The following is a 144179-nucleotide window of genomic DNA, read 5'->3' as shown; positions in this document are numbered from 1 at the left end:
ACCACTGCAACCGATTTTCTATTAGCTCTGATGAGATTACATGATTTCCTACAGGCTGCTCATTTGAAGAGATACTTTGCAATTTACCCTTCAAAAACTGAAATGATTCGAAACAAAATGGTACAGAATCATCTTGCATCATTTGATCATATGTTCCAGCTTCCAAATCTTCATCTGCAACTTGACAATCAATGGGATTCGAGGGCTGCAACGCTGGATATGAAAAGTCTTGAACAAGGTTTTCATTGTCATCAAGATAGTCCAAATCAAGACTTGTCGAAAATTGATTTCTGATTGCATGAATGTTGTCTCTGATGAACTGAAACGAAGCAAAACAAAAAGGAAAATATCCTTCACTTACTTCAAAGTTTGCTGCACTTTCCTTGTCACTATCATAGCTGATATGCATCAGCTAAACATTGTATTCGAGCTGCTGAAAATGAACTTCCTCCTCCCACAAGCTAGCTACTGATTTGTCTGCAAGATTAGCTTCTGTTTGGAGAACATAATCATCATCATACTGATCAAACTGAGGCAAATCGTCAGTATAAAACACATCATCAAGCATACATGTCATATCAACAGATCTCTCTTCTCCAAGATGATCTATAAAACAATCATTATCAGATCTATGACAACTGGGATAAGAAATAAGATGTTTTGGATTAGCAACTTGTTCTTCTTCAATCAGCGGGCCATGGGTTTGAACATTATACTCATTCCTTGTAGTGATCCTTTGCATCATCTCTTCCACTGCACTTACCAAAATGTCAAGCTTTACTTCTAGAGATGTCGATTCCTCCGGATCTATGTTTTTCATTTCTTCTTCCTTCAACTTTGCCCTTCGGATCAGTAAATGAGCTTCTACATCTACTGCACTGTTCTGCATCTCTTCAAGTGTTGCAATGTTACTTTCTCTCAGCTAAAACTCCATTTCCGGATCAAAGGCACCCGGATAGTGCAAGAGAGCAGATCTAGGAGGAGGTCTTATATCAACCAGCATTGAATAATAAACTTGATTAAATCTAGTTGAAAATTGCTGTACTGTCTCCTCTAGCAATCTTTTCGGCTGTTTATACTCTTCTATAATTAAGAAAGGGTTTTGTCTTACCACCCACCTATCGAGGAAAACTTTGACGAACTGCTGGAAATCTGAGATGCTCGCATTAGGAATGGTTTTGAACCAACTATTGACTTTCCCTTGCAAAGAAAGAGCAAAAAGCCTAATACTAACATCTTCTTCATCAACTTCAAAAAGATCAAGAAAAGTCTCAACATTCTGCACATGTTTCTCAGCGTTGACATTCTTACATTCACCGTCAAATCTCGACAAATATAGGTAATAATTTGCAGGGAAAGCATGGAGAACAGAAGGTTAAAAAAGAGGTTTATACCTTTCCAGGACTATAAAAGGTGTAGGAGTATATACAAGAGCTATGGGATCAGTTTTGTTTTCTTTAGGCTCATCACTTTGAAGAGAGCCATCAGAAGATGTGGGAAAAGTAAGGAGGCCAGGATCAAAGGGAAACTCAGTATTTACACTTTTTGAATAGATCGAGTGAAGATTTTGATCACCTTTATCATACAAAAAATTCTGAAAAACTTTCAGGATAGCTTCAAGAATAACAAAGAAGTAATTTACAAGAAAGCAGAGTAGATCCTGAATACCATTCCACTTTGGATACCCGAACTTTGTGTAAGATCCTTCCATTTTCTCAGAGAAGAGTTAGTCCTCCAGTGGAGTCTCTACATTGAGTTGGAGTCACCAGGTGAATGATTTCAACCTTCTTATGTCTGATCGTTGTCCACCATCAACCATCAGATCTAACTTGATACATGTACTAGGGTGATCATTTAGATCAGATGTTCAGTTTATAAACTAGACCGGAGATTGACTGAAGTAGCTTTTATCTACTTGCGCTAATGCAAAGCAAAAGCATTTCGAAGGCTACCTGGCTAATCTTCAGGCTCCGTCTGTAGTCTACAAAGCCAAACAATGAAAATAAAATTTCTTCCCCAATATGGTCGCCACTATGTTAGAGCCTAGATTTACCTCAGGCTGAAAAGGTAAGATTCTAGGTCCACATCAAACCACGCTCAGCCTCGTAGCTAGCCCTATGAGGACAGGAGAGGGCTCTCTCCGGGTCAATATCAGCAAAAGATAATCGATGGGGATTGAGATGACTAAAATACAAACTAATTTTAGGCTAGGTATGAAGTGCAAAGATTTGATTTGATTTTTTGGGAGTTTTGTTGGAATCAAGGGAAAGGAAAATCTGGGTCCGGGGATGAGACCAAATTTTCGCAGTTTCCGGTTGGGGCAAGGTAGGTAGTATTTTTGAGGCTTAAGATTAAATGAATAGGTAGAAAAGACATTAAATGAATGGGTAGAAAATACCGCTGAGAAGCTAAAGAGGGCAAGAGGGTACCAAGAATCCTCTTCAAACTAAAGAAAACATTGAAAATTAAACAAACTAACAAGCAGAGCACAAGCTAATGAATTCTACCTTTTGTCACTCATTTGTTTAATTTCAGAAGCGAAGAGAAGGGAAATGGCATACATGAAGCATCAATGAACTTACGATTACATGAAGAAACACACCATCAAAACATAGAGCCACAAGGATCCCAACAAGTCCCTGGTCTCAATTCCTTAGCCAAAATGTTGATATGAGTGTACAATGAAGCTCAATGCTCTCTCAAGAGTCCAACCATGTTAATGACTGAAAAACAACATAATATACACAAACATAGCTCATCCTTGCCTCTAGGAGTCGAGCTCATGAGTTTAAGAGCTGATCCAACTGATTCTAAACTGAGAACTAGAAACTAGGCAAGATAACAACATGCCTCCAAAAACAAGAGAACTGATTAATTCAGTTTGAAACAACCTCTAAACTGATGAATCTACCTCTACAAGTGAAAATCAAACATATTTACATCATAATCCATCAATTTTCATCAAATTACATCATAAATTTGCCATTAGGAAAGTGAAAAATTCAAACTAGGCGAAACTGGGCGAAAAACAGAGCAAAACTTGGTCAAACTAACAATTTTTCCTCTATGTGTAGCGCCTAATTCTCTATGCATAACGCCTGTTTGTTACCAATTTTGGAGGCCTTCCCGATGCCCAAATGAGCTCCAGGTGTGCTTGATGGAAAGGTTTGCCTGTCTAATTTCCAACCCAGGTGGAATTGTTCAATTTGGCCTCAATTGTCCCCTCCAAAAGTCCATTTTCCCAACACTGCTTCCTGTGTGTCAAAATAGGGGCAATGAGGTCATTTTTGAGTGTTTTTTGACCTTTTGAGGGCCCAAAACCTGCCCAAATTTCTTGGCCATAGGTAGAAAAGTGTAATTTTTCATGCCAAATCCAAAAATGTAATTTTTTTGTGATTTAGAGCTCCCTAGCAAAAGTGAGCGCCACGTGGCGCGGCGCATAGGGAGGAAAACTCTGCTTTTTGTGCCAAAATTTTTCAAAAATACAAAAATTGCTCCAAATTTCTTGAAATTTGGGCTGAGTCATCTCTATCAAGTGCTGTGATGGGCCAAGGAATACTCAGCCAAGATTTGAAGTCCTTCATCCTCTTTTTTCCTCTTTGATGCTCTCTTTAGCTTTGCTTTCAAATTCCTGATTCTTGCTTCACACACCAAGTTTCGGGACAAGTAATGATATGAGAAGTTTCTAAGTATATTCTTCTCATTTATTGCCTTCTCCAGATTCCTCTCCAAGTGGATATTGACTCTCTTGAGCCAAATCTCTCAATCAGACTCTATCTCCTGCTGAATGGGTGTCATCTCATTTAGGCTTCTTTGGGCACCCTACCGGTCTTCACGGATGTTTTGCCACCTCTATGAGGCCTCCTGGGTGCATGTACCCCTATTGGTGAGTCACTGTGGGTCTCCTCCTCATACTCATATGAAGAATCAGATGCCATCATTGCTAGTGAATGAATTGTTTTGGAGCTGTAGATGCTGATGTGTTTGACCTTTGCTTTGTCACCAAGGGAAAACAATGAAATGAGGGACTGTAAGGGGAGGGAAAAATAGTGGAGAATTAAGGGACTGTTTGGGATAGATTTTAGTTTAGGAAAATCTGGGACGTTTTGGGATTTTTGTATAATATTAGGGTTTGGGTATTTACAATTGGGATTTTGGGAAAGGAAACTTGGGATAGAGGATTAGTGAATTTAGGGGGTAGGGGAACTTAGGGATGAAATCAAGGGACAAATGGGAGAAGGGAGTGATGGAGGAATGATAAACTTGGTAGCAAATAGTTAATCAAACCCTAGGCAGAAATTTTCTTGGAATTTCAAATGGTAGGGTTTGATTTTTGTTGAACAATTACCATTCATTAACCACCATGATATAGCACCAAACTTGGATAAAAAACAATGATGGAGGGTCTACCTACTTGTCACAAAGCAAAGCCGTGTGATTTTTGGCGATTTGGGCGAATCCTAGAAGTTTTTGGGCTCTCTGGATGTATGAGCCGTGCATCCGTCCCAATGTGCCGCACCTCACCAATGCACCGCGCCTATGCAAAAATATACTGAGTTCTGAGGCCCAGTGCGCCGCACCTCACCAATGCGCGTGCCTCCTGCCCAGTGCATTATGCTTTTTCTAGAAGACCTTTGAAGGCATTCCCGGTGTCAAAATTGGGTGTAGGATAGCTCATTGGAAAGGTATTTGAGTCTAATTTCCAACCCAACTGGAAACTTTCAATTTGGAGTTCATTTTCTCTATCAAAAATCAAATCTTCCAAGACTAGTCAAAATGTGACAAATGAGGCTACCTCAAGGTAGAGTGCTGTTGTAGTCAACTTTTGAAGGTGTTTCTCAACTCCAAATTGAGCTCATGATAGCTTGTTGGAAATATATTTGTGTCTAGTTATCATTTTACTCATCAAGAAAGTCATTTGGCCAACCAAGCTAGGAGAAAACTTGATTTTCCCAAGGTCACTTCAGAGGTGCATCAATTCTCCCAAGGAAACTGTATTTTTGTCATTTCTCTAAAACCATGACACCTGTGTAAAATGTGAAGGAGGTTTTTTTTTTCTTTGGCCTATTTTGGACAAAAACCTCTCTCAAGTTTTCCAAATTCATCTTTTATTGCTCAGAAACATCATTGGAGTAAAACCTATCCCGATGTGTGGAATAAGGGATTTGTCGAAATGAAGTGAAATGAAGGGGATAAGGAGCTTATAAATTCTTGAGAAAATTTTTGGAAGTAGGGAGGGATGTTAGGAAGTAGGGTAAAGTGTAATTTCAAATATTGAGTGAGGGGAAGGGGTCCAAAAGGGCAAAACACATGCCTAGTCTAGAAAATTGTCAAGTTGTTGCAAGAAACTAGGGTTTGTGCAAAAATGAGGAATTTGGGGGATCTCAGTGATGGAAAGTATTTAATAAGGTACATTAAGGATAGGGGAAGGTGTATGAACATCCGGATACAATTTTTGCTAATGATTTGACCATCCAAGAGAAATTACCTTCAAAACCCTAGGAGAGGGAAATGAACCTTACCTAGGTGCAACTGAAGCATGAACAAGCTGTAAAATGACCCATTAGAACTTGACATGATGATGACAACCCTCTGGATGATGGTACACTTAGCTGAATGGTGACATGGACCGAAATTTGGACAACTTTGAAAGGAGTGAAAGCAAACCCTAGACCTAATACCTAGTGACCAAATTTTGCTTGAAGACTCACTGAAATGACAAAATTTGACCTTGACACCTTAAAATCACTTTGCAAGAGCATGTTTGATCACCGCAGACCACTTAAACTCATCATATGTCTCCAGGGTGTGGAAACCTGGTTCTAGCACCCTCCCATACTACTTCGGGTGAGACCTCAGTCTGCACTCCGTGGACTGTTGCCTAAAGGGCCATTAGTACCAGGATTTGTTTGGCTAAATCACCTTTGAACTTCGTTCAGGCCCCAACAAGGCAACAAATGGTTCCGTTGCTGGGACTAGGATCTGCATAAGAGATGTCTGATGTCATATTACTGGAATCCGACAAAGAAAGGAATTGAAGAGTTGCTGGACAGGAAGATCCGCATGTTCGCGGCGTAGGAAAACAAGGATCTAAAAGTATCAAAGGAAGAGTGGTTAGGGTGCTACTTATATACGGAAATCCATGAAATTTTCTTTGCATTCTTCCCCTCTGAGTTGTACAAGTGGATCGCGAAGTTAGCAGATAGTCAGGGAAGGTGTAGGCTCGCCAAACCTATTGTGTGGACTCCAGAGCTGGTGCGCAGGCTAGAAGCATCGAAAGATAAAATCGCGTGCCCTATGGACCATTGGCTCTATCGAATTATAGGATGGTTTATCATTGAGTTTGCGGTAGATACTTCAGTCAGCTACAGCGAGGCGGAACGATGCTCCTTCAAAGGACTGTGAGGTAAGTACGTTAAATCTTTGAACACTTGGATTAAGATGCTAGTGTGTGAAAAGCGGGTTATTGTTATAGACATATTTGGGCACTATAACCCCAATCTTATATGTCGATAAAATAAGGGCTCTTTAACCCATAAAAGTGTTGTTTCATACCCTAAAAGATCATAGTCAACTGATTACATCATTCCCCAGAAGTTCCACCTGAAAAACTACTCAGAATTGGCCAAAACTGGACCATACTGACTGCTCCACTGTCAGGGTGCAACGCATACTGACTCCTACACTAGCCAGGTGCGATGCATACTGAAGAGGTCTTCTGTGGGGTGTGATGAGCAAGAATGGACAAATGGCTGAGATAGTTTGCTAAGTGGATGATCATGGAATCTTCTAGAAACTTCTCCTATGACACTTGCCTTTCTGAATTCACCCAAGGATGAGTAAGAGATCCAAGAAATCTCCAAGTGGAACCAAGAACTACAAGTGGAATGACACTAATCAAAAACCCAGAGATGACTCACACCCTTGTAGACATCTATAAATGGATCCCTCATCTGAGAGATCTAGAGGCTGGAATTTTGTAATTTGTAAGGAAGTGTTGATAGTTTGTCTTTGACAAAGAGCATTGTATTGTTGGGTGATCTTAATTTTCATGAGGTGAAGAGGGCATTGATGCTGGGAGGATGATGCTGGATCAGACAGCTGGGTTGTAATTCTCCCTTCTATTTTAATAAAGTTCTTTGAGTTTTCCTCCATACAATTGTGTACTTGTGAATCTTGTTATTTGTGAATGCCATTGTATGTTCAATGTATTTCTGATTCTGCATTGTTTATGATATAATATATCGAGATGCTTTGATGGTGCTTTGTTACTTTGTTTCTACAGGTATTCTCTAAGCGGGACAAGTAGGAGAGGAGTTGTAAGCTCTATCAAGGGGGAGAGAAATCAAGCAAGGAGTCAAGTAGAAGATCCAGGTTGGTCACTTTGCTTCTCTCTTATCTATCATACATAGAGGAAATCGCAATTTCTTTGATTGTTTGTTTCCAAGATAGCTGCCAATCTTAGTGGGAATATCAGATCGAAAATACAATAGTTTTCCCATAAACAAAATGGTGACTCCGCTGGGGATCGAATAGTTTGTTTGTTTTTTGTTGATTGTTTGTTTTATAAACTATAGACGAAGCCTGAAGTTAGCCAGATAGCCTTCAAACTGCTCTTGCTTTGCAATTACAAAGTAGATGAATATTGCTTTAGTTAATCTCCGGTTTAGTTTATGATTTGAACATCTGACTTACAAGCATTCTAGATGCCCTTTTGGTAACTCAGTAACCTTCCAATATCATACCCCTATACTTTGTTCTTTATTGTTCATAATAGCTCAACTTAACTCACTGAAATTAGTTGCAAATTTGAGCCAAAACCCACCTCAGTTGCGCTCCCTGGCCCATCACATTGTCTGTAACTAGAGGCCAGTATGCATCGCACCTCCCGAATGTAGTAGGTGAGATGTATCCCTGTTTCTCTGAAGCACAGGAGTGATGACTAAGTGATCCTATTTCTCTCTTTGAAATTTGGAATTTTTGTCCCTATTTTCAGCTCTGTTTAGTTGTTTTGCTACTTATGAACAATATCTCATTGCTGAATCCTCCTTGCATTGCATAGACCAGCCTCCATTGATTAGGACTATTAAATGTTTTTATGTATTTGTCCATCATTTATAGTCCTTTGTCGAAAATTTGCTTAAATCGATCTGTCGTTTTGATGCAAAAAGTGTCGTAGCCGTCATTTTGTGTCAAAAAGAGAAGTGTCATAAAGTCTTCCCTCTCTAGATAGTCAATTGAAATTTTTGAAGTGTATTTGATTTGAATCGTTAATATTTTAAGTTTTGAAAGCATATTTGTATTCGAAATCGAAAAGTGTCATTTAGTCTTCCTTTCATTTTGAAAAGAAATTGCCAAAATGTCACTTTGAAGAAAATATTTCAGATCTATACTCAGTTTTCCTTTTTGTCATTCCTCACATTAAAGGGAACGAAAAACAAATACATACATTTGCATTTGCATTTAGACTGTGTACAAAAATTGATTTAGGAAAAGTGCATTTAGTGTGTGCTCTTTGCTCTCTATTTGAAAGAATCGTAATCTTCTTTCCTTAGTAGCTAGGATTTTCATTGCTAAAAAATAAACAACAATTATTTATCATTTTAGATTGCATATTTAGGAATTTTACATCTACATCACATAGTGAACCATGAAAGACAAACTTCTAAACAAGATCAACTCTAAAATAAATTTTAATGAACTTAACAACGCTTTGGAACCTAACGCAACACATCTAGAAGTCTAGGCTAGAGACATGTTCCGACGTCGTAAAATCTAGTAACTATTGTTTTCATCGAAGGTTGGGTGATTCCTCCTCTTTGATATGACAAGTGCTAGTACAGACTTGTGCTCCCCGTACCGTCGAGTATATATTGGGAGACCACAATAGGCTTACATCATTTATCCATAGGAAGCCATGTATGCCGCCCTATCGATCGCAATGCACTGAACACAACATTCAGGAAGATTGATTGCCGTACATAAGTCCTTGGTAATTTCTCTTTAATTTACTACCAAGGCGTATATTGTAGTTTTGCAATTGGTTTGGTAATCCTTCTGTCTAGATTTCCAGAGTAGTCACTTTCGTTCCTTTTTGACTCCTTAAAAGAAAAGGTCCATATGAGCACTTGTCACTTCAGGCTCATTAAAAATCGAAGGGGACTACAGTCATCTTTAGCTTTTTCTCGACTCTTAAAAATTGAAAAAGCAAAGTTGTGTCAAAGCGTCTTTAAAATTTATTCAATTCGGAATAACATCCTTGTTCCTTCATTGATCTTAGGTTGAGGTAATGGAGTCCACCAATCAAGGAATCCCTCTTGAAGGGAATCCTAGTCCATTTTCTTCTTGGGGAAATATTGGTGCTCCATATATGGCAACATTGTCCCTTCCAGGAATCACAATTGGTCTACCGGTATGGCTTTTCTCAACCTCTGTCGTTCAAAACACCATGATTCCTCAACAATCTAATCAACAACCAGTTGATACTGAAAGTGACCCTTCACCTTCTACTTCATTTGTTTCTCCCTCCCCTTCTTCCTCTTTGCTTGGTGAAAATAGTGATACTAGTAACCGAGTGGCTAAGAAAAAGAAGAAAGGGAAGGATAAGAAGAAGAAGAAGTTAGTTAAGCAAGGGGGAAACCATGAATCATTTGGTGAAAATCCACACATTAAGTCTCCTAAATATCCTTGTCTAATTTGCAAAGGAAACCATTTTCATCAAGATTGCCCTTACATTTTGCGGATCTTGAGAGAATGATCTCCCCATTCACACCGTCTAATGTCATCAACCTCTGGTGATCATGTTGAAAGCACACCATCAACTAGTGAAAATTAAGTTCCTAGAAAAAAGGGAAAGGTCAAAATTCCATGTCAATTATGCGAAGAAGACCATCACCTTCACCAATGTCCTTTCTTGGGTGAGGCCAAAAGAGTCTTGCATAACCATCCTACTTCAACGCAGCGATTTCCACCTGGATACATGAAACTCTCACCAAATCCTTCGCTAGTTGAAAATCCGACTGACACAAATCAATCGTCAATCAAAACACCTATCATTGAGAGCGAACTTTCTGAGTCCATACTGGACCAAAGTTAGCAGGTCGAGATGGTAGTCAACCTAGTCTTGCCTTTAGAAGGTCCACCTTCAGATGATACAATTTCCAAAGAGAATGAGAACGATACTGTTCAAATTCTTTTTGTTAATACAAATTCTAATGAACATGGGGCAATCCACCCATTCCTTTACAACAGGAGGAAAATTCCCCAGTTCAAGGGGTTCATTCAACCGTTTATTCGGTACCCCCTCTAAGTAGTCTAGTCATTTCCTTCGATTGGAATCAACTAGCATGACCCCGCCTTCCATCTAATGTACCATTCCAGATCATAGTACAAGTTTACAAAATGATCGTGTTTGGCACTATCATATATGAAGGGGCTTCAGTGAGTATCCTTTCCTCAACTGCTTGGAAACCACTTTGTTCACCATCGCTTATGCCTGTTACACAGAATTTGTCAGGCTTTAATAAAGGAACCAGTCGATTGTTAAGGATCCTTCCAAAGTTGCCGATAACTTTGAAAAGGAAAATTAGTGTCTTTTCGATCTACTAGTCCCACTAAGATTGGCAGCTATATTAGAAACAAACAATCAAAGCAATTTGTGATTTCCTCTATGTATGATAGATAAGAGAGAAGCAAAGGGACCAACCTTGATCACTGCTTGACTCCTTGCTTGATTTCTCTCCCCCTTGATAGAGCTTGCAACTCCTCTCCTACTTGTCCTGCTTAGAGAATACCTGTAGAAACAAAGTAACAAAACACCATCAAAGCATCTCGATCTATTATATCATAAACAATGCAGAATCAGAAATACATTGAACATACAATGGCATTCACAAATAACAAGATTCACAAGTACACAATTGTATGGAGGAAAACTCAATGAACTTTATTAGAAGGGAGAATTACAACCCAGCTGTCTGATCCAGCATCATCCTCCCAGCATCAAAGCCCTCTTCACCTCATGAAAAGCAAGATCACCCAACAATACAATGCTCTTTCTCAAAGACAAACTATCAACACTTCCTTACAAATTACAAAATTCCAGCCTCTAGATCTCTCAGATGAGGGATCCATTTATAGATGTCTGCAAGGGTGTGAGTTATCTCTGGGTTTTTGATTAGTGTCATTCCACTTGTAGTTCTTGCTTCCACTTGGAGATTTCTTGGATCTCTTACTCATCCCTGGGCGAATTCAGAGAGGCAAGTGTCACAGGAGAAGTTTCTAGAAGATTCCATGATCATCCACTTAGCAAACTTTCTCAGCTATTTGTCCATTCTTGCTCATCGTACCCCACATAAGGCCTCTTTAGTATGCATCTCACATGGCTAGTGTAGGAGTCAATATGCATGGCACCCTGATAGTGGAGCAGTCAGTATGGTCCAGTTTTGGCCAGTTCTGAGTAGCTTTTCAGGTGGAACTTCTGGGGAATGATGTAATCAGTTGACTATGATCTTTTAGGGTATGAAACAACACTTTTAGGGGTTAAAGAGCCGTTGTTTTATTGACATATAAGATTGGGGTTACAGTGCCCAAATATGTCTATAACAGTTGCCCCCTAAAGCATGAAGTTGTAAGTCTTTTGATGTTGAGTGAAATGCTTTATCATGAGGATCTGAGGTATTCAAACTGGAAGGTGACCTATATAAGATACAATAAAATACATTATCATCATATTTTTTTCATGATCTAGCTGAGGCGGACATTCCCATGCTCAAATTTATAAATTCATTTTCATGTACATAGAATAGATAATCGTCTGCAGTTGTAGACTGGTGATTCTTTATATGTAGAGTCATCATCCCTTAGCTTGGATGATCATCTATGCAGCTTCTGTGTACATTTGATGTCTTTATATTCTTGAATATATCGCAGCCCGGATGGATGAAACTAGATCTAGGGTCTTCAATCTCATTCAATATTTGCCCGATGTATAATTCGATCCATGTGGAAAGATGTTTTGAAGTCGAACATGGAAAGACATCGCCTGATTACCATCCAATAATGTAAGCTATTAACATGCGCGAGAGGAATCACCAATAATGATGATGACCCTTAAGGTACTATAGTACAATTCACGTGGTGTGAATATATGTTCTGATGTCAAACACCATGCAAAATCTTTCGGTCGAATGCCATTGATGTATACCTATCGCCGGAAGTGAGAAACTTGCCATTGAGGCATGGAAGATGCAAAGTACTGAAAGGGTTGTTTCTAAGTCAACTTCTTGGATAATGAGCTGATGTCAACAATAAGTGACCCGTTGTAGGAGGGCCTTAATGTATCCCACATCAATGACACGAAACGAAGAAAATTAATTTTTTGGAGGTGAAAACGATCTGATGATACAAGGTTCAGGAATGGCGGTCATGAAAAATGAAGGGTGAAGATATTGCAGTGGATGAGGCGTTGACTGGATGGTGAATTCTCTGAATGACTTCTCTTGAACATATCGGCGACATTGAGATGGATTGGTAGCGTTAACCCCAAAATATGGATGATACAGTGGACCAATGGTGATATGACCGGTGAATGGAATAACCCAACCCGACTCAATCATGGTGACAGAGTGAAAGTGTCATGTTCAAGAGCGACCTGCTGCCAATAAAATTCTTCAAGTTTTCTTCCCTTTTAACCCAGTCATTGTTGACCAGTACCTCTTTATTTTTGTCAAGCTTGAGGAGGATAACATATGCTTGTTCTATAATTTGTCCTTCAGGCAAACTTGTCGCTATGTTTTAGCGAGCCTAGTGACAGTGAAACTCATTCTTGTCTGGGTGAACAAGTTTTTCACTATTGTTTTAACGAGTTTAATGACAAGGATAACTCAGTCCTTTTCATGTTTAGAGAGTTTGAAAAGGGACGAAAAGGAAACTCCAGCAGTTCTTTTTCATAGCATAATCCCTTGAGTCTGAAAAAGTATAAAATAATATGCAAGGGATGAATTTTTTATCACTTTAGCGAGCCTAAAAAGACAAGCTCTCGATCTTTTTGTGGGATAATCCCTCAGGTCCAAAAAGATTAAAATGTATAGGAGGGATGGCACTTCCCCTTACTTTAACGAACTGGAAAGGCTAATAGCTCGACAATATTTTCATATTTAACAAGTCTAAAAAGAGTTTAAAGGAGACTCATCTTTTAGGAACGAGTGGCATTTTAGTGTAGCAACTGGTTCTGGGTAAGCTTGGAATTTTTCAAAACATGGTGATGTGAAGAGGGTGGCTAACAGGACCACTCATCGCAGTTGTTCCTCAAAAAGGTAAATAATCAAGTGGAAGCGTATGATTGGCCAAAAGAATGGAGGTGATGGTAGGAACACAACCAAGGCTCAAAAGGCTAATAGCAGGGCAATCACAGAGGTCGTTTATGAAGGCAGGTTTATTTTTTAATGAGCTTGAACCTTGCGTTAACATATGCTCAGTGGCGGGTTCATTTTTTAATGAGCTTGGACCTTGCGGAAACATTGCTCATACCAGTAGTTGAAGATGTCTCTCATTGGTAGGTTCATTTTTTAGTGAGCTTGAACTCTATGATAACATATGCTCATTTTTCTTTTTGTGTAAGCTAGAAACGACCACACTAAAAGCTAGAAAAACTAAAAAGCTAAGGAACTAATAAGGTTAGGTAGGATGGATTTGTCTTCCGTCTAGACAACACCCTTCCTTTTGTTTGTCTGTTGTGCATACATTTCCGGACCAACCGCCTAACCTAAGAAGTTAAAATTAAAAAGTTAAAAAGTCTAAAAAGCTAAGAAAATGAAATTGGTCATTTTTTTTCTTGCATAAAAAGGTTTGCATGCCCCCAAGCATCGAGGAAAAGAGAGTTTCCAGTAACCATATGTAAGTCACTGTGGTTAAGCAGGATTTTTTCATCCACAGAGCAGACAAAACACTTCCTTGGCTTCGTCCGCAGCACAGACAAAGGTGAATGGTGTGTTGGACCAATCACTTAACTTATAGGGAAATTCATATGGTAGGATGGTTTCGTTTATAGATTAGACAAAACACTTCTTTGGTTTCGTCTGCAGTGTAGACAAAAGTGATTGGTGTTTTAGACCAATCACGTAACCTACAGGGAAACCTATCTTTTCATCTGGGTTCCTCTTTTGAGTGATGTGTTTCCTGCATGAAGGCAAAATTGTCCAGCTTATAAACCAGCTTTCATTTCCTAGTTCAAACACAGCTCCAAGTCAAACAGCATCCCTGAATGGTCTCTTTGCATCAAGAGTATCTCTTCAACCTTCATTCCATCCACCTGATCGCGGCGAGTATTCTAGTGAATGTAACAAAGCTTAGGGGGCATGCACCCTAGCCTCCCTCGACAGACGAACCCAGCTGAAAAGATAGGTTTCCATGTAGGTTATGTGATTGGTCTGAAACACCATTCACTTTTGTCTGCACTGCGGACGAAACCAAGGAAGTGTTTTGTCTACTCTGTAAACGAAACCATCCTACCATATGAATTTCCCTGTAAGTTAAGTGATTGGTCCAACACACCATTCACCTTTATCTGCGCTATGGACGAAGCCAAGGAAGTGTTTTGTCTGCTCTGTGGATGAAACAATCATGCTTAACTGCAGTGACTTCCATATGGTTACCTGGAAACTCTCTTTTCCTCGATGCCCGGGGGCATGAAAACCTTTTTATGCAAGCCGAAAAATGACCAATTTCATTTTCTTAGCTTTTTAGATTTTTTAACTTTTTAGTTTTAACTTCTTAGGTTAGGCGGTTGGTCCGGAAATGTCTGCACAGCAGACAGACCAAAGGAAGGGTTTTGTCTAGATGGAAGACAAATCCATCCTACCTAACCTCAGTAGTTCCTTAGCTTTTTAGTTTTTCTAGCTTTTAGTGTGGTCGTTTCTAGCTTACACAAAAAGAAAAATGATCATATGTTATCGTAGAGTTCAAGCTCACTAAAAAATGAACCTACCTATGAGAGACATCTTCAACTACTGGTATGAGCAATGTTTCCGCAAGGTCCAAGCTCATTAAAAAATGAAACCGCCACTGAGAATATGTTAACGCAAGGTTCAAGCTCATTAAAAAATAAACCCGCCTTCATAAACGACCTCTGTGATTGCCCTGCTATTAGCCTTTTGAGCCTTGGTTGTGTTCCTACCATCACCTCCATTCTTTTGGCAAATCATATGCTTCCACTTGATTATTTACCTTCTTGAGGAACAGCTACTATGAGTGGTCCTGTTAGCCACCCTCTTCACATCACCATGTTTTGAGAAATTCCAAGCTTACCCGGAACCAGTTGCTACACTAAAACGCCACTCGTTCCTCAAAAATGGGTCTCTTTTAAACTCTTTTTAGACTTGTTAGATATGAAAAGATTGTCGAGCTATTGGCCTTTCTATTTTGTTAAAGTAAGGGGAAGCGCCATCCCTCCTGTACATTTTAATATTTTTGGACCTGAGGGATTATCCCGCAAAAAGATCGAGCGCTTGTCTTTTTCAGCTCGCTAAAGTGATCAAAAAGTCATCCCTTGCGTATTATTTTATACTTTTTCGGACTCAAGGGATTATGCTACGAAAAAGAACTGCTGGAGTTTCCTTTTCATCCCTTTTCAAACTCTCTAAACATGAAAAGGACTGAGTTATCCTTGTCATTAAACTCGTTAAAACAATAGCGACAAACTTGTCCACCCAGACAAGAATGAGTTTCACTATCGCTAGGCTCGCTAAAACATAGCGATAGGTTTGCCCGAAGGGAAAATTATAGAACAAGCATATGTTATCCTCCTCAAGCTTGACAAAAATAAAGAGGTACTGGTCAACAATGACTGGGGAAAAAGGGAAGAAAACTTGAATAATTTTATTGGTAGCAAGTCGCTCTTGAACATGACACTTTCACTCCAATCCATCTTTTGGGGTTAACGCTACCAATCCATCTTAGTTTCGCCGATATGTTCAAGAGAATTCATTTAGAGAATTCACCATCCAGTCAACGTCTCATCCACTGCAATATCTTCACCCTTCATTTTTCACGACCACCATTCCTGAACCTTATATCATCAGATCGTTTTCACCTCCAAAAAAATCATTTTCTTCGTTTCGTGTCGTTGATGTGGGATACATTAAGGCCCTCCTACAACAGGTCACTTCTTGTCAACATCAGCTCATTATCCAAGAATTTGACTTAGAAACAACCCTTTCAGTGCTTTGAAGCTTGCATGCCCCAATGGCAAGTTTCTCACTTCTAGCGACAGGTATACATCAATGGCCTTCGACCGAAAGATTTTGCGTGGTGTTCGACATCGGAACATATATTCACACCACGTGAATTGTACTGTAGTACCTTGAGGGTCATCATCATTATCGGTGATTCCTCTCGCGCTTGTTAACAGCTTACATTATTGGCTGGTAATCAGGCGATGTCTTTCCATGTTCAACTTCAGAACATCTTTTCACATGGATCGACTTGTACATCGGGCGAATATTGAATGAGTTTGAAGACCCTGGATCTAGTTTCATCCATCTGGGCTGCAATATATTCAGGAATATAAAGACATCAGATGTACATAGAAGCTGCACAGATGATCATCCAAGCTAAGGGATGATGACTCTACATATAAAGAATCACCAGTCTGTAACTGCAGACAATTATCTGTTCTATGTACATGAAAATGAATTTATAAAGCTGAGCATGGGAATGCCCACCTCAGCTAGATCATGAAAATAATATGATGATGATGTATTGTATTGTATCTTATACAGGTCACCTTCCAGTTCAAATGCTTTGGATCCTCATGATAAAGCATTTCACCCAACATCAAAAGATTTACGACTTCATGCTTTAGGGGGCAACTGTTATAGACATATTTGGGCACTGCAACCCCAATCTTATATCTCGATAAACCAAGGGCTATTTAACCCCTAAAAGTGTTGTTTCATACCCTAAAAGATCATAATCAACTGATTACATCATTCCCCAGACGTTCCACCTGAAAAACTATTCAGAACTGGCCAAAACTGGACCATACTGACTGCTCCACTGTCAGGGTGCGATGCATACTGACTCCTACACTAGCCAAGTGTGATGCATACTAAAGAGGCCTTCTGTGGGGTGTGATGAGCGAGAATGGACAAATGGCTGAGACAGTTTGCTAAGTGGATGATCATGGAATCTTCTAGAAACTTCTTCTATGACACTTGCCTCTCTGAATTCACTCAGGGATGAGTAAGAGATCCAAGAAATCTCCAAATGGAACCAAGAACTACAAGTGGAATGACACTAATCAAAAACCCAGAGATGACTCACACCCTTGCAGACATCTATAAATGGATCCCTCATCTGAGAGATCTAGAGGCTGGAATTTTGTAATTTGTAAGGAAGTGTTGATAGTTTGTCTTTGAGAAAGAGCATTGTATTGTTGGGTGATCTTGCTTTTCATGAGGTGAAGAGGGCTTTGATGCTGGGAGGATGATGCTGGATCAGACAACTAGGTTGTAGTTCTCCCTTCTATTTTAATAAAGTTCTTTGAGTTTTCCTCCATACAATTGTGTACTTGTGAATCTTGTTATTTGTGAATGCCATTGTATGTTTAATGTATTTCTGATTCTGCATTGTTTATGATATAATAGATCAAGATGCTTTGATGGTGTTTTGTTACTTTTTTTCTACAGGTATTCTTTAAGCGGGACAAGTGGGAGAGGAGTTGCACGCTCTATCAAGGGGGAGAGAAATCAAGCGTGGGAGTCAAGCGGAAGATCCAGGTTGGTCCCTTCGCTTCTCTCTTATCTATCATACATAGAGGAAATCGCAAATTGCTTTGATTGTTTGTTTCTAAGATAACTGTGAATCTTAGTGGGACTAGCAAATCGAAAATACACTAGTTTTCCCGGAAAAAATTATGTGAATAAATTTATGTTTGGGGCTACACAAAGTGGGAGGATCTACAGAAACGAAGGTAGCGCAGAGATAGAAACTAGCCCCTTGATTTCACCTTCGCGAGAAAGCGAGGAAGAGCTCGCGAAGGTTTCACCAAGAAGTGCGATCAATTTGATAAGGCAATGAATTCCGCGCATACCACTTCCACCTACACCACCACGAGTCTTACCATCTTCACCCACACCACCTCCGCCACCACCACAATTCAATATGTAAATGCAATAAAATTGTCGGTGTTCAAAGGAGTAGGGAATGAAGATCTGGACCAATTTTTGTTTGTGGTAAAGGCTGTATGGGAAGCGTCGAGAGTCACAGATGACAACATAAAGAAAGAAACATTGGTCAGTGCTCTGTAGGATCGCACAATGACATGGTGCATTAAGCATTCCAATGACAATCCAAACACAGGGATCGCGGATATCCCAACTGCGCTAAACATGGAATTTAGCAGGCCAAAATTAGAGACATAGTCGATGATCGGATTTATGGAAATCACGATGCTTCCAGGCGAGACCCCCTGTGAGCTGAATCAGAGACTGAAGGGTATGATTCGTGAAGCCAACATGACCTTGATGGATGGGAAACACCGCGCATGGTTTATAGTATCGCTAATGGCACATCTAAGGATTGCGCTATCATAGCAGAAGTTATCCACTTAGGGTGAGGCCTTAGAGATCACAGTGAGACTGCACGAGACCCTAATACAAGATCCTAACCTGGGAGTCCAATAGATCCACGCGCAGTTGAAAAACTTGTGTCTTTGATGCATAGTTTGAAGCAAGACAGGACAGCTCGCCCCAAAGCATGCGAGGAAGTATGGTGCATAAAGTGCAAAGGCCAGGGACATGACAAGGACCATTATCCAATTTTTGCAAACTACCTGGCGGGAGGAGGGCCAATTCCATTGATACCATAGGCACAAGTACGACCAAGTGTGGTGCCTTCATTATGGTGTGCGATTTGTCAGATAAGAGGGAAGCATGCTATAGATAACTAACATCTATTACAAAAGTATACGCAGATGTCCCATCAGTTGTTCTGTAATTTCTGCAGGTCAATAGGCCACAATGAGCGTACCTGTAGAAGTTATGAACTGATGATGGATCAAACTCCTACCCATAGAGTTCAGACCGAAACACGAGCCCTCGATCAAAATGCAGGGATGGCACACACTGGATTTCAGGGGCGTGGACGAGGTCGAGGTGGAATGGGGCCAAGAAGGGGTCGCAGACAGCTAATTTGTTACAATTGTAGAGGGCCAGGGAATTATGCTCGTAATTGTACAAATCCGATGAGAGCATCATGTTTATATTGTATGTAATTTGATCATGAGACAGAGGACTGTCCCATGCTAAAGCAAGGTTGCGCAATAAAGGAACACTCCAACCTCCCCCGACGCAGAACCTACAAATGATGAGGTCTAAGCCGCGTGAGGAAGACCCAACTGTAAATGTCGTGCTCTGAAGTAGTATCACGACAGGAGATGACAAAGGCAAGCAACCCAAAGAGAGTGCTTGGGTTTGCAAGGCTCCAACGAAGGAACTAGAATTTGATTTGGAGCGCGCTAAGGAGACATTCATGGAAGCTAAGAAGAGCTTCACGGAGGCCTCCACTTCAGGTAGTAAAGACAAACTGGAACCAGAAATGGACCCATCAATGCTCACTACCTTTCTGGAGACATGCATGAAGCTGCTGTGCGACAGCAAGGCTGTGAAGGGACTGCAAGAACTCATCACTAGATGTGCTGGGTTAGGAGAACCGTGCGTAGTCCAGAAGCTCGGGAAGCACACAACGTGAACAGGAAGAGAGATGAGATTTACTGCACAAATCGTGGAATATGAAATGGATCAAGTGATTTTGGATCTAGGATTGGACGCGAATGTCCTGCCAAATCAGACATGGGAGCACATGGGCAGGCCCGCATTGCAATGGTCTCCTATTCAATTATGAATGGTGAACCAGCAAAAGATCCTACCAATGGGAAGATTGTAGGGAATAACAGTAGATATCGAAGGTGCGAGCGCGCTTGCAGATTTCGAAGTAATAGAGATTGTTGATGACAACAATCCCTATCCCACGCTACTAGGAATAGATTGGGCCACTGACATGAATGGAGTGATAAATATAAAGAAGCGCAAGATGATTTTTGAGAAAAAGTCACTACGCATAGTGGTACCTTTAGACCCTGTGGAAGGATCGCGCTACACAGAGCTAGTGTGTGACTATGACAGCGATGACGATCTAGAATGTATCTACAAGATAACCGTGTGAGAGCAGGACTGGGTGAATCCAACAACGGATGGTAGGACTTTGTGGGAGCATGAAAGCTCCTGCACCTCAGATTCAGACGAGGAAATAGAATGATGGCAGGACCGGTTACATGAGGTAACCACGCCAAACTGCAACATGATGATAAAGTCACTGCATTACATGGAAACAAAGGTAAGAGATCTGCCTATGTATGAAGGGTTGAGCGAGGTAGATGATTTCCTAAACAGATTTGAAAAAGAAGTGTAAGAATAGTAGCGGTTCGATGCTCTGAGATGGGTACTGCGCGCTACGCCCGCAAGGTGGTGGGGTACGCACCAGCAAAATTTTGAGGACTAGCAAGAATGTAGAAGGCTGATGTTCATGTGGTTTGGAAAGCCTCAGATGCAGATGAAAGCCAAGTATGATGGACAAAATAGCCCGCGTGCCCACCTCTGCAGATGGGTATAGGCATATGGTACACAACCTCCATGAACGCACACTGTCCTTGCAATAGGAAACTAGACTAACAAGCAGGAGTGGGCAAGATGATGGCACGAAAGACGAAGTGTGATAAGACCAAATGTGCTGAATATTATCCACGTGGAAGCATTTGACAAAGTATGTGAAGTATTGAACATGGTCCACCATGTGAGATGCACTAACAGGGACCTGCGCGTACCAGTGGTTTTATGGGCTTATAGGACCATGTGCAAAACCCTGGCACGCGGGCACTTCCAACGCTGAAGTATGAAGTAGATGCTATAATTCCTGTGGAGCATGCAAAGCCTAGTCCGTGTTGGGTTGTGTTATATTCTTTCCATGACTAACCTACATAGTGAACCAGGGGGTTAAAGGCGGGGGCGGAGCCCCCCCTTCATTGTGTCGATTGCACAGCGGGGGGGGCGACAACCCCCCCTGTCAGGGGGGTTTGAGGGGGGTGGGTAGCCCCCCCTCTACGGGGTACGGAGCAGCACCCCGGGAAAAAAAAATTTGAACCCTATATTAGGTTGGGCGAACCTACCTATGGTTTTTGGTCCATGGTATTAGATGCTTTGGCATGTATAAATATGTATTGTAACATTGAAAGGAACATAACGAAAAATCAAGCTGGTAGTCTTGGTTTTGGGATCCAGGGGAAAATCTTTGTGTGTATTTGTTTTATGTGTTATGCTCTCACGTTGTTTATTTTATGTGTTTTAGAATTCATATGCAGGTAATTCCTGTATGGGGTTAAAACATACATTTGGTATTGGAGTTGTTTTGGCTTCAAGGGGGCGCCTTTGTTACTGAGGGGTTTCGCTTGGGCCTATGGTAGACCCTGTTTAGTGGGAGATCTATGGGATCGATTCTGGTGGTGAAAGAAGATGGTGAGCAGTGGAAAAATAGAGATCGAGAAATTTAATGGTCAGAGTTTTGAGTTGTGGAAACTCAAGATGGAGGATTTGTTGGTGGATAAATATTAGTGGATCGTGGTAGATCCAGGTAATAAACCAATGGCAGTGTCCGATGAAGAATGGAAGAAGTTGGATCAGAAGGCGAAGAGAACAATACGATTGTGTGTCTCAGATTCAATATTGTTGAATGTATTAGGGGAAGCTACGGTGAAGGCTTTGTGGGACAAGTTAGGGACTTTGTACCAGTCTAAGTCTCTGGTGAATAAATTGTTCCTATGGAAAAAGTTGTATAACCTGGGGATGAAAGATGGAGACTCAATGACAGAGCATCTGAACACATTTAATATTGTGGTAAGTTAATTAGCATCTGTTGATATTAAAATTTCAGATGAAGATAAGTGCATCAGTTTATTGTGTTCTCTACCAGATTCGTGGGATAGTCTGGTTATTACAATAGGTAGTAATGCAACTGCCTTGCATTTTGATGAAATAGTCTCATCCTTGCCGATGGAGGAGATGAGACAGAAAAATATGGAGAGCCAGAATGGTGATGCCTTGTCTGTATGAGGACAGTCCCAGAACAAAAACAAAAATAAGTCATCGAGTGGGAGATCTAAATCTAGAGTGAGATCTAAATCTCCAGGGAAACCTGTAAAGGTGGTGTGCTGGAAATACGGAAAGGAAGGGCACTGCAAAAGGGACTCTAAATCTAAAGCTCCTGACAAAGGAAAGGGATCTGATAATGCTTTTTCTGCAGAGAGGAAAACCACCTTAGATGAAAGTGGGGATGTGTACTTGGCTTCTTCAAGTACACATGTAGATCATGAGACATGGTTGATTGACTCAAGTGCATCCTTTCACTTCACTCCCCATAGAGAGTGGTTCTGTGAGTATGATAAATACGATGGTGGTGATGTCTTCTTAGGGGATGATAGGAAGGCTAGAATCGTTGGTCGTGGAAAAGTAAAGTTGAAGTTGCAAGGTGGAAGGGTTAGAACACTTCGGGTGTTCTGCATATTCTTGCATTAGCCAGAAATCTGATTTCTATAAGCAAGTTGGATGATGCAGGTGTAAAAACAATGCTTGAGAAGGATACTTGCAAGATGGTTCAAAGAGCACTAGTATTGATGCAGGGAGTTCGGACTGGAACTCTGTACAAGTTTCAAGGTAGCACTATTGTTGATGGGTGCAACAGTTCTGTGGTTCCTGAAAGTGGAGCAAAAAATCTAGTGGTCTCTAGATATAATACCATGCTGTGGAATCAAAGGCTTGGACATATTGGAGAGAAGGGCCTTCGAATACTTCATGGTAAAGGTATGGTAGAAGGTATGAGCAATAGCTCTCTGGATTTTGATTTCTGCGAAAATTGTGTATATGGGAAGTAGAATCGGGTGAGTTTCCACTCTGGTGGTAAGAGGGAGAAACATATATTAGAGCTTGTGCATAGTGATGTCTTTGGACCTATGAAGGTTCCATCACTGGGTAAGTCTGTGTACTATGTGCCATTTATTGATGACTTCTCAAGGAATACATGGATATATTTCCTTAAGAATAAATCTGAAGTCTTTGAAAGGTTTAAAGAATTAAAGGCTTTGGTGGAAAACCAGACAGAGAAGAAGATAAAGGTGCTGAGGAAAAATAACGGTGGAGAGTTTTGCAATAAGGAATTTGAATAATTCTGTAAGAAGTGTGGTATAGCACAACAAAAGACTACTCCATATACACCTCAGCAAAATGGAGTTGCAAAAAGAATGAACAAGACGTTGATGGAGAGGGCAAGAAGCATGCTCAGTGGTGCCGAGTTAGGACATGAATTCTGGGCAGAGGCAGTGGAGACAGCATCTTACCTGGTCAACAGATTACCTTCATCAGCGTTGGAGGATAAGACTCCACAAGAGATATGGACTAGTAAGAAACCCTCTCTATCACATCTGAGGGTATTTGGATGTGATGCATATGTACATGTTCCAAAGGAGAAATGAACCAAGTTGGATAGCAAATCTGAAAAGTGCATCTTTATTGGGTATAAGGATGGTTTAAAGGGTTATAAGCTTTGGAACCCAGTAACAAGGAAGTTTGTGTACAGCTGAGATGTGGTGTTTAGAGAGGTGAAAGATTTTATTAAACATGAAGTCCAACCAAAGGAACCTGAGAAGATAGAGTTCGAGCTAAAGGAGGAAGAATCAGACTCTACAGTAGAGGAGGAATCAGAAGATGAAGAACCACAAACTCCGAGTGTAAGAAGATCAGTTCGAGAAAGAAGGCAACCAAAAAGGTATAGTCCATCTGCTTTCTGTTCAATTTTGCTTTATCTATTACTGATGATGATCCCAGAACTGTGAAGGAGGCAGTAGATTCAGAGGATGGAAAACTCTGGAAAGAGGCCATGGTTGATGAAAAGGCATCTTTGCACAAAAATGAGGCTTGGGATCTGGTGGAGTTGCCGGCTGGAAGGAAACCCATTGGCAGCAAATGGGTGTTCAAGGAGAAGACAAATGTAGAAGGAAAGGTGGAGAAATACAAAGCTCAGTTGGTAGCAAAAGGTTATTCCCAGGTGCCGAGAATTGATTTTGGTGATATTTTTTTTCCTGTTGCCAAGGTAACTTCTATTAGGTTACTTTTATCTACTGCTGCTACTTTTGATTTTGAAGTAGAACAGATGGATGTGAAGACAACATTTCTTCATGGGGATCTGGAAGAGGAGATCTACATGAAGCAACTTGAAGGCTTTGCGGTGAAGAGTAAGAAAGAACTGGTATGCAAGTTAAAGAAGTCCTTGTATGGGTTAAAACATACACCAAGGATGTGGTATCAGAAATTTGATACATTTATATGGGGACTTGGCTTCACCAGAAGCAAAGCAGATCACTGTGTGTATTTTAAATTAATTGGTGACCATGTTATTTATCTGGTCTTGTATGTGGATGATATGTTGCTGCTTGGAAATGACTAAGAAATTATCCAGGATTTGAAGACCCAATTATCCTCCAAATTCGACATGAAATATCTTGGTGCTACAAACTATATTTTGGGCATGGAAATTAAAAGAGATCGAGAAAAGAGGAAGCTCTGGTTAAACCAGAGGAAGTATGTCGAGACAATACTGCAGAGGTTTAATATGCAGGATAGTAAACCGGTGAAGGTTCCTATTCTTGTAGGTGTAAATTTATCTGCTGAACAGTGTCCGAAGACACAAGAAGAGGAAGAGGTATATGTCTCATGTTCCATATGCAAGTGCAGTCGGTAGCCTAATGTATGCAATGGTCTATACTAGACCAAACATTGCACATGCAGTGGGAGTATTGAGCAGGTTTATGTCAAAACCAGGGAAGGAGCATTGGACAGCAGTAAAGTGGGTTTTCAGGTATTTGCGTGGCACTAGATATTATGGTTTGTGCTACCAAGGAAGACCAGGATTGGACAGAGTTTTGGATATGCGTGGCTTTGTTGATGCAGACTGGGCTGGAGATTTGGATCAGAGAAGATTTACAAGTGGGTATGTGTTCAACCTATTTGTAGGTGCAATCAGTTGGATGAGTAAGAAACAATCTATAGTGGCACTATCAACTATAGAGGCAGAATACATGACAACCACTCATGCAAGCAAGGAAGCAGTTTGGTTGTAGAGATTGTGTTCAAGTATGGGGTTAGTACAGGGAGCTATAAGGATAGACTGTGACATCCAAAGTGCAATTTTCTTGGCAAAGAACCTTGCTATCATTCAAAGACAAAGAAAATTGATGTTCAGTATCACTTTGTGAGGGATATGACAGAAGACAAAAAGGTCTTGCTGGTAAAGGTGGACACTTTGAAGAATATTGCAGATGCATTGATAGAATCTGGGAGCTCTGAGAAGTTCTCCTGGTGTAGAGAAACAATGGGCATTTTAGGGCTAGAAAAATGACTAAGCTCTCCTATGGCCCCCTGTGGAAAGAAAACAACAAGTGGGAGAATGTTGGGTTGTGTTATATTCTTTCCACAACTAACCTACGTTAGGTTGGGCGAACCTACCTATGGTTTTAAGTCCATGGTTTTGGGCATGATGGTTTTTCTGTCCATGGTATTGGATGCTTTGGCATGTATAAATATGTATTGTAACATTGAAAGGAACATAATGAAAAATCAAGCCGGTAGTCCCGGTTTTGGGATCCAGGGGAAAATCTCTGTGTATATGTGTTTTATGTGTTATGCTCTCGCATAGTTTATTTTATGTGTTTTAGAATTCATATGCTAGAAATTTATGTTCAAGGTTAAAACCTACAGTCCACGCATAGCAACACCCGTAGATACGATGGTTTGTGAAGCCCAGAAAGAAGGAATCACACAGCTGCAAGAAACAGAACACATGGGACTTGAGGAAGAAATCCAACAGGGAAACCTTAGACTCCGCGAACTTGAAAAAGAAAGGGTACGGTTAAGGAGAAAAAGCGCTTTGATGGATGTGGAGGTCAAGAAGCTAGAGGACGAGATAAAGGAAGAGTTTCTCGCCAAAAAAACTAGGATGGTAAGGCAAGGTGCATACGATCATACTGACAAATTTGAGAACTATCGTCATGAATTGGTTAGTCTGATGCCTTGGCTTGGACCGCATATTTCTAAGCGTAGTGACCAGGGTAGCACATTGCAAATGGGGAAGTGCGCGATGCCAACCACAACCATAGAAGGTGGGGATTCTCCAAGAACCGTGATGGAGGACAGGATGGAGCTCTACACGGGTGGTGCGACCACCTGACTAGCCAAGGGAAGGATAGTCTTAGCGCTCCAGGTAGTTGGAAGGGAGCATGGGACTATAAACTATTATGCCCGGGGGCTGTGTGATATGGGAGATACGCGCAGAAGCAAAGAGTCACAGGGTCCACAATCGCGAATGGGGGGCTGCGCTGCCACGCAGATTGGCCAGAAACTGACCATTGAAGTCACTATTCATGATGGGATGCCTGACTTGAGGCCAAATGGAGTAGGCGGCAGGCATTTAAGACGTGATTTATGGGCAAGATTTGGGAAAATCTGCCGCCAAGGGAGCATTAATGAACCGAAATTGGGGGAAACGGTTGAATTCGAATTCAAAAAGTGCTATAAAATACAAAGGTCTACCCAGCAAACAACACTTGGTCATTTTCAAATTGAGTGATTGAGCAAAGCACTGAGTATTGAGTGCTGAGCGTTGATTGAGCCCCTGAATTCACGAGTGACAGATTGCAACACAACTATAATGACAACAACTAAGGATGGTCTGGGGATAGAAGAGGTAACCATCGGCGAGGCCACGCAGACCATACCTGGGGATGATATTCCACAAGGTGCTGGGATTGTGGCAGAGATCCCGAAATCACCACGTATGCCAAGACCCAAGAAGGATAAACAAGCAATGGCTCCCGTACGCGTGTCCCCGCGAAACCCGCTGTACAGTAAATTGTCAATGGAAGAGAAGGGGAAAGCTGTCACGATAGAAACAGATGAGGAAGAAGAAGATTTGCAGGCCCTTATCATCGTAGAGGAAGAAGATGAAGGCATGGAGGTGGATACTCAGCCTAGGCACTCTGCGACAAAACTACCCACCTATGTCCCTCTACAGAAAGGGAAGGCCAAAGTCCCCAAGGACCTGGACGAGACCAAGAGTTCGCTCCAGACCTCGCTCCTCCCAGATGGCATTATGTTTGAAGGCACGCACCTAGGCCACGTGCCGACCATGAAATTTGAAGATTGGGACCTCACTGACTGCGAGAAGTTCCCCCACCTAGAGACTGGAAACCTCATGAAGCAGCACATTATGGGGGTGGTAACAACATTAGAGCCGCAGAAATGGTTGCGCGGTGTGGAAAAGGCTGGGTTGTTGAACCTACTTTGGGTGCCACATTTCCACCACCCCCCAATAACCATTTTCATCATCAGGAAGCTGCTCTGCCTGGTGCATGATGGGTATTTATGGCTGGAGGAGCCCATCCCCATCACGGTAGACCTAATTCATCACGTTTCCTGGCTTCTGTACAAAGGAAAGGACCCTGCAACCATATTGGAAGGAAAGGGCAGTGATTTGGCCCTCGCGGAGGCCATGAAGACGAAGTACAAGCTGGAAAAGAAGAAGAGGGGTTACACCATCTCTAGCATCAAGGACAAAGCGGTATGCGTGGCAACCCAAATTCTGGTAGGAAAAGTTATGCGGAAGTGTCGCACAAACGAGGTACCTACACCGGTGGTCGCACTAGACGAGAAGTGCATAGAGGGGGTCCAGTTTAACTGGTTTGAATTCCTCTGCACATAATTCTTAGAGAATTTTCGCGAAGCCTAGGAGTAGGGTAAAACCTTCCACTATGCATGGCTATTGCTGTCCATAGTGCTTGTAGTAGGGGAATTGCTGGAGGACAGTCAATTCCCCACAATTGACAGAGATTTACCAGAGGCGCGAAGTACACTTCGCTCTGGGCCACGAAGGATGCAACAAGGATACGCGACACTAAGATCTTCTGGGTGCTCATGGAGATGACCATCTGAATGTGGATCAACCATAAGCCATGGTTGTCACCCATGGTTTACAACAGTCTGCAGAGTTTCGCAGAATTCAAGGAAAACATGCACAACATCTTTATCAGGGCGCATAAGGATCCAACGAAGTAGTGGACGAAGCTACCTTTTGTAGCCACGGACGACACCATTTTTAATTTCTTGGAGGCATGGCCTCCAGAATGCCTTGCCCCCGACATTGCAGAACTTGAGAGGTCGACAGAGCAGAAGAAGAAATACAATGCCAAGTTGCGCATCGCACAGTTGGCTGAGAAAAGGCGAAAGGAAACAACAGCAACTGAGGTGCGGGCATCACGGGAAGTGGCACAGAAAGCCGTCGAGCAGAAAAATGTCGCAGAAGTGGTAGCAGCAGCACAAGAAGAAACCGCGAAGGCGAGTGAGGGCCAAGCAATGCCCTCACAGAGATAAGAGGCAGAGTAAGCAGAAAAATTAGAAGGAAGCATGGACCTAGGGATCACGTCCACACAGTTGAAGTGCCAACACCCGACAGAGAGAGTAGGATCGAGGAAGAAGGTCAAGGCCTCGAAGTTGTCCATTGACCCAATCACCCTAACCAAGGGTGATCTGCATTACATCGGCGAGACGATGCGCGATGTTGCCAATGAGGCTCTTAAGGATTTCATGTAGGAGCACCAGACTGTTTTGGGGACCCTCAGAGTGCAGTTGTAGGACTTAAAGGTGCGCCCCCCTCAAGTTGGTACCCTTTGAACCAACCTCGCAGTTGGATCCACGGCAGCAGAGCAGGTGTTGTGCACATGGATGACGAACACAGTCGTTTTGCCGGAAGGAGATCTAATGGCATCAAATGAGGATGACAGGCTGTTGGTTAGCACGATGAAAGGTCTCAGGGTTAATCTTGCTGCCCTTCTATGCAAGGCATTATATCTATTACAGGATGGGATAACGGTAGAGCTGCGTGCCAGGGAGAGACACGCGCTCCAAGTCCTCAGTGAGCAGAAGATAAACATGGAACTACTTAGCTTGTAACGCAACGAATTGGTGTCGCAAAATCAACAGTTGGTGCAGGTGATAGGCGATGCTTGCTGCAGTGTCCTGGAGCTGGCCATCCCAGCAGATCTACTAGCAGAAGTGCAGATCCACAGGTTAGCAGTAGGATTCCACAAGGCTAGGGAAGAAACAAGAAAGGTTCAACAGGAGCTAAATTGATCACTGAGCTGTGATTACAGGCGCAGCCATCCACTCCCACGGAAGTTAGAGAATAGCGCGCTAGCACTATCACAATGGGATTGGAGGAAATCGAAGGTGCAACGAGAGACTACACCAACATGTTGGAAGAATCACTAGAGGTCCTCACAACTCTGCAGGAGGACCCCAACATCCAGCACTTAGAGACAAAGGTGCGAGAACTCCAACAAAAATATGATAGTGTCTAAGGAATTTCACAGACAGTGGTACTCACCCAGTGGCTTACGAGGATGCAACAAGCTAAAGCATTGAAGGAGTAGGTGGATGTGGCACGACACAAGGAGGCAGTTCTCAAAGCACGCTTCTAGCCTTGGATCAACGAGGCCTTCACCATCATAGTAGACATTGAAGGAAAGCTCGTGAACATACAAGGGATGCAAACATTGATGCAAAGAAGCACCCCAGACACAGAGGTCTCGGAAGAGCACATGCAATAGATCGAGAAAGCAGCAGCTCAGTGCATTGCTGATCTCCGCACAGTTCGAGAACAGTTGGAGGGACTCCATGCAAAGATCATCGTGCTAACCGAGTGACTCGAGGGTGAGTCACGATGTTTGTGTTGGGGGCTTGTTGGGCATACAATCCCTCTAAGGCATGTTTTTGGGCTCAAAGCCCAAGTTTTGAACAAATTGTGTTGTAAAGCTCCGTGAACTGTGGGCGCAAAGAGTATGATAGAGTCACAGGGATTTCTGCCCTAGTTTTGTAATGTAATTTCAGCCTACCCATGGTCCGCAGGCTATGGGATTGTATAAACAGAGCAAGGCTCTAAGTGTAAAAGACAGCAAAGTAGTAGAAAGAAGCAAGAGTCTAAGTGATTAAGTGTAAAGTGTGTCTTTGGGTCATAGGGTAGGAGAAGGCTCTGTAGCTGAGTGTGCAGAGGCCTAGTAGTCCGCAGATGAGTGCGCAGACCCCTCCAGCTGAGTGCACAAGACGGAGTCAAGTCTGTAACCGAGGAATGGATTAATAAAGAGAATTTTTATCATAATTTTGTGTATATGTTCTTGTGTTAATGCATGTTTGATATAATTTGCAAATATAATATTTATTTACGGCGTGCACCTGTATGAATGGTTTATATTGTTAAGTATAACTTAAAGCATGCAAGTAGGCTAAGATAATCAAATAACATTGGAATATCAATAAAGTCTTAGGTAATAACGCAGAAGCACAATGTTCAGCCCTTGAGTAGGGCTGCGCGAAGGCAGTATCTCAGCCTGTGAGGTACAAGAAAGCGCACGAAGCGACTTGTGCACAGGATCGAACCGCGGACCACTTGAACTCATCAGACGTCTCTATGGTGCAGAAACTTGGTTCTAGCACCCTCCCATACTATTTCGGGTGAGACCTCAGTTCGCACTCCATGAACTGTTGTTGAAAGCACCAGTAGTACCGAGATTTGTTTGTCTAAAATCACCTCTGAACCTGGGTCAGGCCCCAACAAGCCAACAATGAGAGTATGACCTCACTGTTTTCAGCTGCACCCACTTGGAATTCGTTCCAGGATGCCATTAAGGAGCAGTACTACCTTGTTATAAGCTATGAGGATATATACATAAAGTGGACCACACTGCGGCAGGGAAGGGACCAGGATGTTCCGGAGTTCACAAATATTTTTCATACCCTTCCAACAAAGTTGGGTATCAAGGATTCTGAGTTGCATTTGGTACTCAAATATTGTGACTGCCTACATAGATACATCTAGGATGAGATGGAGTTCCTGAACATCTCCTCATTCAGCACGACGTACGGATATGCTGTCAAGATTAAATAGAAGTTTAGACAAAATAAGTGAGAGTTTGGATCTGCGAATCCAAAGAACAAAGGACAAAGCCAAGGCGGGGTGACTCAAGACAACCTATCAAAGCTGCAAGAAAAGAACAACACCACGAAGTCAAAGAAGGACACAGGAAAGTGGTGTGAGTTGCATAAGAGCCCCATTCAATTTTAAAAGATGTGGAGATGTAAAATTTACAAATACAATTGTAGTTCGATTTAATTTTGTTGTAGGTTATCTACAAAAGCTTAGTCATAATGCACGTCGTCAAATTTGTTTTTTGCTTACATTGAAATCATTGGACAATGTTAAACTAATTACCTTGAAATTAGTGTACACCACATATTTAGTTGCATCAAATCAGATATCAACATTTTTCACTAAAATCAATGCATCTAAATGCAAGCAATCAAATAGGATGAGAAATCAACATCTACACTAAAATAAATGCATCTAATGCAAGTAATCAAATAGGATTCTAAATCAACATCTACACTGAAATCAATGCATCTAATGCTATAAGAAATCAAATAGAATTAGAAATCAGCATCTACACTAAAATTAATGCATCTAGTGCTAGCAATCAAATATGATTAGGAATCAACATCTACATTGAAATCAATGCATCTAATGCAATTTCAATCAAACAAGATTAGAAATTAACATCTTTAATGAAATTAATGCATCTAATGAAAGTAATGAAATATAATTAGAAATCAACATCTACACAAAAAACAATGCATCTACTGCAAGAAATCAAATAGGATTAGAAATCAGCATATGTACACCAAAATCAATGCATCTAGTGCAAGCAATTTTCTTCCCTTTCTCTCCCCCATCCTTCTATATCGATTTCTCCCTCCATCTCTCCTTCTTTGTCTCTCTACCTCATTCCCCCAGACACACACACTATCTCTCTCTCTCTCCTCATATCTATATATCTCTCCCTCCCTCCCTCTATATCTCTCTTATTCCCTCTCTCTCCCTTCCATCTATATCTCTATCTCGCTTTATCTCTCCTTCTTCATCTCTCTATTTCACCCTGTAAACATACACATTGTTTCTCCATATCTATCCATCTCTCTCTCTCTCTCTCTCTCTGTATATATATATATATATAGATATATATATATATATATATATATATATATATATATATATATATATATATATATATATATATATATATATATATATATATATAGATAGATATCATTTCATGCTGCAACTCTATTGACTATCTCCCTACCTCTCTCATTCTCTCTCCCCCTTCTGTCCATCTCTCCTTCTTTGTCATTCTGTCCCACCCCCAAACATACACAATCTCTCTCCATGTCTCCCTTGTCACTCCCCCCCTCTCTCTCTACACCTTTCTCTCTCTATATGTCTTCAACTTCTTCCTTCCCTATCTTTTCCTCCAGCTTCATCTCTCAAGCTCCCACTCCTTCTCGGAGAATCTCTCCTTCTCTCCCTCTCTCCATATTTGTGTCCCCCCTCTCTCTCTTACCCTTCTCTCCCACTCTCTCTCCTCTATATTTCAAAAATTTCAAAATACTTTGAAAATTAAAATATTATGTTTAAATAAAAAAATTTATTTTATTTTGATGTTGTACAACACAATATATATATATATATATATATCTATATATATATATATATATAGATATATATATATATATCTATATATATATATATATATATATATATATATATATATATATATATATATATATATATATATATATATATATATATATATATATATATATATATATATATATATATATATAGATATATATATATATTTATTTATTTATTTATTTATTGAAAATGCAAGATTTGAAATGCGTGTTGTACATTCACCTAGAGTAAAAATGATAATTTTTCATGGAAATTATCTAAAATTTTCCAAAATATTAATGTTGCAACTATCTCCATCAAAGTTACATAGAGCTCTTCATGTCTTCGAATTGAAATGGTTTAGGTTTTATTTCTTTAAAAGTAGCTTTATGTTATGATTACTTCATGATTTTAAAAATATTATATATTTTATTATGTTAGATTTATAAAAAAAGTTAAGTTAAATACAATTAACATATAGAGTCAGTTTGTATGACTCTTTTTGTGTTAATGGCTATTTTTTTTATGCCTATGGAGTCTATCAACCACATTTATTAATGTGGTTCTGCTATATATATATATATTAAAGTTAATAATATTATATTAATCCAAAATTAATAAATTTAATATTGACATTAAAATATATTAATATTAATTTTTTTTATATAAATATATTTTCATCATTTAATTTAATAATAATAATAATAATAATTTTTTAATATTAAATTTAATAAGGTTTCTACATGACATGATAACCAAAATTCTAATAAGATTTGGAATTTTAAAATGAGGTAAAATCTTAGCTTTAGATCATTTAGTTTTTTTTTATAGAGGATCGATAAGCATAATAGCTCGATCGAGCTATGTAGCTCAATCAAGCCATAACGCTCAATCAAGCCCCTATTAACCATGTATATGGCTCGATCGAGGGTTTATGAAACCCTTGATCAAGTTATTTGAATTTGAAATTTAGGCGCTCGATCGAGCGCTTTAAACACTCGGTCGAGCCTCTTAATTCCTAAAATCCAAATTTTCCATACCCCTTCTACAAAATTTCTAGCAACACCATTTTGTACCCTAGCGGACTTAAGGATAAAGTTGTCCTTAGGTGGCAAAGTTGATCACATTGGATTCATGAAGGAATCCTCTATCCAATGGAATATGAGTTCGCTATTTTTGAATTCATATGAAAAAATTCATCTAATTTATTTTAAACACTATGCTTGAAATTTTTTTGAATTGTTTTAAAGAAGTCGAATAAAAAATCAATATCATAAAATACCACGAAATTTTAAAAAAAATAACATTATCTTGATTTACGAGTCCTCTTCAAAGGGGTACTTTTTATTTTCAATTTATTTAAATAGTTTAAAAAACCTTATGTGAACACATGTGTCTACAAAATGAAATTGAAATATTACTTCACCAACTTCGAAAAATAATAAAAAATATATTTTGGCATAATTTTTTTTTAAATATGAAAAAATTATCTCTCTCCATGTAGATCATGTTTGTAATTTGTAACATATATATATATATTAAAAATTACACATTTTAGACTAAATTATGCTACATGAACATACACATACCTCTTAAGATGTGTGAAAATTTGCAAGGACAAGCATTTCATTTAATGCAAAATTGACATATTACAAGACACTAAATATTTTTGCAAAAAATATGATTAGGACAACAACATAATTATCCATAATTTGTCTTTTACTCCGAATCAAAATTCACAGTGCTTATTTGAATTTTGAGGGCTTCAATTCGATAAAAGAGGAAAAACTTAAAATTTCATCGCCACATGTGGCCCCAAAGTGTAACCCATCTTCATGCTTTATCCCCCTAACTACATGGGAATAAATGCAAGTTAGGGTGCAATTGTTTTTATCCATTAGGCTAAGAACATACATGTTGAGTATTGCTTTTAAGTTATGTGCTTATTGAATCAGAGATTTTCTAATTGCAGAAGCTATTGGTATATTAGATACTGCTCAAGGGTAGAGGACATATAGAGAGTGGAACATTAGAGATTACATGAAGAACTACAAATATATATTTTACATATGTAGTCATGAAATAAAGAGTGGAACATTATTTTTTTTTGAGAAATTATATGAAGAATTACAAAATATATAGTTTACATTCACAACCTTTAAATAGAGAGTGTGACATTAGATATTTTTTGGTGAGATTATTTGAATAACTACAAACATATAGTTTACATTCATAGTCTTGAAATAGAGAGTGAAACATTAGATTTTTTTTTGTGAAGTCATATGAAGAATTACAAAATATATAGTTTACATTCATAGTCTTGATATTATTTATATTAAATATACCTAATATTCAAATTTATTCGATGATGAAATGTGTAATTGAATCGACAGGTATCCAAATACACCTGGAAGATGGAGGGATGAGTAGGTGAAAGCCTGGAAGCCCATTCTCAATGTAGTACATGAGAAAGGAGGCGTTTTCTTTTGTCAAAATTGGCATGTGAGAAGGGTTTCCCAATTGGGTAAGGACATGTGCATTGATATATGTAAATTCCTTCCATGCATATTGTGTATATTGGTTTAGGATTTGGATTGTGTATTTGTAAATTCTTTCCAAGTTGGTAATGTGTATTTGATTGAAATTATTTTTATATTAAAAAAAATATTTTATTTGTTAGTATGAAACCATTTTATCTTTTTTCCAAAGGGAAAACATTTTATCTATTAATTAGATTAAACTAATATTATTATATGTTTTATTTTGTTGATTGAAAAACATTTGCATTCAGTTTCTTTGAATAGAGATGGCTAACCGGGTTTATGGAATGCAAATTATCAACCCAAAGAGTAGTCTCCCATTTCACCATCATGATGAAAAATATGGGCAAAGATTCTATTGAGAAACAACATGGATTTTGTAGATTATCCTGCTCCTCGAGCTCTTAAAATTGAGGACATTCCTATTGACGGTGTCAAAAGCTGCCAACAGTAAGGGGGTCTCCCTAGAATGAAGTTAAAATTAGACCTCAAACCATTTGGGATAGGAGCCCCATCTGGAATACGGGCCCAACCACCATTATAGTGATCGTAAGGATATGCCTTGGCTGCAATAAATGACACAAGAAATCATACACATAACTTTGAGGTCAATAAGTGAGTAAGCTTTGTGAGACACTTATTTCAATGTATAAAAGGAACCTCCATGGAAGGGAAAGAGAGAGTGATCTTCTAGAACAAAAGTAATAGTACTATCCTAAAAGAGACACACAAGAGCGATGAAACACTCATTAATTATCCTGCAAAATAGTTCATAAGATAAGAATGATTATGAATGAAAATAAGAATTCACATTCAATAAGATATATACTAAATTCAAAGAAATAATTCGTTTTCTTTAGCATGTATGAACAAAAACATATACCAAAAACATTAAAAGAATAATCTTACAACATTCACAATACATGCATGAAAGTGATTTGGAAATTAGCACTTCTGATGATTAAGTGAAAGTTCAAAGAACACAATTACAATAATGAAACACTTGCCTCAATAGTGGAACATGAAGATACCACTTGCTTCTCCGAAGAATGATCTTATCTCCTATGCTAAACTAGAGAAGCCATGGCTAGCTCTCCAAAAGTCCAAGCCCTTTGTTTGAGTTATGGGGGTTTATTTATAACAAGTGGGATGACCTTTCACCTTCCCTTGTGACTCTTAAGCTCCCTCATAACCCTTGAGCTTCCATTTTCCTTTTGAGCTCCCCTTTAGCCCTTGAGCTACCTAATGACCCTTCATATTCCCTATGTGACTCTTGGATTTCCACTTACATATTTTACATTTTCTTATTATTTTCAAAATACAAAATTACAATATGACAAAATGTGGTTATGGCCATAAGATAAAATAATACATCATGCTAAACTTATGGAAACTTTAACTCGACAATGGTAACATGTAACTCTGTTGTAATTTGTTGGTGCCAAGATTTATACTTTGCTTCTACATGCTCAACCTTCAGTGGTGTATCAGGATTATATATGATTTTACCCTTCAACGCATTTGGATATATGGTCTTGGAATATGTTTGAATGTTGCTCAAAAACATGATAAAATTCATGTGTATCTTTGTTGGCTTGGTCACATACTGCAGAATAGATTCTTTGGTCACCTCGAGCTCATCTTGAGTGGTCATCTATTTGATGTTGTTCAAGAAATATTCTATCTCTTGCTTGATAATGCTCCTACCTTTTACTTTTATAAATGTGCCAACATAAGGTATCATGTGCATCATTACCAAGGAATCCAACCCAGTAAACAATGGTCAATATGATTTTATGGTGTTGCTAACAAAAGTATGGAGTTGCTCATAAATCTATATAAACATCTTGATTTCTTCCTTATCCATTTCCGCATCCTCTTTGCTTTTCTTGCCCAACCGCAGTGGTGTATCTAGATATTTGGTGCCCCAATATTGGATCACATCAATGGTTGTGTAAGTTATTTTCAGAACCTTGACCATATTTTGTGATCCTTTCTATACCTCATGTAAGAGCACCACTGCTTCATGAAGAATTATCATATCATCATATAATTTCTTCATAGTGTCTTCGAACATCTTGATTTCTTCAAGTTTTGTTTCTTTGAATTCCTTTCTACTAGCCCTAGTGGAAGACAATATTTGATTCTCAAACATGAGATGATCAATATGTTACCTTATAGAAGCCAATTCCTTTGCTAATTTTTCATTTTATCTCATCAACAAATCATTGTTCTCATTAGTGGCTTCTGTAAAGGTTGCGTTCATTGCTGCAATTTCTCTTGGATTCTTCCTAGTATTCGACACAATCATGATTTCTATTTTGATGGAAAAATGGTGATAAAGGTCATTTGGAAAATACCTTCTTCTTTCTTGTACTATTTTTCTCTTCAATTGATCGAAGGTAAATTTTGGAATGTTCGTGACCCTATCATCCGATGGAAGAATTATTCCCATCCCACTAAATAGGAGATGGCCACTAGTAAGAGGAGGTAGGGGATAATAACTTGTTTGTTCTGCAATTGGAATAATATATGATTATTGATCATCCTCCTCTTATTCATCATCCCCCTAATAGGCTTTCAAATCCTCATATTTTCTTCTTCCTCTGATAACTTTTATTGTTCTTATTCTTCCATTTGCTTCTAAAAATATTTTTCCTATTGTTTCCTTGTAGTCCCCAGTTCCTTTCACTTTCTCAACTCTTCCTTTATTATTTTCATGTATTATCTTCTCTTCCTCAATTTTTCTTCTTTTTGTTTGCTTTCTTCCTCTTAAATTTTTTCCTCTTCCTATTTCTTTTCCTCTTCTTGCCACTTCCGCCATGCTTCTTCTAATTCCTTTATTCTTCTCTCCTCTTAAATTGCCCCTTTGTTTTTTTGATCCGCTTTAAATTTTTTTCTCCTTTCTTCTTCAAGATCATGAATGATCTTCGTAATTGTCTTCAAAACACTATATTGAGTGGGAACTTCCTACTGGTTCCCTTCTTAAACAATGTTTTTTACATGATTTGTGTTAGAAGGGCCTTCCTTATCACCTAACCTAGTTGCTTTGGGAGCATTGTACCAATTATTCATCTTCTCCTCATATTCTAGAGAAATAGAAACATATGGCCAGGAAAAATTCAACTTAACACAATGTTGTTTGCATACTCCCTTAGGGTCATATCTATGGAAATTCATTTCACCGAACTTGAGTCTCCTAAGTTCTTCAACTTGTTCTTCCACTACCTTCAGGCTCTTAAGCTCATAAGACCCCACTTACAAGGGAAGGAGAGGTCATGGTGATTTATTCTTCTTTTGCAATAAATGTGAAAGTACTAAGAAAATATGATATCAAATCTCCTACATGACCACCTTATCAATCACATAATTCGCTAAAATATGTGGTGGCTTTTGGGATCTGAAGACTTTGATATAGGTGCCCTGAGAAGAAGCAAACCAATCTGCAATTTAAATAAGAAGGTTGAATATCAGTCATGTAGGGAGACTCTTCTTCAAATATCATTTGATAGCTCACAACAGAGAAATTCTCAACTAATTTTTCATAAAATCCTTGTTGTGGTGGCTACAACCACCCTTCAAAAGTTTTCCTATGCTTCATTTTGGAGTCTCCCTTCTAAATCACAACAACTCATCTTGCACTAATTCTGGTACTTGTGCTTTGATTGAGCCTCATCCTTTACATCTTCGCTTGTGTTTTCTACATGGTTTACTGTCTAACCCATAAGTTGATCTCTTGACTTGGTTTTCACCTTGTTCTGAGCTTGCCTTAGAGAACTACGTAATCCTTAAGGGTAATTAGCCTTGCTCGCGGGAATTGTGCAGTCCAAGTTGACAGTGAGCCTTGACCTCAAGAATTGTGTAGCATCAGATGAAAACCAACCTTGACCTTGGAAATTGCGTAGAGAATGAGAGGCAACCGAGAGCTACTCAAAATAGAAATTGCGCAAAACCCATTGTGCTCAAAAACTACGTAGTGCATGAACCAAAGAGTTGCCCAATCCTTCCCAGAACTATGCAATCTTTCTGGGAAATGCATGGTAGGCTTCCCACTAGAAAAGAAAGAAAAATAAATGGAAATAAGCATCCCTAGGAAGTAGAGATATATTATTAGTTTCCTGAAAGTGGAATATTGCTATCCTTAGAAGTTTCCACTAAGTGTCATTTTTGTCTTTGATCTTAGGCATGTGCGTCATAAATTCCAATTTGCTCAATTTTATGTAATGGACAACTCTAGAGATCATTTTTACATTTTCTCATCAAGCTATAGCATTCCCAAGGAGATCAAGGAGCCTTCAAAGCATTGTCGTTGCTTTTCCAGGTGAGTTTCACTTTTATCATCTTTTACCGCTTTTTCTATCGCTTTTTGTTGTTTAGCTTGTGAGAGTGTTGTTTCACTTTTTTATTTGAATGATTGTTGAATTTTCAACTTTTTTTATCTTGTAGAAGTGTTTTTTTAGGTTTTAGATTACCTTTCCCAAGTGTCGCGTGTATTTTCCCATTTTTGCACTAGCGATCGTCATTGCAGCGACTCTCTTCACATGCTTCATTTTCCTTCAATTTGATTGATTCCTACACTTGTTTCACATGAATTAATCATCTTAGTCAGATTTGAACTCAACATCACACCATCTTTTAGATATTATTGTTTGCACACTCCCCATGGGCAGATCTAGGTTTCCCTTGCATGGATCTCACACTTCACTGCATGCACTATGCAATCTGGGAGCACAAGGCCTCTTCCTTGGATTCTGGAATTGCATAGATCCTGTTGTCAGTTAGATCCAACTATGCACTACACATGTTTCAGGAGCTAGTCTCCTAGCTTGGCCACTGAGTCTGTGCAATGTGTAGTCTCTCCTAGGCCCTGTTCTAGACTGAACTGCACATTGCGCAGTTCCAGTCATCAAGCTTCCACACTGACTACTGGGACTACATAGTGTGAAGTTCCCACAGTCATTCAGTCACCCCTATTAGTTAAAATTGTGCAATCCCTCTCATTCGATGCCCTGATTGCTTCTTTATCATGCCATGAAGTTAGATTTGCAAGAGCTAATGTTTTCTTTCCATGAGTGTCCTTGCTATCTGACAGGTACCACACTCGTGAAGCACTTCTCTTCAGCAATCATTGTACCATGGTGCCAAAGAGATATGCTTCAAGAGAGACCATTGAAAGCAGTATTCGGGAAGCAGTTGAGGAAGCATCAGTTAAATTACTAATATATGTGGGAACTCAACTGCACATAGAAAAGGAGTCAACACTAACATTGCAGCAAGTTCAGCAGTTTCAACAGAAGGAAGAAATCGAGTAAAATATCAGGGAAAGAGGAAGTTGTTGACATAATAGAGGGAGAAAAAAGCTCCAGATTGAAAGTAGATTCAATATTCATGTGGGTAGATTTGGCAGTAAAAGAAAAATGAAGTAGAGGACACAAACAACAGAGCGGAGTAAGAGAGAAAAGGAGATATTGCATGTAGGAGAACTGAGATCATAGCAAGCAGAACAAGAACCGAAGGAAGAAAGAGAGATGAGGAGGAAATAATAGGAAGAGAATAAGGAGCGGGAAGAAGAACAAAGTCTAGGCACGATGACGGAGGAAACAATGGCCATACAGGTTGATGAGTGATCTAAAATTGATTACTAGTTAATGCTTCGATGAATGCAATCAAATAGAAAAGAATGCAACACAACATACAAGGACGTAATCAAGCTTCATATACTCATGTAACCAATCATATACTCCTGATGATGCATTCCATAAAATCAACATCAAGTTCCTCATGACAACCTTACTACAACCATGATCAATCATTATGAAATGCAATAATCACATGGAATGCAAGTTTAAGAGACACACATGCAACTGACATGCATGCATGACCAACACATTCACCCAAGGAGAGCACAACCATGCTCTGATACCACTCTATAACACCCCCCTCCCAGGTATACCCAAAGTAACTATCCCAACCAGAGTAAACATGAGAAGAGAGGTTACTATGATCAGATTTTACCTCCTATGTGACCTTAAGGAAGTGGAATACACAAAACAAGACCTTACAGACCCTCAAGTGCTCCCCAGGAGCTAATCCACCACCCTAAGTGCCCATCCCCTAAGTTAACCTAGAATTTCAATGAATTAGACTTAGAGTCGCTTCCATGACAAGGCGTGCATGTGATTGTAAAGATATAGTTGCTTCCACAGTGCTTGCAAGGGAGAGACAGCAGTCTCTCTCGACTAGTTTTGTGTTAAAGACTGTGATATTTAAGCCACTTTTTCATGGCTAGTCTCCAAACCAATGCCTAGAACTTGATGAGACTTTCTAAGGCAATAAATTACACCAAGGAAAATCCTCTAACACAAAACTTGATCAAGGGCTTGACTTAACCAATCCTAACCATGACAAACATTTTGTCAAACACTTAGTAAATATGCAACCTACAAGTCTCAAATACAAGACAAAGAATAAATTAATGAAACCACTTATGAAACATAATTAGAAGGATCACCTACTTCTCCATTGAGATACAACATCATTAATTAGGTCTTGCATCCATCCATTTAATAGTTACAAGTAAATACATGAAATAATCATGACATAAACCAGTCATCTAACCATGCTAATAACTAGCAATAAACCATGTAAATATCAAAGATATGATAACCATTAAATCCACATATTAATCAATGTAAAAATAAGAGAAATTAGATTTTTATTAATCATAGGCAAATCCGACCAGGTTCAAGACTTCCACATACCACTAGACCATATACATGGCCGAACAAAATCTCTCTTTCATCCAGTCACCCCTGTGCCATATTCCAAGAATGAATGTAGGATCTCATAGAACAATCAAATGAAGAAAAACCAATGGAATCTAGAGGTTAAACCAGCTCCACCCTCATCAAACTGTGATCATACCAAAATCGATGCTCCGATCACAACTGAACCGAACTTGGAATGCCATCTAGAATCCATCACTATCCTTGAGGAATTTTTCGTCTCCTTGTCTCTCAGGATTTACCGCAATCCAAACTCAGATCACTAGGCCCTAAACTAAGACTGCTCCCTCAAGATTTACCATGTATCCCACCAAAATCGGTCAAGGATTTCCTAGGCCTTTGAGAATGAACCTTGATACCACCTCCACCCTAGATTCCAAAATGCATCTGACAAACCAAAGCTCAAAAACTGAAATATCATCCCAACATACCATGGCATCTAGAAAAAAGGCAAGGCTAGGCTGAAAACCACTGTCATAACCCGACAAAACCATGCCACTGACAGTAAGAGAACCATACACCAACATTCAAAGCCATGCATGTCCAAAGTAGCTAGGAAATCACACATGAAAATGGTTACCTGCAAGTATTCCTTGTGAAGCTGCTTGACCTTGCTTTTCCTTCCTTTATCTTTGCTTGCCTTCCTTTCCCTTTTCTTGTGTTTCCTTCCTTGATCCAAAGCTAGAGTGCTCCAAGAAAACTCTAAGTGACCAAGAGTGAGAGAGAGAGAGAGAATAATGAGAGAGCTCCTAACTTTCACTTACCAAGAGCTTACATTGTCTAGCCTAACACTGAGCAACCTACCAACTGATCCTCAAAAGCCTTTTCATCAATGAGGCCTCTAATTTCTTCAATTTCCTTCTCACATGCAACCTATGACATTTCACCTTACTTTTCTCATAATTCCCTTTATTTTCATTAATAAATGTGCCAAGAATGCATTTTTTTTCCTTTTAATGCCTTTGCCAATTTCCTTAGCCAAAACACACATCCATTGATTCCCACTAGGATATCTTTGCCCAACATTCAACTTGGAATATGTGTCCCTTACCCATGGTCTTATTTTTTCCTTTAATTACTTTATTACATGAACTTTTCACGAGGGTTGTAACATATTTCACTGGAGTTACATTATCAAGTTCCTCTAATCCATTGCATGTAAGACTTATTTTCACAGTGATTAATAAAAATAAATGTTGTCATTGTTTTTATTTCATAAATCAGTCTTATATGAAATTTGTGAATCATTAGATATTTCAATGAACTAATTGGGATTTATTTTCAAGTTCCTATTGTTCATAATACAATCTAAATGTATGAAAAGACACCTGAAGCAGTGGAAATACAAATTGTTTGAATAAATTTGTCTCGAGATTTAATTGCAAATAAAAAATTTATTAAAAATTGGAGGATTTTATAAGAAGGAATCTTACATATAGTTTCCCATTATCTGATATGATGTAACAATCTAAGCTGAGAAATCTGATTTTTATAACAAGATAATCTTTGTTGCTCTTGTTATTATATGATCCGAGAAGGAAGGGAACTTGAGAAATAACTTATTGGTATTCCCCTCGAAGTAATATTCATCTTTATATAAAGCTAAAGCTCCGATTGATAATATCCTAATTCATCTAATCAAGAACCTAACCTGGGAATCACTAAATGAATTAACTCCATTTGGATTTCCTGAGATGAATATAAAATATCGTGCTCTCTCTTACAAAGCAATTGACCTTTGAAGCCTCTGGATATTGATGTTGATCTTAGTCTCTTATGATTATTCAATGATCTAAGAAGGAGCCTAGACTATCCTCCCCCCCCGATAATGAATGCCATAATGACATAGATAATGGTGAGTATTAGATTCCTATTGTTGTTGTTTATTCAGAATTTGATGCGATATAACAATAACAAACGATATGGTTTCTAAAAACAAGGAAACAACATATGGGTTTTTGTTATCATTAGGGGAAGAAGTGTAATACTAAGAGGAATATTTCCTCTATACATGTATGGGATATTGTGATCGAAATGGATCAGAGACTGAGTTGTTCATAACAAATCCCAATGGTAATTGATGTAATAAAGAACCCCTATATTCATAAATGAAATTCCTCAATGGGAAGGGAACATGAGAAATGACAAATCCCCCGGGCCTCTATGTAAGACATCACTCATTGCTTTCCTTATCCCGACATTGATTTTCTCACTCATAATGATGGGTCCCCATGCGGCTAAAAACACCATGGGTTGTTCTAGTGCTAAAGTGAAAGAGAAGAATCTAATGCTCTTGTTCCTCTGCCAGTTCCATTTACCATTCCCAAGAGAGAAAGAGTGAAATCCAAGAGCCTTAGTACTGGATCTACTACTACGACCTATTTCTATACACGATATCACATATCTATGAATTTTCACATACGATGCCATTATGGAGACATTATGAAGACGTTTTCCTTACTATTATAATTTGTAATCTTATTGGTTCTTCGAAGCAGGAAAGTTAGGGTATAGACAAGACATTACAAAACCTTGACACTACCAAGTCAAATGGGTTTGTACCTCTCCCTATCGGTCAAGTGGGATAAACCCCCTAAGTATTTATTAGGTGGGGGGCTATTTATTTGACATTTTGACCTCCGCAGTTTGATCTTCCCCTCAGTGACCTTTGTAATGATACCTTGTGTTCAAGAAATACTCAACTACATGTATAGGGCGATGGAATTGATTGTTCCATTTGTTATCAATGATGTCCTAGATAAGCCCATACTTAGCTATTCTATCTTTATGGTTGTCCTTATTTGCTCTTTTACTTAATCCATAGCCTCATAGATGTATCCCATGGCCAACGTTTCCCATCCACCAACTACAACACCTTAACAAGAGGCTCGCCAATTTCCACAAATTTATGATTGTATGATTATTTCCATCAGTCCATCCATCTAACATATGGTACAACTTGGCCAAATGAAACTCTAAATCCTTCAAGTATTCCTCTATGGATGAAATCTCTTTTGCAAAAGAAATCCTCTCAAGTCATGCAAACTAGGGCCTTTGAAGCCTTTCTTGCAGCAATAACAAAATCCCACATAGGCTGGTAATAAGGAGAGCAAGATGCATTGAAGGGGATATAGATGCATCATACAACCATATTGCTATGTATTCACAAAAAACATATTTATATTTCTTCTTCTAATGGGTATCTAAGGTGGGATGATTTTGACTTGGTTGAAAGTTGCTTATCAACACTAGTAGGTGCAGGAACATAATGGAAGGGGTCCAAGACATTGGTATAGGGGATAGAGGGAGAGTCTTCAACCTCAAATTCAAAACCAACATTTGCTCCCATTGCAACAAGTTTCCTCTTCCTCTCTATTTCATTATTTACCTCCTTTTTCCTGGCCTTATCTTCTTCAATTTTTTAAAGTTGACTTTTCATCTCCAATCCAATCTGTCCAATCTCCTCTAATGGTGCCTTGCATGGGGAAATATGGCCTCTTATACCAACCAAGTGTTGTTTCAGCCTATGAATCCCTATGTTTCTTGCAAAAGTTGCAGTACATCTCATTATCAAAAACATCAACATGGATCCATGCAGGGTATTTCATTCTTCGGGCAGTGGTAAATGGAAAGAAATATCCAAATATGAAACATTGAAAATCTACTTTAAACTTCAAAGTTCAAGTTTCAAACTAATAGAACTATGAACAATAGAAGGCTAAAAATACAAAAATGCAAAGATAGATTTGAAATCTGCATTTTAAGGAGAGAAAAACACAGGGATGAACATCAAATCCACATTTTAAGGAGAGAAAAAAATAGGGTAAAACTTGTCATTTGACTATTTACATACTTGGGAATAAGAAGAATCGACAATGGGCTCCTCCAAGCTTGAAAATGGGTTGTACCATCCTCCCTTAGATGTCATATATCCACCACAAATAGCCCAATATCATTTCCAAACAAGGTTTAGCCTCCAATCTCACTCTAACTCATTGTGAGGAGACAAACTGGATGTTGTTCCATTTTTGCCAAAACAAGGGACCACCTGGATTTTGCCAAAAAAAGAGGCCACAAGTGGCACACATGAGAAACACTGTTTTTTCCTGATAGTTCTATAGAACAACATTACTATCCCCACCTCTACCTTGCATGAGGGATTTTGAGGCTAGGACCTAAACTCCTACATACTTGACATCCCAGCTGAATTCAGTCATTTTCCATCCTGTTCTACCTAGAGAAGCGATATTGTCAATCACATAGTTCATGTAAGACAAATCTCTAGTAGCCTCATGAAGCCATGCCACTACCCAAAGAAGTTCATCTGCATATCTTCTCTTGGAGGCATAATACTTTTGTGCAACAACAATGTTGTTGTCATATTTTCCTTTGTACTTGTCAGAAAATGTGAAAATTTTCTTGGCATGGTTGAGAAGCTCATTGGAGTAGGCAAGATCAGAGTTCCTAAAAACAATTGAAGCATCAACCATTGTTGCTTCTATTTCTCTTGTGATATCTGATCCAACATTGTTTGCATCAATTATATATGCCTAGCGAGGTGTGGTCATGTCTTCTGGACTTTTCCAATAATATGTGTGGTCATGTCTTCATGTCTTCATGTCTTCCTAGTACATGTTGAATCCAAAGATAGATATCACTCCATTCTTGTTTTCTTCCATCACAAATTTTTCCTCATTTAATCATTGGGCCTCCTTTGATAAAACATATGTTATCCCACTTTGCTCTCTAAAACCATGTGAAATAAATTGTCTCAAATGAATTTGCAAGTACTGTTAATGGATCACCAAATTCTTTAGAGAGTTTTTTAGCAGTTGATTTGTGTCATTCATCCATTTTATATTTAAGATAGAGTCACTAAAGGCTTATATTGGTTTTGACATTTTTTAAAGCACATTTGAGAAGTAACTTTAGAGCCACAATTCTTAGGCCTTCATCTTAACAATGTGATTATAAAAAATATTCAAAATACATCTAGCACTAACTTTGTCTCATGGTTCTTATTTGGCTCCATTAAAGGATCTTCAAACTTGTTTTTTGTGTATATAAAAGAATTTCCACTATTCTCTCAATTTTTTTTAAATCATTGGCTTGTTATAGGAAAATTTTTGTGTTACCATTGTTAGGTGTAGCAATATTTTTATGCCATTCATCCATTTTATATCCAAGAGATAGCCACCAAAGACTTACATTGGATTGAAATTTTTTGTAAAGTACATTTGAGAAGGAACCTTAGAGCGATAATTCCTAGGGATACCTTCGTCTTGACAATGTGATTCTAAAAAAAATACAAAATGCATCTAGCACTAGCTTTGTCTCATTATTCGTATTTGGTCTCGTTAAAGGATCTTCAATCTTGTTTTTTTGTGTATATAAGTCATTTTCCACTGTACTCTATTTTTTTAAATGATTGGATTCTTATACGCAATTTCGCCCTTTACCATTGCTAGGTGTAGCCATATTTTTATATTGTTAGCAAGAAACTTATTTGTTTAAAAAATCATACACTAAATGGCTATTTTGTATACTAGTTTGTTATGGGTTGTAATTGGTTTGATAGTAGGTCAATCCAATGTTAATATGGTAGGCTAATTTTATGTCTTACTCATAGTATGGGTGTTTGAGATAAATGTGGAAGATTAAAAGGATCACCAATATATATATGCTTGCGTAAATTTTATGTGGTGGTAGAAAAATGTTCATTAATTTTATCTAACAAAATAAAAGTTAATTTATTTTAGATATGTCTCCATGATTCATTCATGTTATAATTTTTGAAGATCCAATGTATTTTGGGTGCAACATACATCCATACCTCTAAAAATGTAGCCAATAAGAATGAAAAACGTAAGAAGGAATAAACCCATGAAAATCTAAAAATAAAATTCCAAAACAAAAGAGAAACATTCCATAAAGAAAGTGACACAAAAGAGACCGACTTCATTACTCATTTTAAATCCTCCAAGGTTGTGAGTTGTTCTTTCTTTCGGTGTTGACGAGGGTTTTAGTGGCTCCAACTTGAATCATGTTTCATTGAAGGACTCTACCATTTTGGCTTCCAATATCCAGCTGAAGCTTAGCTACCCTTGAATTCTCATTATTCCCAGCTCGTTGACGGAAGCATTTTCGAGTTTGGTGGTTTTTTTCCAGTCCACCATTTTCCCCTTGACAAAGTGTTAGTGGCCATAAATTGTAGCCATGCATGCTCCAGTTCTAGTTCTGAGTAAGTATCTTCGGCTTTTTTCTCATACCATCTTTTTTTCTCATACAAGGCAGAAGATTTTGGTGAACAACTTGTTGGGATTGAATTGATTTCCTTTGTTGTTGTGATGGTGAAGCTAATGGAGGGATGGAAGAAGATGTTTCTTGTTGCAAGATATGCGCATGTTGCCGTGGTTTTACAATAGGTGGAGATGACACTAATGATTGGTGGTTTTCCATGGATAAAGAAACTTGAGACTGTTGCTTTACTGATGATTGTTGCAAAAATCCCTTTTGATGCTGAAAAAAGGTTGAAGTCTGAGACAGGATACCTATTGCCTGCACAAGACCTTTTCCTTGTTGTATTATCATTCCTGATTGTATCACTTATTTCCGTGACTGCAGATAACTTGGACTAGTAAAAATCCTTTCTTGGGTGCTATCTCCACCATTTTCTCCCCTTTTTCAACATGTTAACTTCTAGGTATAGGACCTTGAGGCCCATTTCCTTGACCAGTCTCTACAAACTAGTTCTACATTATCATGCTCCCCCTTTCCAAACCTTTTGATACTTGACTCTGTTGCTGCTACTAACATTGTGGTTGGTGCTTGTGTTGTTGTGGTTGTGCTTGATGTTTTGGTTGTTGTTGCTACTATTGTTGATGCACTTGGTTTGGTTGCAAGCTCAATTAGCCAACACCTTGAGAACATTGTCCAGGTGTTTGAGGTAGACTTTGGTGTCGCTTTTGTGCATTTTGTGACATAAATGGAGTAAGGGATGAAATAGGTTTGGGTGGTTGATGCTGCAAATTTGGGGGTGACTGGGATTTGGAATGCTAGGGACCACTAGTATGTTGGTGTTGAAGGACATGTGGCATTGAATGTTGTTGTGGATGAGAGTTATTAGGGAGAGGTGGCATTGTATGTGGTGTTTGAGAAAGTGGGTGTGGTTGGGAATATGGTAGTGGGGATCCATTTGAAGGAAATTGTTGTTGCTAGAGATATCACTGACCCTACTGTTGTTGTAGTTGTTTGCAAACCATATAGGCTTATGGATTATGATTGGGATTTTGCAATTGAGAATGGTGCAAATTAATGTTCAGTTGTGGAATCTGGTGTTGTTGTGTTGACTAGAAAAATTATGAGATGGAGAAGAAACCATCTGATTAGAGAAACAAATATTCATATTACTGAAAGAAGGTGCAACTTGACCATTTCCCTATGTAGCCTAGAGCTAAAACTCTTGCATTAGAAACCACTGATCGTTAGTAGATTGGCAAGGCTATAAAATGGAATAGAAAGAAAAATGGTTTTAAATAAGATAGGTAATAAACAAAAAAAAGGGAAAACTTTCATGTTGAAAACCTAGATGCTGCACTCTCTCAATATTACAAGGTTTGCAGTTTTTTCTTAGAAAAATATTGTAGAACTTACGACAAACAATTTCTGACACCACTTGATCAAGCATTCTAAAGAAAGGTAATACAATCTATGATTAGAACAACTTCCCATTATCTAGGCCCACTATAAACAAGCAACAATAATGTTGAACTCCTCTAAAATGTTTTCCAAAGAATATAAATTCCTTCAATAACGAAAGATGAAAGAAGATAATTTGGATTTCAATGCACTGGCATAAGGAAGAGTTTACTAAAATAAAATATACATTTCTAGAATTACATAATAGTATTATTTACGTTCCAAAATTTTATTTACCATCAAAGGAAGTCCAGAATGTGTGGACAAGGAGGAACAAACATTGATGTTTCTTTCCTGCCCCAGGCTTAGTCACTAAATTCACCAAAGTTATTTTTTTTAATGTTACTTATATACACATAAAATATGATATATAGATAATATGAAAATGGGCACGAGACTACCTGAAGGCCAAGAAAATAATCTTTAGATCAGGCTCTGACTCAACTGAAGAGTATGACATTTCATTGTAGAAGAATGCTTGGAAAATTTCATAATATGGAAAGCATCATGACCCAACAAACAAATTTGATTGCATTTGGTAAATTTATTCGATTCAATATGATGGATCAAGTTCAAATTTATCATTTATAAAATTCAATAAATTTAAACTCTAATTTAATACTAAGTTCTTCAATCCTAATTTTAAAAAGGGAATAACGTTAATGACAGTGATAAGGTCCTATGGAAAATTTTGTAACAATATGACTAATAATTGAACTTGTTTCTCCCAAAAAAGATGCAACATTGGAATGATTTATAGAACATAGAGGCAGGGATTTCAGATAAATCTATCATTATGTCTTTGATTTCTCTACGTTCTGAAGCATGTGGTGCATTCCGCCCTACCCCTAAAGGTGAAAAGAAAATTGAGTTTCATGGTCATTTTACTTTTATTTTTTTATCATGAATTATTTGGCGGTGGAACAAACATCTGAGATTCAAGGTAATTGTTGTTTGAAGGGTAAATTTGGACTGCCAATGTTTCAAAGCTTTAAAGGACCAAAAATTACATAAAGTTCTATTTTATCACCATGGAAAGCTTCAATCTCCTCAATGAGCTGAAAATTATTCTCCCATTATTGAATATTCTAAATGTTGCAGCACAACACTGGAAACTGTAAATTCTACCCCTAATTGAGAGAAATTTGTTTCATTTTAGATGCTTGTCTTTTCAATTTAATGTTCCCAACAATGGATTTTACTATAAGAATTTGTTCTTGCTTTTTTTTTAATTGTATTGTGGTTGCAGTTGAGTAAAATTATTAAGGGCGAGTTAGAATACGATGTTGAGGGTTATACTATTATTGATTTCCCTTATAATTACGAGTATAGAGGTGGTCATATACATGCAAGTTTGAGGGAATTATTCATTTTTCACTTATCTGTTTACCAGTCAGTTATTTCAATTTTCCCCTTTAGTTATTACTATTTTTTTTCAGGGAGAAATAAATATCAGCAACCCAGAGGACATGGATTTGTTTTGGAAAACAACATCCAAAATAGAAAATCTATGGCCATTATTCTCCACTGTGAATATTCATCCATCAAAGCACCTAAGATGTGAGTGGCATTCATATTACCGATTTTACTGTCTTTTATTACTCTTATAATTGATTCAGAAATCTTGTTCCACCATTATTTGATATTATGTTATTTTAGGCTCTTCATATTTACTATTTAGCAAACAAAGCTAAGGCATTAGTTTTTCTATGAGTAAAGAGTTTGTTTCAACTATGGTAAAGAAGTTTCATTTAGTTGAAAATGTCAGGAGAGATTTCCTTGTAGGTGTTTAATAGAAAATAACTTAATGTTCGAAGTCGAATTTAAAAGAAAGATAAAAAGAAAACCTTGTTTATTTTAAATTTATTTTATATAATAGATAGAGGAGGGGAAAAAAACCAAAAAAAAACCTAGTTTTTTATCTCTTTGTATTTAATAGATATGAAGTATATATTTTCCAAATAAATATGATATGAATATGGATTTATGTTATTAAAATAATCAAAATGATGGATTTATATTAGTTTAGATTCCTTTTAATCAATATCCAATATTTACAAAAATTCCAAAAAATCAATTTTTTTTTTGTTACTTAAAAAGATCAGGCTTAAAATCAATATCTAGAGTCTAATTTTACTCTAATTTTATTAGTATTGGAATTATAATGTTATTAGCATTACAGACATAATGTGACAGGCACTAAGATCTCCTCAAATGGCTCCTTTCAAACAAATAAGCATAATGCCTTCTTCTTGATTGTTAAATTATCATATATTATGTTTTCTCTACTTGTTTCTTTCAGCGGAATGCTATCAAACAAATATATTAAACAAAGTCAAGCCAACTTTGATAGATTTCCTGCTCATTTTTTTTTTTCTAAAGTAGTTGATTTCCTATTTTAAAAAATGTCACTAATTATTCTGATCTAGACAATCTAAAATGTGTGTGGGTATATATATATATATATATATATATATATATAGGTAATTTGTTTTCTCCAAATTATTTTTTATTCAATTCTTAGAAGGGTTTATTGGCATTTTCAAATTCAAAATATTTATGTTTTGATCCCATCTATCATCTTTAATCATCATAAACAATATGACTACATTATGATGTTATCAAGCAGTTCTGTTTTTTTATTTGTAAGAGGTAGGTCACCTATTCATATTCTCATAAAATGTTTACATGCTTTCTAAGAACTCAGTCAAGAAACCCTCATGTTACTTCCCAATAATGTTTTGTCAAGTCTGGAAGCTTGAGCAGTATCATGTTTAAAATTGAAAATGTTTATGTGCCAATTAGACAAGACAAAACATTAATGGAGATAACTTTGCCCATGTCCACTATATTAATACCAGTGAGAGAAAAAAAGAAACCATAGCTTCAGAGATAGAGGTGGGCCATAGTGACCTTGCGCTAATTATCATCGTCTTCAAGGGAAATGGGTTGTTGAGAACACTTTCCAGCCTTGTGTTTTCAACATCCCTTGTGTCTTAGTTCTTGAAGGTCCTCTGGTGTCTTGGTTCTTTCTTTATATATCATTGAAGTTTTATATTAATTTTTGGGGGATTCAGAAGAATTACATTCTAGAGATATGTATATTCATGGAGCACATATGAGAACTATGCACTGGATTTTGTGTTGGCTCCATCATGTCCAATCTCTTTGTTGAATTGCCTACTCTACATGATTTTGATTTTTAATCATCATAACAGTTATAATGCCTGTTTTTGTCAATATTTACTATAACTATATACAATTTTTAAGTTCTTCAGTGATTTCTTTCATCTCCAAACTTGTATTAGAGGAGCCATAGAACATGGAGACTTTGGTTTTATACTTTGGTTAGTATCAAGTTTAAACAATTGGATTTGATGCTATTTTTTAGGTGGTTGAGTGTATTAACCATGTGAAAGTTGCTTCCTTGTTATAAAATAATTGTGTTCTACATCTATTGGATAGTTGTTTGTGCCAACTAAGCTAATGAAACCTACAAGACTAAAGTTTTATAATTTAATTAAAGTTTTAGAATTTAGAATTTATAAAGTTTCAAGGTCTAATTCTTTAAAGGGTGCTAGCTCAATGGAAGAGCACTTGCTTTACAAGCAGGTGATTGGTGGTTTGATTCCATCATGCCCTAATATTCATACAGAATGGATGCAAATTGAGATGAAATGTTGGATGCAAAGAGACACAAAATTTGGCACAAAAACAAATGCAAAAGTGGATGTAAAAAATGGCTCAAAATTGAATGTAACATTAGACACAAAATGGGATGCAAAGGTGGACACAACACATGGCTTAACATAGGATGCAAATTTGGATGCTCAAAAGGATGTGAAATTGGATGCAAGAAGTGGTGTTATAAACGATGCAAAATTGGACGCAACAAATGATGCAAAATATGGTGCAAAATGGGATGTGAAAAAGGGAGACAAATCAAATGTAAAAGTGGACGTAAAAAATGGTCCAAAAAAAGATGCAAAAATGGGCACAAAAATGGATGCAAAATTTGGTGCTAAATCAAATTCAACATATGGTGCAAAGATAGGCACCAAAGCTGGTGCAAAACTAGATGCAATAATAGGTACAAAATTAGAAGAAAAAACTAGTGTAAGACTAGATGCAACACCTGACGTAAGACTAGATGCAAAAACTGACACAAAATGGATGCAAAAAAAGGCGCTAAATTGGATAAAAAGACAGTGTAAACTTGATGTAAATGATGGCGCAAAAATGGAAGAAAAGAAGGACACAAAATAGGAAGCAAAAAATCATGAAAAAAGATGCAAAAAAAAAACAAAACTAGATGCAAATCTTGGTGCAAAATTTGACACAAAAAGTGATGTATAATATAGTATAAAAAAGGATGAAAAATCTAGCATGAAAAAGGATGCAAATTTAGGTGAAAAAAATTACGCTTTAAAAAATGTACAATAGAGCCAAATTTAGCACCAAGTTTCTCATCCCAATCGTAAAAAAAATCCACTAAAATCTGGCACTAAATTCAACACAAAAAATGGTGCAAAGCTACAAGAAAAACTTGTCGTCAAACTAGATGCAAATCCTAGTGAAAAATTGGAAGGAAAATTTGTCGTAAAACATGGTGCAAAAATAGATGAAAAAAGTAGTGCAAAATTAGATGCTAAACATGACACAAAACTGGGTGCAAAATTTGATGCAAAAAAGGATGCAAATTTTGGTGGAAAAAATGATGCAAAATTCGACACAAAAAAAGACACTTTAAAATTGTTACAATACAGCCATATTTTGCATCAGGCTTCTCATCCCAATTGGAAAAAAATGCACTAAAATTTGGTGCTAAATATGGTGCAAATTTCCTATTTTGTTATAGTGCATTGCATCACTCTCCTGTGCTGACAGCTAGAGCCAAGGGAAATCTTTAAGGATTTGGCAACCGGGCCTTTATAACAAATGGGACTCCTACACCAAACGGTGTGAGGTCTAATTAGGAATTCATAATGGGAAGATCCCCTTGGTTTACATATTTCCAGCACCATCAACAAAATGGTGTTAAAAGGAGGGCCATATGACAAGCTAAGCCCATTACATCTTGTTTGAATCTCTTATCTAAAATGGCTCATACACAAATCATACTCTTGCAGTGTTTCTCTAATTTTTCCCTTCATCAATTTCCAACCCCCGATGAGCCTCTCGATCACTTGTCCCAGTTAAATTTTGATGGTGAGGATGGAACATCCGTAATCGATCACATTTCCAATTTTCTTAAATTTTGCGAGTCTTACGAAATCGATGTTGAAGAGTTGGCTTGTGTTCTTTTCTTCCTCACCCTTGAAGGTCATGTTAATCGGTGGTTCCATACCTTTCCACCCGCTTCCATTCATTCCCTTCATCACTTCCTCGGGGAGCTTCATAAAGCCTTCAATGGGTATAATTACCGAAATGTTTGTAAAAGAATAAATCTCTTAAGAATGGAGCCTAATGAATCAGTTGAGAATTTTCTGATTGATTCCTTCACCTTTGCTATGAAATTTTGGAAGAATATTTGAATTGGGAATTCTTGAAACAAGAGTTTGAGCACTTGGTTCTTATTGCTTCACACGGTGAACCTGAACCCCCTGATTTTTCTGCTTCCCCAACTCTTGTGAATCATGAGACACCTCTAATTTCAAAGGAGGAATTTACTATCCCTTTTGTTCTTTGTCCTCCTCCTTTTCCAGTTCTGATAGGGGTGCCTCTCTGCGATGGTAACAAAGTTGAAAATTTTTAAAATAAAATTCTGAATCCATCTTCTCATTCTTCTCCTACCTTTCAGAACTCAGATTCAATGGAGGAAATTCTAGAATGGCTTATGAGGCCTATGGAAAATACTAACTCCTCCACTCTGCAAGATGATGTTACTTTTCATAACTATAATCTTGAATCTGATTTGGATTTCTGCTATTTTATATCATCTACAAGCCATGACTCTTCGTACCATGATCCACTTGAGAAATTTGTTCCACTAGCTAGTCTTTCACACTCTCTTGATTTTCATGTTGCTGGTTCAAACTGCGATCAGGTACAAGGCATTCACTCTACACAAGTAGAGGAGCAGGAAGGTGAATGTGCTTTGAATATTTCTTACGTCTTTCAAGATCCTCCATGTCAAGATGATGCGCTTCCATTCTTGGATGATTGTCAATCTGCCAATCTCAGTAGTTAATCAAATGCAATCAATTCTTTCAATCAACCACCATCCTTAGGCAGTAATCATTCCAATGATGATGACTATATTTCCATATGTCGTGGTGAATTCCCAAGCAAATCATATGATCTTACAGTTTCTCATGAAGATTTTAATTTAGATATAGTATTTCATTCGTTCAAAGAAGATGTTCGTATCAAAACTTCCTCTTCACCTCACTATCATGTGAGTCCTGCCATTTTCAATGCATCTACTTGCGATGGATATACTCCATGTTCTTCAGTTTCTTCATCTGATGAGTTATCCCCTTGATTGACACAAGGAAGTGAGGTTGTTCATGATGAGATTGAAAACAGTCAAAACATAGAGTACCCTTCCCATCCCTCATCGTCTCTTTTCTTGCATGAAGACAACTCTTCAAATCAGCTTGCTCACGAAATTTACCTGATTCATTTATATTTTAATTTTCTATCATACGAGCCTTTCCATTTGAGTAATATGATTGTTCAAGTTGAAAAATCTGGTGAAACCATTGACAAAGATGGCTGCCATCTAGTGAATAGTATTGAAACGAGAAACAAAAATTACCCTCAAATCATGCATGATCTGGTTCAAGCTTTGAAATGCGATTCTACAATCCTAAGAAGTTTCGGGACCTTCCAGGGAGTTGAGGCACCTCAACTTTCATTGATGGTTATGACAGGATCTTGTGACTCTAGTAAGCCCCCCGAACTAAGTCAAATCTAGTTTCTCTCACACAATCCTTCTCTTTTCATGGTTTCATTAAGTGTTAATCTCTTTCTCAAATATGTTTCGTATTTTGGATGTAATCTTTCAAAATCTCGAGATTTTACTTCTGACCAGACTCAAGAATCTTTTTGGTTCATTCATCTTCATGCAAGTCTCTTGCAACAAACTCGGGTTTGGAATGTGTACCTCTTGTGGAAGTTGATCATTCAAAAGACCATATTTGGCTAAAGGAATCCTATTTACCGTATGTATTTCATGATGAGAAGCTCCTAGCCTTCCTCATGAATATCATATCTCTAATATTGTCCTTCATTGCACCTAAAACCCTCTTGAGTGTGAATGTATGCAAGAGTTATTGTGCGAATCAATCTCCTTTCTGTTCATTCCATCCTAACTAGTGTCATGTGCCTATTGTACTAGCCTCCCTTCCCACTTCTCTTGATGATTATTATGTTAGTACAGTGTGTCACCAGTTACAAAGAAATGGATTGTCACATTCATCACATGAAGAAGATGATTCTATTATTCAAAACATTCGTGAAACTGTTCAAATTGATTTATCTTTGTTGATCACAAACTGGGAATCTGATGCTTCAATCAGCACATCTAATCATTCTTCTGTCCTTGATGACTGTCATTCAACTTATCATTTTCCCATCAGCACATCCAAGGATAGTGGTTTTACATCTCTTGACCTTCATCGTTCAATATTTCACTGTTCAGATTTGCGTCGAGTAGTTGAAACACTACAACCTTCGTTGATAGTTATGTCAGGTCCTCACTGTCTCGACGTGACTGTTGAAAATGATCAAATTTATTTTCCCCTACAAGATTCTCAGCATAATCCCATGCTTCTAATTGAAAACTCATCTTTTCAAAGATTTCAAGAGGGTTGTCACGAATTGTACGATCCAATCATTGAATGGTTGGAGAAATATTACCTGGCGAGTTTTGTCACGAGAAATAAGTTTCGATCTTCTCTAGAGCTTGCTAAAGAGTTTAGTGTAGATGGGGACACATCAGTGAGAAGCTTCCAAGGTTTGTTGAAATATGGTATTCATCGGAAAGGTAAGAATGCAAATTGGATGAAAGGAGCAGTTGCGACATATATTTCTACCCATAGGAAAGACCTTCCTTTTCTTGTGTGAGTTATTCAAGTCATTATCTTTTTTGTTCAACATTTCTTTATATTTGTTTTAACTGTTCATATCTGTGTGAATGCAAGTTGGGAACAACTAGAGTGGTTTCACCGGAAATTTCATTATATGTGACCCCGACCTTCTAGTTGTGAGCTAAACTACCCTTCCCAACTCGAAACATTGTGAATACGATCAATCTTATGTTGTGTTCAACCAAGAAGGTATAGAGGGGACCATGTCTACCCATGGGGTAATTAGGAAGAGCAAAGTGATATGCACGATGAATCAATACTCCCTGAGAAACCAAGGCCTTGCATAGAAGAAACTATCCAAGACAGAGAAGTTGTAGTTCAACCAGTGTGTCCCCAAGTGTTGTAGTTGCAACAACACCCTCGAAATTTTTCGCTTGGACTCAAATTTTGAAGCCTTCCTTGGTATTTTCCTTGATTGTTATAAACACTCAAGCTCATTCCCCTGAGCTTTCTTGAATTTCTTTGGTCCCTTTTTCTTGTTGGATTAAATGTTGTCTTTTGGCATGCTTGTCTATTGTATAATGTTTGCAAGCCTTTTTTTTTGGTGGTTTCGAAGGTTGATCTTTGTGTATATGATTTTTCCTAAGCATGTAAATATTTGTTGCATCCATACACAAAGTCTTGAGTATTGTCACGCAAGTGTTGTCACGGTCGTCCTAAAGTCTATCTTAATTGTCGCATCTTGTCATGAGGCAATCACATAGAGGGGAATGCTCTTTTTGTTTGTTCCGATTATCTATGTTGTCATGTCGTCAAATTATGCTAAGTGTGTGACCACAGTTCAAGTTCATCATGAATCCATCTCCCTTCCCAGACTTAGCCATTTTTGGAAAATATTCCCAATCAGGCAACTTAGCTTCACTGCGCCCTAACTAAGTTGTGCACTACATAGTGTCATCCCTCTTGGATTTGACCCTACTTCTTGAAACTATAAAGTTAACAATCATTGTCCTCCAGGGTTGTTGTTCTATGCAATTCCAAAGTCCAGCAGCCTCCCTTAACCTCCAAAATTGTGTAGTTGTGCCTCCAAGTTTTCCTTGAACTGTGCACCTCGCACCTTAAACCCTTAAGATTTTCCCTTGCTTATGGGAACTGTGCAATGCATAGATAACCCTACCTCCCTTAGTGTCCAAAACTGCACAGATGCTTCCTCTGGTGCCCTTCCCTTGGCCAAAGCTCACTTCCTCAATAACTGCGCATATCTACCCTTTAGGCCTCTTTGCTGCCCAGGCCCCCTTGCCTCCAGAAACTACGCATTTTTTCCTCCCAGGGTCCCATTTCGCAGCCTCCACTGCCTGCTTTAACAATGTAATATTTTCCCTCAATGGGCACTACGCAAATTTTTCCCTCAGTGGCCACCACGCAATTTTTTTCCTCAATGGCCACTGCGCAAATTTTTCCCTCGGGGGGCACTGCACAAAATTTTCCCTCAATGTGCATTGAGCAAATTTTTCCCTCAGTGGGCACTATGCAAAATTTTCCCGCAGTGGCCACTACACAAATTTTTCCCTCAGTGGCCATTGCGTAGAAATTTCCCTCAGCCTGGCTTGAGCTGTGCACTGTGCAGTCTCAGTGATCAAGGTCTCCCCCTGTGTGCTGGAACTGCGCAATGCGTAGTCACTAAACCCTTTCTCCCAGCCTGTGACTTGTCCTGGGCCTAGTTCATGGATAATAATGTATCATATTAGATTAGGGGGTTTTCGGATTGATGTCATCCCGTCATGTGTGAATTGTAGGAATAGGTACATTATCAAGTCATGGCGGGATGATGGAGAAGGAAAATGAGGAGGGAAGTATGCCTAAAGTCTCTCTTGTAGTTGAACTCACAAGTGGGTCTATCAAGGGGAAGTAAAGGAACACAAGTTTGCAACTACCATCCAAGACTTAAGATCATTGAAGACTCTACATTACTAAGCCATGCGAAGGAGAAGAGAAAGCATATCCAAGAAGACATCTAGCACTCAACAACAATAGTGATCTGACATGGCCACATCTTCAAGCAGTCCATGTCATGTCATGTCATGAGTAGTCATATGTCACATCACTATTGTGGACCATGTGTATTGTATCCAAATGTATTGTAAAGTGGAAGTCCAAAGGACACACATGAATATGAAGAGCCGTGTAAGTTGAAAAGTCATAAGAAGTTGAACGGTCATGAGGGTAGCCAAAGAGTCAAAAGGGGGAAGCATCACCCCTTGGTTATATATAACCGCTCATTGTATTGGAAATGGACTTTTTCACCTTGGCTTCTCCCGTAAGGCATTAGAGAAATCAACTAGCTCTTTGAGGAGCAAGGAGTGACTCCAATGTCCCATTACTGGGGATAGTGATGTACATTGTAAACATTTATCTTGGAAATTTTGCTTAATAACAGAATCCTTTAAGGCCAACACATTCTTCATGCATGGACTATGAATGTTTGTAAGATTATTCTGTGGATGTTTGTATTTCATGTTTGCTTTCACATGTACTAAGATAGTTGAACTATTTCGATTATTTTAGTGCTTATCTTTTTTAAAATGTGTTGTAATGGTTTTTATTTTTGTCCCATCCTTGTGGACTATTTCACGAGATACCTTTCCTTCTTTGTTGGTTGTAATGACAACCGCACCCAATGTGGACTATTCTGTTGGATGTTAGATGGAGCCTTCTAGTTCATGTGTGTCTCTTCCTAGGTGGTACTATTACCTCTCACTTAGAGGCTCACTTTTCTCTCAGTGGGCACTGAGAAAAATTTTCCTTCAGTGGGCACTATGCAAAATTTTCCCTCAATGTGCATTGAGCAAATTTTTCCCTCAATGGGAACTATGCAAAATTTTCCCGCAGTGGCCACTATACAAATTTTTCCCTCAGTGGCCATTGCGTAGAAATTTCCCTTAGCCTGGCTTGAGCTGCGCACTGTGCAGTCTCAGTGATCAAGGTCTCCCCCTGTGTGCTGGAACTGCGCAATGCGTAGTCACTAAACCCTTTCTCCCAGCTTGTGACTTGTCCTAGCCTTAGTTCATGGATAAGAATGTATCATATTAGATTAGGGGGTTTTTGGATTGATGTCGTCCCATCATGTGTGAATTGTAGGAATGGGTATATTATCAAGTCATGGCAGGATGATGAAGAAGGAAAATGAGGAGGGAAGTATGCCTAAAGTCTCTCCTGTAGTTGAACTCAAAAGTGGGTCTATCAAGGGGAAGCAAAGGAACACAAGTTTGTAACTACCATCCAAGACTTAAGATCATTGAAGACTCTACATTACCAAGCCATGCAGAGGAGAAGAGAAAGCATATCCAAGAAGACATCTAGCACTCAGCAGCAACAGTGATCTGACATGGCCACATCTTCAAGCAATCCATGTCATGTCATGAGTAGTCATATGTCACATCACTATTGTGGACCACGTGTATTGTATCCAAATGAATTGTAAAGTGGAAGTCCAAAGGACACAGATGAATATGAAAAGTCGTGTAAGTTGAAAAGTCATAAGAAGTTGAACGGTCATGAGGGTAGCCAAAGAGTCACAAGGCGGAAGCATCACCCCTTGTTTATATACAAGTGGACCTTTTCACCTTGGCCTAGTTCATGGATAATAATGTATCATATTAGATTAGGGGGTTTTCAGATTGATGTCATCTCGTCATGTGTGAATTGTAGGAATAGGTACATTATCAGGTCATGGCGGGATGATGGAGAAGGAAAATGAGGAGGGCGGTATGCCTAAAGTCTCTCTGGTAGCTGAACTCACAAGTGGGTCTATCAAGGGGAAGTAAAGGAACACAAGTTTGCAACTACCATCCAAGACTTAAGATCATTGAAGACTCTACATTACCAAGCCATGCGAAGGAGAAGAGAAAGCATATCCAAGAAGACATCTAGCACTCAACAGCAATAGTGATCTGACATGGCCACATCTTCAAGCAGTCCATGTCATGTCATGTCATGAGTAGTCATATGTCACATCACTATTGTGGACCATGTGTATTGTATCCAAATGTATTGTAAAGTGGAAGTCCAAAGGACACACATGAATATGAAGAGCCATGTAAGTTGAAAAGTCATAAGAAGTTGAACGGTCATGAGGGTAGCCAAAGAGTCAAAAGGGGGAAGCATCACCCCTTGGTTATATATAACCGCTCATTGTATTGGAAATGGACTTTTTCACCTTGGCTTCTCCCGTAAGGCATTAGAGAAATCAACTAGCTCTTTGAGGAGCAAGGAGTGACTCCAATGTCCCATTACTGGGGATAGTGATGTACATTGTAAACATTTATCTTGGAAATTTTGCTTAATAACAGAATCCTTTAAGGCCAACACATTCTTCATGCATGGACTATGAATGTTTGTAAGATTATTCTGTGGATGTTTGTATTTCATGTTTGCTTTCACATGTACTAAGATAGTTGAACTATTTCGATTATTTTAGTGCTTATCTTTTTTAAAATGTGTTGTAATGGTTTTTATTTTTGTCCCATCCTTGTGGACTATTTCACGAGATACCTTTCCTTGTTTGTTGGTTGTAATGACAACCGCACCCAATGTGGACTATTCTGTTGGATGTTAGATGGAGCCTTCTAGTTCATGTGTGTCTCTTCCTAGGTGGTACTATTACCTCTCACTTAGAGGCTCACTTTTCTCTCAGTGGGCACTGAGAAAAATTTTCCTTCAGTGGGCACTGTGCAAAATTTTCCCTCAATGTGCATTGAGCAAATTTTTCCCTCAGTGGGAACTACGCAAAATTTTCCCACAGTGGCCACTATACAAATTTTTCCCTCAGTGGCCATTGCGTAGAAATTTCCCTTAGCCTGGCTTGAGCTGCGCACTGTGCAGTCTCAGTGATCAAGGTCTCCCCCTGTGTGCTGGAACTGCGCAATGCGTAGTCACTAAACCCTTTCTCCCAGCTTGTGACTTGTCCTAGGCTTAGTTCATGGATAAGAATGTATCATATTAGATTAGGGGGTTTTTGGATTGATGTCGTCCCATCATGTGTGAATTGTAGGAATGGGTACATTATCAAGTCATGGCAGGATGATGAAGAAGGAAAATGAGGAGGGAAGTATGCCTAAAGTCTCTCTTGTAGTTGAACTCAAAAGTGGGTCTATCAAGGGGAAGCAAAGGAACACAAGTTTGTAACTACCATCCAAGACTTAAGATCATTGAAGACTCTACATTACCAAGCCATGCAGAGGAGAAGAGAAAGCATATCCAAGAAGACATCTAGCACTCAGCAGCAACAGTGATCTGACATGGCCACATCTTCAAGCAATCCATGTCATGTCATGAGTAGTCATATGTCACATCACTATTGTGGACCACGTGTATTGTATCCAAATGAATTGTAAAGTGGAAGTCCAAAGGACACAGATGAATATGAAAAGTCGTGTAAGTTGAAAAGTCATAAGAAGTTGAAAGGTCATGAGGGTAGCCAAAGAGTCACAAGGGGGAAGCATCACCCCTTGGTTATATACAAGTGGACCTTTTCACCTTGGCCTAGTTCATGGATAATAATGTATCATATTAGATTAGGGGGTTTTCGGATTGATGTCGTCCCGTCATGTGTGAATTGTAGGAATAGGTACATTATCAAGTCATGGCGGGATGATGGAGAAGGAAAATGAGGAGGGAAGTATGCCTAAAGTCTCTATTGTAGCTGAACTCACAAGTGGGCCTATCAAGGGGAAGTAAAGGAACACAAGTTTGCAACTACCATCCAAGACTTAAGATCATTGAAGACTCTACATTACCAAGCCATGCGAAGGAGAAGAGAAAGCATATCCAAGAAGACATCTAGCACTCAACAGCAATAGTGATCTGACATGGCCACATCTTCAAGCAGTCCATGTCATGTCATGTCATGAGTAGTCATATGTCACATCACTATTGTGGACCATGTGTATTGTATCCAAATGTATTGTAAAGTGGAAGTCCAAAGGACACACATGAATATGAAGAGCCGTGTAAGTTGAAAAGTCATAAGAAGTTGAACGGTCATGAGGGTAGCCAAAGAGTCAAAAGGGGGAAGCATCACCCCTTGGTTATATATAACCGCTCATTGTATTGGAAATGGACTTTTTCACCTTGGCTTCTCCCGTAAGGCATTAGAGAAATCAACTAGCTCTTTGAGGAGCAAGGAGTGACTCCAATGTCCCATTACTGGGGATAGTGATGTACATTGTAAACATTTATCTTGGAAATTTTGCTTAATAACAGAATCCTTTAAGGCCAACACATTCTTCATGCATGGACTATGAATGTTTGTAAGATTATTCTGTGGATGTTTGTATTTCATGTTTGCTTTCACATGTACTAAGATAGTTGAACTATTTCGATTATTTTAGTGCTTATCTTTTTTAAAATGTGTTGTAATGGTTTTTATTTTTGTCCCATCCTTGTGGACTATTTCACGAGATACCTTTCCTTGTTTGTTGGTTGTAATGACAGACGCACCCAATGTGGACTATTCTGTTGGATGTTAGATGGAGCCTTCTAGTTCATGTGTGTCTCTTCCTAGGTGGTACTATCACCTCTCACTTAGAGGCTCACTTTTCTCTCAGTGGGCACTGAGAAAAATTTTCCTTTAGTGGGCACTGTGCAAAATTTTCCCTCAATGTGCATTGAGCAAATTTTTCCCTCAGTGGGAACTACGCAAAATTTTCCCGCAGTGGCCACTATACAAATTTTTCCCTCAGTGGCCATTGCGTAGAAATTTCCCTTAGCCTGGCTTGAGCTGCGCACTGTGCAGTCTCAGTGATCAAGGTCTCCCCCTGTGTGCTGGAACTGCGCAATGCGTAGTCACTAAACCCTTTCTCCCACCTTGTGACTTGTCCTAGGCTTAGCTCATGGATAAGAATGTATCATATTAGATTAGGGGGTTTTTGGATTGATGTCGTCCCATCATGTGTGAATTGTAGGAATGGGTACATTATCAAGTCATGGTGGGATGATGAAGAAGGAAAATGAGGAGGGAAGTATGCCTAAAGTCTCTCTTGTAGTTGAACTCAAAAGTGGGTCTATCAAGGGGAAGCAAAGGAACACAAGTTTGTAACTACCATCCAAGACATAAGATCATTGAAGACTCTACATTACCAAGCCATGCAGAGGAGAAGAGAAAGCATATCCAAGAAGACATCTAGCACTCAGCAGCAACAGTGATCTGACATGGCCACATCTTCAAGCAATCCATGTCATGTCATGAGTAGTCATATGTCACATCACTATTGTGGACCACGTGTATTGTATCCAAATGAATTGTAAAGTGGAAGTCCAAAGGACACAGATGAATATGAAAAGTCGTGTAAGTTGAAAAGTCATAAGAAGTTGAACGGTCATGAGGGTAGCCAAAGAGTCACAAGGGGGAAGCATCACCCCTTGGTTATATACAAGTGGACCTTTTCACCTTGGCTTCTCCTGTAAGGCATTAGAGAAATCAACTAGCTCTTTGAGGAGCAAGGAGTGACTCCAATGTCCCATTATTGGGGCTAGTGATGTACATTGTAAACATTTATCTTGGAAATTTTGCTTAATAACATAATCCTTTAAGGCCAACACATTCTTCTTGCATGGACTATGAATGTTCGTAAGATTATTCTGTGGATGTTTGTATTTCATGTTTTCTTTCACATGTACTAAGATAGTTGAACTATTTCGATTATTTTAGTGCTTATCTTTTTTAGAATGTGTTGTAATGGTTGTTATTTTTGTCCCATTCTTGTGGACTATTTCACGAGATACTAGACAAATCTTTCCTTGTTTGTTGGTTGTAATGATAGCCGCACCAAATGTGGACTATTCCACTGGATGTTAGATGGAGCCTTCTAGTTCATGTGTGTCTCTTCCTAGGTGGTATTATTACCTCTCACTTAGAGGCTCACTTTTCTCTCCCCTTTGCAGTAGAAGAACCTTGACACATTTGCAACTACACACTCACTAGGCACACCTCCCTTGCTTTTTGAAGACACCATTGCATCACTTTTCTGTGCTGACAGTTAGAGCCAAGGCAAATCTTTAAGAATTTGGCAATCAGGCCTTTATACCGGATGGGACTCCTACACCAAACGGTGTGAGGTCTAATTGGGACTTCATATCGAGGAGATCCCCTTAATTGACGAATTTCCAGCACTGTCAACAATACCATAACACTTACAAAACTAAAGTAGCTCATTTGAAGGCTTATAATTATATTTATTTTTTTCTTATTCTGTCCAATACCATTTTAGCTCATTTTGAAAAACACCTTAGTTAGAATTTTTGATAAAGAAGGAAACATAATCTTCATTATCAAGACTACTCCTATTAATGCATGACCCCAAAAAAAATATTGTATATATTGTAAATAATTAAGTAATATAATATTGAATAACTAATTATTTAATAGGGAGGTTGATACTATTTTATATTTTTTATAGGTATTTTTTTTAATAGGTACATTTTACTAAAATTATGATTAATAAGTATTTTGAAGTTATTAACCATCTACTAGTTCTATTAAAAAAAATTATTGTTTATTATATTACAAGGGCTTATAATAACATATTCCCCATTAAATGAAAGTAGGGTGTTTTTTGAGTTTGAGTCAAAACTAAATTTTCTCTAAAATATGCTTGCTAATAAAAGTTATTTGTTTGTTTTGTAGAGTACAAAAAGTGTTACAATATTTAGAGTTGATAGTATAATATTTATCGATTTTTGTTCATAAGATTTTTTTTGAATATTTTATGCCATTTCAAATTAAAATTCACAATTTAATTAGTCATGGTATATTATGGTCATTTTTTTTTTGTTCTTAAAATAATATATGAAATTTTTTAACATAACTATGTTTTTAAAAAATAATTTTTTAATCAAAATTTAATTGACAAAAGATTAATTAATTATGAACATAAAAATTTTAAATTAACCAACTTTAAACAAAACATTCTTTGACATCCAAAACTAAAAAAAAATGCATAACGGGTATAGGTATAGAGGATCCAAATTCCAAATCTGGAAGCTACAAGATTCAGTAATCTAAAAATACAATCTGAAAATACAAACTTTAAGTGGCGGACTATAAGATGGATGACAAGTGTCCATCAATAACGAAAAAGCGTATCAAATTTTCTACGATGCCAATCAAGTTGGATGATAAATGTCTATCGGTCAACCATGGAAGAGCGTGTCAAATGTCTATAATAATGCAAAAACGTGTCAAAATTTTCTTCTTCGATGCCGTGACTTTGAGATTGCCAGTGTCCCGGAAGCATTTCAAGATGCAAAAATACCATCTAGCTGTTCTATATCCCATCACGGTATCGGCGTCAAACGAAAGCCCTACTGTCCACCCGATCCAACAAACTGATGTCCCCTGACTAGAAAATGTGGGCTCGCATTCATAGTTATCCACCAACCAAAACAGATTAAAAATTCCACAAGATTTCCTATCACAAATTCACACTGTTTGTTTTAGCACAGTCAGCCCTGAATGCCGTCCATGCCTCCCTCCAGTCAGTCAGTGGTTTCCTGAATGCAATCCATGCCTCACTGCAAATCCCCATAACTTAGCACCATGTTTTATATATATCCTAAAAATAATGCTACTATCAGTTTGTGAGGGATCGATTTGGAAAAAACAGATTTATTAGTAGAGCAGGTTTACCGTCGACCTCTCTCGTCTGATAGAAATTGTTGGTTGCTATAGGAAAATGTTCATTTCGAAGAACAACTCCAGTCGCTCATGCTCTCCTTTGTGCCGCCTTCCGAAGAATGAAACCAAGTAACGTTCTCTCTGTTGTTGCAAAAAGCTTCCAGTTCTGCTTCGAATTCCTTGGTACCTGCCCATGGCCCATCTATTCCTTCAAGGGCCAGCATTGCCTCTGACATTGAGGGCCTCGCCACATCTCTCGGGTGGGCGCATTGCAGTGCCAACAACAAAACTTTATTTATTGTGTTCCTGTGTCCCGAATTGCGAATCTTGATGTCAATAATCTCTTCGGCCCTGTTCTTCTGCGTCATGTCGACCACCCAGTCGGATATAAGAAAGTGCTCCAGAACACCAGAGTTCGGATCCAGAGCCCTCCGCGCCGTTAGGAGCTCCAGCAGTATGATGCCGAAGCTGAATACATCGCTTTTGTTGGTCAGATGGCCATAGAGAGCGTATTCGGGGGCAACATAACCGATCGTCCCAACAGTCCGGGTGCTGTAGTGGCTTTTCTCCTCTTCTTCTTTCTTCAACTTGGCCAGACCAAAATCTGCCACAAGAGCATTGAGATTGGAGTCCAGCAGCACATTTGCAGCTTTCACGTCCCTGTGAATTATGCTCGGATTGGCGAATTCGTGCAGATAAGTGAGCCCCCTGGCTATGCCCACCGCAATCTTGTACCTCTCGGGCCATGACAGCGATTTTGATCTATTGGGATTGAAGAGACAGTCCGCCAGACTTCCGTTCTCCATGAAATCAGAAACAAGAAGCTGATCGCTTACCTGACCGTCTTTGTCGAATTCGATGCAGTAGCCTCTGAGAGGATGCAGGTTGCGGTGCTTAATCCCACTGATGACATGCAGTTCGTGTCTGAAATCATCGTCCCCTTTGATCTGAGCGGAGTTCTTTAATCTCTTCACGGCTATTCGCGATCCGTTCGGCAGCGTCCCTCGGTAAACAGTGCTGAAACCTCCCTCGCCGATCACGTTCAACGCCGCGAAATTCTCAGTGGAATCTCTGATCTCCGACACGCTGAAAAATGCGAGTCCCGTTCTCGAGCTCAATGATTCGTATCTCTCCATCAACTTCAGCCGTTTCGTTTCCACGTGACGGGACTTTCGTCGTTTTAAGAGAAGGCAGATGCTCAATCCAACTACCAGTATTCCCACAGAAGTGATTATGGCGATGAAATAACACTTCATAACACTATCTCGTCTGTTCCGCCCGCTAAGGGTAGCCATTGCCGTTAAATTCTGCACGCTTAGAAGGCAGTAAGCGGCGTCCGGTCCGAGAGCATCATAACAATTGATGCCTCCTCCCACATAGATCATCACAAACATTTGGCAATTCGATTTTCCTCCAGATGCTTTATTCAGCGAACGGACCGCCATGGCCATGGCCCATTTGCATCTATGGCACTGAAAGGCTCCGGGTCGAGACTCGTTGCAGCTTAGCTTCATGCTGGACGTATCCACCAACCTCTCAAAGGTCTTTAGATTATCAATACCGAGGCAGGTGCGTGAATCACACACGAAATTTTCAAACCTCACGTTGCAGCTCCTGAACAGGTCGGCCCCTATTCTTGCCCGTGCTTCCACTTGCCTCTGGAATTCGTTTAAACATATAGCGGCCGTATGGTTGGTGGGGAAGAAGAAGGAACGGGTGGTGTGCATCCATGAGTAATGAAGGATCTTGATTAAATCGCTGATGCTTTTGCAACAGTGCGATTTGTCAGGCAGAGAACATTGTTGAAGCATCCATGGCCGAGCGTCAAGCTCCACAGTTATGTTCAGCGGGCAGTATGATGCTGAATCTCCAACCCCCGCTGCGAACGACATGTTCAAAGCCAAGGGAAGCAAAAACATAAATAAGCAAAACATCGGGATGTGATTCACAACAGTTATGATCGAATTGATTCTGTCACAGAAATTCATAGCAGGAGATTAAAATTAAATGGCACGGATCTGCCCAACCGAAACATCAAATAGCAGTAGTGTAACGATTGTGTTTTTCTAATTCATCCAAATTTTTATTCTATTTTGAAAAATATCTTCAAATTTTTGTAAATCTAAATAAAAACTGTCAAATTTTATAATTTTAGTTCGCTTAACAATTTTTAAATTTTGGATAATACTGAATCTATTTCCACCCTTAACCATATCAAAATGAAAAATAACATACTTTTTAAAAACAGATGCATCAAACGAATCTGCAACAATCAGTCAACGCAATCAATAATATACAAATTTACTGTTTGTCGCATCTGCCTGACAAAACTTGGGACTGACACGGAATCAGGTGACAATCGAGATGCCACACGATGTTCTAGAATTTCGCAAGAATCCTATCGTGTATTAAATAGAAAAAGGCATTAATCTATATGATTAACAATGACGTTGCATGCTCTCATTGCAACATTGTCATACGGTTTGTTGTAACTATGATAAACCGTGAATAAAGAGCAACAACATCTAGCTTAACTTTAAAATGTGCATTGTATGAGATGTTAGATTTCACATAGAAAGGATTTGAAATATTGTGATACGGTTTGCTACAATTATGATGTACAACTAATAAAAAGCAACAACATCTACCTTAACTTAAATGTGCATAGCCTGTGATGTGAAATTTCACATGGAAAGGATTTGAAAGATTGTGATAAGGTTTGCTACAATTATGATATACAATTGATAAAAAGCAACAACATCTAGCTTAATTTTAAAATGTGCATAGTATGTGATGTGCCATCTAGCTTAATTTTAAAATGTGCATAGTATGTGATGAGAAATTTCACAGGGAAAGGAAGTGACATATGGAAATGATTTGGAAGTGAAATTTATATATAAGCCATTTTGCTTTTTGAATTTTTTTTTTAAATTCTATTTGTTTGTGTATATAAAGTGGATTCATAAGTGTTTTACACATATTTTATGTAAATTTGTATATATGAAGTGGATTTAAAAAAGACTATGAAGAGTTTTAGTATTGGTTTTATGTAAAATTGGTCACTATGATTAAAAGTTATTTTGGAATCTGAAAAAGCTATTAATATCTATTTCTCAAATTACATAATTGAATCTATTGCAGGGTCGTGAAAGAAACACATATATTTCCCTAGAGTAGTTAATTTTTCTTCATAGTTGTGAATAATATATCTATTGTTTTGTTCTTTTCAACAATGTAGACACCTTTTAGGACTCTTCATGCCTGCAGGGTACTTCTCCTGCCTTTGATTGTCCCCTAGAAAGGATAGAAGCAACAAGAGGAATTTCCTTTGCCACTGTAAAACCATTGTGGTGAATTTATGAAATCTTTACTTGCTCAATTGACTCTTGTAACCATGTTATATTATTATCATGGACTTGTTCGTTTTTCGAAGGCAGACAATATTATGCTTAATTGTTGCATTAATTCAAGGAAACACTAATGCTTTGTTGAAGAACAATTGCTTAGAGGACATAATAGAGAAATTAGAGTTATTTGAAAATTATTCCAAAATGTGCTTTGACGAGGTACTTAATCAACAACAATGACTATAACTCAATAGTCAATCTTGTGTGTGCATCCAATACACAATATGATAACTTTATTCTGTTAAATTTTTGAATATAAATTGGCAATAACTAAGTGATCACAAAAATGATAATTGTCACATAGAAATCAAGACAACAAGTGTTCTCTTGAAACTGAGTTGACAACAATGTTCACACTATTTTGTAGCTTATTGTGCATACTATTTATAATTTTATTGTTCCATCTAAAACTAGTTTCTAACTGAGCCATTTGTACCCATCAATACGATTGTACTTGACAAAGGATTTTTTTATTGTTTCACAACCCATACTTATACCAATTATGTAGAGGATTGAAGAGAGAGTATTAGAAATAAGATTTTTATCATTTTTTAAAACTAAACTAAATTTTTCAGGTGAAAGTTTTCTTTAAGTTGTGGCCTCTGAATTCAATTTGTTCTCTCAGGGGATAATATGTTCTTTACAAGTAGCTTGTTGTCATAGTCCAATTCTGAATAGTTTGGGTTACAAATGAGATTTCTATTTTAAATGGGGCCGGGATAAGCCCCCCATCTAGTGAGGGGTGATAGTGGTCCTTGGGGGTGAGACCACATTGATCATTAGTTGGTTAGTGATTTGGAATGACTAACCCATAATAATCATTATGTTGCTTAGATTCTTCTGAAGGATTCTCTCTCTCAGACATTGCAAAAGGAAGATGTGGATATTTATCTCTAGCATGGTGGAGGCTAGTTGTACAAACATTATTTTCATTCTTGTATAACGTGTCTGGAATGAGTTGAATGTGTTAGAGGGTTGACCACAAAATTTGGTGGAAATAATCTGATGGAAGCCTTCGCATATGGAAATTATTATAAGAAATGTTTAATGTTTTTAGGACAATTGCATAAAGGATACTCAAACTTAGGAATTCCTTAGTCAATTAGTCTCTTATCAAGATCCAAGACCCCAAGAATGAGGGGACAGAAAAAGGTGGCCTTTTTGGGTCTTGTCACTAATTTCTAGAGTAAGAGGCAAGCCTTGTGTTGAGACTTTAATAGTGGGCAGAATTTAATTGATCATAAATCCAACACTTAATAGTGAAGCAGTTGTCTAGAGAGATATTTAAGGTTGTAGTAGATCTAAGGTGTTCTAAACCTCCCTTGTAATTTTCTATGAGGGGGGCTCTTAATGCCCCCAAAAGATAGTACAAAGGGGCTCCTTGTTGGGTGTGGAGCCTGATTATCTTCTGTAGGTTTTAACCCTGTACAGAAATTACCTGCATACGAATTCTAAAACACAGAAAATAAACAATGTGAAAGCATAACACATAAAACACATATACACAGAGATTTCCCCCTGGATCCAAAAACCGAGACTACCAGCTTGATTTTTCATTATGTTCCTTTCAATGTTACAATACATATTTATACATGCCGAAGCATCCAATACCATGGACCAAAAACCATCGCATCCAAAACCATGGACTGAAAACCATCGCATCCAAAAAACATGTGCGAAAATCATGCACAAAACCATAGGTGGGTCCGCCCAACCTAACATAGGGTCCAAAACCAAAATTTTCTGGGGCGCTGCCCCGGACCCCATAAAGTGGGGTTACGGGTACCCCTCAAACCCCTTGTGACCTCCCCCCCCCTAACCCCCAGTTAACTACATGGGCTAGTCGTGGAAAGAATATAACACAACCCAACATTCTCCCACTTCTTGTTTTCTTTCCACAAGGGGCCACAAGAGAGGTTAGTCATTTATCCAGCCCTGCAATGCCCATTGTTTCTCTACACCAAGAGAACTTCTGAGAGCTCACAAATTTTGTCAATGCATCTGCAGTATTCTTTAAAGTGTCCACCTTTATTAGCAACACCTTTTTGTCTTCTATCATATCCCTCACAAAGTGATACTGAACATCAATGTGCTTTGTCTTTGAATGATATGCAGGGTTCTTTGCCAAGAAAATTGCACTTTGGCTGTCACAGTCTATCCTTATAGCTCCCTGTACTAACCCCATACTTGAACACAATCTTTACAACCATACTACTTCCTTGCTTGCATGAGTGGCTGCCACGTATTCTGCCTCTGTAGTTGATAGTGCCACTACAGATTGTTTCTTACTCATCCAACTGACTGCACCTCCAAATAGGTTAAACACATACCCACTTGTAGATCTTCTCTGATCCAGATCTCCAGCCCAGTCTGCATCAACAAAGCAATGAATATCCAACATTCTGTCCAATCCTGATCTTCCTTGGTAACACAAACCATAATCACTAGTGCCACGCAAATACTTGAAAACCCGCTTCACTGCTATCCAGTGCTCCTTCCCTGGTTTTGACATAAACCTGCTCAATACTCCCACTGTATGTGCAATGTCTGGTCTAGTACAAACCATTGCATACATCAAGCTACCGACTGCACTTGCATATGGAACACGAGACATGTCCTCTTCCTCTTCTTGTGTCTTGGGACACTGTTCAGCAGATAACCTCACACCTACAGGAATAGGAACCTTCACCAGTTTACTATCTTGCACATTAAACCTCTGCAGTATTGTCTCGACATACTTCCTCTGGTTTAACCAGAGCTTCCTCTTTGCCTGATCTCTTTTAATTTCCATGCCCAAAATATAGTTTGCAGCACCAAGATCTTTCATGTCAAATTTGGAGGACAATTGGGTCTTCAAATCCTGGATAATTTCTTTGTCATTTCCAACCAGCAACATATCATCCACATACAAGACCAGATAAATAACACAGTCACCAATTAATTTAAAATACACACAGTGATCTGCGTTGCTTCCAATGAAGCCAAGCCCCTGTATAAATGTATCAAATTTCTAATACCACATCCTTGGTGACTGTTTTAACCCATACAGAGACTTCTTTAACTTGCATACCAGTTCTTTCTTACCCTTCACTGCAAAGCTTTCAGGTTGCTTCATGTAGATCTCCTCTTCCAGATCTCCATGAAGAAATGTTGTCTTCACATTCATATGTTCTACCTCAAAATAAAAAGCAGCAATAACAGATAAAAGTAACCTAATAAAAGTTACCTTGGCAACAGGAGAAAAAATATCACCAAAATCAATTCCTGGCACCTAGGGATAACTTTTTGCTACCAACCAAGCTTTCTATTTCTCCACCTTTCTTTCTGCATTTGTCTTCTTCTTGAACACCCATTTGCTGCCAATGAGCTTCCTTCCAGTTGGCAACTCCACCAGATCCCGAGCCTCATTTTTGTGCAAAGATGCCATTTCATCAACCATGGCCTCTTTCCAGAGTTTTCCATCCTCTGAATCTACTGCTTCCTTCACAGTTCTGGGATCATCATCAGTAATAGATAAAGAAAAATTTGAACAGAAAGGAGATGGGCTATACCTTTCTGGCTACCTTCTTTCTCGAACTGATCTTCTCACACCCGGAGTTTGTGGCTCTTCATCTTCTGATTCCTCCTCTGCTGTAGAGTCTGATTTTTCCTCATTTAGCTCAAACTCTATCTTCTCAGGTTCCTTTGGTTGGACTTCATGTTTAATAACATCTTTCACCTCTCTGAACACCACATCTCGGCTATACACAACCTTCCTTGTTGTTGGGTTCCAAAGCTTATAACCCTTTAAACCATCCTTATACCCAATAAAGATGAACTTTTCAGATTTACTATCCAACTTGGTCCATTTCTCCTTTCGAAAATGTACATATGCATCACATCCAAATACCCTCAGATGTGAAAGAGAGGGTTTCTTACCAGTCCATACCTCTTGTGGAGTCTTATCCTCCAACACCAACGAAGGTGATCTGTTGACCAGGTAACATGCTGTCTCCTCTGCCTCTACCCAGAATTCCTGTCCTAAATCGGCACCACTGAGAATGCTTCTTCCCCTTTCCATGAATGTCTTGTTCATTCTTTCTGCAACTCCATTTCGTTGAGGTGTATATGGAGTAGTCTTCTGTCGTGCTATACCACAATTCTTACAGAAGTCTTCAAATTCCTTACTGCAAAACTCTCCACCATTATTTGTTCTCAGCACCTTTATCTTCTTCTCTGTCTAGTTTTCCACCATAGCCTTAAATTATTTAAACCTGTCAAAGACTTTAGGTTTCCTCTTGAGAAGTCATCTATAAATGATACATAGTACACAAACTTAACTAGTGATGTAACCTTCACAAGTCCAAACACATCACTGTGCACGAGTTCTAATATCTGTTTCACCCTCTTACTACCAAAGGGGAAGCTCACCCAATTTTGCTTCCCATTTACACAATTTTCATAGAAATCAAAATCCAAAGAACTATTACTCATACCTTCTACCATACCTTTACCATGAAGTATTCCAAGGCCCTTCTCTCTAATATGTCCAAGCCTTTGATGCCACAACATGGTCTTCTCTCCAGAGACCACTAGATTTTCTACTCCACTTTCAGGAACCACAGAACTATTGCACCCATCAATAACAGTGCTACCTTGTAGCTTGTACAGAGTTCCAATTCGAACTCCCCGCATCAATACCAGTTCTCCCCAAACCATTTTGCAAGTATCCTTCTCGAACATTGTTTTTACACCTGCATCATCAAACTTGCTTACAGAAATCAGATTTCTAGACAATGCAGGAATATGCAGAACACCCGGAAGTGTTCTAACCCTTCCACCTTGCAACTTCAAATTTACTTTTTCGCGACCAATGATTCTAGCCTTCCTATCATTCCCTAAGAAGACATCACCACCATTGTATTTCTCATACTCATAGAACCAATCTCTATGGGGAGTGAAGTGAAAGGATGCACCTGAGTCAATCAACCATGCCTCATGATCTACATGTGTACTTGAAGAAGCCAAGTACACATCCCCACCTTCATCTGAGGTGGTTTTCACCTCTGCAGAAGGAGAATCATCAGATCCCTTTCCTTTATCAGAAGCTTTAGATTTACAGTCCCTTTTATAGTGCCCTTCCTTTCCACATTTCCAACGCACCACCTTTACAGGTTTTCCTGGAGATTTATATCTCCGACTCGATGACTTATTTTTGTTTATGTTCTGGGACCGTCCTCATATAGACAAGGCATCACCATTCTGGGTCTCCATATTTTTCCGTCTCATCTCTTGCATCAGCAATGGTGAGACTATTTCATCAAACTGCAAGGCAGTTGCATTGCTACCTATTGCAATAACTAGACTATCCCACAAATCTGGTAGAGAACACAACAAACTGATGCACTTATCTTCATCTGAAATTTTAATATCAACAGTTGCTAACTGACTTACCACAGTATTAAATGTGTTCAGATGCTCTGTCACCGAGTCTCCATCTTTCATCCTCAGGCTATATAGCTTTTTTCACAGGGAAATTTTATTCACCAGAGACTTAGATTGGTACAAAGTCCCTAACTTGTCCCACAAAGCCTTCATCGTAGCTTCCCCTGATACATTCGACAATACTGAATCAGAGACACACAATCATATTGTGCTCTTTGATTTCTGATCCAACTTCTTCCATTCTTCATCGGAAACTCCCATTGGTTTAGTACCCGAATCTACCATGATCCACTGATCTTTATCCACCAACAAATCCTCCATCTTGAGTTTCCACAAATCAAAACTCTGACCATTAAATTTATCGATCTCTATCTTTCCACTACTCGCCATCTTCTTTCACCACCAGAATCGATCTCGCAGATCTCCCACTGAGCAAGGTCTACCACAGGTCCAAGCGAAACCCCTCAGCAACAAAGGCGTCCCCTTGAAGCCAAAACAGCTCTGATACCAAATGTAGGTTTTAACCCTGTACAGAAATTACCTGCATACGAATTCTAAAACACAGAAAATAAACAATGCAAGAGCATAACACATAAAACACATATACACGGATATTTTCCCTTAGATCCCAAAACCGGGACTACCAGCTTGACTTTTCATTATGTTCCTTTCAATGTTACAATACATATTTATACATGCCGAAGCATCCAATACCATGGACCAAAACCCATCGTTTCCAAAACCATGGACCGAAAACCATCTCGTCCAAAAAACGTGTGCGAAAATCATGCACAAAACCATAGGTGGGACCCCATAAAGTGGGGTTACGGGAACTCCTCAAACCCCCTGTGACCTCCCCCCCTCTAACCCCCAGTTAACTACGTGGGCTAATCGTGGAAAGAATATAACACACCCAACATCTTCTGTATTCAAAGGTATCGTCGCATTGGACCCCAGTTCGTAATGGGGTGGAAACGCCGCCCATAAAATGTACGCTGCAAGGGGGGTCCATGGGGGGCGAATGCAATCTTTGAGAGCCCCCCCCCCCCCTCCAAGCCAGGGATTGGGGGCAACGCCCCCGAAGCTAAAAATAGATGTAAAATTGTCTTGTAAAATGTTGTAATTTCGTAGTTAATCTGGGTCGTTCCTTAGGCAAAGATCTGATGGTAGAAGTTATGTTTAATTTAGGGTTTTTTTCCCTAGAAGGAAACCCCTCGCTATATATGAGGGAATTGTATTACGTCTATGTAGATCTATATTCTGAGTGAGAAAGAGAGAGGAGATTGTGTGAGAGAGAAAAGGGAATTACAACAGATCTGTTGTAGGTTGTATCTCTTCAGTGTGCTGGATAAGATAAAAGGAAGGATTGGATGTTTCTACATGGATGTAGCCCAAATTGGGTGAACCACATATAGCTGTGACTCTCTTATTTTATGTGTTTATATTTCTACAATATATTTTATGTATTCCATTGCTCTGTAATATATAATTTCCTAACAAATGGTATCAGAGCTGAAGGTCTATTTGGTTGACAAACTCGTAGGAGAGAAGGGTTCCTAGTTCAAGTGGGAGCAATGGCAGAAGATGGTAGGTTTAGGGTCAAAAAATTTAACGGCCAAAACTACCAGCTTTGGAAGATGCAGATGGAATATTATCTATATCAGAAAGATTTGTACCTACCATTGAGCAGAAAGACAAAGAAGCAGACAAGTATGACAGACACGGAATGGGATATTCTCGATAGAAAATCACTTGGAACAATATGCCTAGTGGCATCAATATTGTTTAATATTTTAAAGGAAATGACAACAGAGTGTTTAATGTCGACATTGGCCAAACCATATGAAAAACCCTCAGCCGCAAATAAGGTATTTCTTATGAAGTGTTTATTTAATATGAAGATGTGAGAAGGTGGATCTGTTGCTAATCATTTAAATTAATTTAATACAGTTACCAGTCAGTTAAGTTATGTAGGGGTAACTTTTGATGATGAAGGGCTCCATTATTTCTGTGCTCATTGCCAGAAAGTTGGAATGGTTTATTTATGGCCATTAGTAACTCTATCTCTGAATCTAGTACTTTAAAGTTTGATGATATTGTCAGTGCAATCCTTAGTGAGGAAATGTGATGAAAAAGCTCTAGTGAGACATCAGGTAATGCTTTGACTGCAGAGACTAGGGGAAGAAAAATGGAAAGAGGAAAGAGCCCAAGATATCGCAGTAAGTCAAGGAAAGGCATATCCAAGTCTAGATCATGGATAGTGTGTTAGAAATGCGAGAAGAAAGGACTCCTAAAGAAAGACTGCAAGTCTCGGAAGGGAAAAGAAGGATACGCGCAACATGAAAAAAATCATGCAGTGAATGTGACACGTGATGTGTTGCAAGATGCTTTGATTCTTTCATTAGAAAATATTATTGATGCCTGGGTGATAGATTCAGGGGCCTCATTCCATGCCACACCTGATAGGAAACATTTTCATGATTATGTTCAAGGAGATTTTGGACAGGTTCGATTGGGTGATGATAAACCTTGTAAAATCATTGGAATGAGTATAGTTTTTATAAAATAGTAGAATGGAAATCAATGGCTATTAAAGGACGTAAGACACGTTCCATATCTGAAGAAAAATCTAATTTCAACAATGTATTTGGGAGGTGAAGGCTATGTGACTAATTTTACATGTAAAACCTGGAAGATCACTCAAGGAGTCTTGGTAATAACAAAAGAAGAAAATTTTGGTACATTGTATTTATGCAATGGTATTTATAATTTTGTTAATGCTTTAAACTCCATAAGAGAAGATACAAAATTGTGGCATCATAGGCTTAGGCACATGAGTGAGAAGGGGATGCAGATTCTTCACTCCAGAAATTTGTTGCCAGGTTTGAAGCATATTGATTTAAAATTCAGTGAGAATTGTGTTTATGGAAAACAAAAGAAATTCAGATTCCTCATAGTTTGGAAAGAAAAGAAAAGCGAAAAATTAGAGCTTGTGCATACAGATGTATGGGGACCTGCTCAGGTATCATCTCTTGGTGACTCTCGTTATTATGTTACTTTTATTGATGATGCAACCAGAAAAACCTGGATTTATTGTGTTCGAAATAAATCTGATGTATTTGATACTTTCAAGAAATGGAAAGCTTTGGTTGAAATGAGATAGGTAAAAGGTTGAAGTGTTTCAGATCAGAAAATGGAGGTGAATATTGTAGCAAAGAGTTTGATAGGTATTTTTTAGAGAATGAAATTCGCAGAGAGAAGACAGTTCCAGGAACACCACAAGAAAATGGTGTGTCAGAAAGGATGAACAAGACAATCATCGAGCATGCAAGGTGCATGAGTGTTACAGATCCATTTGGGCACATCAAATCCCAACTTTCAAATTAGTGTTTTAGGGCTCATCAAACCCTAAATTCAATTGTTTCATGCCCTAAACAAGTCACCCCTTTGAATGCCTCCTTCCCAGACAGTTTCATGACTTGAAGACATCCAGAAATTGCCTCTAGAGGGACCAACGCAGGTAAGCCCTTATGAAGGTGCGCTGCAGAGCAGTTAAGTCCACTGCTAAGGTGCTCTGCAGAGCACTTAGGCTTCCTTTCACCTGCGCTGGGCGAGAATGAGCGAAATTCACATAGGGTTTGGGGAATATTCTTATCTTTTGGAGTCATCTAGAAGTTTCCCTATCTTATCAACTCCTATGAGCTCGAAAATGGATGAGGAATGAGTTAAGGAGCATCCTATCCTCTCATCCCTTCCTCCATGGAACTAATTCTAAGTATGGAAGGCCATTCAATGTCACCATTAATGACAAAACCTCCTTCATATTCCTATAAATTTACCACTCATCTAAGTGATCAGGGGTTGGATTATGTTGAATTGTAAGGAGATAATGCTGCTATGAGACTTGACTTTGGAGCAAATGATGTGATGCCACAAGCTTGTCTTGCTTTTGATGTGATGTGGATGGGATCCAAGCTAGAGGAATGACTTTGAATCAGACACTGATGGTTGTAGTTCCTTCTTCTATCTAATAAAGTGTTTGAACCTTTTTCCATATTTTGTTCTTTCATAATGCTTATATGTAATGCCTATAGAGGGACAAATTTTACCGTTGTGGTATCGATACAGTTTTATGGAGGTGCCTCATGCATGAGGAGGCTGAGAAAGCATTGAATGATTTCCATTCAGGTGCCTGTGGTAGACACTTATCTTGATATGCAATCGCACAAAGGATTCTTCGTGCTGGTTACTTCTGGCCAATTATATTTAAAGATTGTATTATTGCTGTCAGAAGCTATCATGCATGCCAAATATATGACCGAAAAACTAGATTACCACCTGCACCATTGCATCTAGTCGTTGTTGTTAGCCCATTCACCAAATGGGACATTGACTTTGTGACATGTAACCCCACCTCGGCTGGGGACATGGGTATATTATAGTCACCATTTACTATTTTATCAAATGGGCCGAGGCGATGCCAACATTGAACAACAGTGGCGAAACGGCTGCTCTTTTTTTTTTTAACCATGTGGTTGCCCAATTTGGTGTACCACAAGCCATAGTTATAGGTCATGGGTCGCATTTCCGTAATCACATGATGGCTGAGTTGACTGCTAAGTTAGGACTACCACATGATAGTTCTACCTCATATTACCCATAAGCGAATGGACAAGTTGAGGCCATCAACAATGTCCTGAAGCGGATGTTGCAAAAAATGATAGGGGTTCATAAAAGAAATTGGCACTTAATCGTGTACTCTGCCTTGTGGGCATATTGAACCTCAGTGAGAAATGCAACTGGATTTACACCCTTTCAGTTGGTGTATGGTTTGGAAGCAATCTTACTGATACAATGTGAAATTTTATTGCTCAAACTCATGATTGACCTTTTACCCGACACTTCTGAAGAAGAAGCGTGTTTCTTGGAATTCATCCATATAGATGAAACCCGTTGTGATGCTGCATTGGCTAATGAAGTGCATAAGAAATGTATTAAGGCGCAATATGATAGAAATGTCAAGCATCATATCTTATTAGAAGGAGACCTGGTCTTGCTTTACGATCAGGAAGCTGATAAACTTGAAACAGGGAAATTCGAACCAATGTGGATGGGTCCTTATGTTGTCAAGCGTGTTCTAGCAAAAGGAGCCTACGAGTTAGTAGATTATGATGGGATTCCATTGTCGTAGCCCCGAAACAGGTTGTACCTTAAACGTTACTATGCTTGATTAAGTGTAGTAAAACTCACTGTATATATGCTTTCATTTCATGTGTGTGTGTGTGTATTTTAGAGATTTTTATCTGGTTAGTAATCCACTTTGCATTTGTTGCAGATGTCAGAGTCTTCAGAACCTTTTGTTGGTTACACCGATGGTGCTAGTCATAGTACGCAGAATTTGTCTTCTGCAGGATGGGCCATTTTTGGAAAGTTAGTGAGTTTTCAAGGGATTTGTATCGGTCAATCGATGAACAATATCATTGAGTATAGTGCGTTGATTGAACTACTCTCTAATGCCATTTCACTTGGCATTCACTGAATCATCATTAGGCTGGACTCGCAACTCATTGTACTACAACTAACAAACATTTATACTGTCTGAAATCCAACAATTTTTCGTATGTTCCTTAGAGTTCATATTTTGGAAAGACATTTTGAACACATTCAATATCAACATATTTCCAGAAATCTTAACACATTAACTGATTCTCTAGCGAATTATGTGTTAAATAGACATTTTCGACATATGTAAAAGTAATATTTTCAATTCACATCATTAGTTGAATATGATTGCATATAACCATAAAAAACTCTGAAAGTAAAATAGATAGGTGTTTTAAAAGTTTTTACAAAATTTGTGCCCAAGACACATTTGGTCATCTGACCCGAAAACTCAAAAATGCATACAAAATATCCTAAGTAGATCTAGTGGTGCTCATGGTAACAGGTCACAGCCTGTGCTATCATGCGCAAAAGCCTATCCCAATGGTTAGGAACACCAATAGTATGGCACTGCAGCCTCATAGGTAACTCCTCGATCCGGATATCTAGAATACCAAGGGTTAATCCCTTTATGTGATCTTGCAACTCTGCTAAGGTCTCGACCAAATCCAAGTCCTGGAGAACTACTCTCTTGATGTTTCTCTGTGCTGGCCCACCTGCAACCTGTTGGCGTACCGCAGGTCGAATAGTACCCACATATGTATGCATAAGAGTAATTTAAGTTTAGTCTTGGAAACATCAAAAAACACAAAAAACACGTAGAAATTTGAAAAATAAAAAAACACTTTGGTCAAACAACTTACCCATAGCACCCCATTGTGCTCCAACTAGTAGAATAAAATCTGGATCTCCACGATAATCCATCCCTGAGTATGGATGCTTCTTGATAATGACATGTTGTCACTCAAGCCAGCTGAAAAATTTAGGGGAGAAAATGATTGTTGATTGACCAGCATGTCGAGCCATCAATTCGACCCACCTCTGCATACATGGATCTCTAGGATCAGCCACACCCAATGATACATGTTGTTGTTGCATCAATGGGATTTTCTCTAAGGCAAAAGCAATCAAGATCGAACCATAGAAAAAATTCTTCGTCTTACCATTTTTTACCTTAGTCAATTGTTCTTTTAGCAATGAAAGTACATCCTTGCACCAGTTGAAAAATTTTGTCTCTAGACACTCTAGTGCATACTGCATATAAGATCTGTTTGCTAGATATAGTGTCACACTTCCAACCAATTTTGCAATTGTAAAGAGGATCGTTCGTAAAGGAAAATCACTCACTTCCCGGATGTTTATTTTCCAATCCCTGCTAGGCTGTGTACCTGGCCGACAAAACTGTCTGATGTAATCTCTCATCAATTCACCTCCGCAAGAAAATCTAGAAAGTGAGATGGGGGCACCTCGCCTCGATAGCCTGGTAAGAAAGTAAATATCCTCAATAGTAATAGGGACCATGATCTTGTCCCTAATGTGAAATGTCTGATCTGTCGGATCCCATGAACAAATAAGGAACTGCAATAGTTCTATTTGTTGCATCATTCCGGACAACTTAAAGTATTTGAGTAACCTGCAACTCCTAAGGGCCTCAACTGTACCTGGATTATTTAGGGAAACCATGTCTTGTTCTTCATGCTCCCTTTCTCACCATGTAATCGACATTTTGATCCGATGAAAGCCTGAAACACAATCATAAGATAAATTAGGATCCATTCCATGCAAAAAATAGGGCAAATTTTGGCGAAAACAACTAAAACCTACTTGGGAAATGCGCTCAGCGCAACCTAGACACAAAGACAGTGCACTGAAAAGCATCTAGCCTTCTATCTGGGTGCTCTTCAGTGCAGGTTTCAATATGAAAGCCTGCGCTGATCCCAGGGAAAAAAATTGAAACCCCAGGGGCCCAAAAAAACCCTGAAACTTGCATGAAATGACAAAAGAATGGGCTGAAAAGAAAGTAGAGAGGTGTAGCTCCAACCTATTCTAGATGGCTCGAGAAATGGTTTGCATAATCTTTTGCAATCAGTCGGCGAAGTTTGAGGTAAAAACTGAGCTCAGAGCACAAAACTGGATGGTAAGTTCTAAATGGTAAAAAAAGATATGGTAAAAGCTTATTTTATGTTTATTTCCTGTTAATTAATCGACCTAACATCAGTATTTGCCTATTTTTACCTATGAAACATATACTTTTAATCCATTTGGTGATGTTTTGAATAGGTTTACAACTGATTTGCAGAATCCAATGTGATCGATTATAAGTTGTATTTTTTACCACAAAGCACACTTTTATCTCTTTTTCGAGCTTTGTTAAAAAAGAAAAAGGAACCCCCTTGGAGTCCTCTTTAAGCTCTTTTTAGACGCTCTAAACATGAAAATATTGCTGAGCGCTTGCCCTTTCGAGCTTGTTAACAGAGTGGAAATGATATCTCTCTTGTATTATTTTACGCTTTTTCAGACTTGAGAGATTAACTTACAAAAAATAACTTGTGGAGTTTTCTTCTTGTCCCTTTTCAAACTCTCTAAACATGAAAAGGATTGAGTTATATTTGTCGTTAAACATGTTAAAAACATCAAATAGTGACAAACTTGTCCATCTAGACAAGACTGAGTTTCACCTTCGCTAGACTTGTTAAAACATCAAATAGTGATGGATTCGCCCGAAGGGTGAAATTATACAACAAGCATATGTTATCCTCCTCAAGCTTGATAAAAATAAAGAGGTACTGGTCAACAATGACTGGGGAAAATGGAAAAAGGGGAAAACCACTTTATGGTAGCAGGTCACTCTTGAACATGACACTTTCACTCCATCACCGTGACTATCTGGGTTGGGTTATTAGCTTGATGGTTATCACACCGTTGGTCTATCATACCATCCATCACTTTGTTTTGGGTCAATGCTACCAATTCACTTTAGTGTCGCCGACATGTTCAAGAGAAGTCATCTAGTCAAAATCCATCTTTTGCAATACCATAAACCTTCATTTTCATGACCGCCATTCATTTTCATTTTCATGGTCACTCTTTCCTTGTGCCGTCAGTCAAATTCCATCTCTAAAATCACTACACTCATTTCAAGTCGTTGATGTGGGATACATCAAGGCCCTCCTACGATGAGTCGCTTCTTGTCGACATCAACTCACTATCCAAGAAGTTGACTTAGAAACACCCATTCAATACCTTGAGGCTTGCATGCATCAATGGCGGTTTCTAACTTTCGACGATAGGCATATATCAATGGCCTTTGACCAAGAGACTTTGTATGGTGTTCGACATCAAATCATCCATTCACACCATGCAGAATGTACTGCAGTACCTTAAGGATAATTTTCATTATCGGTGATTTCTCTCGCATCTATTAACAACGTACATCATTGGCTGGTAATCAGATGGTGTCTTCCCATGTTCAACTTCAGATTACATATTCACATGGTTAGACTCGTACTTGAGTGAACGGTTGAACGAGATTGAAGACCTCGGATCTAGTTTCATCCATCCGAGCTGCGATATCAGGGTACTAAATCATATGTACAATGGCTTTACATTGATGGTCATTCCGATCATGGTTCTATATCTGTAGACGACTATTTATGGACATGTAATGAAAGTTTATAAGCTGAGCATGGGTATGCCTTCCCTCAGCAATTCATGTAAAATCAAATATCATGATATATGTATTGTAATTAATGCAGGTCACCTTCCACTTTGATACCTCCTCATCACATCGTAAAGCATTTCAGTCGACATTGGCATTTTTCCAACTTCATGCTTTAGGGGGCAGCTATTACAAATCCATTTGGGCACATCAAATCCCAACATTCAGAACAGTGTTTTAGGGCTCATCAAACCCTAAATTTAGTTGTTTCATGCCCTAAACAACTTACCCCTTTGAATGCCTCCTTCCCAGATAGTTTCATGACTTGAAGACATCCATAAATTGCCTCTGGAGGGACCAGCACGGGTAATCCCTTATGAAGGTGCACTGCAGAGTAGTTAAGTCCACTGCCAGGGTTCTCTGCAAAGCACTTAGGCTTCCTTTCACTTGTGCTGGGCGAGAATGAGTGGAATTCACATAGGGTTTGGGGAATATTCTTATCTTTTGGAGTCATCTAGAAGTTTCCCTATCTTATCAACTCCTATGAGCTCGAAAATGGATGAGGAATGAGTTAAGGAGCATCCTATCCTCTCATCCCTTCCTCCATGGAACTAATTCTAAGTATGGAAGGCCATTCAATGTAACCATTAATGACAAAACCTCCTTCATCTTCCTATAAATTGACCACTCATATAAGTGATTAGGGGTTGTATTATGTTGAATTGTAAGGAGATAATGCTGCTATCAGACTTGACTTTGGAGCAAATGATGTGATGCCACAAGCTTGTCTTGATTTCGATGTGATGTGGATGGGCTCCAAGCCGGAGGAATGACTTTGAATCAGACACTGATGGTTGTAATTGCTTATTCTATCTAATAAAGTGTTTGAACCTTTTTCCATATTTGTGTTCTTTCATAATGCTTATATGTATGAATTTCTCCTGATTCCTTTCATTTATATTCAATAGATTGTATGCTTTGATCAATTTTCATGTTTTGTTGTGTTGACAGGGTACTTTTCAAGCGGATTAAGTATGGGAAGGAGCGACAAAATCAATACAAGGGAGACGAGAGGAAAGCGGAACGAGAGGTAGGCCTTCTATCCTCTCTTCTTATCTATTGCTTATAGGGAAAATCTAAAACACTTTAAACTATTGTTCTATTCACAACCACTTGTCTAGTGAATTAGTATTTATCTGTAGATGCTAAATTCTCCAAAACAATGAGATTGCATGCAAGATTGCCTTTACAATTTTGGGCAGATGCTGTAGATACTATTATTTATCTAATAAACAAAGGGCCTTCAAGTTCCTTGGATGGTGGTATTCCAGAGGAGGCATGGACAGGTAAAAATGTAAACTACTCACTTTTAAAGACTTTTGGTTGTGAAGCCTTTGTCCACATTAATAAACAAAATAGAACAAAGCTTGAGGCAAAATCAAATAAATTTACCTTTATTGGATATGGTGTTAATGATTTTGGTTATCACTTTTAAGATTATGAAAAACACAAAATCATTAGGAGCAAAGATGTCATATTCAATGAAAAGGTTTTGTATAAGGATCAGATGCAAGAAAAGAAATAGGAAAAAGAAAACAGAGAATACATAGTTCTTGATGACATCACAGAAAAAGTTAAGGTGCCTAAAAATATAATAATCAACAACCAAAACAACTACAAGCACCTCAAATACCTTAAAGTGGTGTTAGAAGATCTACCAGGATAAGTAGTCCCCCTGAACGATACTCTCCTTCATTATATTATGTATTGTTGATTGATTCTGGTGAACCAGAATGTTATTAAGAAGCAGTGCAGGTAGAAAATAGGAAGAAGTGGGAGCAAGAAATGAAAGAAGAGATGGACTCCTTAGCACATAACTAGACTTGGGACTTAGTCAGGTTGCCTGCAAGTAAAACAACATTGCAGAATAAATGGGTTTATAGGATGAAGAAAGAAGATGGAGGTAGAAAAAGGTATAAAGCTATACTTGTGGTGAAGGGGTTTGCACAGAAAAAGGGTATAGACTTTGATGAGTTATTTTCTCTTGTTGTTAAAATGACTTCAATCTAAACTATTTTAATTCTAGTAGCAACTAAAGATTTTCATCTTGAGTAGTTAGATGTAAAGACAACCTTTCTCCATGGGGATTTGGAGGAATAGATATCTATGCAGCAGCCACAAGGATATGAGGTCAAAGGGAAGGAGAAACTAGTGTGCAGGTTGAAGAAGAGCTTGTATGGCTTAAAATGGGCTCCCAGGTAGTGGTATCTAAAATTTGACAGGTTTATGCATGAACAAGTTTATACTAAATGTCACTCTGATCATTGTGTTTATCTCAAAAGAAAAAATGATGGCAGCTATATTATATTGTTATTGTATGTAGATGACATGCTTGTTGCAGGTTCTAACATGCAAGAAATAAATGTGCTCAAAAGAAAATTGGCAAACTCATTTGCAATGAAGGATTTGGGTGTTGCAAAACAAATCCTTGGTATTAGAATAACTAGAGTCAGGAAGAATCGAAAATTAACATTGTCTCAGAGTGAGTACATAGAAAAGGTGTTGAAAAGATTTAATATGCAGAATGAAAAACTAGTTAGTATTCCTTTGGCTAGCCATTTCAAACTAAGGAAATGTGTCCCAATACTTAGGAAGAAATGGATTATATGTCTAAAGTTCCATATGCATCAACAGTTGGAAGCTTAATGTATGTAATGGTCTGCACAAGTCCTGATATTGCACGTGCAGTGGGAGTTGTAAGCAGGTACATGAACAATCCAGGAAAATAACATTGGATGGCGGTGAAGTGGATTCTCAGGTATTTGAGAGGTACCACAAATCAAGCATTATGCTTTGGTGGTTCAAACATTGCTCTACAAGGATATGTCGATGCAGATATGGCGGGTGATAGAGATAATAAGAGGAGCGCAACATGGTATGTGTTTACTGTAGGTGGAACAACTGTCAGTTGGGTTTCAAAACTGCAAAGTGTTGTTGCACTCTCAACAACAAAAGCAGAGTATGTTGTTGCTACAGAGGCTAGTAAAGAAATGATTTGGTTACAAAGGTTTATGGATAAATTGGGTAAGAAGTAGGAGTTGGGAAGGATATACAGTGATAGCCAGAGTGCCATACATCTTGCAAAGAGCTCTACATTTCATTCCAAGACTAAACATATACAACTCAAGTACCATTTCATACGGTCAGTGTTGGAAGATGGATAGTTGAAGCTAGAAAAGATACACACTAGCCAGAATCCTGCAGATATGTTAACAAAAGTTGTAACCAGGGAGAAACTAAGATTCTGCTCAGTGTCAATTGGTCTTAAAGTATGATGAAGATGATGAGAAACAACCAGGTCCAAAGTGGAGTCATTGTCTAGAAAATGAAGTAGTGGTGGAGCTGCTATAATTAGTCTCCAAGTGGGAGATTGTTGGGTGTGGAGCCTGATTATCTTTTGTATTCAAAGGTATCACCGCATTGGACCCCAATTCGTAATGGAGTGGCAATGCTGCCCATAAAATGTATGCTGCAAGGGGGAGGTCCCGGGGGGCAACTGCGATCTTTGGGAGCCCCCCCCCCCCATCAGGGGATCGGGGCAGCGCCCTCGAAGCTAAAAAGAGATGTAAAATTTCCTTGTAAAATGTTGTAATTTCATAGTCAATCTGGGTCATTCATTAGGCAGAGATCTGACGGTAGAAGTTATGTTTAATTTAGGGTTTTTTTTCCCTAGAAGGAAACCCTTCGCTGTATATGAGGGAATTGTATTGCGTTTATGTAGATCTGTATTCTGAGTGAGAAAGAGAGAGGAGATTGTGTGAGAGAGAAGAGGGAATTACAACGGATCTGTTGTAGCTTGTATCTCTTCAGTTTGCTAGATAATATAAAAGGAAGGACTGGTTCCTTCTCCGTGGATGTAGCCCAAATTGGGTGAACCACGTATATCTATGTCTCTCTTGTTTTATGTGTTTTGTGTGCTTATATTTCTGCAATATATTTTATGTGTTCCATTACTCTGTAATATATAATTTCCTAACACTCCTAATGCAAAATTTGGTATGAGGGGTATTCTAAATCCCCCTTGTAAGCTTTTATGAGTTCTAAACTGACCTTGTAAGTTGCTACGAGGGGGACTCTAAACCCCCCTTGTAAGTTGTTACAAGAGGAAATCCTAATGACCCTAAACGTTGCTACAAGGGGGTTATAAACCCCCCCTCATAAGTTACTACAAAGAGGGCTCCTAATGCCCCCAAAATCTGCTACGAGGGGGGCTCCAGATTCCCCCAAAAGTTCCTATGAGAGGGGTTCTAACCCCCCCCCCCCCCCCATCCCCCCCTTCATAAGTTAGTACAAGGAGGGTTCTTAACTACCCCCAAAAGTCACTATGAGGGGGTTTCTAAACTTCCCTTGCAAGTTTCTATGAGGGGGATTGTAAATGGCCCCTGTAGGTTACTACAAGGGGGGTTGGAACTGCCCCTAAAAGTCACCTTTGGGGGTTGTTCATATCTCTTCAAAAACTGACCCTAAAAGGATTGACTTTTAGAGGCAATTCTTTTGGGGGTGGTTTTCAAAAAATTTCCCCAAAAATTCACATTTCATGGGGGGTTCCAAACTGACCCCAAAAGTGGCTTTTTGGGGATGGGTTGCAATCGCCCCCAAAAAGTGACTTTTGGGGGCGGTTGGAACCTCCCCAAAAATCAACTTTTAGAGGCTATTCGTATCTCTTAAAAAACGACCCCTAAAAGGCTTGACTTCTAGATGTGATACAATGGGGGAGGGAGATGGGTTCAAAAAATGCCCCTAATGGTACTTGCCCCTCCCCTCCACCAATTCCACTTTTGGAGGTGGATAATGACCCCCCTAAAAGTCTTTTTTGTAGTAGTGATTGCGTTGAAAAAAGTGATTTTAGCCACATTTTTGCTTGCTTCTTGTCCACCAAATCTCAAGCCTTCATGCTTGGGCCTTTATTTATCTGCAATAGGGTATGTAATCCCTTAGCTTCTCTCGTATATCTCTTGGCCAAGCTAGCCCATTTTCCTCAATAAGGATAACATTGAACTAATTCCTGTAGTGATTTTCAAAATATTTGAAGTTATTGTGAGGAAGGATCTTGTAAGGTGATTTTACCACGCTTAAATCCATCATGGTGTTAGCTTTTGTAGTGGAAATGAAAATGGCTTTCCTAATCTCTTAGATAGCTACTTCTAGCCTCTTCAATACTATTACGTTAAACTTGACTTAGTAAAATAGTTAAATTTTTTAGGTCATTAATGGTGGTTTCTAACACAAGGAATTTTTGGCTCGTGCTATTGAAACCTTCGATTACATATATAAAGCATTTAAAAGGTTTGAGGATACTCCATTATTGATGGGATCTAGAAATGGCATATTTTTATATTATATTTTCCCTACTTTTAACCCCTTTTTTCTTACCTAAACCTTGTATCAATCCATTATTCTACAGGATTGAGACTAAATGTGTTTCCATTACATTTGTTTAGTATTTTATGTGAATTTATTATCAAAAAATAAAAAATGATCATATTTGTATTATGTTTGAGTTAATTTGCAAAGAGGATGTGCTAGACAGTTTGTTGTGCAAGTTGTGTTATGCTTCCACAAGGGACGTTTTGGTTCTAGTTACTACAACACTCATTTGTAGTTGATGCAACACACATTTACAATTGTTGCATCACAATTGTTGAACCATAGTGGTTGTTACATAGTTTTTGTGGAATAGTTGTTGTCGCATAAATGATTCAAAATCCACATAGAAGTTGAAACATTAGAATCGTGAGCCATTCAAATTGTGAGCCAATACCAAAATTGAGAGCCATCATAATTTTGAGCCATGTTGTTACATATTTTTCACTACCCTACGTGACAATTATGGATCCATGCAATAATAATGTTAATCCAAGAAAATTAGGCCATCGTATGTAAGAGAGAAATTCATGAATATACCACCTTTTTAATCCATATATACCACCTTTCTTTGAGCTTTAGTAGGCCATCTTAAGAGATAAATTCTTGCTTTATCTGCTTTAGGCTTTTTCTATAAGTGCTCTTTTATTTGGTGATAATGCACATCTTATTTCTTGGCCTCTTTAATCTTTTGTTGAATATTAAATTCACAAGAACGCACAGCTGCCACATGGGCCAAATGTATCCTTTTATTGAGTGTATCAACTACCTTATTCTCTTTACTTTTGATGTATTTGATTTCAAATTCCAACTCACTAACTAACACCTACCATCTTTCCCACCTACTGTTCAACTTAGGTTGATAAAACAAGTACTTCAAGCCTCCATGATCTATCATTAATACAAATTTTCTTCCAAAGAGATAATTTCTCCACATCTTCAGTGCATAGACTTTTGCTGCCAATTATATACCATGAGTCACATAGTTTTTTTCATGCTCATTAAACTTCTACGACTCATAGCAAACTAATTGTCCCTCTTGCATGAGGACTCCACCCAACCCTTCTTTTAAACCACTTGTGCACACCAAAAATTATTTATGTTGGCATTATGATACAGGTGTTGTCCTTGATGGCAACTCACTCAGATGAAAGATCACATTGCAGCATGTCAACATCAAAGAATTACATATCAGACTACAAAGAAAGAAGAAAGAGAGGTATACGCAGGTTCACCTTGTCCAAGCTGTGTATACACGTAGGTTTACTGAACAAAAGGACTGTATATGTACACACACACATTCACACAAGGAAAAGCACGTATAACTTGGAAAAACAAAGTATTTGACCCAAGGTAATTGGTCTGAGGTATTTGACCCAAGGTAATTTGTCTGAGGTATTTGGGCCAAGGTATTGGTCCTAAGTAGTTTTGGTCCATGGTATTGAGAAAGGCCTAAAACTATATAAGGAGGAGAAGATCATTAGGCCATGGTGAGCAAGTATTTTGAATATCTTATGAGATGTTGGATCATATATGCAGGTTAATGAGCTTATGATGGTTTTCTTGATCTGATCTAAGGAGGCAACTATATGGCTGATGAAGGTTGATGAACCGAGATCATAAAGGCTTAAAAGTATTCTCATTATGTGGTTTGAATAGTCTATATCTGAATACTGACGCGCGTTTTATTCTATAAATGTGATGATTTGGGTATGACTGAAGTCTGGAATAGTTGTGATGTTTTAAGTTAGCATTTATAGATCTATACGCAAGTTCGCTTTAGTAAAAGAGCATATGCATGCTGGTTCAACATATCAAAGTAGCGTATACACCATAAGTTGGAATTTGCAGATCTGTACGCTGGTTCCCTTCGGTAAAAGTGCGTATACACGCTGGTTCGACACATGGAAGTAGCATATACCTTATGAAGCATGATGTCTAAAGTTTCAGTAGTCTCTATTTGCTGTTGCAAAGTTCTGGGTTCTGTTCTGATGACTATATTCTAGTAACAATGTTCTGAATGATTAGATTTATTGATTTTGATTTGCTTCAGTGATGATGGGTTGTCAGTGATTGATTGATTCAGTTGTGGTTGATTCAGAAAGTTATGATTGAGTTTCAGTGATTAGTTGATGCAGAGGTATTTGATGGTTGTATTGAAGTTATTATTTTCTGAGTTTCAATGTTGTTGATGGGTTTAGTATGAAAATTGGATGAAACGTGGCCTTCAGATTGTGGTGTTGTGTTCCAGGAGTATCCAGTATGAAAATTCATGAAACGTGGTCCCTGGTAGAAGAGTGGATTTTTCTGTAGGCTAGCACCTATGTACTAGTAAACATATTGGCTAGTACAAGAGCTAGGGGGTTGTAGCTCCCTTCCAGTAGTAGCTGGAGAATGAGAGAAGGTTGTAGCCTTCTGCAGGTGGGTGCCTGCATACTGGTATGAGTCTGCACTAGTACAAGATTGTAAACAGATTTTATTATTATTAAAGGAAGACAGAGATGACAGCAGCAGGTGGTTTTTACCCACATTGGGTTTCCACCTTATATCTTGGTGTTCATGTGTGTTGCTTATGTGTGATTCTTTATTCTGCTTTTACTGCACTGTCTAATAAATCTTTGATATACTGGTTAAAGCTCAATACATGATAAATTATCTAAATCAAAAGTTCTTTGCATATACATTGGTTGCTTTAAGTACAGTCGCGTGTACACACTAGTTCACTTAGTTGAAGTATCGTATATAAATCTGTTTGGGAAATAAAATTATTGATCTGATAATATTGATTCACGCCCTCTCAGTATTATTTTCAACAATTGGTATCAGAGCAGGTCCTTTAGAAGAAGCTTGATCTCTTGAAGGGAGATCCATCATCATGAGTAATCAAGAAAGTGTGGAATCCATTAGACCCCCAATCTTTGATGGGAGCAATTTTGTTTATTGGAAAATAAGAACCACAGCCTATCTACAATCACTTGGAATGGATGTTTGGGAAATTGTGGAAGGAGGATATACATTTCCAACATAAATTCCTACAAATACGACAGGTAAAAAGCAATATGAAACCAATGCCAGAGCAGTCAATACATTATTGGGAAGTTTGTCACAATCAAAGTTTGTCAAAGTCATGCAGCTCAAATAAGCCAAAGAAATATGGGACAAATTCATTCTGAGCTATGAAGGAGACTCTCGGGTAAAATGTGCTAAGCTTCAAACTCTCAGAATTCAGTACGAAACTCTTAAGATGCACAGTGATGAAAGTATAGCTAGTTACTTCTTACGTATAGATGAGGTTGTTAATTGTATGAAGAAACAGGGTGAAGAAATAAAGGAAGTTACCTTAGTTGAGAAAGTTTTGAGATCCTTATTTGCTAAATTTGAATCAAAAGTGTCTGCCATAGTAGAAAAATATGATCTGCAGACTATCACTATGACACAGCTTCACGGAATCCTAATTTCCTTTGAGACGAGAAAAGGAGGACCATCAGATATGAGAGAAGCTACATTTAAAGCTTCAGCAAAAGGAAAGGAAGAACACAATGAATCAGGACATATTTCAGAAGAAGAGATGAGGTAAACTTTGTCAAGAAGCTTCAACAAGGTTCCAAAATATTTAGAGGTAAGCTACCCTTCAAATGCTTTGCCTATGACAGAGTCGGTCATTATGCTGTAAAATGTCCTCATAAAGATAAATATGGAAAAGGTAAGGAGTATGCAAAATGGAATAGAAAACAATTTGTAAATAAAAGGAGTTACTATACTCATGAAGATAGTGATGGTTTATCAAATAGTGATGAAGATGAAAATAGTAATGACTATAGACTTCTAATGGATTATGGCGATGATAATTTTTGGGATGCTTTTGAAGAGGATGACCTTCATGAAGAAATATCTAAACTCAAAATCTGTTTAGAAGAAAAGAATATGATTATAGATACCTTGACATACCAACTTGTTGAAAAAGATTAACACAATGAAAAACTAGAATGTGAAATTGTGGGTCTAAGAAAGGATCCTGAGAAAATGAAATCTCTTAATCTTAGATTTGCTAAAGGATCAGAAACTTTAAATGAAATTATCAAAGTGTAGCGTTCTCCTCTGATAAAGACAGGTCTTGGATATACTAAATAAGCATCTCAATCACAGAAGCCGTCGACCTCCACTAAAAACTATCTTGATGCAGCAAAGACCAGTGAATAGTATGACAATCGTCAGCAAAGGCATAAAGCAAATCACCAGGTAAATCAGACTCAATTTACTCCAAGGATGAATATAAGCCACAACCAACATCAAGTAAATCATACTCAATTTTCTCCAAAGATAAATATCAATAGAAACTACAATCACCAGGTCAATAGATTCGGTAGTCGCAGGAACTTCTTTAATGGGAAATGTTTTTCATGTCATAATTTTGGACACAAAGCTGCTCAATGTGTTGCTTACAAAACCATCATGACTAGAGAAGCACGAAATCAAAGGAATGTAACAAGGGTTAAGAAAATTTCCTATAATAGCTTTTCTCTTCTTGAAAATGAAATAGAATGCTCAATCTGTAACAACTTTGGTCATGAAGAATCTGAATGCAGGAGCAAATTTTGGCAAACATATCAAAAGGAGCAAACTCCATTAAATCCCAAGATATGGAGAAGGAAAAAATCTCAAAGAGAAAGATGTAGTATAGCCTTGTATGTAGAAGGACAAGAAAATCAGTGGTACTTCGACAATGGATGCTCAAAACACATGACAGCTGACAAAGAAAAACTCCACTCATATAATGCCTTAGAAAAAGAAAAGAATGTCTCATTTGGAAACGACACTCCTGCTGTCATAAAAGGTAAAGGCTCTATTTTCTTGAAAGAAAAGGTTAAAGCTGGAAATGTTATGTATGTAGACGGTTTAAATCATAACCTATTGAGTGTCAGTCAAATGTGTGATCAAGGAAATGAAGTGGTGTTTCGATCAAACGGATGTGTTGTTCATGAGATTGATATAGGAGAGACCATGATCAAAGGTACAAGAACTCCAAACAACTTATACATACTCAAGGGAGGACAACAACAATGCTATCTAAGCAAAAATGATGAAAACTGGTTGTGGCATAGAATATTGGGACATCTAAGATTTTATCAAATAAGAAAAGCATGCAGATTCAAGGTTGTTCATGATCTTCCAGATATTAGCATCCCTGAAAATACAATATGCAAACCATGTCAAATCGGTAAGCAAACCAGAGCTCACTTCATTGAAAAAGAAGGGTCAGCTAGTAAGCCTCTTGAACTTGTCCATATTGATTTATGTGGACCATCAAGGAAAAAGTCACCTCGTGGAGAAGAATACTTTATTTTGTTTATTGGTGATTTTTCCAGAATGTGTTGGATAGGTCTTCTAAATCATAAGATGAAGTATTTGAAAAGTTCCAAGCCTTCAAAGCTTTGGTTGAAAATGAATCAGATCGAAAAATCAAATGCCTTAGATCTGATCGAGGAGGGGAATTTACCTCGGATGAATTCTTTGACTTTTGTGAACAACATGGAATAAAAAGGCAATTCTCCACCACAAGGACTCCTCAGCAAAATGGAGTGGTAGAAAGAATGAATAGAATTGTTCAACAAATGGCTCAAGCTATGCTAGATGAATCTAGAACTCCTGCAACCTTCTGGGGTGAAGCTGCATTCGTCGCCGTAACTATTCTCAACCAAGCAAATGTTCGAGTAAATAGCACTCAAACTCCACATGAACTTTGGTATGGTAAGACTCCTACTGTAAAATACTTTAAAGTTTTTGGAAGCAAATGTTATATCAAAAGGACTGATGAAAAACTTGGTAAGTTTGAGCCCAGAGCAGATGAAGGTATTCTTCTTGGTTACTCTTCCCGAAGTAAAGGATATAAATGTTATAATAAAAGACTTGGGAAAATTGTTGAAAGTATTGACGTTGTAGTTGATGAAGCATGCAAAAATGCACAACAGATAAAAACAAAAGATTATAAAAATGAAGAAGAAGGGGATTATTTTCCCACATTAAATCACAATGATATTGAAAAGGAAACCAATAAAGCATCAGAAGAAGAGATAACTATTGAAGAAAAAACTATGTCCAAGTATGTTCAGAAAAATCATCTAGAAACTCAAATTTTAGGGGAAAAAGAGGCAGGTGTATAGACAAGAAGAACTATTACAGAAACCTCAAGCTATCTAGCATTACTATCCTCCACCAAACCTCAAAATGTAAATGAAGCATGCAAAGATGAATTTTGGGTCAAGGCCATGAATGAAGAACTTGAGCAAAATGAAAAGAATAATACTTGGGAATTAGTTCCTAGACCTCATGATAAAAATATTATAGTAACTAAATGGATATTCAAAAACAAGTTGAATGAAAATGGAGAAGTCATTAGAAACAAGGCCAGACTTGTTTATAAAGGGTATGCTCAACAAGAAGGTATAGATTTTGAAGAAACTTTTGCACTTGTTGCTAGACTTGAAACCATAAGGATGTTTCTTGCTCTCTCTAGCTTTCAGAAATTCAAAGTATTCCAAATAGATGTAAAATCTGCTTTCCTTAATGGAGATTTAGAAGAAGAAGTTTATATTGAACAACCAGAAGTTTATGTACCCCAATGGCAACAGGATGCAGTCTCTGCTAAAATGATGAACCAGTAGCAGTACATCAACCAACTTACAGATCCATGATTGGTAGTCTTCTATATCTAACAGGTACCCGACCTAACATCATGCATGAAGTAGGAATAGTTGGAAGATTCCAAGCAAATCCAAAGGAATCACACCTTCAAGCAGTCAAATGAATTTTCAAATATCTTCAAGGAACTCAGAACTTTGGTTTATGGTATCCTAGAGATACAGATATTACTCTTCATGCATATACAGATACAGATTGGGTAGGAAGTGTTGATGACAGAAAAAGCACTAGTGGTGGTGCATTCTATATGGGTTCCAGGTTAGTGTCTTGGTTCAACAAGATACAAAGTTCAATTTCTCTATCTACAACTGAAGCAGAATATGTGGCTGCTGCATCTTGCTGCACACCACCACTCTGGATGATGCAAACATTGCAAGACATTCAAATCACATGTACTCCACCCATGTCCATTCTTTGTGATAATACAAGTGCCATCAGTATTTCAAAGAATCTAGTCATGCACTCCAAGACCAAGCACATGCCCGTCAAATACCATTTTCTACGTGAACAAGTGCTTGAACAAAAGGTCAAATTGGAGTATGTTCCCTTAAAAGAATAGGTTACTGATATATTCACTAGACCACTGCCCAGAGAGACATTTGAATATCTCAGACAAAAGCTGGGGGTAGTTGTTGCATCATCCTGCTGTTAAATCCAATTTTTCAGAGAAAGGTTATTATACGCGTGTTTCATGGAAAATATTGGTGCACACACACGGGTTTCTGTGGGTCAAGGAGTGTATATGTTTTTCAGACAATAAAAACAGTGGGGGCAGGCTATGATATGGGTGCTTTGTCTAATATTTATGATTAATGACTATCGATATGCTTTGTTCATTAATTTTTATCTGACTGACAAAGATGCCTTGATCATTGACCTGTTAACAATGCACATGTAGCACAGGTTCAGGGGGAGCATTAGCCTTCACGTACATTCAAAATTGTTGGCATTATGGTTGCTGAGTCCAACTATGGCTTTAGATAGTTATACCATTTGTTGCTTAGGTCATGTAAAAGTCTAGGGTGTGATATGTCTTCTCATACATTTGAATGAGTCCTCTTGGACAAATGATGTAATTTGTATCCCCACTTTACATGGGATGGATGATGTAATATTTATTGTTTTTGTCATGTATAAACAATTGGTATATACCCACTTAGTTGGGTGGATGAGTCAAATTTGGTATATCCCCACTTGGTTGGGAGATGGATGTATATATGCGTCATTGGTGATAGGAATGTCATCCTCACAAAGTTGAGTTATAGAGTCATGATATTCTTTTAGAAAAAAGAAAAAAAATCGTAGACTCTGCTTATGCTCAAGGGGAACATGGGTAGTTTTAGTGCATCTTAGCATGTCCAAAAGGGGATCTCAATCAAAGAATTCAGCATGTACTCAGGGGGAGCATGAAAAACATAACTTATGTCAAAGCGAGAAAATATCTTGGTGCACCCTTTTTCCTTGATGTCAAAGGGGGAGAGTGACTTGGTGTTGTTGTTGCCATCAAGTCCAAAGGGGGAGATTGTTGGCATTATGATACAGGTGTTGTCCTTGATGGAAACTCACTCAGATGAGAGATCCTAGTGCAAAATGTCAACAACAAAGAATTACAGATCAGACTACAAAGAATGAAGAAAGAGAGGTATACGCAGGTTCACCTTGTCCAAGCTGCATATACATGCAGGTTTACTGAACAAAAGGAGCATAAACGTACACACGCACATTCACAAAAGGAAAAGCACGTATATCTTGGAAAAACAAAGTATTTGACCCAAGGTAATTGGTCTGAGGTATTTGACCCAAGGTAATTGGTTCGAGGTATTTGGTCCAAGGTATTGGTCCTAAATAGTTTTGGCCCATGGTATTGAGAAAGGCCTAAAACTATATAAGGAGGAGAAGATCAATAGGCCATGGTGAGCAAGTATTTTGAATATCTTATGAGGTGTTGGATCATATATGCAGGTTAATGAGCTTCTGATGGTTTGCTTGATCTGATCTAAGGAGGCACCTATATGGCTTATGAAGGTTGATGAACTGGGATCATAAAGCCTTAAAAGTATTCTCATTATGTGGTTTGAGCATGAACAGTCTAGATCTGAATACTGATGTGTGTTTTATTCTGTAAATTTGATTATTTGGGTATGGTTGAAGTCTGGAATAGTTGTGATGTTTTAAGTTAGCATTTACAGATCTATACGCAGGTTCGCTTTAGTAAAAGAGCGTATGCATGCTGGTTTAGCATATCAAAGTAGCGTATATATCATAAATTGTAATTTGCAGATCTGTACGCTAGTTCCCTTTGGTAAAAGTGCGTATACACGCTGGTTCGACACATGGAAGTAGCGTATACCTTATGAAGCATGATGTTTAAAGTTTCAGTAGTCTCTATTTTTTGTTGCAAAGTTCTGGGTTCTGTTCTGATGATTGTATTCTGGTAACAGTGTTCTAAATGATCAGATTGATTGATTGTGATTTGCTTTAGTGATGATGAGTTGTCAGTGATTGATTGATTCAGTTGTGGTTGATTCAGAAAGTGATGATTGAGTTTTAGTGATTGGTTGATGCAGAGGTATTTGATGGTTGTATTAGCTATGATCTTCTGAGTTTCAATGTTGTTGATGGGTCTGGTATGAAAATTGGATGAAACATGGCCTTCAGATTGTGGTGTTGTGTTCCAGGAGTATCTAGTACGAAAATTCATGAAACGTGGTCCCTGGTAGAAGAGTGGAGTTTTCTGTAGGCTAACACCTACGTACTAGTAAACATATTGGCTAGTACAAGAGCTAGGGGGTTGTAGCTCCCTTCCAGTAGTAGCTGGAGAACGAGAGAAGGTTGTAGCCTTCTGCAGGTGGGTGCATGTGTACTGGTATGAGTCTGCATCAATACAATATTGTAAATAGATTTTATTATTATTAAAAGAAGACAAAGCCAACAACAGCGGGTGGTTTTTACCCACATTGGGTTTCCACCTTATATCTTGGTGTTCATGTGTGTTGCTTATGTGTAATTCTTTATTCTGGTTTTACTGCATTGTCTAATAAATCTCTGATACACTGTTTAAAGCTCAATACATGATAAATTGTCTAAATCAAAAGTTCTTTGCATATATGTGGGTTGCTTTAAGTACAATCGCGTGTACATGCTAGTTCACTTAGCTGAAGTAGCATATACAAATCTATTTGGGAAATAAAATTATTGATCTGATAATACCGATTCACCCCCCTCTCAGTATTATTTCCAACAATTTATCCATGTATGTTATCCTTAGCAATGTTGCATGTGTGAGCAAACATTTTAATTTATCAAAGTTGTCCTGGCATTCCAATGTCCACCAGAATTTAATTCTTTTTCTTTTCAATTTCGTGATTGGATAACTGATCTTAGAGAAGCTCTTAATGAACCTCTTCTAGTAACATGTCATCCCCATGAATGATCTGAATTCTGCTACATTTTGTGGAGTTGGCCATTCCATAGTTGCCTTACCCTTTGATGGGTTGATTGTCACTCCCTCCTTTGAGACTATATGTCCCAAGTATTGAATCTAGGACTAAAAGAACTCACACTTTCTAACTTTTGCATAATGTTTATGCTCTCTTAGCAACAATTGCGCTATTTCTAAATGTTTTTCATGCTCCTCTTCGATTTTTTAATAAAGAAATATATCATTAATGAAAACTAATACGAATTTGTCAAAATTAGGGTTAAGCACATTATTCATTAAGAACATGAAATTAGAAAGAGCATTTGTAAACCCAAGGGGCACAAACACAAAATTATTGTGCCCATACCTAGTTCTAAATGTTATTTTGTGGATATCTTCATCCTTTATACATACCTAATGGTACTTGTTGGACACCTAATCCTCTAAGGGTTGGTGTGGAAGTTGAACATTCAAAGGGAGTCTAAGAGACTACTTGGAATATGAAACCAAGGGTCACTAGACTTGTATAAATATGTATCATTGTGAATAATAATGCATTCAAGGCTAATCCTTCATATCTTTTGTCTTTTCCATAGTTGTTTTTAACATGGTATAAGAGCTAAGGTGTGTGACCTTCCCTGACCACAAGTTTTGAGGTCCTCCCTCTATTGGGCACTACGAAAACCTTCTCAACCTCTCCATTTTTGTTTTTCTGAGTTAGTGATCTCTCTAAGTTGGTGATCCATTGAAAATCAACCGATTTCCTTAGTTCCCAGGTGCTTAGTAAACATTTTGGTGTGTGGTCCAACTATTTTGGGCATTTCTCTGCAATTGTGCAGATCTATCCCTTTGTCAGGAAACACTTGTTGCTGGTGCATCCAACACTATTTTTTTCTTCACTATCCACCAACTCTGACTCGAGAAAACCAGCAAACGCTCCTCTACTTGACAAGCGTTACTCTTCGTGCATTAGACTTGTGCATTACTCTCCGTATGTTTCAAACTACACTATAAAAAATATGTTTGCAAGGGTACCCCTTGTATTCTTTGCTTTTCATAAATGGGATCATTAGTAGGAAGGGGGTATGTACATATGGGGCATGAATTCTGAATCTTTAACCAGGGAAGAATGCAGTCTGCATGATACATATGTAGACAAGTTAGTGGCTTTACCAACTCTCCCACGACAAGGTGATTCTTGTAGATTGTACAGATTAACATAAGTTATGAATATTTTTTCCATATCCAAATTGATAGAAAGATTTATACGACAATCCTAAAAGGAGGAGCCACTATCTGATAATAATGTTTGTGTTCATCCTCAACTTCTAAATTAAAATTACCAAGCATTTGCGTCATTTCTGCGAGTTCCAATCGGTCTTGTAACACAGGGTATGAGAATCCTCTGCATCAAACCTCTGCTCCTCTTCTTCTTCTTCAGTGGATAAACAATAGGTATTGCAGATAAGAGGCGAACTGTGAAAGGAGGAATCAATGGATTTGGAAATAATTGACAGAATTAGACTGCCAGAACCCTGTCATTGCTGAGTAGTAACGCTCTTGCTCTCTTTTGTCTCAGAATATTATATTCTTCTAACACAGATAGGAGACTAATCCCATCATAGAGAAAAGTTTTGTTCTTCTCTTGCTCCCATGCCATAGTCTTGACAATTAAGCATTCTACCATCTTAGGAAGTTTTCTAACAATGACCCGTACATGTTCAACACACTTCAAGGTAGTGCACCTCTACTTGCATTTTACCTGTTTTAATCCTTATTATAATCTTCAAGCCATCTCTCTTGAAAATTTGAGCCCATGCAACCTTCGAAGGCATATAAAATGAATGCTTATGATGCCATTAATCTGAGTCGTGGAAAAGGAGCAACGTATCAGAAGGGCTACTCCTGATTGGTTGCCCTTCCTTTCAGGCTCCTCCTATTGGATCCCAAAAACAATAAGCACTATCCTCTTTTTTAGAGTGAGGAGAAAGAACCCAAAAAGAGGTCCCTTAAGCAGGAGGATCATATAGAAAATAACCCCCGTGTTGTGTATCACTTGCATAGTTTAAAAAAAAAAATTGCAGAGTTTTTCCTTAAGCGGAATGCAAAGTTCTTGCATTTTGCATTGAAGTATGTCGAGAATGGTACGTTTAATAATTGAATGAAGTGTTGGAATGGTCATTGTTTCTTGCTAGTTGGAGCATTAAGCCTGTGCGCTGAAGTCCTGGTATGTACATTAAATAGAGCTATTGCACACTAGTTGTTTGGTGCACATTTATAGAGAATATTGCAGTGACATTGAATTGTGAGTGAGTGTTGCATCTTCCTCATTGGTTCATAGTTGTGATCAGAAAATGGCCAAAATTTATGAAGTATTAGAGTTCCTGAAAACTTTGATACAATCTACTATTGATGACACAATCCAAATCAGCAAAGACTCTCTCTCAGAAATTCAGACTTGTCTGCAAAATGCACATGAGAAAATTGATTTTTTGCAGCTTGAATCTCTGCTACAGCAAGAGGAGCTACAACAACGTAGTCATGATTTTGAACTTGTTTTTGTTCCGAATAATCCCATTTTTTAGTCCAAATTTTACTGTAATCAACAACCAGAAATTGTTTAGATCACTGAGCCGAGTACAAGAGAATATTTGAATGCAGAAAAAGAAATTCAACATACACTTCCCAAGCCCATCATCAGACCTTGGGAAGAGCTTGTCAATAACAAAAACATAACCGGTATTGGATATGAAAAGGATGTGCCCTTTCATATTTCAGATTACTCAAAGCCTATCCAGTTTCAGAGTGTTGGATTTCTTTATGACAATTCATCTTTAGTTGTTCCATATCCTACTCCTCTTCCACAACCGCCACAACAAAATGTTAAATACCAACATTGTGATAAAGTTGGCCATATGAAATATCACTTTATTGATGTTCATCCATGTAAGAATTGTCATAAAACCACTCATTCTTCAAAAATATGCTTCGAAAACAAGCCTCCTGCAAGAACAAAGATTCATCTTGGATGGATCGCTTCTTGGCAATGGGCTTCAACAACCAACAAGATATTGCATTCATATGTCAGAACTTGTTCTAGAGTATTGAACAGTATTGCAATTGAGTTTTCTCCATCTTCTCACCTTGTACTTGAAAGGGGGGGAGTTATGGTCATCTACAAGCTTCAAAGCCACGTCAAGTGACCTTGATCCACAACTTACCATACTAGATTCAGAGTTGTAGCCAAAGACAAAGATGTCCTTGAGCATGCCTCTGGTTGATCCTCAACCTTAAACCATATATGTTAAGTTGAGACCTCCCTTTTCAGGTTGAGCTTCTCCCTCTTTAAATAAGTGGGGACACTTCCTCTAGCACAAGACTTCAAATTCTTGCCAATTATGGAAGATTTCCAAGAATTGCATTAAGCATTCAAGATTTGGTGGTCATCCTTACCACCACAAGTTGTAGACCTCCTTTTTCAAAGTTGAGGATCTCCCTCTCCAAAGCATTAGGGATGCTTCCTCTAGTAGAATATTTTAGCTTCTTGCTGGATTTGAAAGAGTTTCGAGAACTGCACTAAGTGTTCCAGTGTTGGTTGTCATCCTTAAACCAACACCTTATACCAACATTTCAAAGAGCGCATTCAACCTTGTTCTGTAATGCATTTTTTCAAATTTTGTATTACAACTCTCTTCTTGGAATCATATATATCCCTTCGGATTAAGGGGGGGAATGTTGGACACCTAATTCTGTAAGGGTTGGTGTGGAAGCTGAACAGTCAAAGGGAGTCCAAGAGACAACTTGGAAAATGAAACCAAGGGTCACTTGACTTGTATAAATATATATCATTGTGGATAATAATGCATTCAAGGTTGATCCTTCATATCTTATGTCTTCACCATCACTGTGTTTAACAATACCCAAATCTTAGATCAATTTTCAAAAAGACCGCTTCTCCCTTTAGTTGATTGAACATATCATCAATCCACTCTAAGGGATACATATTCTTCATGGTGCCTTTATTAAGCTTCCTATAATCTATTCAAAGTCTTAGCGTGCCATCTTTCTTTCTCATGAACAAAACCAGTGCTCCCCAAGGTGACACACTAGGTCTGATATAAATTTTCGCTAACATTTCTTTTAGTTGTAGCTTCAACTCTATTAATATATGACATACTCATTCGATGAGGTGATTTAGGTGCCAACATTGTCCTTGGAAACAATTCTATGGAGAAATTTATTTCCCTATGGGATGGGAGTCATGGGATTTCCTTAGGAAACACATCTTCATATTGTTTTAAAACTGGGTACTCCATTGAGATATTGTTGTTTCCTCTAGGGTCATTGGTTATTTGGAAAATGAAAAATCTACATCCTTTATGATTGCAGCATTTTAGTTTCATCGTTGTTACCAACCTAACTGATGTAGGTTTCAATTTTCCTTGTAGCACCATCTTTTCATCAACCTCATTGAGGTATTCTATCTACTTTCCAAAACAATCAAAATTTTACCTATGGCTAGCCAACCAGTCCATCCCAATGAGGATGTCACACACACCTAAAGGAAACAAATTCAAATCTATAATCATGGGCATACCACTTAGCATGATTCGGAAAAATCTTACCATGTGCTCCACTCTTCTCCTTGTCTCAATAGCTAGCGAGGCCAACCATGACTCCTTGTGTGCTTCCTTTTGTAATTCACATTTCTTCTCTACTATTGGATTCTCCTAACTAAAAGTTGAGCCAGAATCAATTAGAATTGAAATAGTTTAATGCCTTAAAATTCAATAATTGATGTCAGATGATCATCCTATCTATTGTTCCCATTGCTTCGTAGATGTGTGACATACTCCTAACCATATCATTCACTATTTCAGCCTCTTGTACTGCGTATAGTCCATTGTGGTTCCCTTGTAGTGAAGGGAAATCACTTTGTAAATGGTTCTCCCCACATCTCCAACACTGCAGGGGTTTCCTTCTAGACCCATCTATTCCTTCTCTTGCAGGCTTAGAAAATTGGTCCTTACCAACACTAGTGTATCTCTATTGAAATTCAATCTTGTTGGTAGTGGAAGAATTTGATTTCTTTCCTCCATGTTGATATCTTGCAACTCTTTGCATCTTTTCTTTGAAAGTAGGTTTGCATTTTCTTTCCATTCAGTGTTGTACTCAAACTTGTGCTTGGATTGCTTGTAGTAGTAATTCATCGTTCATATAGCATCCTTTACAATTTGTGGCTCATCGAAATATATCCTATCCTTGAATTCCTTTTGAAATGCACTAAGGAAAATTTGTATCTTTGTTTTTCATCCTTGAGGTAGGGCACATACTTCAACAGTTCCAAAAATTTCATTACATACTCATCAGCTAACAATTGCCCTAACTTATGTTCATAAAATTCTTTTGCCTTATTTTCATAGTACATCTCTGACAGGTAGTTTTCCCTGAAGTATCTTTGAAATCTTCTCCAAGACAACTTTTCTTCTATGATATCTTTGACATTCATTAAATATTCCCACCAAATATCACCATTGCCTTTTAGGCTAAAAATGACCACTCTTTCTTTCATATTGTCAGAGTAATTGTGGACCGTGAAATGATTTTTTATTCCAAGCAACCATGCTTCAACATCCTCGACTGTCTTCACCTATTCATCGAATGTAGGAGGCTTGGCCTTCTTAAATTCCTCGAAAAAAAAGTCATTTCCTTTATTTCTTTGCTAATGGTGTTTTCTTGTAGCAGCATCAGAAAAATGCTCATAAATACCTATCCTTCTTTTTGGATTACTCAATGGAATACATTCTCATTTCTATGAGAAGAGATTTCAGCCATTTTAAACATAGGAAGATGCTCAGTCCAACTACCAGTCTTTCCACATAAGGGATTATGGTGACAAAATAACACTTCATAACTTGTCTATTTGGCCCACCAAGGGTTTCCAGTGCCGTTAAATTTTATACATTGAGAAGGCAATAAGCGACATCCTGTCTGAAACCATCGTAACAATTGATGTCTCCTCCCACATAGAGCATCACACAAACTTGGCAATTCGATTTTCCTCTAGATGTTTTGTTCAATGAATGGACTGCGATGGCCATGGCCCTTAACCATCTATTGCACTGAAAATCTCTCGATAGTTTAGCTTCATGTTGCACATATCCACCAAGCTCTCAAAGGTCCTTAGATTGTTAATACCTACAAACAAACTTTGTAAACCTCATGTTGTAGCTGTTGAATTGGTCGGCTTCTATTCCTGCATTGGCTTCCACTTGCATTTGTAATTCATTTAAACAATTAGTGGTTGGTGGGGAAGAGGAATGAATAAGTGGTGTGCATCCATGAGAAATGAAGGATCTTGATTAAATTGTTGACGCCTTGGCAACAGTGAGATTTTTCTCACAATGATCATTGTTGGATCATCGTGTCAATCTCCACAGTTATGTTCAGAGGAAAATATGTTGCTCAATCTCCAACCCCGCTGTGAACGACATGTTCAAAGCTAACGGAAGAAAAAACATAAATAAACATAACACCAAGATTTGATTAATAAAAATTAGGATTGAATTGATTCTTTCACAGAAATTCATAGGAGGAGATTAAAATTAATGGCATGGATCTACCCAAGAGGAACATATAAAGGGAAAATATATCAAAATGAAGAATGACTTGCCATTTTTTAGGGCACGATGAATTAAACAAATATGCAGTGCTCAATCAAGACAATCAATAATCTATAAATTTATGGTCTGTCATGGCACATCTTCCTAACAAAAATGGAGACAGACGCTAAATTGGGTGTGTTAGAGATAATGGAGAATATCCTAGAATAGTGAATTGGTTCACGGTACCTCAGGATAGGAATTAGATTCGATTTCTTAAGGTATGGTTCTAACATCCCTCAAACCGTGTGTGTTATTTAATGTGTGATGTACATGGACAATGTAGAGCGTTCTGTAGAGCCAGACTCTCCTGGTTCAGACTATCTTTTGTAGAGCTGACTAGTGGATGCTTTTTTATTAATACAAACATCACTTTTTAACATGGTATCAGAGCGACAGGGCTGAGAAACCTGTTCGCTAAGTGAAGGATTTTCCCGGCGCATCTGAGGCGAAATCGTCGCATTGTTTGGGGGAAAAATCGCGCTGATCCCACTGTGAGACTTATGGCATTTTTATTTTGCACGACTATCACGAATCCATGTTGGATAATCCGCTGACCATCACGAATCCATGTTGGCTAATCGCGCTGACCGTGTGGAACAACAAAAAAATTTGTGTTCGTCGTGGCTGCGTGTCTCTGTTTGGAATTGGCTGTGGTAACAAGCTGTGGGATCAAACAGTGTTGAAGACCATTTGGAGGAGGCCGCATAGTGGAGGCCTGAGACCTGCAAGAAGGCTGTGTGGAGAAATCTGGAAGGAGGTCGAGGTTGCTGTGGACTCATGGAGGAATATCCGCGTGGAGGAACATCCGTGTGGAGAGTGAGCAAGGTAGTAAGGATTGTCGTGGAGGCCGCAAGAGCCAGTAGCACGAAGGAGTGTTCATTGAATGATCTGCCATTTTTTATTTTCATCGAAGCTGTGGATTGGCATGGATCGCAACAAGAGATCTTCTTGAGAAGGAATCCACGAGCATAAATCGAACTTGCAGAGATCAGCGATTTCTGTCTTTGACATAGATCTGGGGTAGATCTATTTTTTTTTCCTGTCAAATATTTTTTTTTAAATCGTCAAGATGAATAATCAAATGATTGAAACATACTTGAATGAGCATAACAAGCTCTATGGCTCTAATTATGCGAATTGAAAATTCAAGATGCAGACTCTGCTAGAAGTGCAAAGTGCTTGGATGATTGCAAATGGGGATGAGAAGAAGCCGGCAGTTGGATCGGCATCGATCCAAAATTCGGAGAAGCGAGAAGGTAAAGCAAGGACACTGCTGAAGATGTCAATGAAACACTGCATCATACCACATATTAGAGAATGTAAATCAGTAAGCAAAATCTAGGTAATTTTGAAGGATTTGTATGAGATCAGGAATACAAATCGTCTTCTATCCTTGAAGAGCAAGATATTATCCCTGAAGATGGAGGAAAATGAAATAGTTTCTTCCTTCATAGCGAGGATCAAAAATCTGAAGAACAAATTGGCAGACATTAGTGATACAGTTGTAGATACAATCTAGTAACCATTACCATGAATGGTGTGACTGATGACTAACAAATGTTTATCATTGGGATAAATGCAAGAGAGAAAATCCAAAAGTTTGAAGAAGTGATATGAATATTAATGCAAGAAGAAGAAAGAAGATTGACTCTGAAGCCCCAGAGTGCAGATCTTGCGTTGATGGCGAAAAAGAACTTCTTCAAAGGAAAAGGAAATCCGCAACAACAAAACAGAGGAAACTCATAGAAAAGACCAAATCAGACTCAAGGTATGCATCCGAATAGAAACAACTCTATAATTAAATGTTTTTATTGTGGAAAACTTGGTCATATAGCTAAGGAGTGCAGGAAGAAGAAATATCATGAACAACAACAGAAGAAGAAAAGACATGCAGGTCATCTCGCAAATGATAATCATGAGCAGAACTTTAGATTGTTCATGGTAGAATTTGATGAGAATGTTGATGCAGACATCTGGTATGTAGATTTGGGAGCATCCACACATATGACAGGAAACATACAATGGTTCGAAGATTTTAAAGAAATCAACGACGGAGCACAAATCTACCTAGGTGATGATAAAAGCCATCAGATCAAAGGGTGTGAAAAAATTAATTTCATTTTACCTAATGGTACTGTAAGACAAATTCATAATGTCATGTATGTGCTCGGTGTAACAAAGAACTTGATTTATGTATCCATGATTACAGATCAAGATCTCAAAATTGAATTTTTTAAATTTAACTGTTATATTAAAGATCTGTTAGATGACATGAAGACTATTGCTATAGGAATTCGAATAGGAGGTCTGTACAAATTGGATGGAAGACCAACACCAATTCAAGCTTTGATAACAGCAAGTTTGACTATAGAAAAGTTGTGGCATCAGAGATTTGGTCATATCAACTACAATGATTTGATGTTACTTCAGAAAAAGGAAATGGTAAGAGATCTTCCTATGTTAAAACAAGTGCATAATGATTGTGATGCTTGTACATTAGGAAAGATGCATAGAGAGGAATTCCCTGTTCGAGTAGAAAAGAAACAAAGAGACATACTTGAATTAGTGCACACAGATCTTTGTGGACCCATGCAAACAAAGTCATTAGGAGGTGCACTGTATTTTTTACTATTTATTGATGATTGCACAAAGTTTTCTTGGGTATATTTTTTGAGTAAGAAAAGTCACACATTTGAATACTTTAAGCAGTTCAGAAACATGATTGAAAAGAAAACAGGGAAGCATATAAAAATTCTCCACTCCGATCAAGGGGGAGAATATAGGAAGGATGAGCTTATCAAGTATTGTAAAGACCATGGGATATTACAACAATTCACAGTACCCCATACTCCTCAGCAGAATGGAGTAATGGAAAGAAAGAACAAAACATTGGTGGAATGTGTTAGGAGCATGTTGAAAGGAAGGATCTTTTGAATGGTTTTTGGGCTTAAGCGTTGAATACTACAGTTTATTTGAAAAATAGGAGTCCTACAAAGAGTCTTGAGTTTAAAACTCCTTATGAAGCATTATATAGATTTAAACCTGTAATAAAACATTTAAGAGTGTTTGGGCCTAAAGAATTCTCCCATATTCCAAAGGAAGACAAAAGAAAACTAGATTCAAAAGCTATCAGATGTACCTTTATAGGGTATTTTTCACAATATAAAGCCTATAGATTATTTAATCCCTCTACTCACAAGATTTTTTTTAGTAGAAATGTCATATTCCATGAGCAGGATCATGAAGAATTTGATAAGCACAATGAGGAATGGGATATTCCGTTCTTGGTGGAAGAAGGAAGTGATGAATCAAGTGACGGGAATGAGTAGCAGCAGATGCAGCAACAACAGCAGTAGGAAGGAAAAGAATATGATGTAGCTATCAAGACAAGACCAGAAAATGATGATTAGACAAGGTTTGAAGCTACCCCACTAGTCAGGAGATCAGGTAGGAAAGCTCAATTGCCAGCAAGATATAGGGAAAATGCTTTTATAACTAGTATGATGAATGTTGTTGAACCTTCTAGTTATAAGGAAGCAAATTAATGTAGTGAATGGAAAACGGCTATGGAACAGGAATATGAATCTATAATCACGAACAACACTTGGGAGATGGTTGAACTTCCTAAAGGGAAACAAACCATAGGTTGTAAATGGTTGTATAAACCCAAGATTAATGCAGATGGAACCATAGATAAATTAAAAGCTAGATTGGTAGCAAAGGGGTATTCACAAAAAGAAGGCATTGACTATGAAGAAACCTTTGCCCCTGTAGCTAAACTAAAAACCATCAGAATGTTGATCGCTTTAGCTACTAAGAAAAATTGGATGATTCACCAACTATATGTAAAGTCTACATTTTTAAATGGAGAATTGAAAGAGGAGGTTTATTTAGAAAAACCTAAGGGGTTTGTCTAGAAAGGGAAAGAAAATTTAGTCTGTAGATTAAAGAAAGCTCTTTATGGACTAAAGCAAGCACCCAAGTCCTAGTATGAAAAGATTGATTCATTTTTTCTACAACTTGGCTACAATAGAAGTAAAAATGACCCTAATATTTATACCATGAAAGATGAACAAGGGCACATAGTGTTGATTTATTTGTATGTAGATGATTTAATTATTACAGGTGATGCTATTGCTCTAATCAGAAAAATCAAGCAACAAATGTCACAGGTGTTCAAAATGAAAGACCTTAGTGAATTAAGATAATGTTTGCGTCTTGAGATTTGGAGAGCTTCAGGGCAAACTTCTATGTCCTAGGGTAAGTATGTCAAAGGTCTACTAGAAAGATTTAGGATGGATCAGTGCAAGGCTGCAGCAATACCATTACAATAGAACGTTAAACTTCAGAGTGAGGATGGCTCTAAAGAGGCAGATGCAACACTTTATAGACAACTAGTTGGGAGCCTAATCTACCTGACCACTATTAAACCAGATTTGGCTTATGTAGTTAGTGTGCTAAGTCAATACATGTCCAAACTACTTGAGAGTCATTGGAATGCAGCAAAATGTGTATTAAGGTATCTACAAGGTACTATAGACTATGGGATTATTTATATTGATTCCTTTGATGTTAGATTGATAGGATTTACAGATTCTGACTGGGTTGGAAATGTAGACAACCGCAGATCCATAACAGGCTATGCATTCAGCATTAGATCTGGGGTGTTTACATGGAGCAGCAAGAAACATAACACAATTTCCTTGTCTTCAGCGGAAGCAGAGTATCAAGCCATGTGTGTAACAACATGTGAGGCAGTTTGGTTGCACAGACTTCTCCAGGATGTCGGGGAAGAACAGAAGGATGCAACAATAATCAGATGTGACAACCAGAGTTCAATCAAACTTGCTAATAATCTAGTGTTTCACAAGAACACTAAACACATTGATACGCAATTCCACTTTGTCAGGGAGAAAGTGCAATCAAAATAAATCCATTTGGTATATTGTAATACATGTGATAATGTTGCAGAACTTTTCATTAAGCCTCTTGGAAAAATTAAGTTTGAAATGTTTAGGGAGATGTTAGGCATATTTGTGAACCCCTTCTCCATTAATGGGGGATGTTAGAGAATGGAGAATATCCTAGAATAGTGAATTGGTTCACGGTACCTCAGGATAGGAATTAATTTTTATTTCTTAGGGTATGGTTCTAACTTCCCTAAAACCGTGTGTGCTATTTAATGTGTGATGTACATGTACAATGTAGAGCATTCTGTAGAGCTAGACTCTCCTGGTTCAAACTCTCTGTTGTAGAGCTGACCAATGGATGTTTTTTTATTAATACAAACATCGCTTTTTAACAAGGTGAGATGGTAGACGGTGTTGTAAAATTCGCATCAATCCCAAACTATTTTAAATTGAAACTTAAAGGTATTGATTTATCATCAACAATGTTGTTCCATTGATCTCATTGCAACATTGTGATACGGTTTGCTATAACTAAAATAGACAGCTAATAAAGAGCAACAACATCTAGCTTAACTTTAAAAATGTGTATAATATATAGTGTGAGATTTCATTTGAAAGGATTTGGAACATCGTGGTACCGATTGCTTGCAACTATCGTAGACAACTAATAAAGGGCAAGAATATTTAGCTATTTAGCTTATTGTAAAATCTGCATGGTATGTGATGTGAAATTTGTTAGGGAAAGGATTTGAGACTGATATATTTCTTATTTTACTTTAAAAATGTGTATATGATGTGATGTGAAATTTTATTTGGAAAGGATTTGGAAGTGATATATTACTAATTTTTTAAATAGTATGTGCCATTTTATTGTTACGTTTTTGTACAGTTAATTTGGATTACTTGTTTGTACAGTTTATTTGGATGGGATAGGGTAGAAAAAAATTATATATGATAACTGTTTTTCTAAGTCTTAAGAATTAAATTGAATTTTTGTTTATGATTTTTTGTTCTTAAATTAACTTAGTTTAAATTTATTTCAAATTTTATGTTTATGAGTAGTAGATAATAGATTTATGGCCGCGGTTGATAGCTCTCCAAAGTTGGATCTCGGAGGTATGGAAGCCTCTAATTCCTGATGCAATTAATATCTACCCCTGTGCTAGGGGTTTCTTTATAGTAGATTTTGAAAACCGTGAAAGCAGACAATGTATTCTAGATTCTGGCCCTTGGTTTTGGGATAAATCAGGCCTATTCATGAGGCCATGGAACCCATCATTCGATCCCTCAACAACAATCATAACCTCAGCACCAGTTTGGGTGAGACTGCCAAACCTACCCTCGCATCTCTGGAATTTCTCTTCGCTAGAAGCCATTGGAAATGCAATTGAGAAATTTTACTGCAGGTGTCCAAAAACAGAGGAATATGTCAGAACCACGTATGCACGCATATGTGTGGAAATGGACTTCAGCGTCGGATTCCCAGCTGAAATACACCTAACAAGTAAAGACTATGGGTGGAACCAGAAACTCGATTATGAAAGTGTCCTCTTCAGATGTCGATCTTGCTTTGAGACAGGACATCTAGCCAAAAATTGCCCAAAAGCTTCCCAGAAAAATTCTGATAGAAAAAATCACCACAGATCTACATGGTGGGAAGGAGCACAAAAAGAACATTACACTGTCATCCAAGAAGAATACTCTCGAGAAAACTCTGAATTACAAGAAATCAAGCAAGATAGAAACAACTCTCAAGACAAGCAGAGGGAAAGCCCCGCCCAACAACAAAAAGGTGAACTCAACAACCCCTCAAGCATCGATAGTTATGCGGTTTCGAATAACGCGCAAAATAAATCTTCATTTAACAGCAAAGCAGATCTCCTAGACCAAACTTCTTCTCCGACTATCTCCAAAAGGACAAACACAATAGATCGCGAAGCTAAGACACCAATGTCCCAAGAACCAGAAGAGATGAAGGAGATGCAAGATAAAGAAATTTGGAAGACCATAGAGAAGAAAAGAAAGCTACATCACCAATCTCGCCAAGAAAGACAAGGAGCCAAACAATTAGAAATTAAGAAATTACAGGTCCGATAAACCAATTTGGTCTCAGTGGATGTTAACCACCATCATCATCATCATCAGGAAATGTTTGTTTTTATTAATATGGATATTTAATTAAATAATATTTTTATAATTATTTTATAAATTTATTTAATATGAGAAAATAATTTTGTTTAATTTTAGTTCATGATTTGATTTCATAGTTTTTTTTTATCTATTAACTAATTGATTTTGCACTTAATTGTTTGTAACATTTAACCCATGGGAATACATTGCATGGGGAATCAACTTGCATACCGTGGAGGGCATTTTTTTAATAACTATGTGTTGGTTATATTATAAGGATATACTATAGTATTAGTAATACTCACCACCTTAGGCATTAATAGAATGTTGTGGGAGAAATTAATCCTTACAAGTTTGTCTAATGAAACACTTACGTTACGATTAGACCAATAATTGCTAGATTTCATGGCTAAAGATAACATTTTCTACTACAATGAGTTGTTATATAATCAGTACTCCTTGGGATGCAGGTGCTTTCATTTTGCATAGGCTTGCTATCTCATGGATAGAGATGACATTCTATGCCATAATAGGTCATTGTACAAGTATTATCCCTTGGGTTGCAAGTGTAAGTAAATCTTCTTTCCCCTTGACATTGCACTCACCAATTTTTCTTCTTAGATATACAATTCTTGGGATGCATTGGTACTTGTGCCTAGAACTAGATCAGAGAAAAATGATGCCTAAGTACTTGTGCCTAAACTAAATACAAAAAATGTTATTGGCACCAAGTGGGTCCTTAGAAACAAGATGAATTAAGATGGACAAGCAAGAAGGAATAAAACCAAACTAGTATGAAAAGAGTATGCACATGTAGAAGGCATTGATGTTAAAGAAAAAAATTCCCCTGTAGCTAGATTAGAAGCAATAATAATTTTATTAGCATTTGCATGTTTCAGAAAATTTAAAGTATATCAAATGGATGTCAAGTCTGCATTTATGAATGGTGATTTAGAAGGGGAGTTGTACAAATAAAAAATAGAAGGATTTTAGTGGTATGAAGATGTATACATGATATGTAAACTACAAAAATTACTGTATGGATTAAATCAAGTTCTAAGAGCCTAGTATTCAAGGCTTGATAGATATCTGTAGCAACAAGGATTCAAAAAGGGCACAACAAACAATAATCTTTATATTAAAACCGATAATGAGAATTTACTCATCATTGCTATGTATGTGGATGATATCATCTTTGTAAGTGATGTTTATCAATTGCGTTAATAATTTGCAGTAAACATGCATAAGGAGTTTGAGATGTCTATGTTGGGAGAATTACAAGTTTCCCAATCAATAAAGGTATTTTTATCTCTCAAACAAAATACCTAAAAGAATAATGTTACCAACTTAACAAGAACATTACCAAGTCATTATTTTTTTAGAGGTTGCATCCAATCATGATTTTTATGTTGATTTTGAAAAGTGTGATGCAACGTCACCCTTTTTTTAGGGTTAAAATCCTAACATGTTTTAACCAAGAATTAAAATCCAAATATCATGATTATGAAAGACATGAAAAACAACGTTGAAATGCAAAAGTGGTGATGTAACATCACCTCTTTTTTTATTTTCAGGGTTAAAATTCAAACATTTTTCAATCATGACATTAAAGATCAAATATCTCCACTACGAAAAAAAAAACACACACACACACATTGAAATGCAAAAGTGGTGATGGAGACTCACCCCTTTTTTTAAAGGTTAAATTTGAAACATTTTTCAACATGCTATTAAAAACCAACTCTAATGACTATAGAAAACCCTAAAGCTCAACAGTTAAGTTTGTCTACCTTTCTATTTTTCTTTTTTCAATGCTTGTTTTAAAGTGTTTTTTTTTTTTTTAAGTTGTCTAACTTTTATTACATTTTTGAGGTTAAAATACCAAATCATTAACATCACACTGTTGACCATTGGTACTATTAAAAAATAAATAAATAAATAAAATCAACTTATATGTAAAATCAACATTACACAATTTTTGTTTAATTATTATTACTTTTTAATAATTTACATTAAAAAAACTTGGGGAAACAATTGTAAATATTAATTTTTTTTATGGGAGAAAAATAATTTAGCCCACTAGGTGTAAAGCAGACTGTTGGATACCTAATCCTCAATGGGTTAGTGTGGAAGCTGAATAGACAAAAAGAAGTCCAAGAGACCTTGGGATGTGAAACCCAACGGTCAAACAATGTACTATAAATGTATATCAGTTGTTAATAAAAATTGAACTCTCATGTTTTATCTTTCATATTCCTCTGCTACCCATGTGTGTTTAACATGGTATCAGAGCAGGTGTATTCCTGCCCTACATAATTAATTTGAACCATTTGTTTTATGGCCTTTATGTCCAGATCATTTCTGCCAACAATTCTGCGTTTCATGAATATTTTCTCATGAATATTGTCTCAGCTAAATTTTAGTTGCAACCTGTTATTTCTCCAGCGCTATTTTTATTCACCTGCCTTCTAAAAACGCTCCTTGCTCAAACCTACCATCTCTACCCTAACAAGAACATATCTCTGACTGCAATGTATTCCTGACTACGGCCTCTGCGAATTATTGAATTTGTAATGCTGGTCCTTTGATTTAAACATTGAAGTGTTATTTGCCATTGTCTGCGCCATTGTCTACCATATTCCCTCCTAACAGTGGGCGCGCCAAGTAGGGGCACGAACCCACAATCGCCTGATTGAAAACCCTTTTGGTCCATCAAATTCAATGAACGAATTTCTAACGCCGAAAGCCTGAGCTGAGGCATTTTGCACCCGGTGTTCCAATAGTTATTGTTGGAACTAAACTAGATCTTGGGGATGACAAATAGTTTTTACTGATCACCCTGGTGTTGTTCCTGTAACAACTACTCGAGGGAAGAGTTGAAGAAGAAAATTGGTGCTGTTCCAGATCCGAACTAGCAAAACGAATCAATTTTAATGGTGCAGTGAATGTGGATTGAATACGCTTGGAGAGCTGTGCTATCTTGAATGCTGATGATATATCCTGCAAGTCAGCCTCTCTGGTTTGATATACAGTTTTGTGTATTACGTTAATACATAGTTACGCTGCCATATATTTACGTTGCCATTTTAATGCGTAATGATATTTGAAAATGTTGCCCCATTTGTTTGTTAATCTTAGTCCGACCTGCCAGATCTTCCAGAGGTGGCGCGCATCTGAGGAATGCCCAATTTGGGATCCTTCAATCGCTTTGCTTTCTCATGCAAACATCTCTGCTAATTGGAAGAAAAGATACATTACTTCTATACTCCTTTGAATTGTGTTTCACTGAGCTCTCAAAATCTTCAATCTTGGTGCCATTAGGAACCTCTCTTCTCTGTCTTCCTTGTTCCACATTTGATAACAACATTTTGGAACTTCGATTATCAACCATCCCTTTATCAATTTCAGTGGCAGGACTATACCACATGTTTGACACATAGCACGACTCAGTTTTTATGTCTTTTATTAGAGCCCATATCATTTTGATTTCTTTCGAGTGCGGTGTCTCTCCCATCATAATATTGCTGTATATATTGAATCTTGTTGAATTTTCACAAACATTTATTTCCGATAGTTATTTGGGCATTCATCTTCTCTGCTTAGATGAAGATTTTATACTGTCAGCGTGCTTTCTGAATCCTGTCTCTGGGATTGTTACAGGGAAAAGTGTCTACACAGAACTGCTTATCCCACTAAGGTGTGGTAGCTACCTTAGAAACAAACAAAGTAAAGCTACTTTCATTTTTCCTTTATGAAATATAGATGAGAGAAGAATAAAGAAGACCAACCTCTGTCTTGCGCTAATCTCCTAGTTCGATTCCTCTCTCTCTTGATAGTCTTTCGCTACTTGCTCCCTTGTAGGCCCAACTTCACAGAGTACCTATAGGGTCACAGTAGCATAACACTATACAAGAACATGGATCTATAATCATAAACAATCTAGGATCAAATGTAAATTGACCATACAAATGCATAAAACATAAATGACACAAGAGTATGGAGGACAACTTGAATAGCTTTTATTGATAACCAAGAAAGAGCCAAGGGAGTTACAACTAGTTGTTCTGACCCAGCATCATCCTCTCAGCAAGTAAGCCCTTCTTCACCTCATACAAAGCTTAGATCACCCAACACTATGATGTTGTCTCAAGAAACCAACATCAATTCCTTACAAGATGCAAAATTCTAGCCTCTAGATCTCTGGGATGAAGGATCCATATATAGATATCTGTAAGGGAGATGAGTCAGCTTGTGATTTGATTAGTGTCTTCCCTCTGATATTTCTTGCTTCCACTTGGAGATTGATGATCTCTTACTCATCCTTGGTCGAATTCAGAGAGGCAAGTGTCACAGGAGAAGTTTCTGGAAGATTCCATGCCTCTCCACCTCGCGGAATGACACTGCCATTTGTCACTTCTCGCCCATCACACCCCATAGAAGGGCTTTTTGAAATGCAACGCACCCACAGAGTGTACTTAGGTGAGATGTAATGCACTTTGCCTATGGAGCAGCTGAAATGATCCTGTTTTGACCAGTTTTGAGCAGTTTTTTATGGAGAACTTCTGGGAGAAGCTGTAATCAGTTGACCTTGTTCCTTTAGGGGTTACAACAACACCTTTAGGGACTTAGGAGCCCTTGGTTTATGGACATTTCATGCTTGGGGTTGCAGTGCCCAAAAATGTCTATAACAGTTGCCCCCTAAAGTATGAGGTTGTTAATCTTTTGATGTCGGGTGAAATGCTTTATTATGAGGATCCGAAGTTCTTTCAAGCTAGGAGGAGACCTGTAATAAGATACAATACAATACATTATCTTCATAATATTTTCATGATCTAGCTGAGGCGAATATTCCCATGCTCAGCTTTATAAATTCATTTTCATGTACATAGGACATACAATCGTTTGATTGTAGACTGATGATTCTAGTAGAGTCATCATCCCTTTGATTGGATGACTATCTGTGCAGCAATAATGTACATTTGATGTCTTTATTTCCCTGAATATATATCGCAGCCCGGATGGATGAAACTAGATCCGAGGTCTTCAATCTCGTTCGATCTTCACTCGAAGTACAAGTCTATCCATGTGAGATATGTTCTGGAGTCGAACATGTAAAGACATCGCCTGATTACCAGCCAATGATGTAAGTTGTTAACAGCCACAAGAGGAATCACCGATAATGATAATGACCCTCAAGGTACTATAGTACAGTTCACATGGTGTGAATAAAGGACTTGGCGTCAAACACCACGCAAACTCTTTCAGTCGAAGGCCATTGATGTAAACCTGTCGCCGGAAGTGAGAAACTTGCCATTGAGGCCTGCAAGCTTCAAAGTACTGAACGGGGTGTTCCTAGATCGACTTCTTGGATAATGAGCTGATGTCGACAAGAAGCAATCCATCACAGGAGGGCCTTAATGAATCCCACATCAATGACACAGAACAGAGCAAATGATTTTAGTGGAGGTGAAAATGATCTGATGACATAAGGTTCAGGGTGGCGGTCATGAAAGAATGGAGTGTAAATGTATTGTAGCGGGTGAGACACAGGTGAATTCTCTAAATGACTTCTCTTGAACATATCGGCGACACTCATATGATGGATTGGTAGCATTAACCCCAAATGTGGATGGTGTGATGGGACCATGGCGATGTGACCGGTGAATGAAACAACCCAACCCGATTTGGATCCAGAGTGAAAGTGTCATGTTCAAGAGCGACTTGCTACCAACAAAGTTTCTTCAAGTTTTCTTCCCAATTTTTCCCCAGTCATTGTTGACCAGTACCTCTTTATTTTTGTCAAGCTTGAGGAGGATAACATATGCTTGTTCTATAATTTGCCCTTCGGGCAAACCCATCGCTATGTTTTAACGATCCTAGCGGTAGTGAAACTCATTCTTGTCTGCTATGGACAAGTTTGTCGCTATTAAGTTTTAACGAGTTTAACGACGAAGATAACTCGGTCCTTTTCAATTTTAGAGAGTCTGAAAAGGGACGTAAAGGAAACTCCATAATTCCTTTTTCGTCATCTAATCCCTTAAGTCTGAAAAAGTATAAAACAATACAGGAGGGATGAATTTTCGATACTTTTAACGAGCCGAACAAAACAAGCGCTCGATCTTTTTGTGTAATAATCCCTCAGGTCCAAAAAGATTAAAATCTAAAGGAGGGATAGCACTTTCGGTCCCTTTAACGAGCTGGAGAGGCCAATGGCTCGGCAATCTTTTCATATTTTACGAGTCAGTTGAAAAGAGCTTAAAGGAGACTCGTCTTTTGAGGAACGAGTGATAAAATAGGGTAGCAGTTGATTCCAGGTAAGGTTTGGAATTTTCCAATCACGATAGTGTTACAAGGATGGCTAGTGGGATCACTCTTCGCAGATGTTCCTCAAAAGGGGTAAACAATCAAATGGAGGTGAATGATTGCCCAATACAGAGTGGAGGTGATGATGAGAACACGACCAAGGCTTTAAAGGATGAAGTACTACATTCACGATGGTTATTTACCGGGAAATAGTTCATTTTTTAATGAGCTTAAACACAGGAAGAAACATTTGCTCATGACTTATGTTTATTTTTTAATGAGCTTGAAGTATGTGCTAAAACTGCTCGATTAATCCAGTCGTATAATAAGAATGTCCCATTTAAAAACGGCAATTTTTAGAGTTTTGCCCCACATCCTTTCTTTATGCAAGTTAGGAAACGACCAATCCTATGAGTTTAAAGGGTTAGAGGACCTACAAATTTAAAAAATAAATAGTCGCTCTTCGCTTGCACGCCAAAAGGTTTGCATGCCCCCAAGTATAAAACAGAGTTTCAAGGTCACCTTTCAAATCTCCAACAAAACATTTGTTTTATCAGGAAAGGTCTACCTCTTTCAGGTTACCAAAGATTGTTCTATTCACAGCACAAACAAAACACTTCTTCGGCGATGTCTACCGAAATAGACAAAGGTGAGACAATCCACTCACATAACTTTGACGAGAGAATCTTATTCCAGTCTAACCCCCTCTTCCAATCACGGACGGGAGTACAGTCCAGTCATATATCTCTCGCGGAAACCTACCCTATACCCGAAGTTTTCCTGCCGAAGCAGACCAGGGTGCATGCCCCCTGGGTTTCAGTCATGTCCCCCGAATCACTCGCGCTCATCAGGTGGATGGACTGGAGATTGATGAGAAATTCCTTGTGTGAAAAGACCATTCAGGGATGGCATATGACTATTTTCTCTATGTGATCCGGGAAATGAAAGCTGGTCTACGAGCTTGACCATTCTTCCTTCGTGCGGAAAACACATTACTCTAAAGAGTGATGTGACAATGGCTCCCATGTGATAAATATAGTCTCGTCCAAGGAGTAGATTATAATCCAGGGGTCCTTGAACTACCATTACGTTCATGTGAACAGTTTTCCCTCTCAATGTTATGGGCACATTGGGAAGGATCCCTAACGGTCGACTGGTTCCTTTGTCAAAGCCTGTTAGATTTCTCATCTCAGGCAAAAGCGATGGCGAACCAAGCGCTTTCCAAGCAGTCGAGGAAAGGATACTCACAGAAGCCCCTTCATCTATGATGGTACCAGCCATAACCATTCTATATATTTGAGCAATAATTCGGAATGGTACACTAGCCGGTAAACGGGGTCTGCCTAGTTGATTCCAGTCGAAAGAAACAACTAGGTTGCTTGGAGGTGGGACTGAATAGACGGCTGGGTATGACTCTGACGAACTTCCTTCCTGCGGTAAAGGAATGGGTAAATTTCCCCCATGTTCATCGGAGTCTGTGCTTACAAAAATAATTTGGACGGTGTCACCCTTATTCTCTTCTGTGACTGTATCATCTGAAGATGGAACCTCTGAAGGCAAGACCGGGTCAACTGCCGCCTCGACCTTTTGACTTTCGTTTGGTATGGGTTCAGATGGTTTGTCTTCAATGATAGATGCTTCGGCTGACCACCTGGGCGGGTTAGCCGGATTTTCAACTAGTGACGGACTTGGCAAGAGTTTTTTATATCTAGGAGGAAGTCGTAACGGTGAAACCGGACGATCGTCCAAAACTCTTTTAGCCTCGTCTAAGAAGGGACAACGGTGGACGGCATGATCGCCTTCGCACAGTTTACAAGGAAATCTATATTTTCCTTTTTGTCCTGGGGCTTCACTTTCACTAGTCGACGGTGTGTTTTCAACATGATCATCAGAGGTTGACGACACCGAGTTGTGTAAATGAGGAGACCAGTCCCTTAATATCTGAGGGATGCAGGGACAATCTCTATGATAGTGGTCTCCTTTGCAAATGACACATGGCGATTTAGGCCTGGTCGGTGCAGTGTGTGGATTTTTGCTAGACAATGCTTGGTTGCCCCCTTTCACTTTTGGCTCCTTCTTCTTCTTCTCTTTCTTCTTCTTTTCCTTCTTCTTCTCAGGTACTTGACTTTTGGCTTTACCAGCCCCATCAAGCGAAGAGGAAGGAGAAGAGAAAGAATTGGAGGAAGTAGAAGGTTGGTGGGTAACTCTGGAATCGTCTAGTTGCTGACTCGATTGTTCAGGAATTGCGGTGTTCTGAACGACAGAGGTTGAGAAGAGCCATACGGGCAAGCCGATTGTCAATCCTGGAAGCGACAATGCAGCCATATGGGGTGCACCAACATCTCCACAAGAGGAGAAGGGACTAGGATTTCCTCCAAGGGGAATTCCTTGGTTGATGGATTCCATTTTCTCAACCTAAGATTAACGTAGGAAAGGGTGATGATTATTCTGTTTAAAATAAATTTTAGACACTTTGACACAACTTGTTTTTTCAATTTTAAAGAGTCGAGAAAAAACAAAAGATGACTCTAGTCGCCTTCGATTTTTAATGAGCCTGAAGTGACAAGTGCTCAGATGGACCTTTTCCGTTAAGGAGTCTGAAAAGGAACGAAAGGGACTGCTTTGGAAATCTAGGTAGAGGGATTACCAAATCAATCGCAAAACTGCAGAATATTTTTTACGGTACGGCAGTCAATCTTCCCGAATGCTGTGTTCAGTGCATTGCGATCGATAGGGTGGCAGACACGGCTTCCTATGGATAAAGGATTAAGCCTATTGTGGTCTCCCAAAATATACTCGACGGTACGTGGGAGCACAAGTCCGTACTAGCACTTATCGTCTCAAAGTGGAGGAATCACCCAACCATCAGTGAGAACAACAGTTACCAGGCTTTACGACGCCGGAATACGTCTCTAGCCTAGACTTCTAGATGTTTTGCGTTAGGTTCCAAAGCGTTGTTAGATTCATTAAATTTATTTTATAGTTGATCTTGCTTAAGAAATTTTCCTTTCAGGTTCACCGCGAGATGTAGATGTACAATTCCTAAAATGCAATCTAAGATGATAAACAGTCTTTTATCTTCTTTGTGCAATGAAAATCCTAGCTACTAAGGAAAGAGAGACAGCATTCTTTCACAAAGAGCAAAGAGCACACACTAAATGCACTGTCCTAAATCAAACCAATCAAACAGTCTAAATGCAAATGCACATGCATGTATTTGTTTTCGGCTTTCTTACTATGTGAATGGTAAAAAGAAAGCTAATGCACAAATCTGAATTACTTTTCAAGCGACAATTACTAACAAGTTCCTTTTCAAAATAAAAAATGGAGACAATCACAACACTTTACGATTTGGAAATGAATACTTTCTTTCGACATTAGAAAAACTACAAATTCGGACAAAATACAATAGTAACAGGGTAATCGACTATCAATAGCAACCAAACTCTTTCCTATGACTGAAAACGACACTTGCGACACTTTCAAATCAAGGGCCGACAGTACAATTACGTTACTTTCTGCAAAGGAGAACTGAAAATGACTCAACAAATACACAAAAACATTTATAGTTCTTTTGCACAATGGAGGCGGAATAACAGCAAGGAAAAGGGGTTTCAAACAGAGATATACTGATTACAGGCAGCAAAATTCATGAATAGAACTGAAAAGAATGAATCATAGAAACCAAAACTGAACAATGCCTAGTCTGATCAGCACACCTGTAACACAGTGAACTTGAAATGCAACGCACCTACTACACTCGGGAAGTGCGTTGAATTTTAGATTCACAGAACAGAACCTGCGCTGGGCCAGAGACGAGACTTTGCTTGGGTTTCGGGTCACAGTTTGCAGTTTAGTTCATGGGTTTTGGCTGAGCAAATGGTAATCAGTAATGCAACAATCAGGGGTAGATCTAAGGAGGTTCTAAGAGCTACCACGAGGGCAATTAGAGAGTTTGTGAATCAGTTGTTTAAGTCATAAACACATCCCAGGGACTGACTGAAGTTGCATTTATCTACTTTGCATTTGCATAGCAAATGAAGTTCGAAAGCTACCTGGCTTGACTTCAGGCTCCGTCTGTAAGTTTATAAAATAAACAACAAGGAAGATAAACAAACAAACTAATTCGTCCCCAACAGAGTCGCCATTTTGTTACAGGGAAAAGTGTCTACACAAAACTTCTTATCCCACTAAGGTGTGGTAGCTACCTTAGAAACAAACAAAGTAAAGCTACTTTCATTTTTCCTTTATGAAATATAGATGAGAGAAGAACAAAGAAGACCAACCTCTGTCTTGCGCTAATCTCCTAGTTCGATTCCTCTCTCTCTCTTGATAGTCTTTCGCTACTTTCTCCTTTGTACGCCCAGCTTCACAGAGTACCTGCAGGATCACAGTAGCATAACACTATACAAGAACATGAATCTATAATCATAAACAATCTAGGATCAGATGTAAATTGACCATACAAATGCATAAAACATAAATGACACAAGAGTATGGAGGAAAACTTGAATAGCTTTTATTGATAACCAAGAAAGAGCCAATGGAGTTACAACCAGTTGTTCTGACCCAGCATCATCCTCTCAGCAAGTAAGCCCTTCTTCAACTCATACAAAGCTTAGATCACCCAACACTATGATGTTGTCTCAAGAAACCAACAGCAATTCCTTACAAGATGCAAAATTCCAGCCTCTGGATCTCTGGGATGAGGGATCCATATATAGATATCTGTAAGGGAGATGAGTCAGATTGTGATTTGATTAGTGTCTTCCCTCTGATAGTTCTTGCTTCCACTTGGAGATTGATGATCTCTTACTCATCCTTGGTCGAATTTAGAGAGGCAAGTGTCACAGGAGAAGTTTCTGGAAGATTCCATGCCTCTCCACCTCGCGGAATGACACTGCCATTTGTCACTTCTTTCCCATTGCACCCCATAGAAGGGCTTTTTGAAATGCAACGCACCCACAGAGTGTACTTAGGTAAGATGCAACGCACTTTGCCTATGGAGCAGCTGAAATGATCCTGTTTTGACCAGTTTTGAGCAATTTTTTATGGAGAACTTTTGGGAGAAGCTGTAATCAGTTGACCTTGTTCCTTTAGGGGTTAGAACAACACTTTTAGGGACTTAGGAGCCCTTGGTTTATGGACATTTCATGCTTGGGGTTGCAGTGCCCAAAAATGTCTATAACAGGGATGCCAGAGATGCCATTGACAGTATCGACATATCGTTGCTTGGCATTCCACTTATCATTCATTGCATCAAAATGGCTGAGATCATAATCAGCTGTGGAAAATAGAAAGACACGGAGCCTTGAAGAACCTTCACCACCCTCAAGCCTGGCATACTCTTCTAGGGATTCTACTGTCCTCGAAAAAAATGAAAGGATTCATCACTTTCAATTGCCGACTAACTAATAAGAGACTAGTTTGTTTCCAAGCGCGTTGTTTGTAATGTTCATCGATGCCGAAGATCGGATGAGGGTTTCATACCTTTACAATGGGAAAAAAAATAGATTGTGTTCGACTCTGAAGATTTGATGAGGGCCGTTTACATTCAATCTTGAACACTAAGAAACTGTGTAGTAGCCAGCAAACAATGTGTGGAGCACGATTTGGATAGCACCGAGAGTCAAAATCACTGAAGCGTTCTGAGAAACTGTGCAGTAGCCAACAAACAACAACAACGTGGAGCACTGTGTGGACCGCACCTAGAGTCAAAATCGCCGAACTAGAGGTATCTAAGTGCTGGATAGTGATGTTGTCATGTTCAACTGTGTAAAATTCCAGTGCAAAAAAAATTAAAATTGAATGCGTTGAATGGTTAAGCTTTGGCACACCACAACAAGCAATTTGCAGTTTATGAGATTATGTACAACTCTTTCTCTAGCGATCTGTAATCCCACAATTGCAGTTGTTCCACATGCCATCATCAATGGTTACAAGAATGTATTAGCAGTCGCTATTGAACTTAACTATTATTTTCCACTAGCCAAGAAAGTGAAGGAGTATTTGAAAGATCCAATTCAATTTAAAGTTGTTGCTTGTTCAATTTACTTGTTCCTATTGCGCAGTTTGGGCATAAATTTATGTGCAACAAACAAATTTGTTTTTCTCAATAGATTCTAATGAGAAGGTTTCTCTAATTGTTGGGGTGATATCAGCATTATATGCACCAGATTGTTTGCTATTTGTTGCAAGCATTGTGATTATTTAGGGTACATTTTCACTTCAACTCATACTAAAACAAGTTTCTAGTGGTGCATTTCTATTGAAAAAAAATGGCTACAATCGCTAAAGTATTAGAGTTTATGAAAACTCTTATACAATCTACTGTTGATGACACATTACAAATCAGTAAAGGCTCTCTGTCTGAAATTCAGACATGTCTACAATATGCACAAGAACAGATTGAATTTTTGCAGCTTGAATCTCAACTACAGCAGGAAGAATTACAACAGTGGAGTCATCATTCTGAACCTATTTTTGTTCAGAAGATTGAAACAGACTCCCATAAACAGCAAGACAATAATGTTACAATTCATTCAGATATAGTACCCAATAAAGCAGCAATTGTACATGCAGATGCAGAAACTCAGTCTGTACTTCCCAAGCCCATCATCGGACCTTGGGAATAGCTTGTCCACAACAAGCACAGAACTGGTCTTGGATATGACAAGGACTTGTCCTTTCATATTCCAGATTACTCAAAGCCCATTCAGTTTCAAAGTGTTGGATTCATTCATGACAGTTCACCTGCTCCTCATGACAGCTCACATCCAGTTGTTCCAGATTCTGCCCCTCTTCCACAACAACAACAACAACAACAGATTATGAAATGCCAACACTGTGACCGAGTTGGCCATTTGAAAGATCACTGTTTTGATCTTCATCCATGTAAGCACTGTCATAAAACCACCCATTCTTCACACAGATGCTTCAGAAAAAAACGTCCTGCAAGAACAAAGATTCATCTTGGATGGATTGCTTCTTGGCAATGGGCATCAACAGCCAAGAAGATATTGCAATCACATGTCAGAACTTGTTCCAGAGTATTGAACAGTTTTGCAGTTGAGTTTTCTCCATCATCTCACCTTGTATCTGATGGGGGGGGGGGGGGAATGATGGTCATCTACAAGATTCAAAGTCACATCAAGCAAGCCTGAGCCACAACCTGCCACACCAGTTCCAGAGTTGTAGCCAAAGAAAAAGATGCTCGTGAACATGCCTTCAGTTGGTAATCCGAGACACTTCCTCTAGCAGAAGACTTCAACTTCTTGCTAGTTTTGGAAGAATTCCGGGAACAAAATTGAGAACACTTCCTATAGCAGAAGACTTCATCTTCTTGCCAGTTTTGGAAGAGTTCTAGGAATTGCATTAAGCATTCTAGAGTTGTTGGTCATCCTTAAACCATCACAGGTTGAGATTTCCCTTTTTAGGTTGAAGTTCTCCCTTTTATGCTAGGTGAGACCTCCCTTTCATGGTTGAAGGTTTCCCTCTTCAAAACAATAGGAGCACTTCCTCTAGCAGAAGACTTCAGCTTCTTGCCAATTTTGGAAGAGTTCCGATAACTGCACTAAGCGTTCCAGTGTTGGTGGTCATCCTTAAACCACCACCCTTTATACCAACATTTCATAGAGCACATTTAGCCTAGTGTTGCCATGCATTTTTGCACATTTTGTATTATAGCTCTCTTCTTGGACTCATACATAACCATTTGGATTAGGGGGGGGGAATGTTGGACACCTAATCCTCAATGGGCTAGTGTGGAAGCTGAATAGACAAAAAGAAGTCCAAGAGACCTTGGGATGTAAAACCCAACGGTAAAAAAATGTACTATAAATGTATATCAGTTGTTAATAAAAATTGAACTCTCATGTTTTATCTTTCATATTCCTTTGCTACCCATGTGTGTTTAACACAGATGATGATATGGTGTTTTGTTAAGGCACTTCGTGGTGTAAAGGTCATTGGTTTGAAAATACGTGGGTAAAAATCCATCCATGCCAAGGGTTGGTGTGGCCTTTGCTAGGTGTGGTTCCCAGGTGATTTTAATGGCTTAGATGCCTCTGGGTCATGGCTACTCAAGCCACAAATTAGGTGTGCCAGTTAGCTCAAGACTCATATAACCTAACAAACAAAAAAAGAGTGGAAATCAATTTAAAAGATAAAAAATATAAAAAAACCACATTTTTATTCTAAAAAAATATTTAAAAAAACTAATTAAAAAAATGATATTTTTTTTAAATAGGCAAAACTTTAAAAATTCAAAAAATAAAACATTTAAAAAAAAAAAAAACTTTAGAAGAATTATTATTATGTTTTTAAATAAATATTGGAAATTATAAAATATAAATTTTAGATTATAAAATAAAAATATAATTTTAGAAATTATAAAATAAAATAATAAATAAAAAATTTAAGGTTTAGATATAAATAATATATTAATAAAATAAATATAATTTATCTTAAAAAATAGAAATAAAAAACTATTTAAAAAAAATGGATAGAAATTGGGTGTAGGGGTAATGCTTGACATCGCCCCTATCACACATAGAGTATAGTTTAACTGTTGTGTGTTATGCGGGAGGGTGATGTTGGCCATCACTCCTCTACCACGAGGTTGACCTAGCAAACGAAAACTCAACCCAAGCGGGCTAAGTGACTACTTTCCAAGCTGAACTCATGATGAGAGGGATAATGTCTAACATCACCCTCTCCACACATGAAACATATAATTTTTTTTTTTAAATTGTCTTTCTTAATTTTATATATAGATAATTTTTTATCTATTTAAAATTAAATTTTTAATACATATGTTAGGTTTTTATTTTTTTACTCATATATATTTTTATTTTTTTTTCAACTTTGTTTTTCAATATTCCAAATTTTTAACATAAATTTTAATTTATTTTTTCGAAAATTATAATTATAATTCTATATATAATTGTTTCATATATATATATATATATATATATATATATATATATATATATATATATATATATATATATATATATATATTTTTGTTTATTTTAATTTTTTAATTTTATATATATATATATATATATATATATATTTTTAATGAGAAAATTGTGTTACATTTTTTTTTAAAGAATATTTCATGATTTTTTTTTTTACATTTGATGATGATTTTATAAGCTATAGTTAAAAAATATTATAGTTTTAGTGCTCTACTAAAAATGGGTCAAACTGCCTTAGGCTAAGATCTCAAAAGAGCTATAATTTTAGCATTTAAAAAAATAAATTGCTCTTGATAGAATTACCTTTTGATGTAGGCATTGATTTTTAAGGTTTCTTTCATCATGATATTTGGTTTATATGTTATGGTTGAAAAATGTTGAAATTTAAGGTTTTTTGCACTCGTGATATTTGGTTGTAATACCATAGTTGAAAAAAGTTAGAATCCTAAGGTTTTTCAGAGTCATGCTATTTGATATTTAATGCCATGAGTGAAACTTGTTGGAGTTTTAAAGTTTCCCATGATCATGATTTTCATTTTTGACGTCATGGCTAAAAAATGTTGGAATTTTAACCCTAAAAAAGGATGATGCAACATCATCAATTTTCAATTTTGGAGTGTTTATTCACGTTTTAAGCGTAAAAATAGGGGTTTTCTGGGCCAGAGTTCTCATTTTGAGTTTATAATTCTTGTTAAGTTAGTAACATTGTTAAAAGAAATATTGAAGAAATTTGGCATGGAAGACTGTGCACCTGTTAGCACACCTATGGTCATAGGGTGCAAGTTGAGCAAGGATTATGAATCCCCAGATGCAAATCACACCATGTATATGTCAATGATCAGAACCATCCTATATCTAATAGCTTCAAAGCATGATTTAATGAAAGTTGTAGGATTGGTTTCCATATTTCATTCTACCCCCAAGGAGAGCCATGTGAATGCAGTAATATTTTTTTTTAAATATGTTAAGGGAATTATTAATTATGGTCTGTGGTATTCAAGGAGCTATAACATCACTCTAATAACATATATAGATGCATATTGAACAAGAATTGTTGATGACAAGAAGAGCACAAGCGATGTATATTTATTTTTGGGTAATTTCTTAGTGTCATTGCTAATTTAAAAAACATAACTCTATCTCATTACATAGCGATAGTTGCATGTTGCACTCAAATCCTATGGATTAAACAAACTTTGAAATATATCAAGGTTGAATATGCTCACCCCATTCGTATTATGTGTGATAATACCAGTGTTATTAACATCTCCAAGAATCATGAAATGCATTCAAGGATAAAGCATATTCCTATTTATTATCATTTTTTGAGAGACCAACTAACTAACCAAATTTTTAGGATTGAATATATTTCTATGAGATAACATATTGCAGATATATTCAACAAACCACTTCCTAGGTAGACATTTGAGTATCTAAGGTAGAGGTTAGAAGTGATATCTCCCTCATCTCATTAGTCTTTTCAGTATGGGGTATGGTAGCTCTTCAACTCATGTTAAGATTTTAGGAAATGAGTTGAAGGAAAAGATTTGGTTTACTCGGTATACACACTATTGGTATCAAGCCTTAAAAAAATGGGATTCATAATTAGTATAAAACCATTCATTAGTGTCGACAAGTTAAGGGGAGAGTTGACAATAAGGAGAAGCATCAATTTAGGGGGAGTTCATATGAAAAATCACACACGATAATTTTTTATCAACAATGCATATGTGTACTTAGCATAATCAATAAATTTATATTAGAAGTTGCAAACACAAAAAAATTTCATTGACATTAAAGGGGGAGAGTTAACTTGCTTTTCAATTAGAACTATGAGTGAGGTACATGCCATTTGAGCTATCAGTAAATTACAGGGGGAGAATGATCAGGTGCTCAAGTTTATGCTCAGAAATAAAAGTGTCGGAATCTTGGTAAACTCAGCTTTAGATCGAACAAATCATCATTCTGAATCCTACGATGCGAACAACACTCAAATCTGAGCTCGTATGGAGAAATTAGAGCAAGTCAAAGTTTAGATTTGACTTGCTTACATGGCAGGATTGGATGACATGTCAAAGCCCTTCAGCAAATGAGGATGCGCCAAGTGGCATCCTGCCATTGGCCCCCGTATATCGCAAATCACAGTTGCAGGTGGAAAAGGTGTTACAAATTGGCCCTCGACATGTTCAGGGTTGTGATGCGATCACATATCGCATATCGTAAGTAGGTTAGAATTGACCTCGGTAGTTACTAGGCTGCGATGCAATGGATCGCGGATCGCAATCACATATCACAGGTAAACACAAGTCCCGCTTAAGGTTTTCGATGGTTCTCCACTGATTGCGAAATGTGTTAAGTCCCGAACGCAAGATGTTATGAGCCGCAATTTAATATACCATTGGGTCTATCGATATCGCAATTGCAACATCCCCGCCATGTTAACAAGACCTTCAGCCTGCTAAACTTAACTGATTGCGATTTGTGATATGAACAACAGGTTATGGCCCATGGCGCAACGAAATATTTATCCGGTTAGCGAATTTTTGGAGCGGAAATGTGGGTTTCTGCCGATTTTGGAGCATTTTGTGGAACAAATTGTGGGAAAACTAGGAGCAGTCATAAATTCTTCAGTTCTTAACCAAATTGGATGTAAAAAGAGGCTAGATAGCCATTTTTGAGCATTATGAACTCATTGAGATAAGTTTCAGAGGCATTTAAGCATTGTAAACACACTTTTGTTGTAATTTTGAGCATAATAGAGAAGCCCAAGCACTGGAAGCTGGACCAAGGAGACGTAGCCTAGGAGGGGTGAACTCTTCATCAGATCTCTATGTTTTTTGTTGTATTTTGATGTTCTTCCCTGTTAGTTTATTTTTTTTCAGTATATGTTTTATGTTAAATTGTTTATAGCATTTACATAAGAAACTCTCATGGGAATAGGTTAATTAAGCAAACATGGTGAATCCTTAAGCACTTGATAAGAAAATGATAAGAATCTTGGGTTTTATTCTGAATTGGGAACTAGCACAACATTACTAATTTGCTCCATTTCAGATCAAGTTGGTATCATAGCACTAGTTTTTGCTTACTATATTTTCTTGTGCAAGAAGGGGTTTTGTTAGTTAGTTTTGTGTCATGATAACAAGGTTAAAAATCAAAAGAGGAGAAGGGAAGTTGGTTGAAAGCCCTATAGTTGGATCAAGGGGAAGAAGAGAAAGGTTGCCACAATCTCCAACACCAGTTCAGCCTCAAGTTATAATTGAGTCTTCAAAGACCATGTCTCAAGAAGGATAACTTACAAACATGACAGAAGATGAGAAGACCTTCATAAAGGCTTTCTTTGATATGACAAAGATGGTGAAGGTCCTCTATGAAGAGAGAAATAACAGATTCCAAGGAGAAAGTTCCAAACCTCCCAAAGGAGAAGGCACTTCAAGAGGAGGTAATGGTAAAGAAGGTAATGGGAATGGAGACAAACTGCCACCCTCTCCACCATCTTCTTCATCTTCTACTTCACATGCATCTTCACACTCTTCCACTAAAACAACCCTTACTCATACTCATCATCATTCTACAAAAGGAACTGGTGAATCACCTTTTCTAAAGCTTGATGTTAAATTCAAGTTGCCTATGTATAATGGAGAAGTTAATACAGAAAAGATGGATAACTGGATTCGTCAGTTGGAGGTGTCTTGTAGAATTTAGAACCTTCAAGAGGATGATATCAAAATTCAGTTGGCTTCATTGAGAATGGAGGGTGCAACACTCATTTGGTGGGAAGTAAGGACTCAAGACAAGATCAAAAAACATGGAAATATCTCTATTACTTGGTATGTTTTTATTTCTGCTATAAAAAGACAATCCTACCCTTTAGCCCATATGCAAAAAGCTATCATGAATTGGAAAAATTTCAGACAGTTAAACGGTCAAAATGTGTAAGAGTATACTCAAGAGTTTAGGAGAAGAGCTCTTATGTTAGGAGTAGATTTGCAGCCACAAGATACTTTGTTGAAATATATAGGAGGTTTTCATAGCTATCTTCGACACACCATTCTTATGTTTAATCCCACAAATCTTGATGAGGTCTGTGTTTAGGCTACACACCTCGAAGCAAGAGGGAAAAATTCACAAGAAGAAGGTAAGAAGAAACCATTCCAGAGTGGTGAAAAAGGAAATAATTTTAAAGGAAAGCAGAAGAAAAATGCTTCTGTTAAGAAAGAAGGGCAGAAACACGTGTGCAAGAATTGTTCCAAAGAGGGCCATGATGAAGCACATTGCTGGAAGCTTCATCCTGAATTACGATCGAAGAAATTTAACAATAAAGGGAAACATAAGACCAACGTTGTTGTACAACAAGACTTGGGTTCTGACTCAGGTGATGAAACCAAGATTACAACCACAGTCTCTAAAGGAAAAGTTGTGACAAAAGCAAGAAAAGAGGAAGTCGTGTCAAGCACCAGCGCAACAAATAACTCCAACAATGTTTCAAATGAGGAAAACAAAATTGAGTTATTCCACATCCGAGTTATTTCCAAACACACCAAGATTGATACACTATTTGAGAGTGCATCCTAGACAAATTTAATTTCTATAGATTTGGTCAAGAAATTGAATCTGGAAACCATGCCTCATCATAAAACGTATCCGTTGGGTTGGATAACCAAGGATGCCAATCTTCAGGTCACACGGAAATGCGCTTTTAGGTTTGAATTATTTCCAATTTCGTTGATGAAGTCGAATTAGACGTAGTGTTGCTGGATACTTTTGGAATTGTGTTGGGAAGTCCATATCTATATGACCGGAAAGCTGTTTTCCATAGGTTTGAGAACAAATATAATTTGTTCAAATACAGAGTGGAGAATATTGTGAGAGCCCATCCTAGGAAGCTTAATCTGTCTTTGGAAATTGTAGGGCAAATGAAGCGACTGGTCAATTCTAGCAAGAGTCTCGTGCTCCTTATGATCAAGCAGAAGAATGACACGGAGCATGAATCCTTTGCAGGCTGTGATGTGAAGCTGAAATATAAATTGGTTGATATGGTCAATCAATATGGAGACATGTTTCAAGAACCAAAGGGTTTTCCACCAAAAAGGGGAATTCAACACGAAATTCATCTACAGCAATACTGTCCACTCCCAAACATCGGTATGTATCGAATGTCAATTCTGGAAAGCTTAGAAATTAAGAAACAAGTCCAAGAATTATTAGATAAAGGTGTAATTTGTCCCTCTACTTCGCCATGTGTTTCACTAATTGTTTTGGTACCCAAGAAAGATGGAACCTTGCACATGTGTGTAGATTATCGAGCTTTGAAAAAAATTACCACAAAGAATCGATACCCACTACCCAAAATAGATGATTTGCTAGATCAGTTGAAGAATGCAAAATATTTCACTAAATTAGACTTGAGAAGTGGATATCAACAAAATTAGAATAGCTAAGAAGGATATTTGGAATACTTATTTTAAAACTAAATAGGGATTGTTTGAGTGTCTAGTTATGCCTTTCGGTCTTTGCAATGCTCCAGCTACATTCATGAGAGTTATGAATGATGTTTTAAGATTCCTTCTTGATGAGTTTGTAATTGTCTATTTAGATGATATTTTGATATTCAACAAATCACAAGAAGAACATGTCAAGCATGTGAGGAAAGTGTTGGATGTCTTGAGAAAATAACACTTATTTCTGAAGATGTCTAAATATGAATATGGGAAACTTCCTTAGTGTATTTGGGCCACATAGTTGGAGGAGGTGAGCTAAAGATTGACCCCTCTAAAGTTCCGGTCATTTTGAATTGGCCAATACCCAAATCAGTCACAGAAGTAAGGAGTTTTCTGGGAGCAGCGCAATACTGGAGGAAGTTCATTGCCAATTTCTCTTCCATAGCAGCGGCACTACATGCTTTGACCATCGTGAAGGTTGTCTTCCAGTGGGGAGGAAAACAACAAAATTCAATGCTTTAAAACAAAAGATCAGTTTAGCCCCAGTTTTAGCATTCTCGGATTTGAAACAACCATTTTAAATACAAACATATGCAAGTGGCTATGTCATGGGTGTAGTTCTTTTACAAGATGGTAAGCCCATTTCATTTCATTCCAATATTTTTAATGGTGTTTTTATTAACTATCCTACATATGATAAAGATCTTTATGCATTAGTGCAAAGTGTGAAGAAATGGAAGCATTATCTAATGGGAAAAGTAACCATTATTCACACCGATCATCAACCTTTGCAATATCTTCAATCTCAAACAAAATTGCAGCAATCAAGGCACTTTCATTGCATGGATTCTTACAACAATTCCGCTTGGTAATCAGGTACAAGAAAGGTATTTATAATAGAGCTACTGATATGCTTTCTAGAGCGGTTGTTAATGTAGCCATTTTACTCAAGAATACTTATGTTTTGCCTGAAAGTTATGTTGAAAAATACGCACATGATGCTGACTTTTAAGAGGTATATTCAAACTTGAGTCAAGGCCACCAAGTTGATGAATTAGACTACCAAGTACATGATAATCTATAGTATCATTTGGGAAAAATTTTATTTTTCCACCGGGATAGAGAGTAAATGTCACAAGGGAAGCGCGCACACACTTCTCTTATTTCTGGACATTTCGGTGTATGTTGGGTCCCTATAATACTAGTGATTACCCCATTACTATTGTAGTTATACCCCTTATTTATATTTTTGTGCCCCTATTACCCCCATATTGTTATTTCTGTGCCCCATAGAATCCCTCTATTGTTATTTTTGTGGCTTTATATTATTATTGTTATGTCGGCTGGATTATATTGTGACTCCTTAGACTCCTATATATAGAAAGGAGGTTTTGTCATTTGTATCATCCAAGAATTGTTCATTTATGTAATGTAAAGGAGGTTGCCCCCTTGAAGAGGCTGAATTCTAAGGCGTGGATCTTTCTTTTCTATCTTTTCTTGAGCTGGTTTCATAACATTTGGTATCAGAGCTTTGGATTCTAGGGTTTCGCTGCTCCAAACAGGCCATCGTGGAATTTTCGCTATAACTTTTTTTCTGTGACATTTCAAAAGTCGCAAAAAAAACCCATTTGAGAAGAAATCGCACTGAACCTTGGGTCCGAACTTCAGAGATTTTGGTGCGATATTTTCGGAGATATGATCTGAGGAAGTTGATCTTTTTGCAGACTCCTGAATTACACTCAAAACAGGTGACCTGGGGAAAATCATCATAACTTTCTTTCTGAGCATCGGATTGAAATTTTGTAAGAAGGTACAAAAAGAGGACGGACTTTAGTTTTCTTTTATATATTTTTCAGAGTCAAAGGTTGAAGCAGTGACACGTGGCACTTCATACAAGTTCGCTCTACTGAAATAGTCTATAATCAGGTCACTGCGGGAGATTGTGCATAACTCTTTCTTGGAGAATCCAATTTGGATCAGACTAGTGGCATTGGAAAGAGGACATACGAGGCTACTACAGGTCACAAGTTCAGAACTGGAGGATTCGAAATTACGGAGATACATCAGATTCAATATCAGGCTTTTACAAAGTAAAAAAAGGTGTGTAGTTTTTTTTTTAATTTTTGCATAAGCTTGGTTTGAAGGAATTCAAAGGGCATAGTAAAGCATTATTATCGGTAACTGATGCCCTGAGGAAAGAAAATGCAAACACCTAGTAAGGAACCTGAAAGCTCTAGCATGACTCATGAAGAAGAGGAAGAAATGCTACATGTTATATCAAAATTACAAGAACAAGTGCAACAAATGTCACACTCACAAAAGCTAACAGATGCTAAGATAAATGGCGTGGAATCTAAGATAAAGGGCATGGAAGCTAAGATGGATGATCTGAAGACAGATTTGAGGACAGATTTGAAGACAGACATGGCAGATTTGAAGACAGATTTGACAAATTTTCTACAAGAAATACTTACTAATGGTGAAAAGGTTGTAAAGGAAACTCATGATGTGAACAAAAGAAATGTTAATCATGATTCCATAGACTCTAATGTTGGATCGAAGACCCACCATATTCCAAAAATCGATATGAGGAAGTTTGATGGCAAGGATCCCGCCACATGGATATTACAGATGGAGCAATTCTTCGATCTCAATAATGTGCAAAACACACAAAAGGTACGTATGGCAACTTTATATTTGGAACCAAATCAGTTTGTATGGTATCAATGGCTTTGTTCTCGTAAACAATTTATCACTTGGGCAATTTTTACGGAAGAATTGATAGCACATTATGAGGATACAAAAAGCAACACTTTTTTTAGCCAATTGATAAGTCTCAAACAAAAGGGTTCAATAATGGAGCACATTGAGGAGTTCCAAAAATTGAACATAAGGGTAAAAGATATTCCAGAGGAGCATAGGATTGATGTGTTCATAGGGTCTTTAAAGGATAATATCCAACATGATGTGCGCCTTTGGGAACCTGATTCATTAGAGAAGGCATTCAGGTTAGCAAGAAAAATGGAAAGCAAAATTATGGCAACTAGGAAGCATACCATTCACAACTATAAAGACGGAAGTGTTGTTGCCCACAGTCTTCCACAACCTACAAGGTTGACACCACAACAATTGGAAGAAAAAAGAGCAAAAGGGCTTTGTTACAATTGTGATAGCAAATACACAAAAGGTCATAAGTGTGCTGAGAAGAAATTATTCTACATAGATTGTGAAGAGGAAGAAGAAAAGGAGCAAGAAAGGTCAAAAGAAGAGGATATATTCCAGGAACAAAGCCTAGATGAAGAACAAATAAATCCGACCATATCTTGTAATGCATTGGCGGGAATTACCACTCCTCAAACCATCAAGATAGAAGGACAAATCAAGAAGAAAAAGGTAATAGTGTTGATTGATTCAGGAAGCACCCACAATTTTATTCATTGTAGGGTAGCAAAAGAATTGAATTGCTTCCTATATCCAGCACCAGAGTGTCAAGTGATGATTGCAAATGGAGGAACAATAAATTGTTCTGGAAAGTGCCATAATATCAAGCTATCCATGGGAGAATATGTATTGACTAGCCCAATGCTTTCCATTCCAATGGGAGGTGCTGATGTTGTACTAGGAGTCCAATGGCTACAATCCTTGGGTACAATAGCTTTTAATTTTCAAGAACTTTTCATGAAATTTTCTGTGGAAGGAAAGGAAGTTGAATTAAGGGGTATTGCAGGGAAACCAGGAAAGATAATCAGCTCTAATGGCATGACAAAGCTTCTAAAAAAGGAGCAAAGAGGTGTAATTGCACAATTATGTTCGCTAGATGTTTCCACATTGGAATCATCTATTTCTCCAGATCTCCAAAAAGTCCTGGACAATCATTCCAAGGTATTTGAGACTCCCAAAGGTCTCCCACCTATGCGTGATCATGATCATGCTATTCATCTGATTCCAGGAAGTGTTCCTCCAAACATCAGGCCGTACAGATATCCCTATGTCCAAAAAAGTGAAATTGAACGTATGGTTGCAGAAATGCTAGAGGCTGGTATAATTCAACCGAGTCAAAGTTCTTTCTCAGCTCCAGTAGTATTGGTGCACAAGAAGGATGGATCATGGCGCATGTGTCCAGATTATAGGGAGCTCAACAAGCTCACTATTAAAGATAAGTTCCCCATTCCTGTCATTGATGAATTACTGGATGAATTGCATGGATCAATTTACTTCACCAAGTTGGATCTTCGTTCAGGATATCATCAAATCAGAATGAAGATTGAAGACATTCCAAAAAAGGCATTTAGAACTCATGAGGGTCATTATGAATTTTTGGTCATGCCTTTTGGCCTTACCAATGCACCTTCAACATTTCAAGGTTTGATGAATTCAATTTTCAAACCATTCCTTAGAAAATTTGTGTTAGTATTTTTTGATGATATACTAATCTACAGCAAGTCTTGGAAGGATCATGTTGAACATGTTGACAAGGTGCTACAACTATTGGAGGAGAAACAATTATATGCAAAAAGATCCAAATGTTTCTTTGGAGTCCAGGAGGTGGAATATTTGGGTCATATTGTATCTCATGAAGGAGTTAAGGTAGACCCTAGCAAAATTAAAGCCATTAAGGAATGGAAAATCCCCACATCCATAAAGCATCTGCGAGGATTTCTTGGGTTGACAGGGTATTATCGCAAGTTTGTTAAGAATTATGGGAGAATAGCAGCACCTCTAACAACATTATTGAAGAAAGATTCATTTTCATGGACTCCGGAAGCAACAAAGGCCTTTGAACATCTTAAAGAGGCAATGTGCCAAGCACCGGTCTTAGCTACACCGGACTTCACAAAAACCTTTATTGTGGAATGTGATGCTTCAGGAAATGGAATTGGTGCTGTTCTAATGCAAGATGAAAGACCCATTGCTTTTGAAAGTCGTCCAATCAAGGGAAAGTTTTTAAGCAAAGCTATTTATGAGAAGGAAATGTTGGCAATACTCCATGCACTTAAGAAATGGCGACCCTACCTAATGGGAAGACACTTCAAGGTAAAAACGGATCATGATAGCCTTAAATACTTTTTAGAACAAAGATTATCCTCTGAAGAGCAACAAAAGTGGGTCACAAAGATGTTGGGTTATGACTTTGAAATCATCTACAAAAAAGGGAAGCAAAATGTGGTGGCAGATGCACTCTCAAGAAAGGATGAGGATGTGGAAGCATTGTTGTGTGCCATTTCTATTATCCAACCAGATTGGATAAACGAAGCAAAGGAGGAATGGAAGAATGACGAAGAAGTGTGGGCACTTATTCGAAAGCTACAACAAGATTCCAGTACTTCTGATACATTTAGCTGGAAAAATGATTCGTTATGGTACAAAGATCGCTTATACCTCTGTAAGAATTCCCAGCTAAAACAAAAGATTCTTATGGAATTGCACACTTCTCCCTTAGGAGGGCACTCAGGATTTTTAAAAACTTACCACAGGGTTAAGAAGGAATTTTTTGGGATGGCCTTAAATCAGATATTCAAAAGTTTGTGGCGGAATGTTTGGTTTGCCAACAAAATAAAGTTGAAACAATTAAGACACCGGGTCTATTACAACCTTTATCCATTCCAAGCCAACGTTGGGAGGAGGTTTCAATGGATTTTATCACAGGTTTACCCAAGTCTGAGGGAAAGAGTGTCATCATGGTGGTAGTTGACAGACTTACCAAGTATGCACACTTTTGTGCATTATCACATCCATTTAAAGCCAGTACAGTTTCTACTGCATTTATGGAAACAGTTCAAAAGCTACATGGAAACCCAAAGATTATTGTAAGTGACAGAGATCCCATTTTCACTGGAAATTTTTGGACAGAATTATTTTCTTGTCTTGGTACTCAGTTAGCTCATAGCTCATCTTATCATCCTCAATCTGATGGGCAAACTGAGATAGTAAACAAATGTTTGGAAGGATATCTTCGTTGCTTTGTATCTGATAAACAGACACAATGGGTCAAATGGTTGCCTCTGGCTGAATGGTGGTATAACACTTCCTTCCATACAGCAACAAAAATGACCCCATTTATGGCACTTTATGGGTATCAACCACCATCAATCACATCATATTTAAGAGAAAATTCTAAGGTTCAGGCAGTGGAACATCACATCGAACATCAACAACAAGTCCTCCAACTCTTAAAGGATAACCTCGTGTTGGCACAAAATAGAATGAAACAACAGGCAGATCAACATCGCAGTGAAAGAAGTTTTGATGTAGGTGATTGGGTATTCCTACGGCTACAACCATATAAGCAAATGTCCCTAAAGCAAGCTAAGAAGGATAATAAATTATCACCAAAGTATTATGGTCCGTACAAGGTGTTGGAAAAGATTGGTACTATGGCATACAAATTGGAGCTTCCTGCAGCTTCTCGATTGCACCCAGTTTTCCATGTTTCATGTTTAAAGAAGGTTATAGGCGACAAGCTCCCAGTTCAAACAATATTGCCAGAACTTGACGAGGAAGGAAAAATTATATTGGAACCGGAAGCAGTCACAGAAACAAGAACTCGACAGCTACGAAATCGATCAATTTCAGAGTATCTTATCAAGTGGAAGAACTTATCCGCTGAAGATTCCACATGGGAGGATGAAAATTTTATGCAGAAGTATCCAGAACTGCTCAAGCGTTGAGGACAACACTTTTTTGAAGGAGAGGGGCATGTTGGGTCCCTATAATACTAGTGATTACCCCATTACTATTGTAGTTATACCCCTTATTTATATTGTTGTGCCCCTATTACCCCCATATTGTTATTTCTGTGCCCCATAGAATCCCTCTATTGTTATTTTTGTGGCTTTATATTATTATTGTTAGGTCGGCTGGATTATATTGTGACTCCTTAGACTCCTATATATAGAAAGGAGGTTTTTTCATTTGTATCATCCAAGAATTGTTCATTTATGTAATGTAAAGGAGGTTGCCCCCTCGAAGAGGCTGAATTCTAAGGCGTGGATCTTTCTTTTCTATCTTTTCTTGAGCTGGTTTCATAACAATGGCAAATCTTCAGAGGTATTTTTACTGGCCTCGTATGCTTGAAAGTGTGTCACGTTTTATTAGAGGTTGTTCATTGTGTGCAGCTAGTAAACCTAGTAATAGGAAACTAGGATTGTACACACCACTTCCAGTGCCTTCACGTCCATGGGAGAGTGTTTCTATGGATTTTGTAGGAGGTCTTCCTTTATCAAGAAAAGGTCATGATTATTTGTACGTAGTTGTGGATAGGTTAGCAAGATGTGCATGTTAACGCCTTGTAAAAAATAAATTACAGTTGAACAAACAACTCAACTTTTCTTTCAAAATGTATGGGTTCATTTTGGATTACCTACTTCTATTGTAAGTGATCGTGATTCCTGATTTGTTGGGAATTTTTGGTCAAGTTTATGGAACTTGATGGACACCAAGTTGAAGAAAAGTACAACCTTCCATCTATAAACAAATAGTCAAATTGAAGTGGTTAATAGGACATTTATTCATTTTCTAAGAGGATATTACAAAAAAATCCTAAGTTGTGGGATGAACAATTGCATTATATCCAGCATGCTTACAACCAAGCAAAACACTCTTCTACTCTAAATTCACCTTTTGAGGCATGTCTTGGTTATTTTCCTAAATCTCCTTTGGATTTCATCTTTGAGAAAGATGTAGCTATAAATGGACATAGCGACATAGACAGAGCAAAAAAACTCATTGAGAAAATTCAGTTGATTCACCAAATAGTTCAAGAACAACTAGAAATGAGTCAAGGCAAGTATAAGGCAAGGCATAATAAGCAGCATGTGGATCATCAGTTTTAAGTAAGTGATGAAGTTTGACTTTACATTAGCAAGGAAAGGCTTCAAGGTGAAGGTTAGCTGAAACCAATATGTTATGGTCCATCTAAAATTCTGAAAAAGATTGGTAATAATGCTTTCAAGCTTGATTTTCCTTCATATATGCAAATTTATTCCGTTGTTAATGTTGAAAATTTGAGATTGTATCAGCCTCCTTTGATTGAAGATCAAGGAGAAAGTGTACAAATTCCATCAATTGAATAATTTCTCCAGAATTTCTTGATGAACTTCAGCAAGACACCATACTTAACAAAAGAATGAGGTCATCAAAGAGGGTAAATGTTGATTATCATCGAGTGGGTATCAAAGGCCAAATGGATTGAAGAGGGGAAAGTGAGGGAACAATACCCTCATCAGTTCAATAACTAAATATAATATTTTGGCATCCAAAAGGCTTCCATTGGGGAGGAGTGATGAGGTGCTCAAGTTTATGCTCAAAAATAAAAATGTTAGAATCTTGCTAAAATTAGCTTCAGATCGAAGAGCTTGTCATGATGAATCCAACAATGTGAATGACGCTGAAAGCCGATCTCGTATGCAGAAGTTAGAGCAAGTCAAAGTTTAGATTTGACTTGCTTACATGGTAGGATTGGATGACATGTCATATCCCTTCAACAAATGAGGAGGTGCCAAGTGGCAAGCTATCCTTATCCCCCACATATCATAAAAATCACAGTCACAGGTGGAAAAGGTGTTACAAATTGGTCCCCCGACAGGTTCAACTTTGTGATACAATCACATTTCACATATCACAAACATGTCAGAATCGGCCCCGGAAGGTACTAGGTTGCGATGCGATGGATCGTGGATCACATATCACATATCCCAGGTAAACACAAGCCCCACATAAGACTGCCACTGGTTCTCCTCTTATTGCTAAATGGGATAAGTATCGGATGTGAGATGTTATGAGCTGCAATTTAATATATCGACGGGTTTGTCGATATCGCAATCGCAAC

The 144179-nt window shown here is 38.0% G+C and overlaps 1 protein-coding gene across 1 annotated transcript; it reads right to left on the bottom strand.

Annotated features, from left to right (window-relative positions):
• Positions 1-67509: 67509 nt before the first annotated feature.
• On the bottom strand, positions 67510-69339 carry LOC149139377 (putative receptor-like protein kinase At1g11050). Its single transcript, XM_089450702.1, has one exon. It carries the CDS (start codon positions 69337-69339, stop codon positions 67510-67512), a length of 1830 nt encoding a protein of 609 aa, XP_089306828.1.
• Between the last annotated feature and the right edge of the window lie 74840 nt (positions 69340-144179).

This window comes from Pinus tabuliformis, chromosome X (assembly GCF_031772625.1).
Source record: "Pinus tabuliformis cultivar Carrire ecotype Pingquan chromosome X, CPIR1, whole genome shotgun sequence".
NCBI lineage: Eukaryota > Viridiplantae > Streptophyta > Pinopsida > Pinales > Pinaceae > Pinus > Pinus tabuliformis.
This window is presented reverse-complemented; position numbering and strand designations above follow the sequence as displayed.

Bases quoted from the DNA above. Each gene is read 5' to 3' on its own strand.
- LOC149139377 (XM_089450702.1), bottom strand. From the start codon at position 69,339: ATGTCGTTCGCAGCGGGGGTTGGAGATTCAGCATCATACTGCCCGCTG.